Source organism: Canis lupus, chromosome 6, assembly GCF_011100685.1.
Source record: "Canis lupus familiaris isolate Mischka breed German Shepherd chromosome 6, alternate assembly UU_Cfam_GSD_1.0, whole genome shotgun sequence".
In the NCBI taxonomy this organism is placed as follows: Eukaryota; Metazoa; Chordata; class Mammalia; order Carnivora; family Canidae; genus Canis; species Canis lupus.
In genome coordinates this window covers 21,482,397-21,615,900 of record NC_049227.1, presented here as the reverse complement: position 1 = coordinate 21,615,900, position 133,504 = coordinate 21,482,397, and the positions used below count along the sequence as shown (strand labels likewise).

At 41.8% G+C, this 133,504-nt stretch overlaps 1 protein-coding gene and 1 non-coding gene across 12 annotated transcripts; one reads left to right on the top strand and one right to left on the bottom strand.

The window, feature by feature from the left end:
* Positions 1-20,460: 20,460 nt before the first annotated feature.
* On the top strand, positions 20,461-128,313 carry TNRC6A (trinucleotide repeat containing adaptor 6A). Of its 11 annotated transcripts, none has more exons than XM_038540020.1 (25): positions 20,461-20,543; positions 21,630-21,677; positions 44,718-44,805; positions 52,668-52,689; positions 75,033-75,449; positions 85,610-88,192; positions 89,551-89,727; positions 91,063-91,238; positions 92,417-92,449; positions 94,025-94,105; positions 94,439-94,490; positions 99,072-99,214; positions 99,593-99,739; positions 99,909-100,046; positions 100,497-100,625; positions 101,026-101,103; positions 101,347-101,557; positions 104,953-105,084; positions 117,081-117,239; positions 117,994-118,134; positions 119,977-120,084; positions 121,727-121,948; positions 123,984-124,054; positions 124,781-124,920; positions 125,406-128,313. In XM_038540020.1, exons 3-25 carry the CDS (start codon positions 44,746-44,748, stop codon positions 125,779-125,781), a joined length of 5,796 nt encoding a protein of 1,931 aa, XP_038395948.1. In that variant the 5' UTR covers positions 20,461-20,543; positions 21,630-21,677; positions 44,718-44,745; the 3' UTR covers positions 125,782-128,313. The 11 variants fall into 11 exon arrangements, 9 of the variants coding, with proteins under 9 accessions (XP_038395948.1, XP_038395950.1, XP_038395947.1 ...); XR_005360787.1 differs by lacking the exons at positions 20,461-20,543; positions 125,406-128,313 and adding exons at positions 21,039-21,213; positions 124,473-124,599 and having other exon boundaries at positions 124,781-124,919; XM_038540015.1 differs by lacking the exon at positions 20,461-20,543 and adding an exon at positions 21,040-21,213 and having other exon boundaries at positions 100,566-100,625.
* On the bottom strand, positions 80,238-80,341 carry LOC119872456. The gene has a single exon (XR_005361528.1). It is a non-coding gene; the product is annotated as a U6 spliceosomal RNA (small nuclear RNA).
* Positions 128,314-133,504: the final 5,191 nt, after the last annotated feature.

Below are 133,504 nucleotides of genomic sequence, written 5' to 3'. Positions count from 1 at the left end.
ATGTTTTGTGGTAACTTTTAAAATTGAGAAACATGGCCACCTGGGTGGCTCAGTGGTTGAGCATCTGCTTTTGTCTCAGGTTGTGATCCCGGGGTCTTGGGATCCAGTCCTCCATTGGGCTCCCTGCGGGGACCCTGCTTCTCCCTCTGCCTGTGTTTCTCTGTCTCTCTGTGTTTCTTATGAAAAAATAAATAAAATCTTAAAATTTTTTTTGAGAACCGTGAGTCTCCCAACTTTTTTTTTTTTTTTAATTTATGATAGTCACAGAGAGAGAGAGAGAGAGAGAGAGGCAGAGACACAGGCAGAGGGAGAAGCAGGCTCCATGCACCGGGAGCCCGACATGGGACTCGATTCCGGGTCCCCAGGATCGCGCCCTGGGCCAAAGGCAGGCGCTAAACCGCTGTGCCACCCAAGGATCCCTGTTCTTCTTTTAGATGCTTTTAGCTGTTCTGGATCCCTTGCATTTCCATATAAATTTCAGGACTGACTTGTTAATTTCTATAAAGAATACAGCTGGGATTCCAATACAGACTGTTATATCTCCTGATCAATTTGAGGAGTGTTGCTACCTTAACAGTATTGAGTCTTTTGGATGTCCTTCCATTATTTAAATCTTCTCTGACTTAATTGCTATTTTTGTAATTCCAAAACAGTTGAACATTTGCAGTTCGGTTTGGTTCAACTTCATATACAGTGAAAAGAAAATCTTTCAAGCTTTTCCACAAAGGCAGCATAATGTTGATACGCAAATCAGAATTAGTTGCAGCTTAAAACCATGGTGCACCACAACCTGTTAGCAAGGAGGCTGGTGGTTTCCTGTGGGGAGGGGTGTAGAGTTGAAACTGAGAGGAGGTTGTGGGGATCTTCTGGGGGTGGAGTTGCATGTGTGTATTAACTTTTATAGTAGTTCATCCAGTTTTGCACCTTTTGCTCCCATATATACATAAGTTTATTTAAACAAACACAAAACCTTAACACTATAGTTGTGTTTTTCTCAGGAATGGAATGCTAATAACTAACACTTATGGGGCATTTACTATGCAGCATATACTATTCCAAGGACCTTATATATATTTATGAATTTAAATCCTATGAGTTAGGTGCTATTGTTGGTTGTATTTTTTTTTAAGATTTTATTTATTTATTCCTGAGAGAGACAGAGAGAGGGACACAGACAGACAGACAGAAGGAGAAGCAGGCTCCATGCAGGGAGCATGACGTGGGACTTGATCCTGCACCCTGGGCTGAAGGCGGCACTAAACCACTGAGCCACCCGGGCTGCCCAGTTGTATTTTATTTTATTTTTTTAATTTTTAAAGTAATCACTGTGTCCAATGTGGGGCTTAAACTCACAACCCCAAGATCAAGAGTCACATGCTCCACCGACTGAGCCAGCCAGGTGCCCCTGGTTGATTGAGGGGACAAAGGCACAGAAAAGTTAAGAAACTTACCTAGTGGGCAATTAGGAGATCTAGCACTTGAACCAGACAGTGTGACCTCTCAAATTCTTTGTCACACAGACTCTTTATTGATATTAAAGGAATCCTTAATACTGGCTACCGGAGAAGGACCACATGACCCTTCTTAGAGACTAAAAGAGTATTTAATAAATTTCAACATCCATTATTGACATGATAAAAACACATTTCAGTTTTAAAATGCATCATGTTTAATATTGGATGCTAGGATAAGAGGAATATATTACCCCTATTATTTAACATTATTCTGGATGTAACAAGATTTAAAAATAAGGAGTTTAAGAATTCTGAAAATACAGAAAATAGGATAATTATTTTTAAGTAATAGAATTACATATCTAGATAATCCAAGAGTACTAATTCAAAGTCTCTTGTAAACAGTGAATTAAGTCAGAAAGGTAGCTGGTTATAAAATGAATACCCCAAATCAACAGCATTTCAATGTTTCCAAAAAAAAGCTAGAAAAAAAAAGAAAGAAAGTGTTGTACTTAAAAAAGCGCCAACACCAACTATTACAACATCGACAACAACAAAAATGAAGGAAAATGAAAGAAGAAACAAATGAAAGATGTATCCTGTTCACCAATAAGAAGATTTAATGGTATAAAGATGCATGTTTTTGCTACACTGAACTTTACATTAATTTCATATCAATAAAAAGTACATTATGAGGTTTTTTTGGGAAATTGACTCACTGAGTCTAAAGTTCAAATGGAAAAATAAACAAGTGAGACTATCCAGGAAAATTCTGAAAAAGGAAAGTAATAAAGAAGCATTAACCCTTGGGCAGCCCCGGTGGCTCAGCGGTTTAGCGCCGCCTCGGGCACAGGGTGTGATCCTGGAGACCGGGGATCAGGTCCCACGTTGGGCTCCCTGCATGGAGCCTGCTTCTCCCTCTGCCTCTTTCTCTCTCTCTTTCTCTGTGTGTGTGTGTGTCTCCATGAGTAAATAAATAAATACAATCTTTAAAAAAAAAGGATTAACCCTAGTATGTATCAAAGCATACTATAAAGCTGCATTTATGAAAAAGTTTGGTACTCGTACATGAAGAGAAAGGCAGATTAACAAAAGAGATTAGAATCTAGAAATCAACCCAAATATATTTGAGAAGCTAGTATATAATAAAGCTATTTTTTGAATGAGGGAGGAAGAAAATAAAATTATATAGTTCAGTAATCGGTGTTGGGGAGATTGGCTAGCCATTTGGAAAAACATAAGTTAATGTTGGATGCCTATCTGATTCCATACACCAAATAAATTCCAGACTGATACATAATTTAAATGTAAATACATGAGACAACGAGGGGCGCCTGGGTAGCTCAGTTAGTTAGGTGTCCAACTCTTGACTTCGGCTCAGATCATGATCTTGGGGGTCATGGGATCAAGCCCCGCATCAGACTGCATGCTCAGGAGGGAGTCTGCTTGAGGTTCTCTCTCTCTCCCTCTGCCCCTCACCCTGCTTGTGCACTCTCTTTCTCTATATAAATAAATAAAATATTTTAAAAAATGAAACAAGAAGAAAATGTGGAAGCAAACACACATGCACACAAATAATTCTGATGGATAAAATCTTTTTTTGGCAAGAGAGAAAACTAGAAGCTAAAAAAAAATTGTATAAAATTTAAAATACAGGCGTCTTGGTCCAACTCTCGATTTTGGCTCAGGTCATGATTTCAGGGTTGTAAGACTGAGCCCCATGTAGGGCTTCATGTTGGGTATGATATCTGCTTAAGATTCTCTCTCTCCCCCTCCCTCTGTCCCCTGCCTCCTTGTGTGCACACTCGCACATGCACACTCTCTCTGATTAAAAAATAAATAAAATAGCTGCACAGTATAAAAATAGCACATACTAAGTTAAACTAAGTTAAAAGGTAAGTAGCAAGCTAGAAAAAAATGGTTTTAAAATCCAGACAACAGATAAAAAATAAAAAACCCATGTCCTCAATATACAAAGAGCTCTTATAAATAAAAAGGTAAATAGGAATACCTTTAAAATTGGACAAAGAATATAAAGATGTAGCTCATAAAAAAGAAATACAAATTGCTTATAAACACATAGAATGTTTCTCAACCTCACTAGAGACTAAAGAAATATAAATTTAAATGAGCTAACAGATTGGCAAGAATACAGGTGTTTCATAGTGCTCCAAATGAGTAAGGAAATAGGTGCTTTCATAAATTGCTGCCAAGTATAAATTGGCACAATCTTTTTGAAAGGCAGTTTTGTAATATTTATTATATTTTTAAACTATCATATCCTTTGACCCAACTAATCTACTTCCATGAATCTATGCCACAGAGATCTCAGATATCTAAACAAAGGTGTAAATAGAATGATTTGCTTTAACCATCACAAACTAATAGAAAGGTTGGAAGTACAGAAAAAGGAAATTTTTTTTCTGGAACCAACTGCTGACACAATTTGGAAATAGACCCTGGAATAAGTTAGAGTATATTTCCTACAAGCTAAGAAGTTCTCCTATATAGCCTCAACACAATCATTGAAATCAGAAAATTAGCATTGATGTTATCTAATCCTGAGACCCCTTTAAAACCCATAATTATCTCAATACTGTCTTTTTAGCAAAAGGATCTGAGAATCCCAGCATTGCTTTTTTTTTTTTTTTTTTTTTTTTTTGAGGGAGTGAGAGCAAGCACCTGAGCAGGGGGAGGGGCAGGGAGAGAGAGAAGCAGACTCCACGCTGAGCAGGGGGCTCAAATGTGCTGGGGCTCCATCTCACCACCCTGAGATCAGGACCTGAGCCAAAATCAAGAGTGGCTGCTCAACCTACTGAGCCACACAGGTGCCCCTCCAACATCGCTTTTAGTTACGCCATTTTTTGTTTCTTTCAACCACAAACAGCTCTTCAGTCTTTCCTTGACTTTCATTAACCTCAACACTTGAAAGAATTGCAAGCCAGGTATTCTGAAGAAAGCGCCACAATTTCGTTGGGCTGAGCTTTCCTCATCATTAGGTTCAGGCTATGCACCTTTGAGAGGAACTGAGCAAGAGCTTCTCACTGCATCCTACCAGGGTCTGCTAGATTTTGAGGCGTCCCATTCCTGAGGCCTTTCCCTTCGATGGCTCTGTTAAGGCGGTGTCTCTCAGGCTTCTCTATTGTAAAATTACAATCTCTTTGTCTTCTGGGAGGTGTTTTGATATTAGATAAATATACTGGTTTTTGTCAAACTTTTTTTGCGTGTGTGGGAATGGTCTATTGACTCACATATTTCAAGTGTGTAATCTGGGGGTGCCTGGGTGGCTCAGTCAGTTACGTGTCTGCCTTCAGCTCAGGTCATGATCTAGGGTCCTGGGATCGAGCCCCATGTCAGGCTGCCTGTTCAATGGGGAGCTTGCTTCTCCCTCCCTCTGCTGCTCCCCCTGTTTTTTTTTTTTTAAAGATTTTATTTATTTATTCATGAGAGACAGAGAGAGAGAGAGACAGAGACACAGGCAGAGGGAGAAGCAGGCTCCATGCAGGAAGCCCGATGTGGGACTCGATCCCGGGACCTCAGGATCACACCCTGGGCCGGAGGCAGGGGCTCAACTGCTGAGCCACCCAGAGATCCCCTGTTCCCCCTGCTTATGCGCTCTCTTGCTCTTTCTCTGTCAATAAATAGATGAAAAAAAATTTTTTAAGTGTGTAATCTTGTTAAGTTTTGACATATGTATACAGCTGTGAAACCATCACCACAATCAAGATAATAAACCTCTGTCACCCCCAAATGTTTTCTCCTGCCTTTTGTAATCTTCCTCTCTCACTTTTCCTGCATCTTCCCCATCCCCAGGCAAGCACTGATCTACTTTCCTTTACTATAGAACAAGTTACATTATCTAGAATTTTATTTTAATTGAGTGATACTTTCTTCTTTCTTGGGGTCTGAGTTCTTTCTATCAGCATAATTATTTTAAAATTCATCCATGTTGTGTACACTGGCAGTTCATTCATTTTAAGTGCTGAAGAATATTCCATTATATGGATATACACCAATTTGTTTCTTCTGTTGATGGATAATCCTAGTTTGGGGGTATTACAAATGAAGCTTCTGTAAACATTCGTGCACAAATCTTTGAATGGACAAATGTTTTCACGTCTCTTGGGTAAGTATATAGGACTGTAACGGCTAGGTCGTATGTGTGCCTTTCTTTTTAGGAAACAACCATAATGGCTTCCCAAAGGAATTGAGTGATTTTACGTGCCCTCCAGCAGTGTATGAGAGCTACAGGTGCTCCACATCTTCCTGTTCTGTTACATTGACCTATTCATCTCTCTTGACGCCAAGGCCCCACTGTCTTGGTTACTACTGCTTTCCGATAAGTCTTAAAGTCAAGTTGTCTACATCCTCCAATTTTGATCTTTTCCTTTAAAAAAAATGTAATTATTTTATTTTTAAGTAAAGCTCTATGTCCTACATGGGGCTTGAACTCATGATCCCAAGATCAAGAGTTGCCTGCTCTATGGACAGCCAGGCACCCCAATTTTGGTCTTTCCAAGATTGTTTTGGCTATTCTATCTCTTATGCAATTCTATATGAGATTGAGAATCAACTTGCCAATTTTTACCAAACCAGAAAAAGCCAAGCCTCCTGGGGTTTTTGATTATCATTGCATTAAATCTGTAAATCAATTTGGGAAAAAATGACACCCTGCCAGTATTGAGCCTTCTGATCCTTAAACACAATATGCTTCTGTTTATTTAGGTATTCTTTCTACTTTTAAAAGGATTTTAAAATTTATGTCTGTCCATATGTATGTATGTGTGTATTTGAGAGGGAGAAAGAGTGAGAAAGAGAGAGCACAAGCCAGCGGGGAGAAGCAGAGGGAGAAGCAGGCTCCCCACTGAGCAGTGAGCCCAACATGGGACTTGATCCCATGCCCCTAGGACCATAAGGCAAATGCTTAACCGACTGAGCCACCCAGGCACCCCTATTTATTTCTTTAATTTGTCTCAGTGATATTTTATAGTTCTGTGTATATAGATTTTGCACGTTTTGTCTCTCTAGAGACAGATTATCTCTAATTAGATTTATCTCTAAGTATTTCTCATTTTAAAAAATTATTTATTTATTCATGAGAGACAGAGACAGGCAGAGACAGGCAGAGGGAGAAGCAGGCACCTCACAGGGAGCCCAATGTGGGACTCGATCCCCAGACCCGGGATTACGCCCTGAGCCAAAGGCAAATACTCAACCACTGAGCCACCCAGGCATCCCAGTATTTCACATTTTTTAAAAATGGTTGTTTTTAGTTCCAATTTCATTTTTTTAAATGAAAAAAATTTACTATTTTCAAGTAATCTCTACACCCAGTATGGGGCTCAAACCCACAGCTCTGAGATCAAGAGTTGCACACTCCACTGACTGAGCCAGCTAGGCACCCCTTTCATTCCAATTCCTGATTGATCATCGCTATTGTATATAAATGCAACTGGGATGCCTGGATAGCACGGCGGTTGAGCATCTGCCTTCAGCTCAGGGTGTGATCCAGGGGCCCTGGGGTCGAGTCCCATGTCGGGGTCCCTGCATGGAGCCTGGTTCTCCCTCTGCCTATGTCTCTGCCTCTCTCTCTCTCTCTGTGTCTCTTATGAATAAATAAATAAAATCTTTTTTAAAAAATGTAACTGATTTTTTGTGTGTTGCCTTTATATTCTATAACTTCATTTATTTATTTATTTATTTTCTATAACTTCATTTAAGTTGCTTATGAACCTAGTATCTTCTTCAGAGATGCCATAGAATTTCTGCCCAGATCATCATGCCATCTGTGAATAAAGATGGATTTATATTTTCATTTCCACTCTTATGCATTGGTCAGAAGCTCCAGAACATAAAAAAAATTAAAAAATAGAAAAAAAAAGAAAGGGATCCCTTGGTGGCGCAGCGGTTTGGCGCCCGCCTTTGGCCCAGGGCGCGATCCTGGAGACCCGGGATCAAATCCCACGTTGGGCTCCCGGTGCATGGAGCCTGCTTCTCCCTCTGCCTGTGTCTCTGCCTCTCTCTCTCTCTGTGTGACTATCATAAAAGAAAAAAAAGAAGCTCCAGAACAATGTTGAATAGAAGTAGTTCAAAGAAATATTTTTGTCTTGTTCCTGATATTAGAGGGAAAATATTCAATATTTCATCATTAAGTATGATGTTGTAAAATTTTTGTCCATGACCTTTACCATGCTGAGGAATTTCCCTTCTCTCACTAGTTTTCTGTGAGGCTTTTGCTTTTTTTTTGGGGGGGGGGGGCTTTTTTGTTCTTAAAGACTTTATTTTAAAGAGAGAGAGATAATACAAGAAGGAGGAAGGGTAGAGGGAGAGCTAAAGAATTTCAAGCCGACTCCACTATGAGCACAGAGCCCCACATGGGGCTTGATCTCACAATCCATGAGATCATGATCTGAACTGAAACCAAGAGCTGAATGCTTAACCCACTGAGCCATCCTGGTATCCCAAGGCTTTTTTTTTTTTTTTTTTTTAAATCAGGAGTGGATATTGGATTTTGTCAAAAGCTTTCTCTGCATTTATTGAGATAAATGATTTTATAATATGATGAATTATGCCAATTGCATTTTATTTATTTATTTATTTATTTATTTATTTATTTATTTATTTATGAGAGAGAGAGACAATGAGTAGGGGGTGAAGCAGAGGGAGAGAGACAAGCAGACTCTAGGTTGAGCACAGAGCCTGACACAGGGCTCAATTCCACCACCCTGAGATCATGACCTGAGCTGAAATCAAGAGTTGCATGCTCAACTGACTGAGCCACCCAGGTGCCCCAACTCATTGCATTTCTGGATAATACCACTTGATTGTGGAATATCATTATTTTTATATAGGGTTGAACCTGGCAATAGTTTTTAAATTTGTACATTTGTGTTCATTAGAGATGTTGGTCTATAGTTTTCTTGCAATATCTTAGCCTTTGTTCTGGAGTGATGTTGACTTCATTGAAGGAATTGGGAAAGAGTCCCTTCTCTTTAATTTTCTGAAAAAGTTTTGTAGGAGTTGTATTATTTTACATCTTAAATATTTGGTAGAGTAAGTGAAACCATCTGGACCTGGAGTTTTCTTCATGGGAAATTTCTAACCATAAAGTCAATTTTTAAAAACCTTTTAATCTGATTTTCATTATTTTTATTTATTTTGGGGAGGAGGGGCAAAAGGAGAGTTAGAGCGAGACTTTTTTATTTTTCAGATTTTATTTATTTATTCATGAGAGGCACAGAGAGAGGGGCAGAGACGGGCAGAGGGAGAAGCAGGCTCCATGCAGGAAGCCCAATGTGGGACTTGATCCTGGGACCCGGGGAACATGCCCTGAGCCGAAGACAGATGCTTAACCGCTGAGCCATCCAGGTGTCCCTGGAGTGAGAATCTTAAGCAGGCTCCACACTTAGCCTGGAGTCTGACATGGGGCTCAATCTCAGACCCTGAGATCATGACCTCACCCAAAATCAAGAGTCAGATGCTTAACTGATTGAACCACCCCACAAAATCAAATTTTTAAAAATATTTACTTATTTATTTATTCATGAGAGACAGAAAGAGAGAGAGAGAGAGAGAGAGAAAAGAGGCAGAGACACAGGCAGAGGGAGAAGCAGGCTCCATGCAGGGAGCCCAACACAGGACTGGATCCCGGATCTCCAGGATCACACCCCGGGCTGCAGGCAGTGCTAAACTGCTACGCCACCGGGGCTGCCCACAAAATCAAATTTTTAAATAGATATAGGACTATACAGGCCATAAATTTCTTCCTGAGTGAATTTTTTAGTTTGTGTCTTTCAAGAAATTTGTTCCTTTTACTTAAATTGCTGATGTTGGGGGTATAAACTGGTTTGCAGTATTTCCTTATTGTTATTTTAGTCTCTACAGAACTTGCAGTGATATCACCTCGCCTATTTCTGATGTTACTACTTGGTATCCTTCTATCTTTTTCTCTTAGCCAAAAATTTGTGTATTTTATTGATTTTCTCAAAAAACTAGTTTTTTGTTTCATGGATTTTCCTCACTTATTTTTCTGTTTTCTGTTTCATTGTTGCCACTCTGAGCTTTATTTTTCCTTTTCTTCTCTTTATTTTTCTTTTCTTTTTTTAATTTTTTTTCTTTTTTATTTTTTTATTTATTTATGATAGTCACAGAGAGAGAGAGGCAGAGACACAGGCAGAGGGAGAAGCAGGCTCCATGCACCGGGAGCCCGACGTGGGATTCGATCCTGGGTCTCCAGGATCGCACCCTGGGCCAAAGGCAGGCGCCAAACCGCTGCGCCACCCAGGGATCCCTCTTTTTTTTTTTAATATTTTATTTATTTATTCATGAGAGACACAGAGACACAGGCAGAGGGAGAAGCAGCCTTCAAGCAGGGAGCCCAGTGTAGGACTCGATCCAGGGACTCCGGGATCACGCCCTGAGCCAAAGGCAGGTGCTCAACCTGCTGAGCCACCCAGGCGTCCCTATTTTGATTTTCATTTGCTCTTCTTTTTCTAGTGTCTTAAGGTAGAAACTAAGGTCATTGATCTGAGACCGTCTTTTCTAATATTGATATTTCATGTGCTATAAATAACCCTCTACTGCATTAGCCACATTCTACAAATTGTGGTGTGCTGTGTTTTCATTTTCATGTATTTATACATTCTTGTTTTCCTTTTGATTTCTTCTCTGACTCTTGGGGTATATAGAAGGATGCTGTTTTCATTTCTAAATATTTTTCTCCCATCAGGGACTACTGTCTTTCATTACTTGATTTCCAATGTCCTAAAAACTGTTGTTTCATAAATTTTGTGTGTGTTTTTAGTTGTTTTAGGAGAGAAGGTAAATATAGCTTTATCTGCTCCATCTCAGTTGGAAGCAGAAGAGCCTGTTTCTCATCAAACACTGGATGGATGGATGGATGGATGGATGGATGGATGGATGGATGGATAAATGAGTGAATGCAATATATTTGTGTCTATACAAACATATAGTTTCCTATTTTATTGAGTGGGTTATAATCCCTTATTGTCATTATTTTTAAAAAGATTTTATTTATTTATTTATTTGAGAGAGAGAGAGAGAGAGAGCACACACAGAGGGAGAGGGAGAGGGCGAAGCAGACTCCCCAGCTGAGCAGGGAGACTGACACAGGGCTTGATCCCAGGACCCCAAGGTCATGACCTGAGCAGAAGCCACATGTTTAACTGACTGAGCCACCCAGGTGCCCCCTTACTGTCTTTACTTATTTCAATGTTAAAATTATCCTAAATTTGGCCAATGGGCATAAACATTTTAAAATATAAAAATGCTCAATGCAACATTTCTCCACCCAAATGAATGGACTAAGAGTGAAGGAGTTGGCCTTCAAGGAAAAGCAGGATGCCATTATTATTTGGTCCATTCATAGAAAAAAATCAGGAAACAACAACTGATTATTATTTTTCTTAGTAAGATTTTATTTTTTAAGTAATAAAAAGATTTTACTTTTTTTTTTTTTTTTTTTTTTTTTTTTTAGATTTTACTTTTTAAAAGATATTATTTTGGGGGACACCTAGGTGGCTCAATCAGTTGTCTATCTTTGGCTCAGGTCATGATCTTGGGATTCTGGGATAGAGCCCCACATTGGGCTCCTTGCTCACTGAAGAGCCCGATTCTCCCTCCCCCTCTGCCTGCCAGTCCACCTGCTTTTGCTCTCTCTCTTTCTCTGTCAGATAAATAAAATCTTTTTAAAAAATCTTATTTTTAAGTAATCTCTGCATCCAGCATGGGATGCTAACTTACAACCTAAGATCAAGAGTTGCCCACTCTACTAACTGAACCAGCCAGGCCCAATGACTGATTATTTTAACACTGAGTGTCTGAGGGACCTAGTAAAGGGTAGAAGTACCCACTTTATTCTCAACAAAACAATAGAGGCACCTGGTGGGTCTGATGGCAGAAAAATGTATTATAGAAAGAATGATGTTTGCATCTGTAAGATAAAGTAAAACTCAGCAGATCTAAGAAGGCAAGCAGATGTTTAGATGAATCTAGTTCTTTTTTTTTTTTTAAGATTTTATGTACTTATTCATGAGAGATACAGAGAGAGAGGCAGAGACACAGGCAGAGGGAGAAGCAGGCTCCATGCAGGGAGTCTGACGCAGGACCCTACCCCAGGGCTCCAGGATCACGCCCTGAGCCAAAGGCAGATACCCAATCTCTGAGCCACCCAGGCATCCCTAATGAATCTAGTTCTTGTTGGCGGTCAAGATGATAACAAGCAAGTACCTGGGAGAACAATGATGCTCCTTGACACACATTATGGAACTGCTTGGAACAAAGACATTCATTCTTCATCATTCAACAAGTATTAATTCAATGTTTAATACCTCTTAGGCACTGCTGTAGGTCCTGGGGAACAATACACTGAACCCAACAGACAAGTCCCCATTCTCGGGGCCTTACATGCCAGCAGTGTCTGGATAAAATGAGTTATCTTCTGAGAATGTGTGAAATTCCAGCCATTAATGCTCACGGATTCTTTCCAGAGGGCTGAGTTTCTACCTGAATTAGGAGGGGATGAGTCAGTGAAGTCTATGTCAGTACTGATACTTGAATCCTATCTGCATTGTTATGAGATCCAGAGAATCCCAGGGAAGGCTTGTTGAAACTCTTGAACCAGGCTTTGTTTTTGTTTTGTTGTTGTTTTTAAAAAAAGATTTTATTATTTATTTACTCATGAGAGATAGAGGCAGAGGGAAAAGCAGGCTCCCTGTGGGGAGCCTGGTATAGGACTTGATTCCAGAACCCCGAGATCACGACCTGAATCAAAGGCAGATGCTTAACCACTGAGCCACCCAGGTGCCCCGAACCAGGCTTTGAAGTAGGAGCTGTTGGGTGGACATAGTAAGGGAGGCGTTCCGCTCAGAAGAAATAACATGTTCAAGTCATGGAGGCATTGAAAAACATAAGAGAGTAGTGATAATTCAGTATCACTGGAACACAAAATAAGAATTCTAAGAAATTGGGCAGATTTGGTTAGTAAGAATTCTTGAACGGCCTTTTATGCTAGGCAAGGGGTTTCAGATAGTAACCTATAGAATTCAGAGAGACAGGAATTTTAAGCAGCAGCGCTACCTGACCTGATTTACTTTTTTTTTTAAAGATTTTATTTATTCATGAGACACACACACACACACACAGAGAGAGAGAGAGAGAGAGAGAGAGAGGCAAAGGCACAGGCAGAGGGAGAAGCAGGCTCCATGCAGGGAATCCGACGTGGGACTTGATCCAGGGTCTACAGCATCATGCCCGGGGCTGAAGGCGGAGCTAAACTGCTGAGCCACCCAGGCTGCCCCTGATTTACTTATTGAAAGATTATTTTGGTGGTATTGTGGATGTTTAGATAGAGGCAGGTGAGCAATGCACAAAAGAACCATTCCTACACTTGCTATTATTAAGGGCCTAATACACAGTAGGCATTGTGATAGATACTAAAGATATAGTGAGAACAAGGTAGACATGATCCTTCCTTGCTCTTCTGGAGCTTACAAAGAATCTGGAGAATCAAAGATTAAATAAATAATGACAGAAATACTATGTTACAGGGATCCCTGGTTGGCTCAGCGGTTTAGCGCCCGCCTTTGGCCCAGGGCGCGATCCTGGAGTCCCGGGATCGAGTCTCGCATCGGGCTCCCGGCATGGAGCCTGCTTCTCCCTCTGCCTGTGTCTCTGCCTCTCTCTCTCTCTCTGTGTGACTATCATGAATAAATAAATTAAAAAAAAAAAGAACTGGGCTGGATCAAGAAGCTGGGCACCTTTTAGGAAGTGAAAGAAGGGCCTTTGGATTATCTGGACTTATGAACAGGGGGAATGACCAGAGACACCATTGAGGAGATACAGCAGACCATGTTGAAGATACTAGGCTTTGAATCAAGAGCCTTGGAGAAAGTCTTTGAGTTATTTTAGGCTGGAGAGTAAGATGATTAAGCTTTCATTTTAAGAAAAAAAATCATTTTTTAAAAGATTTTATTTATTTATTCATGGGAGACACAGAGAGAGGCAGAGACATAGGCAGAGGGAGAAGCAGGCTCCCTGCAGGGAGCCCGATGCGGGACTCGATTCCAGGACCCCAGATTCATGACCTGAGCCAAAGGCAGACACTCAACCACTGAGCCACCCAGGTGTCTTCATTTTAAGAAAAAATCAGTAACGATGCCTTGTGGAGAACTATTCAAGAGGCAAAGAGCATTCATGTATGGTTCTGACCAGGATGTGGAGCAACAGGACTCTTCCCAGGGTGGGAAATGTAACCTGGTGTAACCATTTTAGAAACAGCCTTGAGTTTTTCATATAGTTAAATATACACTTATCTTGTGATTTAGTAATTGTGTTCCTAGCTATTTATCCAAGAGAAATAAAAACATATGTCTGCTGTCCTTACACAGACAAAAAAGATGTGTACAAAAATGTTCTTAGCAGCTTTATTCATAATAACCCCAAACTGGAAATAACTCAAATGTCAGTCAACAGAAGATGATGAACAAGCTGTGGTGTATTCACTCAATGGAATACTTCTCAATAATAAAAAGAAACATACTTCTGATACTTTCAACATGAATGACTCTTACAGACATTGAGCAAGAGAAATAGGTCACAAAGGATAAATACAGTGTATGACTCCATTTACATGAGCTCTTGAACCGACAATACTCATTTATGGGGTTAAAAGTCAGAAGCATAGTTTCCTGGTGTCAGGTGTATGTGTGCTGGGGGAGCAGATGAACAACAGAAAAGAAGCCCAAGGGAATGTTCTGGGGTGATTGACATGTTTTATATATTGACCTGTGTGTATTTATTTGTCAAAACTGATTGAATTTTTCACTTCACATGGGAGCATTTTATTTTACATAAACTATAACACAACCAAGAAATAAAAGGGAGAAAGGAGAGAATCTGTGGCGTTTTTAGGAAGGTGGCAGAGGAGAAACAGAGAAAGGGACAAATAAGAGAAAAGTTTGGAGGTGAAATAATTTATTGATGCACTGGGGGAGCCTGAGGGAAAAGTCAAAACTGACTCTTAGGTTTCTGGCTGGGCAGCTCAGTGACTGGTAGTGTTATTACTGATCTGAGAAAAACTGTCCCCTTGGGGACACGTTTGTGTGTGTGGGGGGGGTAGGGAGCAGAGGAGGACGAAGGAACCTTGGCTTTGACATGTCAGTCTGAGATGTCTGAGATGTCTGGGAGGCATCACTTGGCCCCATTAGACTACACTTACCCCATTTTTCTTGGTTTCTTCCCTGGAGTATCACACATCAACAAGACTATTCTCATTCTATAGCAAGGATTCTCAATAAAATAATACTTTACCCCCATTCCTCAGAGGGTTTGGGAAAACCATTAAGAGTGGTTTTGGTTGTCACAAAGTGGTGGAGGGTGTGCTGAGATTCGGTGGGTAGGAGCCATGAGTACTGGATAGTCCCACAAAATGTAAAATTCTCTCTCTCGCTGCGCACTCACACAGGTGAAAGGTGTGTTTATAGTTATCCCAGGACCTAACTCCTTTTTTCAGTTTTAACAGACCCTAAAATTTCTGGTAATGCAATTACTACATCAGTTGAGGGGGAATTATTGTCTAGTTGTTCAGAACTGGAGAATTGCTCTGTATTCCAGAAAAATTTTGCCTCCAACATCATTACAGTTCCTGGTGTGTGAGTAATCAATGTGACACTACTGTGTCAGTCTGCATTTGTAGTCCGGATTCTACATATAGTTGCCAGCATCTGCCTACTTTACTGAGGCTTCAGTGGAGACCATTCCCAAGCGTTCACCTAGTAAAAGACATTTTATTTTATATTTGCTTTTCTCTTATTTCTCTTTTAAATCAGAGATAAGTGATTATATACACATTTTGAAATTATGTGTTAGATTATATGATCTAGGATTATCATTTTGGGGTAGTAAGGCGTGGTATAACAAAATATTTGTTATCAAAAGGTCCTGCAGAGTCTAATATGGTTGAGATAAACCCATCTACATGGGCTCAGGAGGCAAACTGCTTGGTTTTACTACTGCAATTTATGTGACTTTGGGCAAGTCAATTATTCTCATCTGTAAAATGGGGATCACGTTTCTACCTCATGGAGCTGTGTGAGGAAAACAATGAATGTTTGGTTAATATTTGTAAAACACTTAGAATAGGGACGCCTGGGTGGCTCAGCGGTTGAGTATCAGCCTTCGGCTCAGGGCATGATCCTAGAGTTCCGGGATCGAGTCCCACATCCGGCTCCCTGAGTAGAGCCTGCTTCTCCCTCTGCCCTCTGCCTGTGTCTCTACCTCTCTCTCTTTCGGTTTCTCATGAATAAATAAATAAAATCTTAAAAAACAAACAAACAAAAAACACTTAGAATAATGCATGCCTGGCACATATTAAGTGCCAAATAAAGTTTAAAGAAAATAAATACTCTATCCAGGAAATTTTATTCATGGTCATGCCTTCAATTCCCACTATGCATTATTGTGGAAAATTTTCCAAATTTAAAAATATGTTGAGTGAGCTTTGCCTAAAAAATACATTTGTAGATATAATGACACTCGGTGAGACTTGGGAGAAAAAAAAATCATTTTCTTTCAAGCACATAATTTCCCAAGTAAAGCTAGTCATTTACTTTCCCAGTGAGGTAAAGAAGAGAGGGTTGGAGAACATTTATGTTCTGGTAACCTCAGAAACCAAAGAAACATGAACCCAAAGAAGAAAGACAAATGAGAAAAGGTCTTATTTAAATTTGTACAGCCTATATTTCTTTTTATGCTCACCAAGAAGAAACAAGATGCGTTATTTCATAAGAAGCTTTCATTGGAAAGGCATTTCATGTTATCTCCAAATTCTCAAACTGTAAACTTCAACAATGAGCTATGTGAAATATTCTAATATTCACTGAATCTAGGGAATATGCTTGTTGTAGGAAATGGCATCTGCTTACATCAATGAGCAGTGATCATGAAACCCATTACTCTGTATACCAGACCTTGTTTCTGGTTTTGTTCTGAATTCATTATGCAAGTAAAATAAAAATGGTGGCTCCAGTGGATTTAGAGCCAAATGCAATGCAAAGCCTGTTTTCATCCACAACAAAGACTCACAAATGTCAACCTCCAGCCTGAGAACTTTCCTCTCCTGTTTCCTGGATCCTGGTTGGCTGCCCCTCAGTCTTTAGCTCTCAGATGAAGCTTGACATTTCCAAAGAAACCTTCTTTGACCACATAGTCTATGTTATGGTCCTGTTTTACACTTGCTTAGAACAACACTCCTTTCCTTCTGTGCACTTGTCATTGGTTTGTAATTATATACTTTAGTTTGCTTTAAAAAAAAATCTCTTGGGTCACCTGGGTGGCTCAGTGGTTGAGCGTCTGCCTTTGGCTCAGGCATGATCCCAGGGTCAGGGGATGGAGTTCCACATTGGGCTCCCTGCAGAGAGCCTGCTTCTCCCTCTGCCTATGTCTCTGCCTCTCTCTGTGTGTCTCTCATGAATAAATAAAACCTTTAAAAAAAACCCTTCTCTGCCCCATTAGACTTAATCCACCACAGTAGTTCCTCACAAATGGCAGAGAACCAGGCCGTAACACAGTAGCTAGCATACAGTAGGTGCTTAATAAATATTTGTTGCATGGTGATCTGTCATTTTGGCATTCTGGAGTATACACATGAGATATGGGCCAAAGCTTGGAATTTGAAAGTCATCTGCATTTAAATACAAGAAAATAGATGAGATCACCCATCCCAAGGAGAAAGTGGGGAGAAGAGTGTGTGTGTGGGAAATCTGGAAAAGAGCCTTGGGGATCCTGACATTTATTTGGTGTAAATCAGGAGATGCTGGCAAAGGATACACATACACACCCACGCCCACCCCCCCCCCACACACAAGAAAAAAGAATGGCTAGAGAGGTAAAAAGAAATTCAGGGAGAATGTGCTGCCAAGACAACCAAGAGAAGAGACTCTTGAAAGAAAGGAGTGGCCAGTTGTGAAAATACAGCTAAGAACTTAGTCAAGACAAGGGAAGAAATATTACCATTGAATTTAACAGCTTCAAGGTCATTTGTGACATTCATAAGAGCAATTTTGGGGCAGGAGTAGCTATGTTAGGTGAAAGGGGGTTGGGACAGGAGGTAAGCAACTGGAAGTAGCTAATGTAGGGCACTTTTCCAAGAAGCTTTGCTAGGAAGGAGAGAAGGAAGATGGAGCTGGGGAGTAATGAGGCATCAACTGAGTTTTTTGTTGCTGTTGTTTTATGTTTTTTTCTTTTTTTCACTCTTAGAAATATCTTTATTGTTTTAAAACAATTATGTACCAAAAAAAAACCAATTATGTACATGAATTACAGAATGGTCAGCAAATCCATTCAAAGAAATAACCCACATCTCCATTGTGAGAAGCAAGGAGCAATTTTTTTTTTTTTGCAAGGAGCATTTAAAAAATCATTTTAACATGTATCTTTTTTTAAAAGAACATATAATTAACATACAGTGCTATATTAGTATCAGATGTATAATGTAATATTCCAACAATTCTGTACATTACTCAGTACTTGTGATAAGCATCATTTTTTTTTAAGTGGAAGTTACTGTTAATGAAAATGGGAAATATTCAGTAGAAAGAGAGACTACTTATTTAATAAAGAGAAAGAATAATAAGAAGACAACATTCCTTACTAGGTTACTGATAAGGAATCACTGCTTGTCTTACAAGATCATTCTTCTTTGATCTACCTCTATGCATAAGAGCTCATTAAAAAGTGATTAGCATGACTTCCTAATGCAAGCCTGGAGGGGTCATGTCAAACCATTGCAAAGATCTTCCAGAAATCCTACCTTCTCAACTTCCCTGGGGCTGGGAATTAGTTCCAGAGTTTCCCAATCTTGGGTGCTAATGGCATTTTGGTTCAGATAATCTCGTGTTGTGGGGGAACGTCCTTTGTGCTGTAGGATATTTAGCAGAACTCCTGACCTCTACCCAGATACCGGTAGCATCCAAATGTAACAGCTCAAAAACAGATATTGCTAAATGTCCCAGCTGACAACCACGGGTTATTCAAACCTAAGGAAGTCTAATTTTTAAAAAATCAGCTAATATTAACAACTCTCTAAATGTTGATATTGTTTTCATTGCGTTACGCTGTCATTGAAAATTATCCATAAACCTGGTATGAAAACATATTGTGCTGTTCATACATGTTCGTATTTTTTAACTCCTAAATAAATGATACATCATTTTTAACATTTTAAGTAGAAAGAATCATAATACCAAACCAAATATATGTATGGATGGACCTTAGGGATGATGACTGGAAAGGGAAAATCACTTAGTATTTATTTGGTGTTCTCTATATTTTACATTTTGTAAACCTGATTTTTTTTAAGCTTTTATTTTGGGGGGCACCTGAGTGGCTCAGCGGTTGAGCATCTGCCTTTGGCTCAGGGCGTGATCCTGTCGTCCAGGGATCAAGTCCCACATGGGGCTCCCTGCGTGGAGCCTGCTTCTCTCTCTGGCTCTATCTCTGTCTCTCTGTGTTTCTCATGAATAAATAAATGAAATCTTAAAAAAATAAAATATTTTATTTTGGGATGGGACACCTGTGTGGCTCAGTGGTTGAGTGTCTGCCTTGGGCTCAGGTCAAGATTCCGGGGTCCTGGGATGGAATGCCACTTCGGGCTCCCTTTGGGGAGCCTGCTTCTCCCTCTGCCTATGTCTGCACCTTTCTCTCTGTGTCTCTCATGAATAAATGAAAAGATTTTATTTTGGGGGCGCCTGGGTGGCTCAGTCTGTTAAGCGTTGGATTCTTGATTTTGGCCCAGGTCATGATCTCAGGGTTGTGAGATCAAGCCCGCCTTGGGATCCATACTGGGCGTGGAGCCTGCATAAAATTTTCTCATCTCCTCTCTCTGTCTCTCCCTCTACCCCTCCCCCCTCTGCCCTGTCTCTTAAAAAAAAAAAAAAAAAAGGTATTTTATTTTTTAAAGTCATCTGTACACCCAATGTGAGGCTCAAACCTACGACCCCAAGATCAAGAATTACATGCTCCACCCACTGAACCAGCTAGGCGCCCCTATACACCTGGTTTTCTTAGTTTTGTGTGCGTCTGTGTGTGTTTTAACACGCTCGTTGTATAAAAATGAGACAAAACAAAAAAGCCAGATACATTCAGAGAAGAAAATTAAAACCCTTCAACAATACCATCCGTTCCCATTTTGGTGCCTATGCTTTAAGGACTTTGTGTGCATCCATTCATTTATTCATTAACTGATTGATCACCCATCTTCCTGAGAGGAGAACTGGGCAGTCAAGGAACGTTTTGCTGCTGCTGTTTTTCTTTTTTTTCTTTTTTCTCTTTTTAAATGGGAGAGATGTGGGCATGTTTTAGAACCAGTGGAAAGAAAGACCTAGTTTAGAAAGAGGAAAATGGGATGATCCTCCGAGTGAGGTTTCTGAGAAGGAATGGATTGTAAGCAGAGAGAGGAGGGATCATCTTTTGATGAAGTGCGGGGGGGTGGGGTGGGGAGCGTTTTGGGAAAGAAGATGCACATACACACAGGCACACGCGTCTCTTATTGTAGCTACATGTAAGTGTACGGCCGTATCTCCCTATAAGCATGCATGAAGCTCCCAGGGCACTTGTAATCTACACGTAAGTGTACGGCCGTATCTCCCTGTAAGCTTGCACGAAGCTCCCAGGACACAGATATTTGTACTTTGCTACACGTATGTATCGTATTGTATCTTCACGCTTCCTGCCGGGGGTGGGGAGCGAGTCTCGAACCCGCGTCTTGGCTGGGTCTATTGTAACCACCGTCCCCACGCCGCGGCTCTTCCTCCCCATCATTTTCGCACCACCCTCTCGCACGCCGCCGGGGCTTCGGTGTCGGGAGCCACCTCCGAGGCTTGGACATGTTGGCCGTTTACAGTCTTTTTTCACCATCACCGACGCCGGGCTTCCCATGTTGACGGTGAAATATTCCTAGGGACCCGGGATTGTTTTCGGAGCAGAGACATCCGCGCCGGCGGAACTGCTGAGTCAAACGGTCTGCAAAATTCGGTGGCTAAAAACCGCCGTGAGCCTCCCAGTCCACCTCAGGTATGCCTCCTTCACCTGAGGAGGAAGCGGAGGAGCACAGAGGTTAAATAACTGGCCCAAGGTCAACAAATAATTACAAGTGGCGGATTTCAAAAGCCGCGCGGGCTCATTTGGCTGCGGCAGGGGTAGAATTTGCGGTTTTGGCCTTTTTTTTTTTTTTTTGGTGTGTTTCGGTGGGGGAGGGGCCGGGTGGCAGAGAAGGAAACTTGTGTCGCAGCAAAGAAGGAGGAGGAGGAGGAGGAGGAGGAGGAGGGGCGGGACTCCAGGCGGATCGCAGCCGGCCGCGGCGACAGAGGCTGGGCCCGGGGCTCGGCGGGCCCCTCCAGCCGCTGTGCAGGGCGCCTTGGAGGCGGTGACCCCAGTCCAGAGAGGTCCGGCCCGCGCGCCCGGGCGGTTGCCAAGGGCCTGCCCCGGCTGCGGGGCTAGTTGCTAGGGCCTCCATCTTGAGGCCGGTGGCCGCGGCGCCCCCGGAAGGGGTTGCCGAACGGGGCATTCACTTCCGGTCTGGGGCCTGCGGCGGCGGCGGTGGCGGCGGCGGCGGCAGCGGGTCGGTGTAGAAAATGGCGCTGGTGCAGCGGCTCGGGCCTCTCCCCGCGGCGCTGCGGAGGGCTTGAGGCTCGCGAGCCTCACTCGCCGCGCCCCACTTGCTCGTGCACTTTACACACATGAGGTGAGCGGGGCGGGGGCCTCCCTCCGGGCGGGAGGAGCCTGGGGCGCTGCCGCAGGGCCCGCGACCGCGGGTGGCGGCGGCGGCGGCGGCGGCGGCGGGCGTCCCCGAGACCTCGGGCCGCGGCGGGGGAGGGGGGTGCGGGGCGGGGGCGCCCCTGCGGGGGCCCGGCGGGAAGCCCGGAGGGGCCGCGCTGCGCCGCTGGGGCCGGGCCGGGGGCTGCGGCTCGCCCGCGCCGCCTGCCCGCAGTCCGGGCTGCAGCCCCGCAGCTTTGTGAGCACCCCCGGGCTCCCCTCCCCCCCCCCATCCGCCCCGGCGCGAGCCTCTGCCGCAGCAGCTCCGTTTTCACGCGCATCTCCCTCCCTCCCTCCCTCCCTCCCTCTCTCTCTCTCTCTCTCTCCTTTTCTTTTCTCTTGCAGAGAATTGGAAGCTAAAGCTACCAAAGACGTAGAAAGGACTCTTAGCAGGTAAGATGGGCGAGCTTCCGTCTCTGTCGCCCCATTCATCGTGTATTTCCACTCGGGTTCGCCCCGTTCTGGGTCTAGAAGTCCCCCCCACCCCCACCCCGTGTCATTTTTCTTTTCGCACGCAGGGAATAGACATTCGGGAGAAGAGGCCGGAGGGAATATTGGATGGGAGGGATTGCGGGGAGATGCGTTCATTACGCGTGTGTTCTTTTCTTTGGGGGAGGGAAAGAAAACACACACACACACAACAAAACAGCGAAAAGCAATTCTTGTAAACTTAGTTAAAGCGTTCTCACCCTTTTAGAATTTAATTAGGGGACTTGTGCATTAATTACTATCGTAAATGGTTGCAGGCATTGTGTGACTCATGATTGAGGCGGCCCTTATGGCGGGCTGTCAAACTGTTTTGGCTTCCCCGTTATTACTTTGTAACTCAAATTGTTGCCTTTATAAGAAGATACTATGTTCGCATTATTATTATTATTATTAATTTTTTTTTTCCTCTCCCAACACATTGTAGTCAGGCAGATTCTGTTGCACTGGAAACAGTTTTGCCCTTGAACTTTACCGAGCATAAACTGCGTTTTGTTTTCTTTTGAAACTAAATTTGAGTCTATGGTCGGTGTGTGCTCTTTTTATCAACTGGTAAAGCGATTTAAAAAATTCTGTTTCCAATAAGTGGTTATCATTTCTACTGGGCCCAGAGTGCTTTTGCACTGGTAACTTAAATCATCGCCACAAAAGGAGTTTTTTTGGTTTTTAAACGTTGCCTTTATGGAAACGTTTAGCTTTATTGAGCTGTAATTGCTTAAAGCATCAGAGCATTGCACTGTATTTAACTCTTTTTCAGATTCATTTTCTTATAGTCCTTTCTTTATTGGCCGGCTTCTTTTGAATTATATGGAGAGACTCAGAGAAACTTCTAGATGAACCTTATCAGTATACGGCCTTCTTTTTCACTTGGACAGGATAAAACAAAATCTCTTCTATCTCAGGTTTTAATGTAGTTTGTCCTTGACGACTGTGAGTTTTAGGTTTATGATGGAGTTAATAACAGTTCAAATCGTGTGTATTTTTTTCACTATAAAAAATCATCCCAAATTGCTGGTCTTTTGATTTTATAGATATTGATCTGTTAAGGTGATTGTTAAAAAAATCTTTTCGGTGGGTGAAGGTTGGGCATCACTGACTCGCCAAATAAGAGATTTTCTGTTATAATTATGGGGACTGGTTCAAGGAAATTAAGCCTGACATCACTGACTAAACAACTGTTCTTTGGATATCTAATAAGTTTTCTTGTCAGAAGCTTAAAAAAATGTTGAGGTATGAAACCATTAAAGAAAACAGATTGAATTTTCAGCAGTGGAAAGGAACTTGGAGTCCATTTTTCTTCCCATTTTTGCTTTGTCAGGTAACCATATCAGTATAGTTGCTGTGGAGGTTTTCTGGGGCTTAATTAACAATTGCCTTTACCACAGGTATAATTTTCATATGCTGTTATTGTTAGAACTTAGAGTATATTAGCTGTGTATCAGAATTTGGATCCCAGCTCTGCCACTTAAAATATGACCTTGACTCTTGGCAAATCATTTAGCCTCTCTGTGTGTAATCTGTAAAACAAGAGGTTTGGGCCAGTCAGTTGCTAAGGTGTGTGAGGCCCCTTGAGTTGTATAATAAGGGGTCAAGTACCATCCCTGGCCACAGAGAGCATGTACAATCTGGTAGGAAGACTGTCATATGTACATAATTAATACAAGGTAGTTGCTGTAGAGGTTAAGATACCATCGCATTCCATACATGAGGATCTTCAGTTGGTTCTCAGGGATGAAGAGGAAGAACAATTATCAAGGAGGGTTACAAGGTAGTGTATTAGGACTGTGAAGACGGTAGCATAACCTACAGGTTAATAGCATTCTGAGGGGGGAGAGGTGTGATTAGATGGGCAAATGCTTTCCTTTGACTCCGTCTCTAGTTCTGTGCTTCCTTTTTCCCAAATAATGAGTGTATTTCTTGAAGCATTTATGCTCCCTCCAGGAAATCAGGGCATTTTTCTTAGTATTCCTTTAGCAAACACTTCTGGAGCGTCTTCTGTGTTCCAAGTGCAAGACTAGGCCCTAGGGAGGGGAAGAACCCAAGTAGCTAAAAGTACTGAAAGCCTCCTCTCTGCCTGGCACACTCTTTTGAAGACTTGCCATGGACTCTTCTGATCCCTGGATCACTGTTTGAAGTAGGTACTGTTATTACTGGTTAATAGACGAGGACTTTGAGGCACAAGGAGGTTAAGTAACTTTCAGGAGGCCACACCACTGGCAATTGGAGGAGCTGTCAGGCTTTGGATCATACTGAATCGTCTTTTACTAGAGACATCGTTCTTCATTTTGAAAAGTTTGGAAAATATCTTTGAGGAGGCAGAACCAGCAGGTACATGCGATTCTCCTAGATCAGAGTTTCTTAACTTGGGCTCTGTTGACATTTGTGGTCAGCAGCATCTGCCTGTCGCACTCCCCACCCAGTCCTGACAATCAGAAAGGTCTGTGGATATTGCTAAATGTTCTCTGGGAGGCACAATCACCTCCAGTTGAGAACTGTTATCTTAGAGCTTCATATTCCCTGAAGACAACCAAACATAGGGACTTTGAAGGTTAAACATTTAAATGTTAAATTGATTACTATGTCTTTATGCCAGGGAAGTCCACATCCTATTGTGCTGGCCCTCTAGCCTCTGAATGTTAGAGTTGTGTAGCCATTCCCCTTTTCCTCTGCTAAGTGGCAGACCCTCAAAACAGTGTGCCAGGTAGCCAGTGCCAGTGAGACAAAATGGGCACAAGAGAAATTTAGTTTACTACCTGGGGTAAACTGTATTTCTTAATTCATGTCAACCATTGAAGTTGTCACTTTATGTCAATATCATGGGCATACAAGAGGCAACTGTGATGTCTAGATAGGGGTGGTGGTCACAACTGGAACTGAACTTTAAAGGATGAAATCAGTTTTGAAAGGCAGAGAAAAGGGCAGCGTAAGAACACCAGAACTAATGGCACAAAATCCAGGAAGTACTGGGGGTTTTGAAATACAATGGGTAGTTTGGTTAGATTGGCACCGAAGAGCAGGGACGGGCACACAGGTTCTTGAATATTATTAGGTTGAGGACTTCTGGCATAGATCTTTTCAGTAGTGTAGAGCTATTACATGCTCTTGGGTAGGATAGTTATGATATGATAGAATAAGGCAGGCGTTGATGAAGACCTGAATTACAGTGGTAGAAGAAGGGAGCTGAGAGTGGGAGATACAGAGGAAGTGGAGTCTGGGATTTGGCAGCTAACTAGGTTGGGATTAATTGTAGAGAGGTCTAAACAGTGTCTTGATTGACCCAGCCTCTGAACAGAAAAGAGGTCAGAACAGAAATAGGAGTTTGGTGAGAGAAGATGGTAAGTCACATTTTCTAGTTGTAAAAAAATCTAAGACCAACTGACCTAATTTTAAAAAAATATTTTGGAGGCCAAAGCCATAGAATCCTTGAGTATTTAGAGTGGGACCATGACATCAGAGAAGACCAGCCAGTATTCTGATCTTTTCCATTTTACAAATGAGACAGCTATGGTTAAAACAGATCCAGTAACTCAGTCAAGGCTATATTCTCTCAAGTGACAGACCTGGGATTCCAACTACCGGGTCTTGCAACTGTGTGTGGTATTTTATTTTATATTGCACGATAGAAGAATGATAACGTTGGTTTCTCCTTTCTATCTGAAAATGTTTGTGCCCATTCTAGTAACTTATTATAATGTAGGATGTATTATCTAAAGTAAAAATTACACATTTCGTGTTAGGTGATTCCACACCCCCCCTCCCAAACTATTGAACACCATCATTTAAGAAAAATTGTTAAAGATGCTGTTAATGCCATATTCTGTAGCATCTAAACTGGGATTGTTGTTATCTGAAGCACTTTTGCCTGGGGCAGGTGCTACATAAGAGAAGATTAGGGGCAGCAGGAATTAACCAGGGCATTAAGTCTTTGTAGATAAGAGACCCTGCTCTTGCAATTTGTTAAAAAATAATTCTGAAAAAAATTATCTTCCAATTTTGTTGAGCTTTTCTGTTGCCTTCCTGTGATGTGTTTTATGGGCCAGCAAATTCATATTGGTAGGTTTCTTTCTAGCTTAATTTGGTGGCTATGTGGTAAGTCAATTGGTAGAGTAAATGAATCACAAACTAAGTTTAATTTAAAAACGTGCAACAACCCTCTTTGGAAAATTTAAATATGAACATCATTAAAAAGTCTGAGTACCACTCCGTAACCTCTTGTGTTTTTGGCATCTGAAGTAAGTCTGCAAGTATAATAAATTAAGGTCTTTTACATTTCTGTTTTCTGACAACCTCAGAAGCATGGCCCATGATTGGAAAGACTAAAATAGAATGTGCTGTGTGTATTCTGCTCAGAATGACTTAGGACAGGTCTCTCACTCAAAGTCAAGAAAATGTCCTCTCATTTAAAATTTAAAAAAAAAAATCCTTCTGACCTTCAGTAAAGTAGCAAGAATAAGTGAACACCTGTATCTCTCCCTAAGTTTACCAGTTATTAATATTTTGCCATATCATATTATCATGCCAGTTCATTCCTAAGTAAGACAGCACTCATCTCCTAAGAACAAGGGCATTCTATATAACAGTCGCATTATCATGCACGGGTAACTTTAACATTGTCGCGCTGCCTTTTTGTCCATATTCAAATTTTCCCAGTCATCTCAGTAATGTCTTTTTAAATAGATTGGGTTTTTCCTCCTCCATTCCTTAACCCAGGGTCACTTTTAGTTGTCTGTGATTTCTTTCCATCAGGAGCAGCTCCTTACCTTTGTCTTCCCCTTTCATGACATTGACATTTTAGAATAGTCCAGACTCGTTTTTGCAGTCTTCATTATGGCTTTTTCTGCTGGTTTCTGTAGGATTAGATTCAGTGAAACCTTTTTGGCAGGAATAGTGCACAGGTGATATGCTCTCAAGTAGTCATGTCAGGCTCCTTTCCCCACCATTTCTAAGCAAATTAACTGAAAGTAGACCTAGTACTTTTACCTTCATGCTGTTTCTTTCATTTTTAGACATGCCAACAATTAGGTCAAACTGAGATATGCTTTTAAATAGTTGAGGTTATAGTAATTACAGGTCTTCATGTTTAAACTGATCACTTGTAATGACTGCAGATTTTTTGAAGGGTCATTCTGTAGATAGCTCCCTAATTGTTAGACATAAAAGTTCCTTGCTTTCAACTTTCACCACTGATAAACTGATAACCTGAGTAAGAAAATGAAACAAACCTAGGGCCTGGGCTTGTGATCTGCATTCTGAAAAAGGATGCCGCCAGAACAGAGATTCACATCCTGGATTCCACACAGGGATATAGATGGTATGAAGTAGTTTGAAAAACTGAATATGTTCTTAAAAAAAAAAAAAAAAAAAAAAAAAGATGGTCGTTAGCATTTATCAGATTTCAGAGGGTCAGGGCTCCCCAAAGAGTAAAACAATGTTGCAGGGAGGCTATCAGAGGAGCTGGGCAGTGGCGACTAGAAGGGAGATTTTAAGATTCAAAAAGAGAAAGTAATGTTCAACAAAGGTGTAGTTTCTCTCTTAAAAAAAAAAACGCATGAAAATAAATATAGTTTAAATTTCCTATTAAGGTGGTCTTATTTTAAAAAATGATTTGCATACTCTGGGTGTGTGAGTTGGCTATGAAGCAGAAACTAGGGAAGAGCATGTTGAATTTGCAGCAGCATGTTGTGTGCCGAGGACTCAGCTGACTTCCAGTTTCAGATGGAATGTTCACAACAGATTGAAACCTGGCTAAGGAATTTTATACTTTGAACCTTACAAGATATTTTCTGCAAACAGCGATTGATTGGATTTGGTATAATAACCAACAAGATTAAACCAAGTCACTTGGTTTGCTGTTCTTACTAGTGGTTTTGAGTCATTTAGCATTTACTGAGCAGCTTGCTTCAGTAATAATTGAGTATTTTTATGATTTTGACATCTGTGTTTTGTTGACTTTGGTCTTATTCTTTTGAAGTATCCCTCTAAAACACAAGGAAATAGTACTATGTGGTGCTCAAATACGCACTGCTCTTAAATGTGTTTTTAAGCATTACTTCACTGTTTGATAGTTGACCACACAAAGGATGTCAGAGAGGTCGGTTTTACTTAGTATTCTACTTGTGAAGCTCTGGGTGATGTGGGGCATATGTGTGTGAGGCTCTTACCACATAAAGGTAGGAAAGGGCATCAAGTGCGTCCTCTACGCTGCTGCAAGTTAATCAACCTCAAGCCACAGTTCTGAGCTTGTCCCTCACTATTTCTTAGAAACCTTGGCTAGCTCCCCATTGAATCTGGAACTTAAGCCCAACTCTTGTTTGTGCTCAGTTTATCTGTCTCTAGTTTATCCCTATCCTCAATTCTTCTCTGAATGTTTCCCTCAGTTTTCTTTTTTATTCATTCATGAGAGAGACAGAGGGAGAGGCAGGCTCCTCACGGAGAGCCTGATTCTGGACTCGATCCTGGACCCCGGGATCATGCCCTGAGCCAAAGGCAGACGCTCAACCCTTGAGCCACTCAGGCGCCCCAAGACCACATTTTCTTTAGCGACTCCTCAGTTGGTGGGTGTTATTAGGGTTTTCACTTTAAGGTTATTGTGAATAATGACAATGTGAACATTCCCGAATGAGTGTTGCGTGAGTGTTGCTGTGACCATAGTGTTTTCAGTTCTCTTGGGTACATACCTGGAAGCAGAATTGCTGGGGCGTATGGTAATTCTGTGTTTACCTTTGCAAGGAACTGCTGGACTGTTCAAAGTATCTGGGCCATTTTACTTTCCCACCAGTGATGTATGAGGGCTCTGGTTTCTCCACATCGTCACCAACACTTGTTATTCTTTTTTTTTTTTTTTTCATTTTTTTCTTTTTTTTTTATTGTCATCTTGTGAGGTGGTATCTCATTGTGGTTTTGATTTGCATTTCGCTAATAACTAATGCTGTGAGCATCTTTTTGTGTGCTTCTTGGCCATTTGTGTATCTGATTTGGGGAAATATCTACTTAGATTCTGTGCCCATTTTAAAATTTGGTCATTTTTTTATTGAGTTTTGTTTTGTTTTGTTTTTAAGATTTTTAAGTAATCTCAAGGACCACTGGGAGCTCAGTTGGTTAAGTGTCTGTCTGCCTTTGGCTGAAGTCATGATCTCAGGGTCCTGGGATCCAGCCTGGCTGGCTTTGGGCTTCCTGCTCAGCAGGGAGTCGTCTTCTCCCAAGGACCCATTCCTCCTGCTTAGGCTCATGCTCCCTCTCTCACTCTGTCTCTGTGTCTCTCTCAAATGAATAAAAAAAATCTTGAATCGTACTCTACCCAATGTGGGACTTGAACTTAAAAAAAAAAAGAACTCTTTATATGTGGCTTAGTTTGTTGGACTTGAAACTCTTGATCCAGCTTGATTTTGGAGTTTTAAGATTTTATTAATTTACTCATGAGAGACACAGAGAGGCAGAAGGGAGAAGTAGGCTCCCTGCGGGGAGCTTGATGAGGGACTCCATCCCAGGACCCCAGGATCACAACCTGAGCCAAAAGCAGACAGACGCTCAACCACTGAGCCACCCAGGTGCCCCTAAAGGGTTCTTTATATATTCTAGATACATGTTATTTATTAGATACATGACTTACAGATATTTTCTCCCATTCTGTGGATTACCTTTTTTCTTGGTGTTGTCCCTCACTACGTAAAAGTTTAAAATTTTGTTATGTCCAGTTTACCATCTTAACCAATTCTGAGTGTACATTTCAGTGACATTAACTACATTACTTTCATAGTGTTGTGCAGCTGTCCCCACTAGCCATCTCCACAACTCTTCTGATCTTGCAAAATTGAAACTCTGACCTATTAAACAATAATTTCCCATTCTTCAACTTCTGGCAGACACCATTCTGCTTTCTGCTCCATGAATTTGTTCTAGATACCTCAGATGAGTGGAATCATAGAATATTTGACCTTTTGTGACTAGCTTATTTCCCTTAGCATAACATCCTCAAGGTTCGTCCATGTTGTAGCCCATCTGTCAATTGATGATTTTATTTATTTATTAGAGAGAGGGAGAGCGCGCATACTCACGTGTGCCCAACTAAGGGAGGAGGGAAGGAGCAAACGCAGAGAGAGAATCCTAAGCCAACTCCACACCCAGCATGGAGCCTGACATGGGACTTGATCTCAGGACCCTGAGATCATGGCCTGGGATGAAATCAGTAGTTGGATGCTTAACCAGCTGAGCCACCCAGGCGCCCAATTTGTTGATAATTGTATGTTGATCCTCTATCCTGCAACTGTGCTGAACTTAGTATTTCTATTAGCCGGTGTGTGTGTGTGTGTGTGTGTGTGTGTGTGTGTATGTGTATTTCAGGGCTAGCTCTCTAAAGCCTGTATCATCGGTGAATAGAGATGTTTTTATATAAGTTCCTTTCCAGTCCCTGTATTTATGTATTTTTCTTGCCCAGTTTTTCTGAATGGAACCTACAGTACAGTGTTGACTAGAAGTGGCAAGAGTGAACATTTTTGTCTCTATTCTCATCTTGGAGAAAAAGCATTCGGTTTTTTTTTTTTTTAATTTATATTTATTTATGATAGTCACAGAGAGAGAGAGAGAGGCAGAGACACAGGCAGAGGGAGAAGCAGGCTCCATGCGGGGAGCCCGACGTGGGATTCGATCCCGGGTCTCCAGGATCGCGCCCTGGGCCAAAGGCAGGCGCTAAACCGCTGCACCACCCAGGGATCCCAAGCATTCGGTTTTAACTGTTGTGTGTGTTGTGAGCTGTGGGCTTTTTGTAGATGGCCTTTATCAGGTTATGGAAATTTCCTTCTCCTAGTTTGAGTGTTTTTTATCTTGTCATGAAAGTTTGGATTTTTGTCAGGTGTTTTTTCTGTGTCTAGTAAGATCATCAAGTAGTTTCTGTCCTTTGTTCTCTTAATATGTTGTATTACATTGCTTTTCATATGCTAAGCCCACCTTGCATTCTTGGGGTAAATCCCACTAGGGCTTGATTTGTCCTTTTTATATGTTGCTGGTTCGATTTATTAGTCGTCTTTTCAGGGTTTTTGTGTCTGTATGCATAAAAGTTATTAGTCTGGAGTTTTGATATCTTTGTCTTCTTTTGGTTCCTGGTACTTAGTTTGGTCTGGTTTGGAATCTGGGATCTTGAAATGTTCTGGCATCTATCATTCTTCACTGTGTTAAAATAATTATTTTTATGTGTAGAGTTCTGTTTTCAAGTTTTTCTAGCTTTATAAAGATACGGTTAACTCATTTTCCTCCCAGAGTTTAGTGCATTGCCCTTGTGTGCTGTTTTTATTTTTGTTTTTAAGATACTGGAATCTAACTTTGTGTAAGTTGAAGTTGTAGAGTATACTGATATAATATGTTTATATATTGTGGTATTATTACCACCATAGTGTTGGTTAACACCTCTATTTTGTCACATAGTTAGCATTCTTTTTTTGGTGAGAACATTTGAGATCTAGCGTTTTAGCAACTTTGAAGTATATAATACGGTATTGGCTATAATCACGATTCTGTTTACTTGATTTCCAGAACTTATTCCTATTCTAGTTTCAAGTTTGTATACTTTGACAGCATCTCTCCAATTCCCCCCATTCCCTAGCCCCTGGTAACCACTGTTTGCTTTGTTTCTACAAGTTCAACTTTGTTTAGATTCTACACATAAGTACAGTATTTGTCTTTCTCTTATTTCACTTAGCACAGTGCCCTAGAGGCCCATCCAGGTTATTGCAAATGGCAAAATTTCCTTCTTATGGCTGAATAATATTCCATTGTGCGTGCGCTCACACACCCCACATCTACTTCGTTCACTGACCGATGGATACTTAGATTGTTTCCATATCTTGGCTATTGTGAATCATGCTGCAGTAAACATGGGAGGGCACATACACTTTTGATATATTGTTTTTATTTCCTTTGGATATATACCCAGAAGTGGGATTACTGGGTCATTGGTAGTTGTATTTTTAATTTTTTGAGGAGCCTTTAAGTTGTAACTTAGTGGGTTCACCAAGTTACATTCCCAGCAGGGCAAAGGGTTCCCTTTCTTTGGTGTGCTCATTGACACTTGTTATCTTTTGTCTTGATGAAAGTCATTCGAAATGCTGTATCAGTTTTGTTTTCTACTGTAGGTTCTCCCTTCTTCAATTGCAACCTTTGTATCCCAACTGTTAGTCTTAGTACAGTGTCTTGTACCTAAGTCTTGTAGCTAACAATGAGTGTACATATTCTGTGCATCTGTTAACCACTTACCTAATTTAATTTTCACAATAATGCTAGGTAGGAAGTACAATTTGAGACTTCTTATAAATGAGGAGATGGAAGCTTCAGAGAAAACAAACCAGTTGCTGACACAAGTAGGTAGTGGAGACTGAAGCCCATAAGTAGCAGACCGCGCGGGTAGAAGTAAGAGTGAAAAGAACACCTCTTTGGTGATGGTAATAGGGTTAGAGTGTTAGTAAAAGCAAGGAAGCAGGAATTTAATTGCAGGGCCCAGTGCTGGGGAGTACAATACAAGTAGAACTGGTTTTTGCCCTCAGAGCTGCAATTAGTCCTATTTGGAAGAGTGAGATTAACATCTGAAATAATTAGAAAATGAGCATTGTTTAATTAGAGGTCAAGGGTGAGGTTTGTATGAGTTGGAAAGAATCATGAAGGAACTAGTAATTAACTTAAGCCTCAAAAGAGAAGTAGAGTTTAGGAAGGTAGTTTAGCAAACCAGGTTTTGGATCAGTGTACTGTACAAATCACTTAGGCTTACTTTCTTCCCTTTCTTCCTTCTCCCCCCCCCCCTTTCTTCCTTTCTTTTTATTTTTTAATTTTATTTTTTAAAAATATTTATTTATTCATGAGAGACACAGAGAGAGAGAGGCAAAGAGAGAGGCAGAGACACAGGCAGAGGGAGAAGCAGGCTCCATGCAGGAAGCCCGACGTGGGACTTGATCCTGGGTCTCCAGGGTCTCCAGGATCACTCCTTGGGCCGAAGGTGCACTAAATTGCTGAGCCACCCGGGCTGCCCTCTTTCTTTCTTTTTAAAGATTTTATTTATTTATTTGAGAAAGGGTGAGTGTGGGGGAGGGACAAGGGGAGAGAGGGAGCATACACTGACCAGGGAGCCCGACATGGGGCTCAATCCCAGGACCCAAGATCATGACCTGATCAGAAGGAAGACACCTAACAAACTGAGCCACCCAGGTGCTCCTATAGAGTGTTTCTGTCATGTGATGGGGTATCTGTTCTCCTGTTTCTAATCTCACCAACTGTCCTCAACCTGAGCTTTTTATTTTAAAATAGTTTCAGATTTAGAGAAATTTTGCAAGAATAGATCAAAGAATTCCTGAATATCCATCACGTGTATTCCTCAAATGCTAACATTTAACCATATTTTTTTATCATTCTCTCTTTTTACATATACTATTTTTTTCTGAACCCTTTTAGAGTGTCCTGAAAGCACAATATTCCTTTACCTAAAAACTTTTAAATAGTTATTTCCTAAAAGCAAAGACTTAAAAAAAAAAAAAAAAAAAAAAGGTAGACTGCCAATGCAGGGCTTGAACTCACAACCCTGAGATCAAGACCTGGGCTGAAGTCAGACACGTAGCTGATTGAGCCACCCAAGCACCCCAAAGACATTTTCTTAGTGATTGCAGTACCATTATCAAAATTGGGAAAGTAGGGCAGCCCGGGTGGCTCAGCGGTTTAGCACCACCTTCAACCCAGGGTGTGATCCTGGAGACCCGGGATGAGTCCCACGTCGGGCTCCCTGCATGGAGCCTGCTTCTCCCTCTGCCTGTGTCTCTGCCTCTCTCTTTCTCTCCCTCATGAATAAATAAAATCTTAAAAAAAAATTGGGAAAGTAGTGTTGGTGCAGTCTTAATAGTGAAGCTACAGACCTTACTCAAATTTTGCCAGTTGTCTCAATGCCTATTAGAGCAAATAAAAATTTTTTTTTCTCATCAGAGATTTAATCCGGGAACTCAGGTTGCATTTAACTCCGGTGCATTTTGTTTTTGTTTTGTTTTGTTTTTGCATTTAGTTTTCATGTTCATTTAGTCACCTGCATTCTGGAAGCTTCTCAGTCTTTGTTTTCGAAGGCCTTAATATTTTTTAGAGGGTACAGGCTAGTTATTCGGTAGGATGTCTTTTAGTCCATATTTGTGTGATGTTTTTTCTCGATTGGGTTCAGGTTAATGCATTTTTGGCAGGAATAGCGCAGAACCGGATGTTGTGTGTTCAGTAGTGTGTCCTGTCAGGAAGTGCGTGACATTCATTTATCCCATTACTGGTGATCGTAACTTCAATTACTTGGTTAGGGTGATACATGTCAGGTTTGTAAATGCTTTTGTAGTTAATAATTATTGATGGGAGAACTTTGAGACTATGTAAAATACTTTGTTTTTCATTAGGATTCCTGCCTGAGTCAATGGATCGCCAAATAGTGACTTTCCACGGCCCATCATTTTTTCTACATTAGTCGACATTCTGCCTCAAGATCTTTCCCTTTACCCTGTTCATTCATCCATCCATTCATTTATTAATATCAGTAAGAACTCATGGATTCTTAATAATATTCTATTCAATGGATAATAATCCTTTATTTGCCTTATTTTGTTGCTCAGATTATGGGGCCAGTGGAAACCCCCTTTTAGGGCTCAGCTCTTACTCTTTGAAGAGATCCAGACTATTTATCATTGGATGACACACTGCTCTCTCTGTCCTATTTTCCATTCATTCTTAAGGGAAAGATACACTGACTCTTCACTCCCACCTGTGCCTCTAGAGCTAAGCTTTCTGTCTATGCTTTATGGCTCAAAATCCCATAGTTTCTAGAAATATACAGTATTGTTGCCATCCTTTCTTTTGTCCTTTTTGCTCCACATATTCCTGCCACAAATATTCTTATTTATGTATGTGTTTCCAGAATTTCTTTATGCAAATACAAACACATGGGGATATATATTTTTATGTTTCTTCCTTTTAACACAAAACATAGTATACTGAACCTCAGAGTTTTCTTCCAGTTAACTTCACACCTTCCTGATCCTTTCTGTCCAGAACATAGAGGTCATCTTTGTTTTATAGTTGTATAAATTCCATTTTATGGATGCATCACTTTTATTGAACTCCTTCAGTATTTGTGGAGATTAAACTACCTGTGACTGGAAACTAGCCTCTTTTGTGCCATCCCCTCTGCCACCACTTTCTCTGTTACTTTTATTCCTTGACCCCTTTTCTACCTGCAAATAATTACTAGTATGTATATACGTATGTATGTATGTATTTTAAAGATTTTATTTATTCATGAGAGACAGAGAGAGGCAGAGACACAGGCAGAGGGGGGAAGCAGGGTCCATGCATGGAGCCCGATATGGGACTTGATCCTGGGACTTTGGGATCATGCCCTGAGCCGAAGGCAGAGGCTAAACTGCTGAGCCACCCAGGCATCCCTAGTTGTCTTTATTTTTAAGGTTTCATTTTTATTGTCATCTTTGTATCACTGCCAAAGGTTTTGAAAAGCATCTCCAAACCCCTGATTTCATTCTTACCTATTCTCCTGCAGCTGAGTTTCCATCTGTACCATGTGGCGAGGTCATAGTTCTGACGATTACCAGTGACTTTGTACTGTGTGGTGCTAGACTGGCTTTGGTGATTAATTTACATGTAGGAGGGCGAGAAGGACAAAAAGAGAAGGGAGGATTGGCAAGCAGCTAGAAAAGGGGAAGCAGGAAGGCTAGGAGAAAATAGAATAGAGTGTAAGGGGAAAAGTAGGAGAAGAGCATTTTTGGCAGAAGATATGAAATGTATTTTCATAACCAGCTTGTCACATACAGCTGGCTTCTGCATGGTGATGAGCTGGCTTGTGGTACATTGCTGACTGATAGGCCAGTTGGGCCCTCTGGAACGCTGCCCCGTCTTCTGTTTCGTAAAACAAGATATAACCCCTTGTCCCATTATGGCATGATCAGTTTCAACAGCAGAGCCTCCATTTAAAAATGTTTGCTTTCTAAAACCTGGAGTTGTCATTAACCTATCTCTCCTGTCATTCTTATTAATACCGTCAACTATTCTAGTTTCTTAAGATTACTTTGGTGTTATTCTTTGCTTTTCATTTCCAGTCCAGTCCACCATTGTGGCTGAGGATGTTACACATTTACTCGAATTAGTACACTAGGTTTCTATCCCTGTTTATTAGCAGGTTGTGTCCTACTTTTACCTAGCTATTCCTCCCTTTTTCTTTCCCTGTCAGTACTGCTCCCTGAAATCACCATGCTGACCATTCTCCCTGCTTTACTGGTGTCCATCTCTGCTCCCTTGCCTGAAAAGGCCCACCTTTATCTGTAGAAGACTCTTCAAGAAGATCAACTTACTGCTCCTTGAAGACTTCCGTAGCTCTAACAGCTCATGTGCATATCTTACTTTCCTGTACTTGCTTACAGCCTCTGCCAAATGATTGCTTGTTTCCTTATTTAGGTGTGTTCAGTTGTTTCTACAAAATTCTAGTTTAAAATCATGTTTTCTGCTTAGGTTTTCCTAGTGCCAGAGACTGCTTGGCTTGTAGGAATTCCTAAGCAAGTTTTATTGTTTCATTGACTAAACATTGTATAAGTTATCACTAAATGGTTTTGGATGCAGAGTCAGCTCATCCACGTAACTTTGAGGGTCTGCTTCTCAACTGTACTGTGGAAAAAGTGTACTTTTTAATGGGATTTTTTTTCCCTAACAAATGATATACTGATCTGAATAGTGTGACCTTCTCAGGAGTGTGTCCTAGAGATCTTTATCTGTAAAGCTGTTTGTTAGGTGGTCCCCAAGATCACCCTCAGGTTTGATGATTCACTGGGTTTCAACATACAGCTGTACTCATGGCTATGATCTATTACATCAAAAGTATCAGAAAAGGCACATTGAACAAAATGCAGAGGAAACTAGGTGTCTGTTGCCAAGAGTTCTCTCCCTGTCATGTCACACAAGACATGCTTAATTTGTCTAGCATCAAATTATGACAACATGTGTAAGACATCTACCATGAAAGCTCATTAGAAATTCAGGTTTCTTTTAGGGGCCGGTCACATAGGCACCCTCTGTCTAACATGTACCAACATTCCAGATTCCCAAAGGGAAAGGTTTTCAGCATAAACTGTATTGTTTGTATAGTTTACCCTTATCATTTAGGGAATGATGGGAACCTCTCTGAAATCCAGCTGCCTTGACACCAAGCCAAGGGCTGACCTTTGTAAGGATCACAGTCTCAGACCTGCTGTGTTAACTCTTTTCTGCATGCCATGGAAATCTACAAGCCTCCTTCCATTTCTTAACCTGCTGTGTAGGATTCTATGGTATGAGTATATTATGGTTTAACTTTTCTCTGTTGATTGGCTTTTAGGCTATTTTACAGGATCTGTTTTTGTACAATTTCTTTTTTTTTTGGGCTTAGATTGGAATTGATGGATCATAGCATAGTGACATTTGAAAATCTGATATTAGATACTTCCAACTTCTTCACTGGTGGACTCTAGAAGTCCATACTTCAACAGCAGCTTACAAAAGTACCCTTTGAAAGTGATTACTTTTTTTTAGTTTTTAAAAAGATTTTTATTAAAAAAAAAGATTTTTATTTATTTATTTTGACAGAGAAAGGGAAGAGCACAAGTAGGCACAATGGCAGGCAGAGGGAGAGGGAGAAGCAGACTCCCCACTCAGTAGGGAGCCTGACATGGGGCTAGATCTCAGGACTCTGAGATCATGACCTGAGCCAAAGGCAGAGGCTTAACTGACTGACCCACCCCTGTACCCTGGAAGTGATTACTTCTAATGATATTCCTGTTGGGAATGTAGGAAAAACTGACCCATCAAGCACCGAGAAGAGCAGGACAAGGAAGGGCATTCTAGATCCCAGCTGTGCACTTGTCTTACCCATTCTCTTCCTGCTCCCAAGACTGTTCTGACACTCTTTTGCTTCTTCCTCTCTCTAATCTCTCTCCTTATTGCCTTTAATCATATGTTTGGAGGCTTGTAATTTTTTTGTCTTTTATTACAGATAATTTCAAACGTACATAGATTAGAACAGAACTGAATAAGGAAGCTACATGCACCCATTTCAGCAATTGCCAACATTTTGTCAATCATGTTGCATTTTTCTCTTTTCCTTTTTTGAGGAATGGGGTGGGGCCTGGAGTAGTGAAAGCAAATCCTGGGCTTTAGGGTATTTTAAACATTTCTTTGGTAGTAATTTACAAAAATAACATACATGTTAACATTTCAAATTGAGATGTACTTTTTATTAAAGGTTGTGTATTTAAGTAATATCTATACCCAGCATGGGACTTGAACAGTCTCCACCCTGAGATCGAGTCACACACTTCTGACTGAGCCAGCCAGGAGCCCCCAAGATGCACTTTTTATTTATTTTATTTTTTTAATTTTTTAAAAGATTTTATTTATTTATTCATGAGAGACACAGAGAGAGAGAGAGAGACAGCGACACAGGCAGAAGGAGAAGCAGGCTCCATGCAGGGAGCCTGATGTGGGACTCGATCCTGGGACTCCGGGATCACGCCCTGGGCTGAAGGCAGGCACTCAACCACTGAGCCACCCAGGAGTCCCAAGATGCACTTTTTAAAAAAAATTAATTTCTCTAAATACTTGGTTCAGTTGTGAGGTTACTTGTGAGGTTACTCTGTTCCTAGTTCAGGAGGATGTTTCCTTGTGTCTTTTTCTCTAAATTTGTATAAAGTTGTTCAAACACATACAAACAGCTTGAAAAAAGTATGGGATAACATTCACATTTCTGCAATTTGCTTTTCCTTTTTTTAAAAAAAGGAATATTCTGCCGTGGCTGGCTGGCTCAGTCGGTGGAGCCTGGGACTCCTGGTCTTAGGGTTGTGGGTTTAAGCCCCACATTAGGTGTAGTGATTATAGTGATTAATTTAAAAAATAGTACAATCTTTATAATAGAATAAACATTTAAATTAATATAAAATCTTTAAAAATTTTTAAATAAAACCTTTAAAAATTAAAAAATCTTAAACTTTTTTAAAATTAAAAGATCTTCAAAAGATTTTTAAAAAGAATATTCCTTCAAATCAATAAACAGATCAACTCCTTTTCGATACAAAATGCTCTGCTATGCCATAGAATAGCCATTTCTTCATTAACAGACATTTCGTTTTTCTGCTTTTCAGCCCTTGTGAACCTTGCAGTGAACTTTGAATTGCACATGGCCTTGCATACTAGGAGTTTATTACCTTCAGATACATTCTGCTGAATAAGTTGGCTAACTACCACGTGTATAACTTGTTAAAACTCTTACCACAATACTTTCCAAAAGATTATAATAGTTTTTCACCAGCAATATAAGAGAACCTTTTAGCTGTCATTCTTGTTAGCACTAGGTATTATTATTATTTTTTTTTTAAAGATTTTATTTATTCATGAGAGACACAGAGAGAGAGAGAGGCAGACAGGCGGAGGGAGAAGCAGGCTCCATGCCCCGGGAGCCCGATGTGGGATTCGATCCCGGGTCTCCAGGATCAGGCCCTGGGCTGAAGGCGGCACTAAACCTCTGAGCCACCAGGGCTGCCCAGCACTAGGTATTATTACTCTTGAACATTTTTGCCAGTAAAATTAGAAAAACAAAAGTATAACATTATAATTTCATTTTTTAAATTTGCATTTACCGAAAAGAAAAATTTGTTTTTAAAAATAATATTTAGAAGTTTGATACTAGCAAATATAAATTTGGTTCACTACTAGGAAATCCATCAACACAATTAATCATTAGCCATCAAAAGATGAAAAGCATATAACCGTTTCAGTAGATACAAGAAAGAAATCCAACAAAGTATTGCAGGCACCCCTGACCAAATCTCCCAGCAAACCAGAACCTGAGAACAGCCTTTTACTTTTTAAAATATTAACATTTACTCATTTAATGTTAATGCTTGAAAATTTTAATATTTAAATTTTTTTTAATTTTTATTTATTTATGATAGTCACACAGAGAGAGAGGGGCAGAGACATAGGCGGAGGGGAGGCCCTGGGCCAAAGGCAGGTGCTAAACCGCTGCGCCACCCAGGGATCCCTAATATTTAATTTTTTAATGCTATCATTCACACATGGTTCAGAAATTAAAATATATGAAGAGGTTTGTATAGTGAAAGCCATGCTCCCATCCCTCACCTGCCTAGTTCCTCCCTCCTCCTCACAGTCACTATTTGTTTCTGAGTAGTTCCTTTTTTTTCCCTGAGGAGTTCTTTTATAGTCAGTTTGTACACGTACAGGGAAATGGGAGTGCATATCCTCTCCCTTGCTTTTTACACAGATGATAGCATACTGTGTACTCTGTCATGCATCTGACATTTTCCATGATGAATTTTTCCTAAAGGACAGGCTTTTTTGCTCACTTCTGGTGGCATTCTAGCTACCTTCCCCTGCCCCTTGCCTCAGATATTGAACTCCTCAGATATGAGACCTTACAGCCACGCACTAGCTGTATCTAGTTGTTTCTCCCACGTCACCATCCCATAGACATTCACAAAAGAAATGCTGCAGTTGCTCTCAAAGATCACCAGTGCCTGGTCTCCTCTTGTTGAGACCAGCTGCTCAGTCTTTGTCTTTGTTTTTTGTTTGTTTGTTTGTTTGTTTTTCCTCTTGCTCCTGATAACACAGCTATGGTTCTTGTAACTCTAATATCTTGTCTTTCCTGCAGTACATTTTACCATATTGGTAGATTACCTTCTTGTAAAAGGTGGAAGGAAATAAGGAAAGGATTGTGGAGGCATGCAGTCTGGGGAAAGATATACTAGAAGATCTATCAGTTTAATATGTCTAAAGCAAAAGGTTTTGTTCTCTGTGACTCCTGAAAGGAGCTGGTACTTTACTGTGGGAGGTTTCATGCTGTAGAGGAAAGACCAGGACATTGAGAACCTTGATTTGAATCTTGACTTCTCCCTATAGCTATATGACCTTGGACAATTGATTTCACTTTTCTGTGTTTCAGTCTTTTCATCTGTAAAAGGGTAACATCTTTATCATTTTTTAAAAAGTGATAATGAAATGGGAAAATATACATGAAGTGCCCAGAATAGTCTCTGATGTTCATTTTTTTATAGAGGGGTATAGAGAGGCGGGGGGTGGGGGGGTGGGTAGAGAGAATCTTAAGTAGGTTCCACACTCAGCATGGAGCCTGATGTGGGACATTGCACAATTCTGAGTCAAGACCTGAGTTGAAACCAAGATCGAATGCTTAACTGGCTGAGCTACCCAGGTACCCTTAGTCACATTAAAAAGGGGGGGGGGGTTATTTATTTATTTATCCATGGGAGACACAGAGAGAGAGAGAGAGAGAGATAGGCAGAGGAGAAGCAGGCTCCCTGCAGAGATCCGGATGCAGAACTTGATCCCAGGACCCTGGACCCAAGGAAGATGCTCAACCACTGAGCCACCCAGGTGCCCTAGTCACTGACATTTTAATCACTCTGAGGTTTCTTCTCATTCCTAGTTCCAGAACTTACAGATTTGAGGTGCCCTGCTAGTAACCTTCAAGGAATGAATGATTGCTGACTGAAATGTTACGTTGTGGAGCATTTGTCCAATATGGTGAACCACATAGATCTATCAGATCCATCAGCCTTTCCTCCTTCTGATAGATATGTAAATGTTAGGAGTCAGATGTCTTAAGTGACTCTACTAGCATTTAAATCCCAAAAGCTTGGGACACCTGGGTGGCTCAGTGGTTGGGCGGCTGCCTTCATCTCAGGGCGTGATCCTGGGGTTCCAGGATGGAGTCCCACATCGGCTTTCTCCCTCTGCCTGTGTCTCTGCCTCTCTCTGTGTGTTTGTCGTGAATAAATAAATAAAATCTTAAAAAAAAAAATCCCAAAAGCCAAAGTGTTTGGGTACAGGTGTTTTGGCCCAGGTGGGTATATTTATATATTTTTCCACTTGGCTTTCTGGAGGAGGAGATGTGAGTTAGGTGTGGGCAGTTGGCTGTTGTGACAGTACTGAAGAATAGAACTTTTCCCTCTCTTTAGAATATCAGCTGAGACTGTAGTATTCCCTTGAGAACTATGTGCTGCATCTTCTTTTTTTTTTTTTTTTGTGCTGCATCTTCTAAGTACTAAAGCCACCATTTGGGGCCTGGAAAACACTTGCTAACCTCATCAAAAAGCCTTCAAAATGAAAAATGAGAAGAGAGAAAAAACTCCAGGTAAATAGTAAGGGAGCATGCCATAGGGCAGAATTACAGTGACAAGAAGATTGGACAAAGACCTGTGTCTGTAATTCACGGGAGGGCACCCCCGTGCTGAAGATTCCTGATGTTTCTGCATAATAAGTGCCCATAAAATCTTGATAAAAGGGACGCCTGGATGGCCCAGCGGTTGAGCGCCTGCCTTCAGCCCAGGGCATGATCCTGGAGTCTCCGGATCGAGTCCCCGGATTGAGTCCCACGTTGGGCTTCCTGCATGGAGCCTGCTTCTCCCTCTGCCTGTGTCTCTGCCTCTCTCTGTGTGTCTTTGCCTCTCTTTCTCCCTCTGTCTCTCATGAATAAGTAAATAAAATCTTTTTTATTTTTTTATTTTTATTTTTTTATTTATGATAGTCACACACAGAGAGAGAGAGAAAGGCAGAGACACAGGCAGAGGGAGAAGCAGGCTCCATGCACCGGGAGCCCGACGTGGGATTCGATCCCGGGTCTCCAGGATCGCGCCCTGGGCCAAAGGCAGGCGCCAAACCGCTGCGCCACCCAGGGATCCCAATAAAATCTTTTTAAAAAATCTTGATAAAAGTAAAGACAGTAAAAAAAAAAGAAAAAAAAAAAAAAAAAGTAAAGTCAGTCATGAGTGCCACTGAGAACTGGTGAGAGGAGTTTATAACTAGGCATTTGAGTGCTTACTAGAGGCACTGTGTTAAGTAAGCACTCCTCATTCAATCTGTACAAAAATGTTACGAAGTACAGAAATTATCTCCAATTTTAAGGAAGACACTGAGGCTATAGAAGGTTAAATAGTTAGAGCTGGTAATCTGCTCTTGATGGAGGACAGGACAGTGACATAAGTTCATGTGTTTACTGATTATACTGTTAATCATATGCCATGGCTAGTTCCATCCCTGACTTAGTCGGGATCACAGTGCGTGGGCTTGCTCACTCTACTTGCCTCCCTGACACAGAAGAGGCGCGAGAGTGAGTCATGGTTGTAGTTGGCATGAGTCTGTTTTGCTACTCTGTTAGCCACATGGCAGTTCTACTTGGAACAAAATGACAACGGAATATAGCAACAGTTCTACTCTCTTTCCAATTTCTGACTAAAGTTAGTGGTCACATACTCAACTTTGCTGGATTACTATCAATCATTCACAGTGTCACTCGTTCTGGTTTTCACTGCCTACCTGCAGCTCCTCTCAGGGTGTCCCATCAGCTAAGCCAGCTGCAGTTCAGCATGATGTCACTGCACTCCAGTTTCCCACATATTTGCTTGTCTCTGATTCTCTCTTCTGCATCCCCAGTGCCACCTGCATTTTGGCCTCAGTAAACTATTTGCAGTTCCCCAAAATGTCTACTTCATGTTCCTTGAACCTTACCTTGTCTGCCCTGTATTTATAATATTCTCTCCAGGAAGCTTCCTCAGGACAATTAGGTAGTTCCTCTTTATGTATTGATTTTCTTCAACTATCTGGTTTTTGGTGTCTGTTGATATTGTGGATAAAGGTTTACGTTCTAGAATCTAGGGTGATTGATGTAGGTAACTAGAGTGAGTTTCCTCTAACTTGGCTCATTTCTGTAGATATTTCTGCCTTGACTGGAATGGCTGGCCTGCAGCTCTGTATCTGAGAAGTGTGGTGATTGGAAGGCTTCGCTTCAGGGTATGATGGAAGTATCACCACTGATACTTTCCAATAAAGACTTTGATCTGGGCCACAAAACCCTTGCAGGAGCCTTGCCTGCCTCCTGCCCAGGTCTGGTTCCTTTAGAGAGTGTTTTTCTGCTTTTAGGCTGGATTCAAGTTCAGCTGCTATAGTGTGGCCATGTATTCACGGGGATGGAGAGTGGGTAGGAGATATTGAATAGTTTGGCCTTTCTATTCGTCAGGCAGTCTCTTTGCTCCGTGTCTATTTCTGCTTTTCCTGCTCTGTTGGAACCTCTCTGGAGCTCCACCAGAGGATGGCACGTACCTCCATTCAAGACTTCTCTCGGGTTGTAGCTTTCTTTGCTTTTGCATATGCCTCAGCTCTGAAGAGATAGATTACCTTTTTTCCTATCATTTCAGTAAGGGGGAGTGGAAAGGAAGAGGCAGTCCCATTTGCCCAGTCTCTCATTTTGAAATCCTGAACCAGGGGTTCTGTTGACAACTCTGAGCTTTTCTGATCTTTAGAATTGAAACAGACTTGTATAATAAGTGTATTATTGATTCTCATGTATTGATAGAATGGTTTGGAATGTTTATAGAATATGAAATTAATGTAAAGCTGAAATGCATGATATTTTTATGAATAACTTGTGTTTTGAAAAAATAATAGTTTTTTAGAGCAAGGAAAGCCAAAGATACCCCAGATACTTGGGGAGAGAGGGTTGTGGGGAGGTCTGAGGCATTGCTCCTAGCTATTAATTGATGATTGGCGTGAGAAGCAAGGTAACTCTGGCTTACACAAGATTTACATTCTAGAATTGGAGGGAGTAGCTTGTTTCCTAGAGTAAAATTTGCTAATTTTAGGTTGTCTTCCTTGACTTGACATGAAGATAAAAGCTCTGCTACTTGTGACTTGACTAAAGCAAAGTACAAAATAGCAGCCCCAGAGTTAGACTGAGGTTGCAGGTTGTGCTTTATTTCAGTGAATGATGAAAAGAGTAATTTGTCATGTCTTTATTTCTAATAAGAGTGAAAATGAATCTGTATGCAACATTATTTTTATTTCTTAATACATTCTGGGAAAGTTAATTGCAACTGTGTGGTTCAGGGATTTAGTGCAAGAAGAAGAACAGTTGATGGAAGAAAAGAAAAAGAAAAAAGACGACAAGAAAAAGAAGGAAGCTGCTCAAAAGAAGGTAGTATATATGTATAAACTATCTATTAAGCAGTCTAAACAGATTTAAAAAGAAAACTACTCTTATTGGATCTTTTAAAGCATTTGATTGTATGTTTTAACTTTAGTGGAGATTCATTTTAATATTTAATGTTTCTGATTATGCATATGTAGTAACTTGCCAAGTGTGTACAATTTAATGCATAGTTATTTAATCTTGCCGATAGTTTTTTCAAAGGTAAGTGCTTTATATAAGTAATGAGCTGTTCCTAGGTTCTCATATACATCTCTCTCTACTTGAGAAGAACATGGAATTTGTAGCTGCATAGAGAGCTGCATTGAAATCTGGCTCTCCCACATAGTGTACTACATGGTGTGTCCTTAAACTTTATTTAGCCTCTCTGGGCCTTAGTTTCCTTATGTTTTGTAAAATGAGAATTTAAACGAGATAATACACAATGCACATAGTAGGAAATAAGGTGTCAGTTTCCTTTTCACTTTTTGTTTAGTACCTGGGCTGATTTCAAGAATTTGCTACTTACGTTAAGATATTTGAAAATAAGCCTGAGGTGTAATTTGCTACAGAGGGTCTCTAGAAGGTACATAGTCAGAAGCTGTAATCAGAACAATACAAACTGTGGAAAGAGAAAAGATTATGTTCTTAATTATAAAGTTTTTGTTTGTTTTTACAAATTCTGAATCCTGATTACAGCTGGGCACTCATCTCCTACTGTATCAAGGTTTCAAGGACCTTAAAAATTTTTTTAAAGACCCAGTGAAATTACTATTATACTCTTACATTCCATTAACAGCTCTGACTTTAATTTCTAACCTTTTGTGCCAGGCACTGTGTTATAGCTGCACACTTACCTCCACATTATTTAATAGGGAAAAATAGCATCCAAATCTGTGGTAGGTAGGGAGCTGTTGAAGCACAGAGAACTGCTTTCACTCCACCTGGAATGGGGCCGATGGAAGGGAAAATTGTCTTAGAGTAGAAGTTAGCCAAGTGAACCAGGAGTGGAATAAAACGGGATTGCAAGCTGAGTCAACCCAACGATACTCAACCTGCAGCCTTAGAAGAGTATGAGCTTTGATTGGGGGTGAGGGGCAGGACGCCAAGGGCAGAAGTATCAGAGGGTGAAACTGCAGAGGGTGGTGGTAGGCTGTGGACTCTTCTCCGGGTTTCAGCTATTAGGTGTTGGGGAAAACACTGAAGGCCTTTCAGTCGACTGAGGTAAAAGTTTGTGTTTGAGAATGTTTACTTTAGCAAACCGTGGGCTTGGATTGGAAGAAGTAGAAACTAGAGGCTCGGATGCTAGTAGAGGGACTGTGGAAAGAACGCACAGAGTTTGTTGGAAGGATATGAAAGGAGAGGGACTTCAATTGACGCTCAGGTTCCAGACTGAGTGATGGGAGTACATCTCAGGAGCAGTTAACCAGATTAGGGAATAGAAAGGGAGAAAGAGAATTTTGTCCTGGAGTGCTGAGCTGACCGCATGATCAGCGAGTGCTGGGGAAGGGTAGATTACAGAGCTCTGGACAATCGAGGGTGAAGAGGTGATAGGTGACCCTTGGCATTTGGCCTTTTGCCTGCTCTCAGAAGTGACTGGGAGGGATGCATCTGTAATTGTCACAATCAGGCTTTGGAATAGGTTTCTAGTATGTAGTTTTGGCATTGCCAATACCATAGATCTCTGTGAGAGGCCTGTTGACACAGGTTGGTGTTTGCCATGTTGTGATCAGTCTTTAGCTGAGAATTTGTTGTGGAAAAAGTTTTATCTTCTTTAAGTTAAAGTTGGGAGAAGGTTCTGAGACTCTTGGTCTTTGGTGTGAAGACCATTTACTGAGTGATAGGGACATGCTAGGAAACTTCAGAGACTTGTAAGAAGATACATAGGTATACTTTATGTAGAATTGGTAGTGTGGCAAGCATCTGAGTGTTGACATTAGACCTGTTGATTCCTGCTTCTAAGGAATTCAGAATGTAGCTGTTAGGTTGTCTACGAAATGGCTAGAGAAGAAGCCTAAGGTACTACATAATGCGTGTTTCTTTAGATTTTACCCTATTTACTAAGGAAATTCTGAAAAAGGGAGGGGAGTCACTGGAATGATTTCTTTAAAAGTTACATTTTTAAAAGGAGTGATGTAAGTAAAAATATTTAGGGTTGTAACAAATACAAATAATGGCTCTAATTGCCAAGGCTCATCTTTATGGTCTTTCATATAACCAAATCTCTGACTCACCAAGTCAGTGTCTTTAACATGAGAATGATGACTTTTGTGCCATTTGGCCTCTGAAGTGACAGCTTTTCATATTCTTTCCCACTCCATCCCTGCCTCACCCCATTCCAGTCTCTCACCCTAACCATGTCCTACTGGAATCATCACAGAGGCTTAGCGATAACAGAGAGTGTTTTCTTTTTCTTCAGCCAGATCTTCAGCATTGGTAGGGTATTCCTGTGTATCCTGTAGACACAGTAATATCTGGCCACTGAACACAATATAAAGGAAATTTAATACCTCGAATAAATGTTAAGTGTAGGAGGGTAGACTGCCACTGTAAATAAGACTGTTCTTCAAATTCCAAATAATCAGCTTACAACTGAATTTGAATAACACACATTGGTGAAGTAAGGACAGCTGGTATTTCTATAGGCTGTTACCAAATAGCTATTAAAAAACAAAACAAAACAAAAAAGAATCCCAAGTTGGCATGCTTACAGCCCATATGAAAGATTGTGAGTCACAAGACTTTTAAGACAAGTTTCCTTAAGCTTGTTTTTTGTCTGTGGTAGGAGCCAGCAGGTGTATACAGGTAGGTGGCAGACATCTACATAAGCCAGGTAGGCAGGCCCATTTATATGAATGTTGGAACATAAACTCACTATGATAAAAACAATCTGCCTGTTTTATGTAATGTATGCATATGTTTAAAAAAAAAACCCTATTTTTATTTCTGAAAAAGACTTCAGATAACTATCTGTTCTGATCTATTCATTTTAGGTAGAAGGAGCCCAAGCATTAAAATGAGTTAAGTGGCCAACCATGTTTTTGTCAGAGTGACAGAACTGGGAATAGGATAGGAAGCTTCTTAGACCCCCAGCTGACACTTTTCCAAAACTAGATGCCATGGTGTTTCCTTTGTACTTTTTTTTTTAAGATTTTATTTTTAAGTAATCTCTAGACCCCGTGTGGGGATCAAACTCACAACCCTGAAATTCAGAGTCACACGTTCCACCAAGTGAGCCAGCTGGGTGCCCCTGTCCTTTATACTTATTTTTCACCACCTAAAGGTGAACTTTTTTTTTTAAAGCTGCAAATAATAAAACGTAATTTCTGTAAAGCATTTAAGAGATCTTTATGCTGTGTACAGAAACATAGTTCCTGGCGGCCATTGTGATATTTTTAAGGAATTCAAATTCAGATTACAGGTTATTTTCTATTTTAAATAATAACCAGGTAACACAACTCCTATAAATGATGAGACACCAGCAAGGCTCACTGTAATGTTTTTATTATGGTAGTTTTTTAAAAAATTTTGTCTACTTAAACATAAATTTAAGTATTTAAATTCCTCTTTCAAGAAATTTTACACAAATTTTATATATTTTCATGACATTTCAGCCTCAGTACATCTCTCACAATGAGATCAGTGACTGGATGGCTCTATTTTTAATTTTGTTACTTGAAAAGCTTTTGATTTCATATCTAAGAATCAGGGCTATTGTCTTCTAAGTCCAAGGCTTAGGAAATAAGGAATTTAGCTTCTATACTTAAAAAAAAGGGGCAACAGTGGTAGCAGTGGCTTGTTACCATGGATTTGTCTCCAGGATCTGTTTTTAGATGAAGTATCTAGAAGGAATCTAGAGAAAAATGTTGTGAGGAGGGGAAAAGAGGTTGAGAAATAGATTAATTAGAGAGGGATAATTTAGTATAACCTTTAAGCATGTAATTGTAGTTCCTAGAAAGCAAATAATGGTTGAGGGGCCAAAGGGAAGCAGCAATACAAATTGGGATCTTTCAGTGTTGAGAATGCTTTAAAGTTAGTGTTTATGAGTATTTCTGTTACTGTGTTAGGAGCTAAAGGGATTGTTACAGGCTTTGTGGATTTAAATGTACTCAGTTTGGGTTTAAGGGAGACTTACATTATAGGAAACTTCCAACTTTCATTCCTCTTTTCTGGAATTTTAGTATTAATCATCATGTCTCCCAAAGGCCATGCATGTTGTTCTGAGACTAGGGATCATGTTCAGTGTGCAAATAGCAAACTTTCTCAGTAGCCTGGGTGGTAAGGTAACATAACCAGGCTGGAGCACTACAGTCCTCTAGGGCAGCCAAGTGTTCTCTTACAGTCCTGCCCCCGATTTCAGCTGACATGTCTCAGTTCCCTTTTTAAAAAACAAAAAAACAAAAAAATAAAAAAATAAAAAAACAAACAAACAAAAAAAACCTGCCATATGCAGCGGTCTAAGGTCTAGGCTGAGTGCTGCTTGCTAAGAAATCCTAGAAAAGCTTTCTGACTCCTAATTATCTCATTCAAAATGGATGAATTGAGCCATCAATTCTTTATTCCTGATACTAGTTATTAATACCTAGCACTGTGAGATATGGTAGATGATTTGGAAAAGAAAAAAGAAATGGGACATGGGAACCTGGAGTGTGTTTCAGTTGGGCCATTTCCCAGGGTGAAAAGACTAAGCCAGGGCACCAGCACATGTGGTTGGTGACAGCAGCAGCAGCAACAACAATTAATACCTCTTGAATGCTTCCTGCATGCCTGGCAGGGTCCTTAAGGCCACCCTCCACCTACCCCCCACCCCTAGCTCTTCATGAATTCAGTCCATCTAGGCTCACAACAGCTTCGGGATAGGTGTTTTTGTTTTTGTTTTTGTTTTTTAAGGTTTTATTTATCCATGAGAGGCACAGAGAGAGAGAGAGAGGGAGAGAGGCAGAGACACCAGGCAGAGGGAGAAGCAGGCTCCATGCAGGGAGCCCGATGCGGGACTCGATCCTGTGTCTCCAGGATCAGGCCCTGGGCTGAAGGCAGCGCTAAACCGCTGAGCCACCCGGGCTGCCAGGGGTAGGTGTTTTTGTTCCTGTCTTATAGATGAGGAAACTGAGCTTTAGGGAAGTTAACTAATTTTGACCAAGGTCACATAGTGTTAAATGGTGGAGGCAGGATTCAGAGTCTGGCTTCAGACACTGAGCTCTTAGCCACTCAAGTACGCTTAGGGATTGAGGGGTTGGGACAAGTGGTGCAGAGCCTGACAGAAACAAAGAACATGGCATTCTGTGTGTCTACCACTTGTCTGATACCTTTCTTCATGAAGCAAGGCAATTGTAGTAATTGCATGTGGAATCACAGCTTTTTTTTTTTTTTTTTTTTTAAGCAGGCTCTATACCCAACATGGGGCTCAAACTCATGACCCTGAGATCAAGAGTCACATGCTCCACCAACTGAGCCAGCCAGATACCTCTGTTTTTGTTTTTGTTTTTAAGAAAAAAAAGTCAATATGGAAATAATCTCACTTCTAGATTTGACAGATTCCTTTATAATTCTGTTGTACAAGAGGATCTACAGTGATACCTAACATTTGAATAATGTTGTAAAAAAAAAAAAAATCTTTCTGTGTTGTAGTTGAGCCTCATAATTGAGCCCTGAAAGGTAAGCAATACAGTCCCTGCCAGCCCCCTCGATTTGAGGAATAAGGAAACTGAGACCCATAGGGTTTAAATGATAAGGTCATATAAAAGTAAAAAAGAAATGATAGTTAGTTTTAACATATTTTATGTAACCAAACATATCTAACATGTTAATTTTCTAACATGTAATCCGTAGCAAATATTGTTAATGAGATATTTTACCTTTTTTTAGTGCTAAAAAGTAGAAATCTGGTATTTTACACATAGCAGTTTGGACTCCGTTTACTTCAGGGGTTGGTAGCAACATATGAACATGGCTACCATTTTGAACAGTGTAGACAAATACTCTTAAAATCACTGAGCCTGTTTGGAAAATTACCCTTTTAATGGTTTGAGTAATATGCTATGTTCCTGGTCCAATCCACAAAGACTTTTTTTTTTTTTTTTTTTCCCCACAAAGACTTATTTTAAAGAAGAGTCACTTGCTGAGTTCTGTTTCCTCTTAACCTGTTAGGAGCTCTTGGGTTCTATTATTCACATACCTTCAGTATACTAGTCAATATTCTGATGGGCAAACACCTTGGATGTCTTCTCGGTGCCATTCTCTGTAGATGACAGAATAATGCTTGAAGTTGACTGTTGTTCTGAAGCAACGTGGAGTTGTTTTAGAGTTGTTTTACAGAGGGAGTTGGAGAGTATGTGTCCTTGAGAACAACCCTATCTTGGGAGTTAGTAATGTGGTTATGGCTTCTGTGTATTGTAACTTAGTTTCCTTTGGAAGTAAACTATGGGAGAGACCAGGAGAGTTTAAAAAAAAAAAAAAAAAAAAAAGATTTTCAGCATGCAGAATGATTTTTGAGCTAAAATGTTTTGGCTTCAGAAAATTATGTATCTTATTGTTTGACCTTAGTACTCCTCATAAAGTATTCATATACCAGGTTCTCTCTAATAAGACGGTTTTTCTACCATCAGATTTTAAAAACAGTTTCTCCAGAAGTACATTAAGTGTTCCAGTAGTTGACTGGTCTTTTGCCATTGTCCTTCCATCAATTTTTTTTTTTAAATTTTTGAATCATATAAAGTAAAAGATGGGCCTCCATTATTTAACATTACACTAGTGCTCTAAAACTTGGTGAAGTAGCTCACCACCTAGACTGACTCTCTGGCTCACCAGGGAAAGATTGGTGTGGCTTCACGATCAGGGTAATTGCCATGTAGTCTCCTGCCATCTAGTTCTATAATGATCTGATTCAAAAAATGATATTTTTAATAGCAATAATTTAATACAACTAAGCAGAATTATCATGCCCCATGGCACTTAAGGAAGGCTTTATCTATATTTAGGAACAATTCTTGGTTTTTCAGCTACAATTATTCAGTCTTTCCTCACCTCCCTGCCTGTCCTTATATCTTTTATTTTTAGGACTCCATGCAATTGGCTTTAACTAAAAAGTTGATTTTTGCTTGTGGCCTCGGTCTATAACCAGTTTTTTCCTTTTGGGGCACTTGAAGTTTGAGTGAGGTACCTTGAGGCAGCCCTGCTGCCCTCAAGCCCTGCTCCTTGTTATGCCAGAGAGAGTGGATGACAGGGTAGGCGTGGGAAAGGAGCATTTGCATCAATTTAACTTCTGAACACGGTAATTTCAATGAATTGTCAGATGCTTCAGAAGTGACGGATAGGTTTGAAATTTTTTCCCACTCAGTAATACATAAAAGTTAACTACATTTAAGTGAAAGAGCAGCCTAACTTCCTGGAGTTAAATTTATTACTGATTTGGCAAAGTGTTTATATTCAGCTTCTCTTCCAGAAAACCTAATTCACTTTTTATCACTTGAAATAAGAATTTTTGAATCCATTTAAACTTAAGCAAAATTCAGTAGATCCATTTAATGTTAAAGGTGACAGCTATAGAAAAATCATTTAAAAACTTACTGAGAAAAGTCCAGTGCCATTATTATTTACTGTCATACAATGAGGTCTTCTCTGCTTTGTATCTAAAGAAACACTTCAAACATTTTTCATTAATAAACATTGTTATCAGAGACAATGGGGCACATCTGTGGGAAAAGCATGCTTTCTTTGCATATCTTTTCCTATGCAGTTCATCTAAATGACAAATTCCTTATTTAATAAAAGTGTATATGTCTTATATAATATATATGAACATTTTATCATAACAATCCATTTCTTTCAGTTTCATATTTACATTGTTTTTTGTTTGTTTGTTTTTATTTTAGGCCACTGAACAAAAAATCAAAGGTACGTTGTTTAAAGCTATTTTTATCTTTTTTTTTTTTTTTCATTAAAGTAAGGTTGTTGATATGCATTTTTATTCACCTCCAGGATTGGGAGAGCGAAGAGCATGAAAGAACAGAGGGGTGGGGACAGACTTCTTCAGTGACATCACCTTGGAGTCATCTCTTGGGGTTAATGTTTTACCATGGTGTATATTACCACTTTTAAAATAATACCACCTTGAGACCTACCATAACTGTATGCTAGGTTGGACACCACTTCCTGACATACTCTTGATTTGAGCCTTTGAGCACGTGTACCTTCCCTTAAGTCTTCCACGTGAAAGTCTTGTCTGGGATTATGCCGTCCTTTGCGTTATTTCTTGGTCTCTGTATACAGTTGTCCCCCACCCTGATACCCACTCTATAATTACTGAGAATAGTAGATTGCTAACTTGATGGTCATTTTACCAGGCTGCACAGCTCCCGGTACACATCAAACAGGAGCCTTCAGGCTGCTGAGGAAACAGGAACATCATTCTTCTCAGATCCTGAATCAGGAATTCTTCACCCTCCCAGGAGCTGACTGCTTGATAATGAAAGGTGTAGGGCTCTCAGATGCTGAATTTGTTAGGCTTGAAGATTCTGAATTTTTTACATGTAGCTGTATCAGAAGTATAAAGTCTGCGTTTGATTGAGATATGTAGCCAGTACTGCCTATTTTTATTTGAGGTCAGCATTCATTAAGGTAACATTAGGTGCAAGTGTGTAAGAGTGAATAAGACCAGCCTTAGCTTTTTTTTTTTTTTTAAGATTTTATTTATTCATGAGAGACACACAGAGAGAGAGAGAGGGGCAGAGACACAGGCAGAGGGAGGAGCAGGCTCCATGCAGGGAGCCTGACGTGGGACTTGATCCCGAGTCTCCAGGATCAGGCCCTGGGCTGAAGGCAGTGCTAAACCTCTGAGCCACCCGGGCTGCCCCCTAGCTTATATATATATTTTTTATAATTATTATTATTTTTTTTATTTATGATAGTCACAGAGAGAGAGAGAGGCAGAGACACAGGCAGAGAGAGAATCAGGCCCCATGCACTGGGAGCCCGATGTGGGATTCGATCCCGGGTCTCCAGGATCGCGCCCCTGGGCCAAAGGCAGGCGCCAAACCGCTGCGCCACCCAGGGATCCCCCCCTTAGCTTATATTTTATTGGAGGAAGTGGCAATAGAAGGACCCACCTAAACACATCGTAGTATAATTATTTCATTTGCTTCAGGTAACAATGCCGTTGTACTGGAGCACAGAGTGATGAGTAGCTTATTTGACACAGGGGGCTAAGGAAAGTCCTTGAGATTATGAATCTTAAAAGATGAAACAGCCAATCCAAGAAAGGATGAAATGGCAGAAGAATCAATCAACATGATTGAAGATAGATAAGAAATAATGTGGTGATATTTGCAGTGGATATTCTTAGAGCATTAAATATCCAGCAATATGTAGGTTGGGTAGAAGGACTTTTCTGAAGAGATACGTAGGGGTTGGGTCAAAGAAGTCCTTATATATGCTCTGTGTACCAAGGAACTTGGACTCTGTTTTATAGACAATTAAGAGCCATTGAAGAGTTTAAGCAGAAGAGTGACATGTGTTTTTTTTTTTGGTCCTTTCTTAAAAGCTGTCAGTCACTGTGCATGGAAAGTGTTGGCTGAAAGATGGGGCTAAGAGAAGAAAGGCACTCTGGGCAGAGAAAGGTCAATAAGAGGAGGGAATATTCAGAAAATAAGTGGGGTGATGAGGGGAAGTGACAGGATATAGGTCTGAGGTAGGGGGAAATGTAGGGCCTCATGTGGTTAGAGGGGAGCCAGCCTGTGTGATGTATGGCATTGGTGAATTCACCAATTTAAATTGGTGAAAACACCAATTAACTTGGTGTTTCACCATGTTAAACACCTGAGACTAGTATGACACTGTCTGTTAGTGATACTGGAATAAAAATAAGTGAACTATCAATTTGAGTCCTAGAGAGAGTGGAGAGCCCACAAAGGTCATAGTCATAAGCTATGCTTTTAGGAGCTTTTCTTTGTCAGCAATATTTAGTGTCACCAATAGAGGCAGTACCAGGGAAGGTAGAGGCATAGAGAGGATAAAGATTATTTGAACTGAGGTCTTGGCAGCAGGGGTAGGAGATGGATTAAAGATACGTGAGGTCTAGAATTTGCAGGATTGTAGCCGGTGACAGAAGATTGATTTGAAGGTGACATTGTGGCTTTGAATCTGGACATGTAAGAAAGTTAAAGGGGTGTGGAATGATGTAGGGGGAAACGTTGGCAAATTAATTTAACAGGAACATGACCAAATTCATCATCTTCAAGTTCCACTTTCCGCACACCACTCCCCTCTACAGGGATTTATATTGTCCCTTTGCTCTGCTTCAAATTCCTCTGCTTGGCTTTTAAGGCCCTCTTTAATCTGACCTACTGTGATCTAACCAGCCTGTTGCCTCTCATTCCTTTATACTTTTCAGAGCATTCTCGTCTCTTTCGTGTTCATTCCTGTTTCTATTTCTTTTTTGATTCAACTCCTCAGAGAAGGAGGCCTTTCAGTGTCTCTAGCCCTCACAGAGCTCATCTTCTAATGGATCGCTCCAGTGGCCATTGATCATCCCTTCCCGATTTCTTAGGATGTTATGATGTATCTTAAATTTGGGGCACTTGATTATGGTCCATCTTAGATTTTTGGCCCATGGGTATTTGCTTCTCCAACATGATCTTTGAATACCTACTGTTTATACTCTTTCCAAATATAAATCCTTTTTTTTTTACATCCATACATGAAATATGAACATATTTGAAACTTAATTTTAGACTTTCCACAGTTCTGAGAATGTTAGGCTAAGTGTATGAAACTTGCTTCAAGATGCGTTATGCTGTTTTGCTAGCTGTTTTACTTATTCTACCTGTCCTCTAATAGCAGCTCCGTGGTTGGTCAGTTATTTTGATTTATGAAAATGTTTTCTTTTTTGTCCCATGTATAATATCTATGTGGTGTCTATGATTTGGGATTCATGGTGACTATAGATTACAAACTGGAGGCTTGTGGGATGGGTCTGGCACACACAGTTGTTACTGTTTAAACGTTTGGTTTTGGAAGAATTTATGAATCATAGAGAAGTTGAAAAGGTAGTAGAGAGCTTTCCCACTTATACCTCACTTGATTTTCCCATGATTGATAGCTTGCATTTCTGTGGCACCTTTGTCAAAACTAAGAAACTGATATTGGTATTAATGGAACTCCAGACTATTGAGATTTCCCTATTTCTTCCATTAACAGTATTTCTGTTCTAAAATCCAGTGCCAGATACACAAATGCATTTAGTTGTCATGTCTCGTCTCTTTAGTCTCTTCTGGTCTCCACACAGTGTTTTCATTATCCTTTATGCTTCCAATTGCCAAGGTATATAAATCAGGAGAATCCATATCATCAAAAATTGCAGTTTCTCTTGCAGTTTTTACTGTCCATGTCATTTTTTGTCCTGTAGTGGAGTCTATATCAGACCCAAGTCTGGTAACTCGTGGCTGTCAAGTACTTGAAAGAAATGTGGCTGCTGTGACTGAGGAACTGAATTTTAAATTTTATTAGAGTCTTCTTGATTGTCTGGAGTCCAGATCTTAGTGTTCAGACTGAACGTGGTAGTTAGACTGCAGCACCCTCTCTAGAATTCTGCCTTAATGAACTGTTCTTTCTAAGGCTACTGTCATTTCTGGTTAAATAACATGAATATTGCTTCCACTCCATGGTAAGATAGTTTATATAAAATTAGGGTTTTTGTAAAGTATCATAAATTAAATTCTTGACCAGCTTTCTTTTTTTTTTTTAAATTTTTTATTTATTTATGATAGTCACGCACACAGAGAGAGAGAGAGAGAGAGAGAGAGGGAAAGAGACATAGGCAGAGGGAGAAGCAGGCTCCATGCACCAGGAGCCCGACGTGGGATTCGATCCCGGGTCTCCAGGATCACGCCCTGGGCCAAAGGCAGGCGCTAAACCACTGCGCCACCCAGGGATCCCCAGCTTTCTTATATGAAGACAAGTGGATGTTTATTTTTTGGTGCAATGGATAACTTACCTAATAAAAATGTGGACCAACATAATGCAAGACATAATGAAATTCTTGGAAGTTTTATTCCTACCATGTGACTTGAGCTTTGAAAAGCTAAGGAGCATGAATATTTGAATGTTGAATGTTTGAAAATGTCTTTTAAAAATATGTATGAGGGATCCCTAGGTGGCGCAGCGGTTTGGCGCCTGCCTTCGGCCTAGGGCGCGATCCTGGAGACCCGGGATCGAATCCCACATCGGGCTCCCAGTGCATGGAGCCTGCTTCTCCCTCTGCCTGTGTCTCTGCCTCTCTCTCTCTCTCTCTCTCTGTGACTATCATAAATAAAAAAAAAAAATAATAAAAATAAAAATATGTATGAGTATCGCCTTGAAACAGCAGGGGAGTGAAATGCTGAAAAATTTATGGTGAGGTGTAGGAATACATGGATACATTGTAAGATGCCCCGTGGCCTACATAATGTAAAGGCAGGGAAAGAGTTAATATCCCTTCTTTAGAATGCTGTTGGGAACTTGATTAAGAGAAGTAGTTTTTCAAAAACAGCTTTTCAGCTCTGACACTGATTTGTGTCGGAAGCATGCTGGTTATACATTCCTTGCAAAAGTATAAGCACTGTTAATTTTTGATAGCTAACATCTCCCCATCTCTCCCCCTGCTTTCGTCTCATGCCAATACTTTCTTCAGGTGATTTTATAAGTAAGTTATATTCCAGAGAATAACAAACCCTGGAGCTCTGAAAGGAGATGAGGGGAGGTTGATGGAAGCAGGAATGGAGAGTAGTGGATAAAGATTTTGTTTGTTTTCTGGTGATCCCAAAAGGAAGTTCATTGCTACTGTTCTCTTTCTGGACTAATTAAAAACTTTTTTTTTTTAAAGGATTTTATTTATTTATTAATGAGAAACAGAGAGAGAGAAAGAAGCAGAGACACAGGCAGAGGGAGAAGCAGGCTCCATTCAGCGAGCCTGACATGGGACTCGATCCCGGGTCTCCAGGGTCACGCCCTGGACCGAAGGCGGCGCTAAACCGCTGAGCCACCCAGGCTGCCCTAATTAAAAACTCTTAAAGAAAATTACATCAACATTTATTTTATTTTATTTTTTTAAAGATTTTATTTATTTATTTATTCATAGACACAGAGAGAGGCAGAGACACAGGGAGAGGGGAGAAGCAGGCTCCATGCAGGGAGCCTGATGTGGGACTTGATCCCGGGTCTCCAGGATCACACCCCAGGCTGCAGGAGGCGCCAAACCACTGCGCCACCAGGGCTGCCCTACATCAACATTTAAAACACATTTTTGGGGATCCCTGGGTGGCGCAGCGGTTTGGCGCCTGCCTTTGGTCCAGGGCGCGATCCTGGAGACCCGGGATCGAATCCCACATCGGGCTCCCGGTGCATGGAGCCTGCTTCTCCCTCTGCCTGTCTCTCTTTCTCTCCCTCTCTCTCTGACTATCATAAATAAATAAAAAAAATTAAAAAAAAATAATAAAACACATTTTTGTTCCTTGCCACATTTGGAAGCCATTATTCTTGTTCAGTTCTCTCTCTCTCTCTCTCTCTTTTTTTTTTTTTTTTTTTGTTTTTTTTTTTGTTTTTATTTTTACTCTGGTCTAGTCTTGCAAATTTTTTTTTTTTTAAGATGTATTTACTTGAGAGAGTGAGAGAATGAGTGAGAGGGGTAGAGGGAGAAGGAGAGAGAATCCCAAGCCGACTCTGTGCTGAGCATGGAGCCAGACATGGGGCTCAAGCCCATGACCCTGAGATCATGACCTGAGCTGAAATCAAGAGTTGGACGTACAACTGACTGCCCCATGCAGGTGCCCTACATTTTTTTTATGTCAAACACAATTTTGTTGCTTTATTCCATTGCTCCTGGGAAGTCATCAAAATATTCAGCAGTTATTAAGTCAGCTGCATGTCAAATCCTATTGGAGACATCATGATAACTTTGAACACCTACTATGTGTCAGGCACAGTTTTATATTTACTTTTAATCAAAGGGAATATTCTAAATATTTAATCACAAATAATGAATGGTCACCAGTGATTCAGAACACATACTGGAGCAAGGTCCTAAAAGCTTCATGTGGTAAGAGTAATCTTTTAGCTATTGAATTTTGGGAAATGTGTGGGACTCAGGGGAGGGGCTGGTTCAGGAGGCTGGGAACTCTGAGGCTTCATGAAATAGGAGATTTAAAAACTAATATGGAAGTGGGGCTTCATCAATGTGTACTAGAACAATGTAAGTCTGCATTTAATCCCTTCAGCAGCCCTATGAAAGTAGATAGTATCATCATATTTAGAAGTGAAATTGAGGCTAAGAAAAGTCACTTGCTTTTTGGTTCTGCAGCTGGTGAGTGCCTGAGCCAGGATTTGATGACTAACTCTAGTGGGCTCTACTGCTGCTTTCTCTTTGAAAACAGCCCTATATTTACATAGAAAACAAAGTAGGAAGGCTACACTAGTGCTTTAATAATATTCATTGAATGAACTAACAATGCATGTTTTAGAAATAGTCCAGAAAGATTTTTTAACAGGTTTTATGGTATTTCTCCAAGCACAAAGAAAGAACTAGAAAATTGTATCACCACCAGAGAATTGTATCACTAATTTCGTGGGGAGCATCTGACAACTGCAGTGTGTAAAGTGGCTGGCTTTTCAGGAATCTCTGAAATGGTTTACATCATCTTTGTTGATGAAAAAAAAAATAGGAGTTTTGAGGACCAAGCAAGAAGCTGATTTTCTGAAAGCTTCCTTCATGTGTTAGACCTCTACACAGTGAAACTAATCCCCTTTTGGAACAAAACCTGATTTCTAATTAAGTTTGAAATGCCTTGCTCCGCCTCTTTCAGGGAGATGTAAAGAGACTTTGGCAAGAACCCCACGTCACCTCCATCTCATTCTTCAGAAGGAGGGATGAAGTACCTTCTGATAAGCATGGGCAGCAGTCAGATCCTTTCTTTTCTGTATGCTTATTGACCGAGAAAGCTGATAAAGGCATGGGACACAGTTTAACAATGGAAATATGATTGAGATGACTCCGTGTGAGTTGAAGGAAGAAGTGTTTAATTTGTTCCCTTCTCATAATAAGTAAGCACTCTTTCTATTAATTGCCACTGCCAATATTCGCTGTGTTGCACAATTTCATGAGGTCATCTTTGTTTACATGGGAAACAAAGATAAATGAAAAATAATTGTGTGGTGATCCATTCTCCTAAAGTTAGGATCCATAAAGTGTCATTGTCTTTTTCATTTAACATTCGTGAAATGTTTGTGTGCTGACCCTGTTTCATGTACTGTTGTGCATGAACACAACCAACTCCTCCTTGCCATTGTGCTTCCATTCTCATCTTTGCTTTACTTGAGTAGAGGTAAATACATTTACCTGTGGTCTCAGTTTATTACTTCATAAGATCTTAAGTTTCTCAGTCACAATCCTGTGATAATGAAATTAAGAACTTTGGTGGCTTGGCAAAGAACTCCTGTGCTACACAGGTTTTCACAGGAGAAATTGAAGCCCAAACAGGTGTGACTTTAAGTGGCTTTGCCTGACCTTGTTCATCTAACAGCTCACATGGAGAATGGTATATGGGGGGCTGTTAGGGTAAACAGGAGGAGCTACTCCCAGCTTAGGCTGGCAGTCCCAGGGAGTCTGGTCATCAGCCTCTGAGGCACTCCTCCTCTCAGCACACTGTTTCTGTCACATAGGTCAGAAAGTTCTGTTAGAATTGGGGCTTCCATGCAGTGTTTTTCTCTATAATATATAGTAGAAACAAGACTTACATGTTATAAGCAGGCATTAAGTAATTTGGGCAGACCAGGTTCTGATTCCAAATGTGCCCTCATAGTATGTTCAGTTTATGAGAAATTGTGAAGACACATGTGTGCTGACCTCTTTGAAGGAGAAGCAGAGTTTCTTGCTGGTGAAAATTTACTAATAGCAAAGTTCTTTCTTCCTATGGAAGATGTCTCTGAGTTTGTAAATCTTTTTATAGTGCTGTGCTAACAGGAGGGGGATATGGCCTTTTGCTTCCATGGAAATAGTAAAGGTTTAGGTATATCACAGTCACCATTTTTCCTTTTCTCCTATTGAGAAAGGAAAATGATTTGTATATGTATATATGTTTATATACTCAATGAGGTAGCAAAGGGCGCTAAGGACCCCATTTTGCTCGTAAGGACTGTTTCTAGTAAATGTAGGTATGTTTGCTTATAAATATCAAAATTTTGGGAGGCCTGAGTGGCTCAGCGGTTGAGCATCTGCCTTTGGCCCAGGGTGTGATCCTGGAGTTCTGGGATCAGGTCCCACATCGGGCTCCTGCGAGGAGTCTGCTTCTCCCTCTGCCTGTGTCTCTGCCTTCTCTCTGTGTGTCTCGTGAATAAATAAATAATTTTTAAAAAATCAAAATTTTTAGATAACAATGAAAGATTTTGTAACTTTAGATGTCTGTGATAAGGTGAGGCAAGGCAAAGATGGGAAATAGAAAAGCAGAGATCAGTGCAGTCAGCAAAGCAAACTGTTTTTGGAAAGTAGATTGAAGGCCCAGTGATCCCATGGTTGTTGGAGGTTTGTGGGAGTATCGTAAGGTTGTGTCCTAAGCCCTGAGATTCTGCCTTGGGAACAATTAGGCATTTAGTTTCAAAGAAGACAAATCAGAAGAGTCTTCAGGTTTAAATTTTGGAGAAGTCAGGAGAGATGAGCAAGAATAGCTTGATCAGCTATAACCAGGTAAGAGAAACTTCCAGGCTAGAAAATAACATGGTATTTTTATCATAGTTTGTACTTGTTCTTTAGTTGGTTCTTTTTTTTTTTTTTTTAATTTTTATTTATTTATTCATGAGAGACACACACACAGAGAGAAGCAGAGACACAGACAGAGGGAGAACCAGGCTCCATGCAGGGAGCCTGACATGGGACTCGATCCCAGGTCTCCAGGATCACGCCCTGAGCTAAAGGTGGCGCTAAACCGCTGAGCCACCTGGGCTGCCCTTTAGTTGGTTCTAAGAGTAGTAACTGTGCTTCCAAACGTGCACTGAGTGAGAGGCTTAGTGGAAATACACTTGATAAAACCAGCTGCAAAGAGCATTTGGCCTGAAGCAAAAAAGTATTGAATCTTCTACTGAAGATGATAATCATGGAATTCTAGCATAAACACAGCATAGTGTTAAAAGTCCAGGCTTCTGAGTCAGATAGCATTGGGTTTGAATATTGCCTTTACTGTTCTTATTTCTGTGACCTTGGGCAAGTTCCTTAACCTCTACGCCTCAGTTTGGCTCTATGGAAAGGAGATAATCCAGACTACTTGATATTGTGGAATGAAACAATAAAGAACATAAATCATAGGACTAGAGGGTAGTAAATGCTGAGTATAGATATCTTATTATAGAAATTTTTGATTTGCAGTTTTCAGTGTGACTAAGCCATAATTAGTGACTTCCCTATTTTTGGAGAGTTTGATTTTGTTCTTATAAGTAAGAGGAAACTTAATTTATATGAAGTGGAACATTGGTCCAGTTTGGTTTTAAATTTCCGCTCTGCCATTTACTATATGCTTGATCATGGGCAGCCACCCTTTTTTTTTTTTTTAAGGTTTTATTTATTCACGAGAGAAAGAGAGAGAGATGGCAGAGTCAGGCAGAGGAAGAAGCAGGCTCCCTGCAGGGAAACCAGTGCAGGACTCTATCCCGGGATTCTGGGTTTACATCCTGAGCCAAAGGCAGACCCTCAACCACTGAGCCACCCAGGTGTCCCATGGGCAGCCTTCTTCTAAGCCTTAACTGTCTCATCTGTAAAATGGAAGTAATATTTCAAATTTATAGAATAATGAGGCTAGAGCTGTATTAGATATAGTGCCTGGCATCCAGCTAATACTTGGTGAATTTGAATTCCCACCTCTATGGTTGTGCAGTATCCTAGAAACCTTTCAGCCTCTTGACTCAGTGTACTAGCAGTGTCCTCAGTCACTTCAGAGTTCCTCCTCCTCACCCAGACGATGATTTGGTTTTTCCTCTCATTAAAATCAAGCCCAACCCAGCATGGGTGAATCATAGTACAGCGTCTCTGCCATAGTTCAAAGAATAGGTCTTGCAGCACGAGAATGAGATATATCACCTTTTAGTTTGGCAGGCCCAAATTGGCATTTTATTGCTTTACTTTGTATTTGTTTATTGGTAAAATGGAATATCATCATTTAACTACTTGTGCTTTCTTTCATCTTACGAATTGCCCATTCTTGTTCTTAACCCATTTACCTCCTGGGCCTTAAGCGCTTTTGTTACCAGTTTACATGAGTTTTTTGTATAATATGCTTATTAGCGTTCTGTCTCATATATTTGATGCAAATATTTCCAATATCTTGGACTATATGATATGTTTGAAGTTGTTCTGAAGATTTGAGATACCAGGCAGAAATATCTAAATTTTGCCAAGTAGTAGACCCTGGAAGGGGGTATATATGCAGAGGATGCAAATTGATATTCAGAAGAAGGAAAGCAAAATTAAATAACTTATACTCTTAGCTCGAACTCTGGCCCTAAACTCTAGGGACCCTATGGAATGTTTGCCGGTGTTAGCTTTATGGGCCTTACCCAAAACAGTACCTCTTTTCCTTCTATTAGGGAAAATTGGGGTAGAGAGTGGGAGAGGAGGGAGAACGGATCCCTTTAAAACTTGTTCCACAGGACAAATATTTTTCTAGCTTGCCTTTTAATTTTTAACACACACACTCACACCTTTGCTAAAATAAATTATATGACATAATTTTATTTGGTCAAACTTAACAATTTTTGATTTTTTGATTACTTGCCTTTTATGCGGCCATTTATCCAGATTTAGAAAAATTTTTGCCTATGTTTTCTAAAAGCTTTTAAAAATGCCAGCATTTTGTAGTACTATTAACTGTTTGATTTATCTAAACTTTTTTTTGTTTTGTTTTTAAGAGAGAGAGAGCGAGAGAGAGCATAGCGGTGGGGAGGGCCAGAGGGGGAGAGAATCCTAAGCAAGCTCCAACACGAAGCTTGGAGCCCTACAGGAGCCCTACATGGGGCTCAGAACTCTGAGGTCATGACCTGAGCCGGTATCAAGAGTCTGACACACTAAATTGACTGAGCCACCTAGGCACCTCTGAACTTTATTTTTTTCTAATAGAATCAACTAACCACCTGTATTTCCTAAATAATATGTTCTTTTCAGTGATTTAGGACATTTCCTTTATTGCATAACTTTTGTGATCTTTCTTAATTTTTAAAATTTCAATGTGTTTGGGACTTTGGTTAATTGTGCCTATTACTGACTTCTAGTTGAATTGTTAGGTGTTACCCTTTTTTTTTTTTTTGAGTCACAAATGGAAATCAGAAGCTCTCTAGATGCAGCTACAGTATCAGCCGGAACAGTTTTCCAAATTTACTCAGACATGAGAACCACTTGTGATCTTGTTTTAAAAAATACACATTCTGATTTAGTAAATCTGTGAGGCTAAAGAATCTTTTTTTTTTTTTAAACAAGTATCCCATAGCAGTTCTAATTAAACAAATTCAAAAAAACAAAACAAAAATTCAAGGATCACTTCTAGAATTCTAAGTTATGAAAGAGACTTCAGGGCAGTCTTTTTTTCTTTTAAAGCACGTGCCTCTGCCTGAAAACTGTATCTTTCATCATCCCACTGTTCTAAATCTCACATATTTGGACAAGATTTGATGGATAAATTAACTATAGATCTTGGAAATTCCGTGCTATGAATGTCATGTGGATATCCTCCAGCTGTTAGAGAAGGTCTGTACTTTAGAACAGATTTTAGGCATTTTGCTGAAGAGTAGAGGATTGTATTGAGGCAAATCAGCTATGTTTCATTTTGTTAGTAATTTGAGGTGGGAGATGTTTGAGTAGGAAGATCAAGTTCCTTGAGGGATTGGAGGCAGGTGCTTCCCTAAGAGCCAGGAAAAGATACAATTACCATTTCTTGAAGATTTGTGAAGTGAATTATGACTAAATGAATTCAGTGTAATCTTTAATTTCAGTATTTAATTTTGAATTGATTGTTTATGGTATCTCGCCGCTTATTTTTCCCTACTTTAGGAACTTTTTAGCAGAAATAATGAAATTTGTGTAAAGTATAAATACAGCTTGTTATATTTCATATTAGTCTTTAGGTCTTATTTTTTCATGGTCTCAAATCGCCATTTAGTTCAACCTACTTGCTAAGATTAACAGAAGGTAACGGATTGACAAACATTTAGGTATTTTCCAGGTTGACTTGTGGCACTTAAAACTGCAGCAGTTTGTTAACAATGAAAATTCTAGCATTGATCTATATGTATCAACTTAAAAGCCAGACTTGCTCCCTCTGTGCCCTTCAGTGCCCTTCAGCATTCTAGAACAAACTGAAGTTAGTATATGGCAGGGAATGTATATTATGCAGGGGAAGCCTATTATAAATCATCCAGGATGCTTGTTAATGAATAAGAAGAGGATTTTTATAGTAGTATAATATTTTTTAGAAGATTTTATTTATTTATTCATAGAGATGCAGAGAGAGAGAGAGAGAGGCAGAGACACAGACAGAGGGAGAAGCAGGCTCCACGCAGAGAGCCAGACGTGGGACTCGATCCAGAGTCTCCAGGATCACGCCCTTGGCTGCAGGCGGCGCTAAACCGTTGCACCACCAGGGCTGCCCTATAGTAGTATAATATTTGGCCAAGTTTTAAATAAGTTTGATTTATAGGCTCAATTTTAATTAAACAGAATACTCTTTGCATTGCTTAACCAACTGGCTTCTTCTTTCCCCTCCTGTTCCTCTTAAAATATAAGGAGATGGAATTTGAGTTATTGGGCCTTAAATACAGGGAAATTGGCGAGCAGTACCTCCGTAATGGGAAAGTGACACTGTAGCTTTCCTCCATTTTCTGGGGAAAGCTGTGGATTTGGAAAGCAACAGAAGTTGGAAGCCCCCTTCTTTGAAATTTCTTGGTATAGAGAATTTTCTAATCTGCTTGAAGTTTTCATCAGGTTTGTGCTTTTTGAAACTCTGTGTCCCAGTGGGACATTGCTGCTGCTACTAACCAGGAAACCTGGAAGAATTGATTTCATCTGTGCTTGTTTGCTCTAATTCTGATCATGAGGCAGTCTTTAAAGTGAAGACTATTGAAAACTACCTTATTGTGTTAGGGCAGCTAGAATGATTGATTTGAGAGTTTAGGCTTAATGAGATTGTAATTACTTATTGGAAACATTAACAGTAGGGAAGAAAGACAAATATGTGGTGTTGCCTGATATGCAGTTACAATGTAAATATACTAGTTCCTAGCATGTTAACTTTTCCTCCAGAAGTTATTTTGTGACTTTTGAGCATAAAATTTAAAAAAATTTTTTAAAAGGGCATAAAATCATTCTCTGTAATGAAGATTTTAAAGAATGTTTATAGGTGATATTTATTTTTTAAAATACTATTTGAGCAATGGTAAGGATTTTCTTAAGCATCAAGTATTTGGAATTTAACCTAATTATTGACAGCTAGAAATACTGCCATTTATTTGCTGGAAACTCTGGCTTCTTACTGAATTACTTTAGTACATTTTTTATCTTGTTGATTATACCTACTCATATTTGTTTGAGAAGGTAGGAAATTTTTTCTTCATAAAAATAAAAAATACTTAGGAAAATCCAGTACTTTGGTCCTTATGTGAGAATAACATTTTCCAATTGAGCTTTCATTGATGCTCACCATTTGTCTTCAAAGAACTTAGCATGATGGTTTTGTTTTTCCTATATAATGATATATTTTGAGATTAGAAATAGTTACTTTAGGAAAATTTAAAGTTTGCCTAAAACAGTCTTAAAAAGCTCTGTGTATTCTATAGATGCATATTAAGTATTATTTTAATCCGGTAATTTCAGCTATTTCAATTCTTTTAGGGATTCAAAAGGAAATCTGTGTATGGTTTTTATTTTTGGAGGTCAATTAAATGCTCCATTCTGTGAAAATGAAATCATGTCTTAAAATGGCATTTTTGTATACTATGCCTGTTACTTAAGCCAATGTTTTCTAGAAGATTTACAATGTAGCCAATTTGAAAACTCTTACACAAAGCTAAATTATAGACTTTGGAAGGATAAGAATAAAGGAAGGGCTTGAGGTATTAAGATGTGGTAATTCAGAATGTTGATGGCTGCTTTATATTTCAATTGTTTCTATTAAATTTGTAGATATCCAATAGGAAGTTCACTTATTTACTGTTTTCTGAAATAAATTTATTTAAATGGCATCTTAAAATGTTATTTTAAAGATAGAAGTAAATGTTAATATAATTTTAATAATGACCATAAATTTTAAAAATTTTTAATTGAGAACTTGGTATATTTAGGATTTTTGCATATTAAATTGTCTCTTATCTAGTCTTGCTTTTTACCTTAATATAAGACAGTTGCTGTGGGGCTCCCCCCCCCCCCATTTAATAGGCTGTTTTTAGAACAGTTTCAGGTTTACAGAATGATAGAATATTTATACATAAGAAATATCAAACACATGAAAGCAAAAGTTAATAATTTAATTGTAATATTGATTCTTTTACTGTTTTGCAAAGTGGGAAGTCTTGATTTGGAGCACGATTTAGGCAAATGTTGGTTTAAATTCTTTGCACAAGTAATTTTTCCATTCTAAAATAATTTTTTAAAGTTGTTTATTTATAGACCTATTCAATTTTGCCCATCTGCTTTAAACTGTGCAAAAGACCAGTTAGTTGGGTCACAGTATGGTAAAATGTGAACATTAAAAAAAAATGTAGTGCATATATGTATTTTGTACTGGCTGAATGAAATTCCTTCGAAACAATTTTCTGGTGTTATGGATGATATGATGTTGTGGTGGATTAGGGTATCTTTCCAGAAAACAATCATACTGACTGGACTTGTTCTCTGGATCTTGGCTCTAGAATTTTTTATTTTTATTTTTATTTTTTAGAGCAGATTTGTAACCGCGGAGTTATTCATCAACATACTAACCAGCTACCGTCATCTTCCTTATTACTCTTTCTACTTCTCTTGATCATTCTCTCTCTCCTTTACATGTTCTTATTTATTCTACCTTTTAAATGTCAGTGTTGAGCAGTGTTTCACCTTCAGTATCATTCTGTGTTGTACTTTGGTTCAGCCATCCCATATGCTGATAGTTCTTCAGTTGTTCATTGAGCTAACAGTTCTTGGCCATTTGCTGTGCTTGGTGCTGGGAATGCCAGTGATAAAGGGGGAGGAGAGAGGAAAAGCCAGCACTTAAAGTAAGCATGTGTAGGGTAAGGAATGCATTAAGAAGAGTTTTATGGGAATAGAGGAGGGGAAATTGGTTGTCAGAAATGCTTTTAAGTTTAGCAGAACTGAGGATGAGAGTCGGAGGTGATTGTTTCCTAGGAAAGGTGGACGGAAAGATTTTCAAGAAAGGCATCAAGGCATTTTAGGCACAAGGAACATCATACAAAAGAATGGTACCTTTTGGAGTGTTGCAGATACGTGGTGTGGGAAAGAAGGAAACGTGTGGACGTAATGGGATATGAATCTGGAAAGTGGTAGATAGGGTCATCCTTAGTACTTTAGAAGATTTCTGAAATCATTTTAACAACACAGATAACTTGGGCAGAGATAATAGATTTGCGGGAGAGGGTAAAAATTGGGAGGGGTCAAGATGTAAGCCAAGAAGACCAATCAGGAAGTTTTTGCCAGAGTAAATTGATGGAGGACCTAAATCACTGCAGGGACTTTAAAGATAATAAGGATGCAGTTGAATTCTATCAGGGAGATAATCTGTTGGAGAGGGAGAAATCCTTGCTTGAGTAAACAGTGAGGCCATTTTCTAAAATAAGCCCACCCATTCTCTCCTACCTCTCTGGCAGTCCTGACTTATTCTTCTTGCCTTTTACTTCTCTCTCTGCTATGGAAACCTATCCTGTAGGTCTTGCCATTTCTTCTCATTCTGCTACTCTCATGACTTTTTTTCTCCCCCACCTGTATGCTGAACCCTAAATTTATATTTTCAGTCCATACTTTCACTAAACTTTAGAACCGTATATTGAGTTATATTCTACACATGAATATCCTATGAGCATGGTTTTCAGAGTTTATCTGAGGACTCCTGAGGGGCTGCCTGAAACTGTCATGAGATCCACAAGGTCAAACTTTTCATAATGATAGGAAGACTTTGTCTTATTCACTTTTTTCTTATGAGTATGTAGTATTTTCTAGAGGCTCCATAATGTAGATGTTACAACAAATTAAAAGCAGAAGTAGATAGGAGAATCTACTTGCTTCTCTTAAGCCACATATTAAAGAAATTTGGAAAAATGTAAAACAGTGCATGCTTTTCACTTTTTGTTTTGGGAAACAATTATTTCAGAAAATATATTCATTCAATGAAAATATATGTTGATTCATGTAAGGGTTTATTTTAAAAATTACTATTTTTAAGAATTTTCCTGTTTAAAATTTTAATCTGGTAAATATAGTTATAACCCACTAAACAGAAGACCTTTGATATTCTCAGTAACTTAAAAATTCAAAGGAGTCTTGAGATCAAACGTTTGAGAATTGCTGTCCTATAGTATTACAACAAATAATCAAAAGCTAAACTTACTCTTTCACGTATTTCTGAAACTTACGTTGTTTTTCTTTTTTAAGATTTTATTTATTAATTCATGAGAGACACAGAGAGAGAGAGAGAGAGAGAGAGAGAGAGAGAGAGGCAGAGACACAGGCAGAGGGAGAAGCAGGCTCCATACAGGGAGCCTGATGTGGGACTCGATCCCGGGACTCCAGCATCACGCCCTGGGCCAAAGGCAGGCGCTAAACCACTGAGCCACCCGGGGATCCCTGAAACTTAGGTGCTTTTTTTGTTGTTTTTTTTGTTTTGTTTTGTTTTATTTTTTTGAAACTTAGGTTTTATCTTCTGTTTCATGTCTTGGTAAATGGTACCACTGTCTGTTCACGCTTCAGGCCAAAAACCTGAGAGTTCTTTTATTCCTCTCTCTCTCTCTCTCTTTTTTTTTTTTTTTTTTTTAAGATTTTATTTATTTATTCATGATAGACATAGAAAGAGAGGCAGAGACACAGGCAGAGGGAGAAGCAGGCTCCATGCTGGGAGCCCGATGCGGGACTCGATCCCGGGATTCCAGGATCGCACCTTGGGCCGAAGGCAGGCGCTAAACCGCTGAGCCACCCAGGGATGCCCCCCTCTTTTTTTTTTTTTTTAACCTACATGGCAATAGTGGTCACTAACATTTATTGAGTACTAGGTAGGTGCCAGCTATTATTCTCAGTTCTTTACATCTTGCAAAACCTCACAACAACCCTACGTGGTAGAGGTTTTAATACTTACCCTGTTTTACAGATGAGGGAACTGAGGTGCCAGGGTGGTTAGGTACCTAGCCCAGGTTATATGTCTAGCCAAGATTTGAATCTAGTCAGTCTTTTGAACCTGCACGTCTTTGTTCTGGAACAGTTTGTATAGATTTATATTCCATGTTTCTTGAGGATTTTAATATGCACATTCCCTATAAAGTCATCTGGGCCTAGTGCTTTTTAGAGAGGTAAATCTTGGAGAACCTTTTTGGTGTCTTCTGCTATTAAAGGATCTTTTCTATGAGCTCATTTTGGTAAATTTTATTTTCTAGAACAGACACTGGGTAACTATAGCTTGCAAATTTGGCCCACTGCCTATTTTTATATATCAGATTTTGCTGGAACACAGCCACATCCATTCATTTACGTGTAGTCTGTGGCAACTTTTTGTGCTACAACAGTAGAGTAGAGTAGTTGCAAGAGAGACTGTATGGCCTGCAAAACCTAAAATGCTTATTACTCTCTGGCCCTTTACTGGAAAGATGTGCCAAGCCATGTTATGGAACATTGTTCCATTTAGCTGGGTTTCCTGTTTTTATTGGTATCGATTGTACATAACATTTTCTTGTATTTCCAGAATCTCTACATTTGAAGTTATGTCTTTTTTATCCCTGGCACTATTTATATTCTACCCCCCCCTCCCCCCCCCCCATTGTTTGGGATTACTAAAATTTTGTCAAACTTACTGGTAACAGTGTTGGTGTTCCATCTTCTGTGCTCTTAAACAATTTAAATAGCATTAGACTTAGAGTTACATGTTTCTTAAAAATGTGCTAATAAACAAAAAATAATGTATGGGAATATTGATCAAACTGTCTGATCCTGATGGGTGATTTTATCAATCCCTTCATTTCTTCTGTGCCAATTAATCTTTATTTTCTTCCCTCTTCTGAGGTCAGTGTTAAATCCCTCCTCCATCTTTTCAAATTATTTATAGTTGAGTCTAAAGAAATACCTTAATTTTAGAAAATCATCTCATTTTTTCCATTTTCATTTTTTAAAATTAAGTTTTTTCATGAAGTCATGCCTTGAAGTTATTAGTTCACTTGTAAAGTCATCAGTTGCTACTTTTATCTTCACTAATTCCTTCTTCTTCCTCCAGTTCATTTTTTAACTTGTGTAAGATGCTTCATATTCATTCTTACTTGTTGAAAACAATAAAGACCAGGAATTTTTCCTTGATCACTGGTTTAGCGGTATCTTAAAATTTATTATGTGTATGTTTTCACAAGTATTTTCTTGATGATCATACAGTTCTGATATTTCTTTCTTTAGCTCAAAATTTAAGGCAGTTATATTAGCTAGTTTCGTTGTTTTCTAATGTGGTTGCATTGTAATCCAGAAATACCACCTATATTATTTGTACTTTTTGCAATTTAGTGGTGTTTTCTTTAGTGCTGTATGGGTGTCTGTGTGTGTGTATGTACTTTCTATGACTGTTCCATCGGTATTTGTCAAAAAAGGTGTTATCTTTTTTTATAGTAGATAGTTTTCCTTTTTCAGGTTTTCTGTCTCCATTGGATTTACATGTTTTGATAACTAAAGTTTGGTACATAAGTGTTCTTAGCTGTTTATATCTTTTTAGTTGTTTTCCTCTATCATTGTGAGATATCTCATTCTTTATGATGCTTTTATGATTGAATTTTTTTAAACCTGATATTAATATTACTTTTATTTAAATTTTGTTAGCAGTTTTGCTTCTACATCAGTCTCTGTACTTCCCCCCCCCCCTCAACTTCCTATATAGTTTTGTTTCAGTGGTGATTTTTGCAAAGTATATTCCTTAGATTTTTTTCTTTTTTCTTTTTCTTTTTTTTAATTTTTTTTTTTTTATTTATTTATGATAGTCACACAGAGAGAGAGAGAGAGAGAGGCAGAGACACAGGCAGAGGGAGAAGCAGGCTCCATGCACCGGGAGCCCGACATGGGATTCGATCCCGGGTCTCCAGGATCGCGCCCTGGGCCAGAGGCAGGCGCCAAACCGCTGCGCCACCCAGGGATCCCAGATTTTTCTTTTCTTAACAAAAGAGCTTTTATTAACAAGTGAATTTAATTCATTCACATTTATTATTTTTTAATTCATTCACATTTATTTTGATTACAGATTTTGGGGGCTTATGCTCAACATCATCTTTTGTGTTTAATATTAATTGCAGTTCCAAAATAATTCTTTTTATTGCATTTTCTGTATCCGTCGAATGAATGGAGTTTTCTTGTTTTCTCATTTTCCTTTTTCTCTTTTCAGTGGTTTGGATATTTACTGATAATTAACCTAAATGTTAACTCTGCATCCACAATAGCCAAAATATTCAGTAATTATATCTGTTACCCAGCAACCCCATCCTTACCGCCCTACCTACACACAGTTAATTTCCTCTTTACTCTTCTGGTATGTTTCATGTTTACATCTGAGATTTCACTTCAGATTATTTAGTTCAGTTTTATAATCAATAGTTATATTATCTTAATGTTTTTACTGGTTTTGGTGAAATTATCTGGCCCCAGAAAAGAGAACTATCTAGCCTTTTTTCCCTGTGATACTTTATTGGTAAGTACAGCAGCTCTCTGAATTTGAGGTAGGAATGGGGCAGCTGGCTGACAGATGTAAATACTGCTTCTGAATTTCTGGTCACTTTGGATGAAGTGTTGAGGTTCTTACATACATTGTCCATGTAGGCCATCTTCTACTTCCTTGAAGGTATTAAAGAATATTTTCCTGTAGCTATCTCATATAAACAATATCTTTTTGGGGTTTTAAATTATTATAATCTTTATTATAATCTTTTCTTTTCCTCCTAGTAATAAAGTGGCAGGCAAGCCTGTATTTTTAGCTGTGGATAGTATTTTAAGTATTATAAGGTTACATTCAATTGTCAGAAACCATGCTGAGCTTGATACTAAATATGTAAAGGCTGAGTTAGAGTTTTTGTGTCCTTTATGATTTCATAGCTACATGTACTTTTTTTTTTTTATTTCGGAAGTACTTTAGAATATTCTAGTGCCTCATTTTCCTTGTTAAAAAGGAATATACATTATTGGTACTTTCTGGGAACATTAAATTATCTGGGAGATAAAAATTTCATTCATAATTAATTAAACCTAGAACGTACTTGACTCAAATTATTAAAACAAAGCTTTTTAGTTGCCTTCAAAAAGAATGGAAAGGATTCCAAGTAGTAGATAGAATGTCTGATTTTTCATGTAATTCCTCCTGAACGATAATTTGCTTGCATTGCTTTAGAAAAAATCAGAGTCATATTTGAAAAAATAAGAGGCTAGATCATGTATTAACAATATATAAGTGATATGATGTAGACTAACTTCACCACTGGCTCAGAGAAAGAAGGCGGTAGTGAGGCCAGACTGCCAAGTGAAGGGGCCTTTAGAGCAAGGATGGGGGGAGGGGGGCAGAGGGGTGGGAGGGGCAGGTCCGGGAGAGATGTTGTCAGGGTTTGGGTGGCTACTAGAAGCAATACTGGTGACCACCTTTATCAAAGTGTCATGCACATTGTGAGCATTTGACGAATATTGCCTTTATTTGGCCCACAGAATAGCTCTGTTTACTGGGTTCTTACATTGTGCTGGGTACCGACCAGAACTGCCTGTACTGTACAGGCAAGGAGAAGGACGCAGAGATAATCCAGTTCTGGTGGTGGGCTATTCTAATTTCAGGCCTGGAGCTCTTAGCCCTTGAACAGCTTTTTCTCTGAGTCTCCTCACTGGTCACATGGAGATGTTTCACTTTGTTTATCTGACAGTGGCATCTGTAAAGATGCATCAAACTCTCACAGAAATGTTCAACTATTACGAAATTGTAAGGTGGTATTGTGCCAGTCATTAAAAAATGCCCACTATTCATCTAGCTTTGTATTTGGTACTCTGTAAGTGGTAACATATTTAATTTTAGGATAGCCTTGCAAGGTATAGGTGTTATCTCCTTATCTCCACTTTATAGAGGAGACCATAGGCTCAGTCTGGTATATACACCTTGCCCAAAGACACAAAACTTAGTAAAGGCAGCACTGGGATTAAAACCTGGGTCCATCTGGCATCAAAAGTTCATATACCATACTGTCTCTGTAGTTTTAGAGATTGGGTGTATCTTTACCAGATTAAGGCATTTGCATTAGTTTGTTTACTTATTTGATCTCTTTTAAGAGTCTAGAAATCCATTGTTTATGATCGCACATTGTTCATATAGTGGACAAATGTCTGTTTCTCAGATTTGCTTAAGACAGGGGATCTACATTATTTCTCCAGTTTTGATTAGTTTTGTAGATTTCATTCTATAATCTTTGTATTTACTTCTCCATTCCGAGTTTGTCTTATTTGATTCAGACTTTACCTTTTAACAACAACAAATCCTGTAAACTTTGCCTTTTTTGTAAAGAACTTGTCAGAGTGTTTTCTACCTTTTCTATCTGTTCTTGTGTTGTCTTTCAGAAATGAAGAATAGGGACCAAACACTTTGAAAATGAGGCAGACAAAGAACAGTTTACAGGGAATTGAGGGTTCTTTTAAGATAACCAAAATTTGATTCACCACATTTGCTCTTTGAGCTGTTGTGAGTTCCATAGTTATACAATCAGTGTTTGTTCTCTGATTGAAATAATACGGGCCAGAGCTGGTGCGCAGGAGCTGTCATACAAGCCAGGGGATGCCGATGGTGTCCGTCCCCTTGTTGGAGGAGTAGTTGCAGAAGTAAAATTGAACTCTCTCCTAAGAAAACCTGAGCCTGTGAATGAGGATATCCTCGCACGCTTGAACTTTCTGTTCCTTTAGGGTTGTTTTTCGTAGTGCCTTTTTACTTAGATGGCTTACTGTGGAGGTACACTTTACTGGCTAATCTTTTCCACCCCTTTTCTTTTGTTGGGATTAGTGCCAGAACAGATAAAGCCCAGTGTAAGCCAGCCTCAGCCTGCCAACTCTAATAACGGCACTTCCACAGCAACCAGCACTAATAATAATGCCAAGCGAGCCACAGCCAACAATCCGCAGCAGCAGCAGCAGCCACAGCCGCCACAGCAGCCACAGCAGCCGCCGCAGCAGCCACCGCAGCCGCCACAGCAGCAGCCGCAGCCAGCACAGGCCTTGCCTCGGTATCCTCGGGAAGTACCACCACGATTTCGCCACCAGGAACACAAACAGCTTCTAAAGAGGGGTCAGCATTTTCCTGTCATAGCAGCAAACCTGGGATCTGCTGTTAAAGTGTTAAGCAGCCAGTCAGAAAGCAGTGCTTTAACAAATCAACAGCCACAAAATAACGGAGAGGTGCAGAACAGCAAAAACCAGTCAGGTGAGAGAAGGCATTTCTTACGAGACTCCAACTGTCCTCATTAGCAGCATAGCAAGTTGATACATTCATGGCTTGTTGGGGATGTATTTGTGTCCATCAATATCTGCGTTACAAAATTAGAGTTCCGTGCAGGAAGTTACCAATTGGGAATCCTTAAACGTTTCCTGTAAACTGACTGCCAATTCTACTTTTTAAATGATTATTTTAATCACCCTCCCTCCAGGTTCTACCCATTTTCACAAGCAATTTATAAAAGCTTAAATTGATAAGTCTACACTTAAAATTAAGCACCCCTCACCTCCCCCTCAGTATATGTGTTAAGCAGTTGTACATATTATTGCAGTTAATCCTCAGCAGCCCTGTGAAGCATAAATTGTTCTTATCCTCACTTTTCAGTAGAGGAAACTGAGGTACCAGGACATTTGATAACTTGCCCATGATCACTCAGTTACCCTGTGCCAGAGAAAGATTGTTGCTTCCGGAAATGGTATTCACATAGCACATGGCACTCAGTGATTGCCACAGAAGGGCCTTTCTGAGTTCAGTAATGATGGGGAGGGAGAAAATGTATGTGATTATGGTTTTCTCAGAGGCCAGTTTGTTGCAGTATGTTCTGATAGGTTCTAATATTTTGTGTGTCCATTCATTTATCAAACTATTTTGAAGCATTTACTACAAGCCACATAGAATCAAGGTTCCCACGCATGAAAACACTAGCATATACTGGTTATGAACAAAGTTTCTAGAGCCAAATGGACCAGGTTTTTAAATCCTAGTTCCATACATACCAGTGTCTCTGCCCTTGGGCATGTTACTTTATTGCTCTGTGGGTCTGCATCTCATCTGACCAGCCTTTGCTAACTGTCCCAGCAAGAATTACTCTCTGTCTCTGCTCTCTTACATATATCAAGGACTCCTCTGTCCTTTAGATTATGGTACTTCACAGCTAATAAGTAGCAGAGCTGGCGTTACATCAAGATCTGTTTGATTCCAGAGCTGGGTTTGTAACAGCCTTGCTGTACTTTGGCAGCATACTGGATGTGGTAGGTAAGGAGGAAGAGGACATGAATGTGATTTCTCTAACATAGATAATCAGAGCAGTACATTATTGGACAGGATACAAACTCAGTATCACCCTGAATTAATACTACCCTCGTCATCACTTATTACCTTGTGTGAGATTGGCCATATCACTTAATTTACCTCAGCCCTCTCTAAGCTATAAAGTATGGACATTAGTGCGCAACCTATATGGTTGCTTTGAGGATTAAATTATGTGAGTGTTTAAGCACGGTAGTTAGTGCCTGACATTTAGGTACTGAATGAATTATCTTCCCCCAAACTTTTACGAAAGGACCTGTACTTTTCAGGAAGAAGACTCTGGTTTAGACATATTACATATAGCACCAAGCAGTTAATTTGAAGTTCATCCAAGAAATCAGCCTGGAAGCAGATGATGTAGTGGGTCATGGGCATGTATTTTAAAAATGTGATCTAAGCCTTAGGAGAGGTTATTCACACAGTGAATGCTTGAGTACTTATTAAGAGCTAAACAATGGTGGTTATTACACTTAACAAAATGACCAGGGGAAATAGGCTCATAAATTTAGAAAGTGGTATGTTGAGTACCACTTTTAATTTGGGAAATGAAAGAGAGCTGTTTTTGAAATGAAAAATAGTGTAAAAATGTTTATCAAAAATGGTTAGGATCAGAAATCCCAAAAATATTAGAGATGTGCATTCAGATAAAAAGAAGGCCTATGTGAGCATAGGAAGAAGTCTTCAACAAAGGCTGAAAAGGACAAATGCCCTGCTTGTTTCTGAGAGGACTTTATGAAGGAACACTGCATTCATGTGGAGGTGGGGATGGAAGCCAGGAGAATGTAGCAGTCTGGCTGATGTCCAGAATTAATGTGGGTGACGAAGGCAGAGCACTGCAGAAAAACTAGATTTTTGTTTTTGTCTTTTTAAAAAACATTTGTGAATCTCCACTTTCCAGCATATGCCACATATTTAACTTAAAATATCTGTGTAGATGCTGCTAGGAGTAGTAGCAACTTTAGCCACCTAAGAGACCAATGGATGTCTATGAACTAGGGAAGCCTTCTTCTTAGACTGTTAGGTCTGCCCTGGCCTCTAAGGGTGATTTACAACAGTAATGACAATAGTGATCCAGTGACTGACTCTAACAGGGTGCTCCTTAGACACACACACACTGAATTAACGCATTCGGTCCTCCTCTTACAGGTTATGGATCAGTGAAGAGCAGTGTAGTATCCATTATAAAAAGCTTGATCAAGAGTCCACAAACACAAAAGTTGTATGTTGTGAACCACAGGTAGTTCAGAGCTATGTGAACATAATCTTAACTTTTTATTTTTGTATCTGTGTTTCACTTGTTTCCTGAACAAATACAGTTAATGAATGGAGTAGATTTGATATGTAGGTCAATAACATAGAATAAATACATACACAGATACTTAAAGTTTTCATGATAAAAATGAAAGGTGCAGTGTGTTGGATGCTCCTCCCTTGTCCTCACATAACTCAGTTCTCATTCATTCAGTGCAGTCAGGGAGCAGGGATAGTCCCGGGATGAGAAGAGGTGTTTTATAAATCAGAGATCCTAAGCCAAGCACTTTCTCAGGCTAGCAGGTAAGTGAGGTAGAAGATGAAAAGGAGTGACAGGAACTGGGGTAAATGTAGTGACTTTGTATCCTGCCTAGGTACCTTACAAGCCTTTAGAGACCTGCCCTGGTCAAACCAGCTGGCTTTTCGGGCTCAGTGGCCAGTCTGTGGCTATGCCTCAGACCCCTAGTGATGCTTTCATTCAACACCGAGACTTCTCTTCTGCAATTGATTTCCTAGAGCCTCACGGTATCAGGCTCTGATAGTGCCCAAATAACTCTGAAGTTGGGGGACTTACAGGTCTTTATGTAATAGAGGATGTGGGGGTGCTCATTTGGCAGTGTTGTTCTTGTAGACCCGTGTGTTCCAGCTCACATTTTATCATCCAACTGGCATACGTTCTGAAAAGTTAATAGAGAAAAAATACCCATATACCCTGCGCCCAGATCCAGCAGTTGTTTATGTTTTCCCATCTTCAAATGCATGCCTCCTTTCCACCCTTACCCTCACCTTCCTCTTCGACCAGACATGTACACCTTCCCCATCATATGTACATATGTATGCACTCATATGCACATTCAGTATACTTCATCTTTAATACTGGAAATTCCCTGAGAATAAGGATGGTCTCTATACAATCATGATACCACAATCCATTCCTAGGCAAAAGGGGGACACATTAAGCAGATCCTGTAATAGGTAGTTTATGTTCAAATTTCCATTAGTTGTCCCAAGAATGCCGTTGTTTATTTATAGTATGATAGCATTTATATAAAATATAAAGCTGCTATATTGCTTAGGGATGAGTTCAGATAGAGCATTTTGAGTGATTACCACTTAGTGACCCAGTGGGGAAGGAAGGAGATGTGATCAGAGAAGGAGTACACAGGAGTTTTCTATACTAGTTATTTAAGGGAGGGGTATGTGGGTTTTGTCTCTATTACTCTTTACAGCCTTTACTACATTTGAATTTTTCTTTTTAGGGAATCTCTGGGAGAGTTGAGCTAGAATGATAAATGACCAAGAAATGGGGCCTTTTTTTTTTTTTTTTGAAAGGGGCCTTTTTAATGAAAATAAATAAATAAATAAAAATAAAAAGTTTTTATCCATATTATCAGTACCTCAATCCTTTTTAAGATTTCATTTATTCCAGAGAAAGAAAGCAAGCATGAGCGGGGTGGATGGGTAGAGCAGAGGGAGAAGCAGACTCCCTGCTCAGCAGGGAGCCTGATGTGGGGGGCTCGATCCCAGGACACTGGGACTATGACCTGAGCTGAAAACAGATGCTCAACCAACTGAGCCACCTAGATGCCCTTCCAGAGACATTTAAAGATGAAAATACCATCCTCCATCTGTGCTCTTTACTGTCTTTTCAATGTGGTATCCATCTTTGATGTCGTGGAATTTGCACTTCTTGATCTTTACTGGTACCCTTTCCCCCTAGTCGATAAACATAGTTAAGCTTGTGTCATCTTTTAAAAAAAAAATTTAAACCCCCAGTCTCTAGGACATGTAGACTTTCTCTCCTTCCCCTTCTTACAGAGTAGTCTGTAGTCTCTAATGCATGACTTCAGTCCTCTGTAATCTGGCTCCTGCTCACTTGACTAAAATAGCTCTTACTAAGGTCATTGGTTTTCTGAATGTCAAATCCAAGCTTAGTGATTTTCACATGTAGCTGTGGTAACAGACTTTTCCTTTTTCATTGTTATAGATACCTACCTTTTTTTTTTTTTTCCTTTTTAAAACCAGAACGTTTATTTTGACTAATCGTTGAAATCCTTAAGATGAACTGGATGCTGCAACAGCTGCCCTCTTGGGCTTAGGTGTCGTTCCTTCACGGAATCCATGCCTGAATCTGCGGTATACAATTTTTAGGTGCCTCATTCGACCGGTCCCAGTGGTATTCCATCTTTTAGCCTTGGCGCTCCAGTTATACTTTCTCTTCCGCTTGGCAGGGTAGCCACACTTGCCACAGGTGGACTTCTGAAGGTGGTAGGCCTTAGAGTTTTTTAAGATTTTATTTATTTATTCATGAGAGACACAGAGAGAGACGCAGAGACACAGGCTCCATGCAGGAGGCCTGACGCGGGACTCAGTCCCGGGTCTCCAGGATCACATCCTGGACTGAAGGCGGTGCTAAACCGCTGAGCCACCAGGGCTAAAAATATGGAACGCTTCACAAATTTGCGTGTAGTCCTTGCACAGGGGCCATGCTAATCTCTGTATCGTTCCAATTTTAGTATATGTGCTGCCAAAGCGAGCACCATTCTTGTTCTTTTATTCAACTAGTTTTCAGATTTTATTCTCTCCCATGACTTTGCTTCAGATCTCTCCTCAGTTTTAGATTCATTGCTTCCAGATGTCTTCAGCTGATGTTGGGCCCCTCAAACTCCACACATCCAAAATTGAACTCCTCGTCCTGCCAGCATGTCTTTCTGGGTTCTGTTGCTCAAGAGTTAGCACACCCATCACCTCCCATCTAGAAATCTTAAAATCATGTTTGATTTGCCATCTCCATGTCTCCCAGGCGACTGGTTTCCCATGTCCTGCTGATTTCAACTCTAAATGTCTCTCAGCCCTCCTCTCTTGTGTGCTCAGGCATCACCGCTGGCTGAAGGCACTCGCCATTCGGTCTAAAGCAGCAGCCCCTAGATTGTCTTTTATGGCTGTCTCCCGAACACCTTCACCTCATCTCTCAAACCAGAGACCAGTCATGATCCATGCATCACATTTGGATGGTAGTATTGCATTTGTCATCTTTATCTAGAACAGAGGATGGTTTGCAGCCCATTTCAGTCAAGTCCTGTTGGAAGTCTGCCATGCCCATTCATTTACATGTTAGCTCCGGCTGCTTTCAGGCTACAATGGCACAGTAGTTGCCACAGAGACCATCTGGCTGGCAAAACTTAAGATATTCACTAATTGGACCTTTACAGAAAGAGTTTGCCAGCCCCTGGGCTAGAGGCAGAATAACCAAAAGAAACATTTTGAACTTTGTCACTGAGTGCTATTTGAAACTGTGCATGTCAGGTTCTCTCATATTCCCAAGTGATACTGTGTCATACTTCCCCAGAATTACTCTAAAACCAAAGTACATTTACTTCTGAAGGACTTTCCCTTTCTGGTGAGAATGAAAGCCTTCAAGGCAGAAGGCACGTGTTTATTTTTCTTACATGCTGTATATTTAATAAGAAAAATAAATGAATTTTCCTGAATATAAATTATTCCTGAGCAGATGATACTGTTCCTTTACAAATCACTTGAATTATAGCCAGTCTTTGCTCTGCCCCCACATACCCTCTTTGATCTTTGTGAATAGGTGCTATAGAAATGCACTATTGTTCTGATGTGTGGTGCTGGAGCTGGCCCCAGTTCTCAGGTAATTTTGTGTGAAAATAGGAGCTTGTGGTATTATTTTGGATTTCCAGTGCTCTTTGGCAATGCTCAGTCTTCCAGATCTTCATTTGCCTAATATCAGTGCAGTCTGTAAAAATTTCTATTTTGCATCACGCTCAGTAAAACTCAGCTGTCTCCCTTTCCTCCCACCAGCATGGGGCTTCAGTCTACTGTTTCTCACTATTTCCTGGAAAAACTTAACAGGATTGTTAATAATGTTCTTCTGCGTTTATCCTCTGGATCATTTGTGATGATGGGTTTTAGCTTCCTGTCTGTAAGGGAAACATTAAAATTTTCACCTCTCCCAGTTCTGAAAGAGTCTGTCTCTGTGAGACATACTAGTTGCGATTGCTGAGGAGTCCTGTTCTTTTCACAGCTTTAGTTGGACTGGGATATCCCCACCTCTATCTGAGCTACATGTTTTTCATAACCAAAAGGTCCTTGGCTGAAACACGGTTTTCGAATTTTGGGTTTTTTTTTTTTTTTTTTAAGTATCAAGTGATTTTCAGATTAAAATGAAATTTTAGCTCATCAATGGTGAGATGATGTCTTTCATTTTCCTAAAATACACAGGAATATATAGCAAAAGACAAATTTGGACCACCTTCCCCTGCCTCCTCTGAACTAAGTCATGACCAGATTCTGAGAGAAATTTTTACTAACATAAAGTTTGGTTTGCAAAATGGATCCTGCTGTTTGCTGGGGTTTTTGCTTGCTTCCTTGCTTTTGATTTATTCTGACATAAAATGACTTCACATTTTGGGTAAGTAATCAAATCTGTATCCTTTCTTTTTGTGGTTTCTTTGCTTTTAGGTATAAAAAATTCTCATTTACTGATAACTTTTTGGTTTCATCTTTTAACACAATCAGATGAGATTATTTTTGATAAATAGTCTGATTTTTTTTTTTTAAGATTTATTTATTTATTTATTTATTCAGAGAGAGCGAAAGAGAGGCAGAGACACAGGCAGGGAGAGAAGCAGGCTATACGCAGGGAGCCTGACGTGGGACTTGATCCGGGGTCTCCAGGATCACACCCCGGGCTGCAGGCGGTGCTAAGCCGCTGCGCCACCGGGGCTGCCCAAATAGTCTGATTTTTAAAAATCTTTTTAAAGTATTGAATTATTCCTTCTCTCCTACTGATTTAAAATACTAACATTTGATAAATACTTGGGTCTCTCCCTGGCTTACTCATGCCATGCAGCTGAAGCTTAGTTACTCTGGCAGTGCAGCACTTGTTAGCTGTTGCATGACCCTGCAGCTTCCCCCTGTCCCCATCCCACTATTGAGATTTTCTTTTTCATCCTCTCATGTTTTATATGAATTTTTAAATCACTTTATCCATGCTACAGACTCCTGTTAGTAATTTCTTATAATTGAATTACACTTTAAGAAAGAATATTATTCTGTCTTCCTGTTCAGGAACAAGTATCTGTACTTAATCAAGTTGTCTTCTGTGGCCTGCAATAAAACGTAATCACATATAACTTTAAATATTTCTGTTAGCCGTATTCTAAGTTGCTTTGTGATTTTTGTGGCTGTTAGAGTTAGGTTCTTTTCTCAATTACATTTTCTTGTCAACTACTTCTGGTATATAGGAAAACTATTGCTTCATACATGTTAGCTTCTTTTGTTTCTTTTCCACTATCTTTACCCTTTATTTCTGGGTCCTCTTTCATTGGTCAGTACTCCCAGCGCAAGGCTGAGCATTAGTGTTGATGCCAAGTACCTTGCCTTTTCCTGTCAGTATGGGAATGCTTCTGCTGCTGCACTGTTAAATTCCAGGTCTGTCCTTTTGTGTTCAGCCTAGGCGGTTTTGTCGAACATTCTCAATCTTCCTTTCTTACGCTTGCTCTGTGGAAGTGGCAAGAAACACACATGCATGTGAAAAAACAAATAATGGGCAACAAGTACTTTTACTCGACGTCTTTGAGGTGCTGATGATGGTGATGGTGGCTTGGTTGTTAGATCTGGAGAAAAGTGGATGGATTTGGGGTTCGGTGGTGGTTGGGATTTGCCATGCACAGTAAGCAAGCAAGGATAAATCTTAGGTTTTAGGAAACTTACTGAGACGAAGAAAACCAGTAAAGAAGCAGAATTTTTTTTCTCCTTTGGGAATAGGCATCTGTGGGGGAATGATCCAGGAGTTAGTATTCTGTTTGAGACAGGTGCAATTACTGTTCTCACTTTACAGATGAGGAAACTAAGATACAGAAAGATTGAGGATCTTGCCTGTGATCATATAACTAGGAAATGACAGAGCAGCTTTTAAGCCCAAGCAGTCTGACTACAAAGTTGTGCTCTTAATCACTATACCAAACTGCCACTGGTGGAGCATTTCTTTGAAGCTGGCACTGAACTAAATACTTCACATAGGACAGTATAGTTAACAGCTGGGTAAAGAGGTACTGTCTGTCTCCCTGTTGTGCAAATTTGGTCATACAACTGCTGCAGAGAGCCCAGACTTGAGTCTTGGTGTCTGTGGAGTTTCAGCAATGTACTTAGCCACCTTGCTTTATTACTCAATGCTGAATCCTGCTTTCCTCACCTGATTTTCTGTAACTTAGCCTCTGGGCCTTCATTTATTTTCCCAGCTACAAAGTAAAGGTAGTATCGGTGCTTTAGGGTTGTTTCAAGGAGTCAGTGACAAAAATGCAGAGAAAACACATGATCCGTGGTCCTGATTGATGATACTGCTGGTGCCGGTGTTGATATATTGGTTTGTTTTTACCCCATGAGACAAACTGTTCGATATCCTGTGTTTCATGAGGAAAATGCTTCTCATGGGCACTGAAAGATGATGACAAACTTCATTTGACAGCTTAAAAAAATGATTCCCAACTGGGAGTGGAGATAAGAGTTTGTTATGGAACTTTAAGATTCATGTAATTGGTGAATTATGTATACGCCTTTAGTCTCTCTTTAGTCTTTTTTCTGCTCTTCTTTCTAACTCCTAGTTTTTTAATGCTTGATGATTGTGCTTTGAGAGAAATGATGGAAGATGAACCTGATTTTCTATATTTGCAGTACATTGGTAGTGAGTTACATTTGTTTTCTAGGCTTGCAACTCCTAGCAGTTGGTTTATTAGGTCTGGGATGTGAGGATGTGATTTGAACATGTATGTTATTTAAAAGCACTACGTAGGATTCTGAGTACTACTCTAGTTGAAAACTACAACATAAGCAACCCCCTAAAGACAGTCTAAATGCAGACATCTTATGCAGGTTAATATCCCTGAGGAACTTTTAACTACCAGATCCTTAAACCGAATGAGAGGAATGAATCTGGGGAAGTATTAGAAGCATGAGAACTGCCTGCCCTCTACCTGCAGGAAGATAACTAGATGATAATGTATAGCGGTGAGTCCAAGATTATAGGATTCTATGACTGATCATTAATGATGTTCAGTGTCAGCACTTGATTTTTTTAATCATCATAATTCTGTGATCTCCTAAAAAATATGGCTATGAAGGTAAATTAAATTTTTATGAAGGAGAATGCAACTAAAAATATTTGTACTTGCATGCAGTATTTCAGGTTGAACATAAACACTAATGAAATGGAAATAAAATGGGAAAGAAAGGCTTTGTAATTTTTATAAACTTGTTCTAATACCCAAAACCGTTGTGTGAAAAAGCTCCTCTAAGAAAGGAAAGACAGGAAAGGATTTCTCATATGTTTCTAATACATTTAGTCAAGTTTGTCCTGCTCCTTTGTCCTTACCCATCTCCTTCCCAGCCCCCCCTTTTTTTTTCCACGTCAGGCCTCTAGGCCTGGGTTGCTTCATTATCCTAATACATTACTACAACCTAGTTCTTCCTGACACTAAAATTCTTCTACTTGCTGATAAGTAATAGTTTGTTCATTCAGCAGCAGATCTCTAATGAGAGGGACTCTTGTGTTCCAGGTACTGCCCTAGGCTCATAGGATAACATCAGTGAATAAAACGCAAAATACCCTGCCTGTGTGGAATTAATGACTAGATAAGGAAAGTTGGTAGCTGGGATATAATCCGTGCTTTTGTAACCATACTGCCAAGTATCAAATTTTGTTAATGTCGAGGAACCACATATGTTTATAACATTTCTCATCTTTCCAAGCACTTAATAGTTTTTGTATTTCTCCTTTATTCTAGATATAAACCACAGTACTTCAGGATCCCATTATGAAAATTCACAGCGGGGACCTGTGTCTTCTCCGAGTGACTCTAGCACAAATTGTAAGAATGCTGTTGTAAACGACTCCCCTGAGACAGAAGCATGGCCCTCAGTCCCTGGCAGTGATCCAGAGTTGGCTTCAGAATGTATGGATGCTGATTCTGCCTCCAGTTCTGAATCAGAGAGAAACATCACTATCATGGCTTCAGGGAGCACAGGTGGTGAAAAAGATGGCCTTCGGAATAGCACTGGACTTGGTTCCCAAAACAAGTTTGTGGTTGGTAGCAGCAGCAATAATGTGGGCCATGGAAGTAGTCCTGGGCCATGGGGTTTTTCCCATGGAGCCATAATAAGCACATGTCAGGTCTCTGTGGATGCTCCTGAAAGCAAATCAGAAAGTAGCAACAATAGAATGAATGCTTGGGGCACTGTAAGTTCTTCATCAAATGGAGGGTTAAATCCAAGCACTTTGAATTCAGCTAGCAACCATGGTGCCTGGCCAGTATTAGACAACAACGGACTTGCCCTCAAAGGGCCTGTAGGGAGCGGTAGTTCTGGCATCAATATTCAGTGTAGTACCATAGGCCAGATGCCTAACAATCAGAGTATTAACTCTAAAGTGGGTGGTTCTTCCACCCATGGTACCTGGGGAAGCCTTCAGGAAACTTGTGAATCTGAAGTAAGTGGTACACAGAAGGTTTCATTCAGTGGTCAACCTCAGAATATTACCACTGAGATGACTGGACCAAATAACACTACTAACTTTATGACCTCTAGTTTACCAAACTCCGGTTCAGTACAGAATAACGAACTGCCTAGTAATACAGGGGCCTGGCGTGTGAGCACAATGAATCATCCTCAGATACAGGCTCCATCGGTTATGAATGGCACTTCCCTTTCTCATCTTAGCAATGGAGAGCCAAAAAGTGGAGGCTCTTACGGTACTACGTGGGGTGCCTATGGTTCTAATTACTCTGGAGACAAATGTTCGAGCCCTAACGGCCAAGCTAATGGTGACACTGTGAATGCAACTCTAATGCAGCCTGGCATAAATGGGCCTATGGGCACTAACTTTCAAGTGAACACAAATAAAGGAGGAGGTGTGTGGGAGTCTGGGGCAACGAATTCCCAGAATGCATCGTGGGGAAGTGGAAATGGCGCAAATTCTGGAGGAAGTCGACGAGGATGGGGAACTCCTGCACAAAACACTGGCACTAATATACCCAGCGTGGAGTGGAGCAAACTGCCTAGCAATCAGCATTCCAATGACAGTGCAAATGGCAATGGTAAGAAGTTTACAAATGGATGGAAATCTACTGAGGAAGAGGATCAGGCTTCTGCCGCATCTCAGACAACTGAGCAGAACAGTGTGTGGGCCAAAACAGGAGGTACAGTGGAGAGTGAAGGTAGTACAGAAAGCACTGGACGCCTCGAGGAGAAAGCCACTGGGGAAAATCAGAGTAGAGATCGGAGAAAAATTGATCAGCACACATTACTCCAAAGCATCGTAAACAGAACTGACTTGGATCCACGTGTCCTCTCCAACTCTGGTTGGGGACAGACTCCTATTAAGCAGAATACTGCCTGGGATACGGAAACATCACCTAGAGGGGAAAGAAAGACTGACAATGGGACAGAGGCCTGGGGAAGCTCTGCAACACAGACTTTTAACTCAGGGGCATGTACAGATAAGACTAGCCCTACTAGTAATGATACCTCATCTGTATCGGGGTGGGGAGATCCCAAACCTGCTCTGAGGTGGGGAGATTCCAAAGGCTCAAGCTGCCAGGGGGGATGGGAAGATGATGCTGCTGCTACAGGAATGGTCAAGAGCAATCAGTGGGGGAACAGCAAAGAAGAGAAGTCCGCATGGAATGATTCGCAAAAGAGCAAACAGGGATGGGGTGATGGACAGAAATCAAACCAAGGGTGGTCCGTTTCTGCCAGTGATAACTGGGGAGAAACGTCAAGGAGTAACCATTGGGGTGAGGCTAATAAGAAATCTAGCTCAGGAGGTAGTGACAGTGACAGGTCTGTTTCTGGTTGGAATGAACTTGGTAAAACTAGTTCTTTTACTTGGGGAAATAACATAAATCCAAATAATTCGTCAGGATGGGATGAATCTTCTAAACCTAATCCTTCCCAGGGATGGGGAGATCCTCCAAAGTCTAATCAGTCTCTAGGTTGGGGAGATTCGTCAAAGCCAGTCACTTCTCCAGACTGGAACAAGCAACAAGACATTGTCGGGTCTTGGGGAATCCCACCAGCAACAGGCAAACCTCCTGGTACAGGCTGGCTGGGAGGACCTATACCAGCCCCAACAAAAGAAGAAGAGCCCACAGGCTGGGAGGAACCATCCCCAGAATCCATACGTCGCAAAATGGAGATCGATGACGGAACTTCAGCTTGGGGAGATCCGAGCAAATACAACTACAAAAATGTGAACATGTGGAACAAAAATGTCCCAAATGGCAGCAGCCGTTCAGACCAGCAAGCACAGGTACACCAGTTGCTACCATCTGCAAGTGCCATCTCAAACAAAGAGGCAGGCAGTGGCTCTGGTAAGTTTTCATTTAATGGAGTCTGATGGTGTTACAAAATGTTTCACAGTATTGTAAGCCTCCTTTCAATGTACCGGGTGCTGTAAGATTTAACAGTATTTGCATATGCGCACAAAGGGCTTTCCCCCCTCCCTCCAACCCAGGAGGAGCTTCTAGTGAATAAAAGAATGGGCAAGGTGTTTAACATCAGGAACCGAGCTCTGTCTGTGGCCATGTTGGTTGTGAATCTCCCACACTCCGTTCTCTGCTAGGAAGACAGCAGAAGGTAGAGTTGGGAAAGTGGTATCTGTTGGGGATGCTGTACACTTCTCAGTTCTTCTGAGTCAAGTCGTTACTTACTTTGTTTTGTTATTTGATTACAGAATCCCCAGAAAGAAAACAAGCATCCAAGTACAATATTCTCTAAATACCCTGTGCTATATTTGGCCTTGGAAGGGATTTATTTAAGTAGGCATGAAATCCAAGTCTATTAGTTATACAGTGTGTATGTTTGTGTGCTCAAAACATTTGATAATACCTTTCTGGTGTATTCCCACATATTCCCACTCTCATAACAAGGAGCTAATTCCTATCTCTGCAGATTATCTTGACAACGACATTTTCATTAAGTGTCATTGGAATGCATTGTCTTTGGTAATGGAATAATAAGCAGTCCCGTTGGAGGGATAGGAATGTTTTCATGAGCTAACCTTTCAGCGTCTAATTCTTTTCCCCCCAGGATAGTTTATGGTATTTGGATTTAATTCATAGAAGAAAGAGGTATTCATCTAAGGAAAAGGCTGTTTGAGTTCTTTTGAATGTTGTTTATGGCTTTACATTAGACAACCTGATACCTCTGGATTTTTAAGAAGTGTTGTCCAGCGTGTATAAAAGTAGGATGTCTACCTATTGTTGGTATTGTAGTTAATTTTTTTTGCCCCAGAATAGTGATGTTGAAAGGTTGCACTTATGGTAAAAATCGTTTATGTACACTATTACCCAACTTGATTACCTGCTTGGATTTACTAGGTTTGCCTCAGATTGACTTGACTTTTCCAGGAATTAAATTCATTTTCAAAGGAGGATAACTTGCCATAATTAAGGTCATTCAAAAAAAAGTCCGCTCTACACCCAGAGGGCAATTATGAAATAGGTGATGGAAAAAAAAAAATTTCACACCGGTAGTTAAATTATGATGATGGGAAATGATTTGTCTTCTTTGCATAAAACAGAAGCCATTGTCTTTGCCCATGCCCATTGCAGCATCATTATTCAGTCTGTGAATATGAACATCTTCATCTTTTGTTCCCTGAGTACTCCTTATTGCCCTGCACCACCCTACCTTGTGCTGATGACTTCTTTTCCCACACTTTCTAAAGGCTGGGGTGAGCCCTGGGGGGAGCCTTCTACTCCAGCCACAACTGTGGATAATGGTACTTCAGCATGGGGTAAACCCATAGACAGTGGTCCCAGCTGGGGGGAGCCCATTGCTGCAGCATCCAACACATCCACGTGGGGCTCCAGCTCTGTTGGTCCTCAAGCATTAAGCAAATCTGGTAAGTTATTGATAATTCCTGGTGGCTCTTTTGTCACAGTGGTGATCTCTTGTTGACTACAATTAAATAATCAGATAATGTTTGTATCATTGATAAATGTATCTGTGTATCCTACTATGTGATTTTACTGTTTGTTTCTTTGAATTTGTAATTTGATTTGCTCTTTTTAGCTTTCTGGATGTTCTTGTCTTTCCTTAGAACTGTTAACTATAAGGATTTGCATTTACTTCACCAAATCGAAGTTCTCTTTTACCAAATCAGATTACCTAATCAAGCAACTTTCATGTTATCCAGCATTAGAGACAGGTTATAGAGTAATGTGGATGCATATCCAAACTGGCTCAGTTCCAGATTACTCCCTGAATATTATACAGAAAATCAACAAAGTTCAGGAAAGACCTGATTCAACATTCAGATGAACATCATTACTATCCCATAAGTTGTATGTGGGGTCCCCATAGGAATTCCAAAAGCTGAGTATCCAGTTGAGATGCTTTCTGCTCATAACTTGCAATACTTTCTGGCCATTCTCTTTGAAAATATATATCAAAATGAATTCTTTGAAATTTCCTCGATCCTTTCTGCCCTGTGTGTTGCCATACAGATTGTTGAGTTTGAACAAGAAGGCCATGTTTAGGAATGGTCTGTTTGTAAAAAGAACGGGAGATACTTTTTTTCCTTTCCTTTTTCCTTTTTCCTTTTTCCTTTCCTTCCTTCCTTCCTTTTTTTTTTTTTTTGTAAAGTAATCTCCACACCCAGCAGGGAGCCCAGTGGGAGGCTTGATCAAGGACCCTGAGATCAAGACCTGATCCGAGGGATCCCTGGGTGGCGCGGCGGTTTGGCGCCTGCCTTTGGCCCAGGGCGCGATCCTGGAGACCCGGGATCGAATCCCACGTCGGGCTCCCGGTGCATGGAGCCTGCTTCTCCCTCTGCCTGTGTCTCTGCCTCTCTCTTTCTCTCTGTGTGACTGTCATAAATAAATTAAAAAAAAAAAAAAAAAAAAAGACCTGATCCGAGATCAAAAGTTGGACACTTAACTGACTGAGCCACCCAGGCATACCTGATTCACTCAGGTGGTGTAGAGCGTAAGACTCTTGCTCTCTCAGGGTCATGAGTTCAGGGTCCATGTTGGGTGTAGAGATTACTTTAAAAAAAAAAAAATCTTGCTTAGTGGAAACTTCAAGTATAAAACATAGATTCCTACCATGTAGATTTGTGAAGGGAAATAAAAGTGGGGTTTTTCCTAGATTCCCCACCCCCATAATGAGTGCTTGTTCTCCAGAAAGAATTGTTTGATTAAATCATGTTTCTCTTTGTATCACAAATCACAATCAGGGCCAAAATCTATGCAAGATGGCTGGTGTGGTGATGATATGCCATTGCCTGGAAATCGCCCCACTGGCTGGGAAGAGGAAGAGGATGTAGAGATTGGAATGTGGAATAGTAATTCATCTCAAGAGCTTAACTCATCTTTAAATTGGCCTCCATATACAAAGAAAATGTCATCGAAGGTAAACATTTCAAGGGCAAAGCCCTTGAAATTTTCAATTCCAAAGGTAGTTTACCCTCAGGAAATTTATGTTCTTCCTGCCCATTTATGGCAATGAGTACAGGCCAGGCAGTCCCCAATTTAGGTATAGCCTTTTGTATGGGCAGCCACCTAGAAAGCCATAAGACTGCAGGAACTTCCTTTCTCCCCACTGCTACAGCTTGGGATTTCTCTCCTCCTCTCCCTCCACCAGTGCTGCCTGGGACAGCCCCTCACCCCAAGGTGGGCTTGCAGCGGTGGGGGTGAAGAGAAGGGCAAATCTCCATGTTGACTTTCCATCCCCACTGCCAGTTCATCTCCAGTTCCGCTTCACCCGCAGTCCCCAGCCCTCCCCTTTACCCAGAATCGGTGGCTTCCTTTTTCATCCCCCATCTGTATCCCTTCCCCTAGCCCTAAAGGTCCTGTGACAAAAATCCCTAGGAATGAGCCATTTGATTTTCCTCTGATATGTGGACAAATCTTATTCCCAAACCTGTTGAGTACATCAGAGTCCTATGGCATTTGTTACAGGTACAGCTTACTATATCCCAGGCCTCCTGTAGTTTTGGAAATTGGACCCCATATGTCTCTGATGCAGAGCTAGAGCTGAGAACCACTGATGTAGAGCACTGTCTCTTAAGAGGTGGTGTTGGATGCTGGTGCCAGATTCTCTTGGGGACCATTTTCAAAATATGTGCCCAGACCCTCAGGTGGTTCTCTCCGCCTCACTCTATTTGAAAACTGGTGTGCGCCACCAACCCACCGCCCCTACCCCCCTACCCCTAGCCCCCGGGATCTTAGAGGTCAAATATCCAGTAGTTACATTAGTTGGCCACCAGGGTCCCTCCCTTTTAATCCTGGGATTCTCAGTCTAGGACCTGCCATTTTCATTTAAAAAGATGTTGCATTTGGCTGAATTTGCCTATTGCCACTGCATATAGCTTATGAAATGCTTTCCCATATTTTACATAAGCCATTTGATCCTCATGACCTTCTGAGGTAGAATACCGATGAGGAATTTGAGACTGTCAAAGGTGGTGACTTGCCCAAAGATGCATAACTAGTTGACAGAGCAAGGACTTAATTTTAGGTCTTCTAATTCCAAACCCTGTGTTCTTCCCACTGGACCATGCTGTTTTGTGACTTTGTCTTTCCTTACAGGGTCTGAGTGGCAAAAAAAGGAGAAGGGAAAGGGTGTGTAGCCTTTTTACTCTTTCTCCTTTGTTTCTGCTAGTAAAAATCTTTTAGAAAGCAACTGCAAACATTTATTTAGCTTCTGCTGTGTGCCAGGGTACTGTGCTTGGTGCTGGGGGTTCAGAAACACTAAGAAATGAGCTGCACCTTCGAGGAACTCAGAGTCTAGTATGGGACAGTAGGAGAGCGCTAAGGAGTGGCCACTTGAGTTTGGAAGATGCCTGCGGGTGGGATATGCTAAGGAAAAGAGTAGCCTGACATACTAAAGTGGAGAATTTCTGAAAGAGGTGATAGGAGATCTGGCTCTATAGTTAAATTAAGGCTAGATTGTAAAGTATTTTCAATACCATGCCAAAGAATTTGAACTTTATTCTAAGATATGGAGCCAATGAAATTGCATAGAAGGCAACATGACCTTGGGCTTTTAAAAACTACTTTCTTTAAAGAAAGCTAACCAGTGATGGTATGAAAGATAATTGGCACAGAGGAGAGACCAGAGTTGGGGGAGTCTCAGTCAGGAAGCTTCTGCACTCATTCGGGTGAGAAGTGAGGGCTTGAACTGGGAAACCAAAGTGGATGTGTAGTGCAAGAGACTGAGTAGAGAGGCATTTCGAAATCAGAGGGACAGAGGCTTTGGCAGCCAGTTAGGCAAGAGGGCAGGGGGAGGCAGAGGAATCAAGGAGGACTTCAGAAACCTTGGCAAGGGTTAGGTGCTTGCTTCAGAGACCTGCACTTGGGGGGGATCATGAAACTGTGTTCTGTCCCACAGTCGGAAGGAACAGGCGGTAGCAACGGGAAAGGGGAATTAAGGTCAGACCAAGAACAGCCCCGTGGTCTTCATATTCATTGGAGACCTTGGTCCCTGTGGCATCCAGCCTCCCCGACAGCCAGGCTCGTGGTTCCTTGAGAGTGTGCCTCAAAGGCGTTTCTGTACTGCCTGTGCCTAGCCAACTACGGCACTGGCACCAAGGTGGAGGGGGGTGGGGGGAACCCCCAGCTCAGCTGCCATTGGAGTACTGTGTTCTCAGTGACACAAATTGAAATTTTAAAATAGTTTTGGTTTTTTTTTTTTTTTATAGTTTTTCAGTACAGTGCGCATAGCGTAATTAAATCGTGGGTTATGTCGGTTTCTTTGGACTAACCTGAGGAACCTAACGAGTACTTTTACTTTGGTGTGTTATGAGAATGCCACAAATCGAGGTTATAATTAAGCTCTTAGAACATAGTCCAGTTGTAAACTGGAAATTGTGATGAGCAGTTCTCTGTTATTGTGAGGACCTTTTTTTTTCTTTTTGTGGATCATCAAGGCCCTTTGCTTCCGTCTTTTCCTTCTGACTGCTTGCTGTTAGAGATTTCTCTGTACGTTACAGCCATACCAGAGGACTGGAGCAAAGAAAGTTGAAAATTAAATAAGTTGATTTGTAATTGTTAACAACTCTGCTAAAATTGGTTGGAGGAGAAATTAATTGGCTAAATATGAGAATTGGGAATTGTCTTGAAGTTTTATTAATCCATCACTGTACCTAGATCAATAGAGGTGGCCATGGCAGCTTTCTACTCTTTTGTTTTGCAAAGGGAACCATGAAAGGTGGAAACAAACAAGAAGAAGCATGGATAAATCCATTCGTTAAACAGTTTTCAAATATCAGTTTTTCGGTAAGTGTATTTTTATAGCAGCCCTTCTTTGAGTGATGGTCTGTAAATTTACCCTAACTTCAGTTTTTTGTTTTCTTAACAAATTATCTTTGAGTCTTTATGTATATGCTGGAGGTTAGAGTAAAATTGGCCATGAAGCTTTCTGTCTTTTTACACTTTTAGCTAAAAACATTGATCACATATCTTATTTTTAAAATTTTCTTATTAGGCAGTGGAAAGAGTTTTGCGGTCCATTTGATTTTTGACAAATACTGAAATATAAAGTAAAATTTTTCATTTTTATTTTCATTAATAAGTCAAGGCCCGCTAACACAATGTGTTTTCTTGCTTCAGAGAGACTCACCCGAAGAAAATGTACAGAGCAATAAGATGGATCTTTCCGGAGGTAAGAAAAAGTTAAATCAGTTTGGGTGTGTATCCATCATTGATGGACAAATATATCGGTGATGTGATCCTTCTAAGTGAGCACTGACCTGGACCAGGCAAGGGGAGACCTGGGTTCCTATCACAGTGTTCTATCTCAGCATACACTAGGGTGCTATGGTTTGAGTGCCACATACTGCCTTCTAAGTACAAATCACTGTGCACGTCTAACTAAGGTCATGGTGATTTTAGTCTGTGGCTACCTCAGATCTCATCCTGTCAAGAACGAGTTATCCAGGTTGAGTGATAGAGGCTTAGTAATTTAGGAAGCAGCAGATGCAAAGGCCCAGATTTTACGACAAAGACAGCCTGAACCATGCCAGAGAAATGGAAGTTGTTCCATGCAGTAGAAGAAATTGGTTGTGGTGTGGTGTGGTGATGAGAGAAGGTTTGACTAGTGGAAGGTAATAGAAAACGAGGCAGGTGCTAAATCATGAGGAGCGGGGGTTTGAATTTCATTATCAAAGTAGGGGATTAAATAATTTTATTTTTTTTATTTATTTATTTTTTTTTTTAAAGATTTTATTTATTCATGATAGTCACACAGAGAGAGACAGAGAGGCAGAGACACAGGCAGAGGGAGAAGCAGGCTCCATGCACCGGGAGCCCGACGTGGGATTCGATCCTGGGTCTCCAGGATCGTGCCCCGGGCCAAAGGCAGGCGCCAAACCGCTGCGCCACCCAGGGATCCCAAGGGATTAAATAATTTTAATCAGGAGAATGACATGAGTGGGATTTATGTTTTTTAAAAAAACTATGGCTATAGGTTGAAAAGATCTTAGAACAGAAAAGATTGGCAGCAGAGGACTGACAAAAAGATAGATACCAAAAGTGGTTCTAGATTTGTTGTAGTAGCCAGTGAATATTTCAGAGCTCTAAACTAAATCACAGTAGATGAGAAGATTCTTAATTCAGTGGAGATGAAGGAATTAGAATCAACAAAAATTGATAACCAATCTGAACCAGTTCATTGTAGAGATGGGGGAGAGCATGTGATAAAAGCTGATTTCCAGCTTTCTTGCCGGTTGCTTCATAGGTGGTAGAGTTATCCTGTCAGTTTGAGTCCAGGCAGGAGAATGGACTACACAGTGATTTGAACAGGACAGGTTTGATATAAATATAAAGAATTATTAGTGTATAAGGGTTTGGCTAGTGAGAGGTAAGGAGACCACTAAAGAAGAGTAGCAGAGGTAAGGAGAAATCCCTAAACTTAGAACAGAGAGCGATCCCTGGGTGGCGCAGCGGTTTGGCGCCTGCCTTTGGCCCTGGGTGCGATCCTGGAGACCCGGGATCGAATCCCACGTCAGGCTCCCGGTGCATGGAGCCTGCTTCTCCCTCTGCCTATGTCTCTGCCTCTCTCTCTCTCTCTCTCTCTCTCTCTCTCTCTCTCTGTATGACTATCATAAATAAATTTTTTTTAAAAAATTTTTTTAAAAAGAAAAAAAAGAAAAAAAAAGAACAGAGATAGTGTATCCATGGAGGAGAGCATATGATGCCAGGACTGAGATCCCAACTCCTGGACCTGGCCCTCTGCTTATCGCATGGCAGAGACGTCACTGTGATGCCACCCCATGGAACTGCAGGAGATAGATCTTTTGGGAAGGTGTCTCACTTGTGCTCTGCTACAAAACTGCCAAGGCAGCTGCTGGGGGGAAGGGTGAGCCCGGCAAGGGCCTGCAGCTGGGTCAGCTGCCCATGCTGCAAGAGAGAGCATCCGGACCTGGGAGACACAGTCTGTCTTGTGGTGGTGTCTCCTGCATCCTCTGCCGACAAAGCTTCAGTGTCAGCTGGCAAAGGGAAAAATATGTAAAGGGTCCAGATCTGTTTTGGTTTTTGTTTTTGTTTTTGTTTTGTTTTTCCAGGCCAGTCAAAGGTGAATTTAGAGCTGAGAGGCAGTGGGTAGATGATTGGTACAGACTCCCACCCACCCCCTTGACTACCCATCTTCAATATGCACACTTCTAAATGCACTTATGTTCCACTGCAGTGGCTAGGCACCCCTGTCTTTCTTCTCAACGAGGTACAGCTTTCTTTCCCAAAAGTGAGGAAGTCTGCCCTCCAACCAAACTGAGGAGACCGACACAGCCCCAAGAGTCATGCATTTATCATTGGCTATGCTATTACCACTCCAAGTCAGTCACAGTTGAAACTGAAAGACTAAGTTGTAAAGTTAACTCGCCACAGCTTGTGAATAAAATAAAAATGGGAAAGAGAAAGAAGTAAGTGGTCAGCCTATAGAGACGACTACACTCCTGTAACAAGCCATAAGAAACATGCAGAGCTCATTCTGCCCTTGTTTCTGTCATTGGTCACAAGCTGTGGTTGATGTCCATGGCTTCTTTCTTGCAGCACCCATTGCATACTGCCCCACTCTCAGCCAGCACCTCAGCACCCTGGGGTCCTTTGCCGGTCGAGTCACGCAAACCGTTGTTCCCAGAGAGTCTTAGCCCTTAATCATCTCCTTTTCTTGATTGCTGTAGTTTTTCATTAACCTTTACTAGGTTAGTAAAGGCTCAGAAATATTAAGGAGCACCTCCCAGAGAATCCCCTGGGTTTCAGAGTCCTCAGAGCCTTCATTCTGTATTACAAAACCCATTTCCCCTTGCTGATCAGAAGCAATCACTCTGGGCAACCGGGGTGGTTCAGCGGTTTAGCGCCACCTTCAGCCCAGGGTGTGATCCTGGAGACCCGGGGTCGAGTCCCACATCAGACTCACTGCATGGAGCCTGCTTCTCCCTCTGCCTGTGTCTCTGCCTCTCTCTCTGTGTCTCTCATGAATAAATAAATAAAATCTTAAAAAAAAAAAAATCACTCCAGCCAATAGACAAGTCCCTTTTTGCCTGGTGGCTCAGTGGCACAAGAAAGATAAAATGTCCAGGTGCTCTGTTCATCTTCCAATTCAGCTGACTGATGTGTGATGAAAGAAAGCATTTTCTTTCTTGAGGATTGTGATCTCCAAACCTACAGAGTTGCCAGAGCAGAAAGTAAGAATTCTGAGAGACATCTTAATAGAGAAGCCACTCCAGCTCTCACCTTTTGATTCCCAGACCTCTATATTCTGGTGTTGTGGGAGACACTGTGTCTTGTTAGGCAGAAGCTTATTCCTCCCCACCCCCCTTTTAAGATGTGTTTGTTTATTTGAGAGAGAGAGAGAGAGAGAGAGCATGAGCAGGGGCAGGAGGAGAGAGAAACTCAAGTGGACTCTGCACTGAGCACAGAGCCCAGTATGGAGCTTGAGATGATGACCTAAGCCAAAACCAAGCGTCAAATACCTGACTGTGCCCCCAGATGCCCCAGAAGCACATCCTTGCCCCTCACCCCTACTCTCGACTTGCTTCATAACCAGTTCTACCTATCAGTTTGGCTAGCTACTTTGGGGTGATGATGTATGTGGTCAGACCAGTTGATCCCATGGGTGTGATCCCATTACTGTCCTTCCTTTGCTATGGAGTGTGTTCCTTGATCAGGCACGGTAGAGTGAGAATGAGGCCTTCTGTGAGACCATGGAGGGCAGAAGCTTTATGGGCAGGAAAAGCAAATTCACATCCAGAATATGGGATCTGTTCTTGTGGGGACTAGACTCTGCCTCCTCCATGGCTCACTGAATGGCAGAAAAGTTGCTGTGCCACTGTGCTGGTGGAATTTGCTGGAAATCTGCCCTCTAAGGTGCTGGGAAAAGCTTTTTGTAGAGAGGTGTCTCACTAAAGACACTGCTACAAAGCAGTTTGGAGGTATGTGGGAATGCTGGGAGATGCTGGCCAGGGGGTGTTGGTGAGCTCCATGAGCTGCAAGAGTGGAAGCTGCTGTATGAGCATGTTGAATCTCCTCCTGCAGTGGCTCTCCAGCGCCCTCTACTGACGAAGTCTTGGCACCAACTGGCACAAGAAAAAAAAAGTAAAGCGTCCAGATGTGTTTTCACTGAGCAGTCGAAAAGGGTGAATTTGGGGCTGAGAGGCAGTAAATCAATAAGTGGCCATTATTAGAGATAAGAAATACATAGGAATAGTGGATTCAGTAGGTAAGAAATTGAGTTTAAAGATGCAGAGAAGTCAGAATGAGAAGAGTAACGGACAAAGGAAGACCTGAGAGAGGGGATGATGTGAACCTGTCTAGTCTCCAGTTTCCTCATCTGCTTGCTAATGGGGGTAGTAATAGTAACGTTACCAGCATTAAATTAGAACACACAATTCAAACAGTACCTGGCACATAGTACGTATCTATCAGATGGTGCTTTGTCATGGTGTCTGTTTTAGTTATTTGTAACTGGAAGCTATCTCTTTATTATTAAGCAAATTAAAGATGACCAAAAAGTCTTAACCGTCATTACCGGTCTGTTTTCAAGTTAATTGGTTCAAATAGCAGTATCTGTTAAACCTAACTTTACTTCTGAGGAATGCAAGATTTATTGAATGTATTTTTTTACATGTCCTTGTCAAGGCAAAAGTCCTCCCAGGGGAAGTAAATGTTTTGCTTGCTGCTGTGTAAATTTGTCTGAATCAGTGAGATTGTCTTCCTACGTAACATAGTTTCCTGTACTTCTTAGGAATGTTACAGGACAAACGAATGGAGATAGATAAACATAGCCTAAATATTGGTGATTACAATCGAACGGTCGGGAAAGGCCCTGGTTCTCGGCCTCAGATTTCCAAAGAGTCTTCCATGGAGCGCAGCCCTTACTTTGATAAGGTAAGTCATTTGTTTGTTTTGTTTTGTTTTACCCCTGTGGCTGATAAATACACTTAATAGCGTAATTTTCTCATCAGTGGTTTAGAGCATTTAATGTAAGGTACTATATAATCTGGTACTATTACTGGATTTGTAGTTCATTCTCTTCTTTATGTTTCAGTTTAGCATAGGGATTGCATTTGTATTTTCTTCTTAATCCCGTAAAATGTGTCTGGTTCTTTTTGTGTACTTTAGAATTAACACTAATCTCTTCTGTTTTCTACCCGTTTCCTGTTGGTGCTGCAATGTCACGTGACTTCTCTTCTGTTCCTGCAATGATTTCTCCCTTCTGCTTGTTTGCTTGGCTGGTGTTGCACATCTTTCTGTCTGTCCACTCAGGATGGCATTGTAGCAGATGAATCCCAAAACATGCAGTTTATGTCCAGTCAAAGCATGAAGCTTCCCCCTTCAAATAGTGCACTACCTAACCAGGCCCTTGGCTCCATAGCAGGGCTGGGTATGCAAAACTTGAATTCTGTTAGACAGGTAAGTCCATGTGTGTATTTTAGGCTCTCTGTTGAATGATTTGTATAAGTAATGAGATCTCTCTTACATGTAGTTACTGTGTTTAAATCAATAATACAGTGTGGTGTTGCAACATCTCTCCCTAAAGAATCCCACTGGTATTCTGTTGCTGTTGGCTTGGTTTTTGTAGAATGGCAATCCCAGTATGTTTGGTGTTGGAAACACAGCAGCACAACCCCGGGGCATGCAGCAGCCTCCAGCACAACCTCTTAGTTCATCTCAGCCTAATCTTCGTGCTCAAGTGCCTCCTCCATTACTCTCCCCTCAGGTAATCACTCTTGCCCTACTCTCTCCTATTGACCTGAAAAAACTTGATATTTGGATGAGGTAACTAATTATTCATCCTTGGGTCAGTTGGTGTCTTTGAGATGCAGCTAATTCAGGGTCAGCTGTCCTTACAGAAGGACATAGTAGGGTGAAGAAAATGAGTCCACATTAAATGAAACCTGAAATTGACCATTACCTTCCATAAAACCTCTTGAGGGGAGGAGGGCAATAGCAAAGCAAATTGGTTGGTTTAAGATTCACCCCATCCTCTTTCAGTTAACCCAGGAATGTATATATGAATCGGAAAGTAAAGGAAGACCAAGTATAACCAACCCTCCTAAGTAATAGTCCACAGATTTAATTGCTCTATTGACAGCACAGAATATACCATACATTTAGTTAGTTTTGAGTTACGTGATCAACATTATTGACTTGCCATTGTGATCCTAAGGTTCCAGTTTCATTGCTGAAGTATGCACCAAACAACGGTGGCCTGAATCCGCTCTTTGGCCCTCAACAGGTAGCCATGCTGAACCAGCTATCCCAACTAAACCAGCTTTCTCAGATCTCCCAGTTACAGGTAAGTAGAGTAACGACCTTATACAGTATACATTTATTGAGCCTCTCTTGTGTGCGGGAAGTGTAACAAACAAAGCTGGCTGCAGTTGCCCTCAGGGAGCTTAGAGGGATCACTGAGGACGGATCATGAACTCAAAGGGCAGGAGCTTTGAGAGCACCCCTAGCCAGGTCAGGATGGCAGAGGGGAAGGGTGGTGTGATCAGGGAAAATGTCCCTGGTGAAGTACAAGTTTCGACTGAATGAGAAACAGAATTCAACAGCGGCTCGAGGCCAGGGAGTCCCAGGAAGAGGTTACCCTAGATGAAGTCACACTGTAGGTGTGTGTGTCCCATGTGGTCACCTGAAGCTCGTACCTCTTTGATGCTGCAACACTGATGACCTTTTTACCCCTTTCTCTCCAGAGATTGTTAGCGCAGCAGCAAAGGGCGCAGAGTCAGAGAAGCGTGCCTTCTGGGAACCGGCAGCAGCAAGACCAGCAGGTAGATCATATCCTTCCCCTGGCTTTGTTTAGCCTGAACTCACTGCAGTGGAAAATGCTTTTATTAAAATAGAATGAAATATGTGGTTAGTTAAGTCTCCTGTTTGTCTGGGAGTCATATTAACTGGTATATAGTGATTGTTCCCTTCCTGCCAAGGAGGAGGAGGTGAATTCAGCAACAAGGAGGAGTATTTGGCTGTGAATCCTATCTGTCCACTGTTTCCCAACATCTTGCTGTTTCCAGGGTCGACCTCTTAGCATGCAGCAGCAGATGATGCAGCAGTCCCGGCAACTCGATCCCAGCCTGTTGGTGAAGCAGCAGACCCCGCCATCTCAGCAGCAGCCACTCCATCAGCCAGCCATGAAATCCTTCCTCGAGAATGTCATGCCCCACACTACACCTGAGCTGCAGAAAGGGCCATCACCAATAAATGCTTTCAGCAACTTCCCGATAGGTGGGTTTCTCGTGGGGCTGAGCATTCAGCTAATGCTCGGGGCCACAGGCTTTTACTGTGTCGTCTTCCCAAGCGGCAGAGGTCTGTCCCATTGGGAAAAACATGCTAGCCCTGGGGTCTGTTCCCTCTCCAAGAGCTGCCTTGGTTCTTGTGGGTTCAGCTGGCACTCTTGCTTTACAAGGCCTGTCTCCGTGCAAGAAAGTGACACTGCCTTCAAAACTTCCTGCTCTTTAGAGTGGGTTAGAATAAAGATGAAGTTGCTCTCAAGTTTCCTCGTAGAGCAGAATGGGAAAGGTTCTCAGAAACTGTATGCCAGAGACACCCTGAGCCATGCTGCTGTGTAGGAGCAGCTGGGAACAGTCACTTCTGTCCTTTAAGACCCTGGAATTGTGATCATCACCTACATCCTTAGGGATGATCTCTGATATGACTTTCTAGTCAAGGTGAGCTGATCACCCTGGTCACCCCTAAAGTTGGTCCCTTGTCTTTTTCTTCGTTCTGTCCCCAGGCTTTTATTCCTTTGGGAAATTTCAGGCCTGGATGTTTTCTCCTTCTTTGGGACTCTTTTCTCCTTGTGTCTTTGATTCTGTTTTGAACCTTGATTGTTCCCACCCTCTTCATTACATCTTTTCTTCCTGTCTTTTCCCTTAAAATGGTTTCTTGTAAACCAGCTTGGTTGGTTGCTATCCCAGACAGTTAGCTAGCATGTTCCAGGCTTTGGGCAGGGGGCTGGGGCCTGCTGTTGCTTCACCCTGGCTGGACTGTGCACGATTTGGCTTCCCTGGCATTCCATGGACTCCTCAGCTAGGATATCGGTTGCACTCTGAGTCCTTGGGATTGTTAGCAATCTCTTTACGTTTCCAGAAGCAGGCTCTTGTCAGTTACCACTGTGGGTGAATACCTTAGAAGCCATTTGTTGGTGACCAGGTGATCTTGGAGACAGTAGTACGGTGGTGAAAGAATACTCCAGCACAGTGAGAGGTTGTGAGGTGACTCTCGTGTTTGCATACTGGACATATAAATTGGGCCAATGAGGAGATAAGTTTCTAAATATGGGATTTCCTGTTCTGATAGACTTTACGGCAAGAGATACTTTTAGGGGTGCCTGGGAAGGTCAGTCCGACTTTTGGTTCTGGCTCAGGTCGTGATCTCAGGATTGTGAGATTGAGCACTCAGCACAGAGTCTGCTTGAGATTCTTTCCCCTCCCTCACTCCTGCTCCTCCCCCCTGCGTCTGCTTGCACGTGCGTGCACACTCTCCCTCTCTCTCTGTTTCAAATTAATATAAAAGAGAAAAAAAAAGCTACTTCTTCCTGGTTAAGAAGTCTGTGTAACCCATACAAACATGGTATGGTTGTCTAAATCAGGCATTGGCAGACTAGAGCCTGTAGACCAGATTTGGCCAGCTGCTGGTTTTGTAAATAAAGTTTTATTGGAACACAGCTGTACTCTTTTGTTAATGTATTTTCTGTGGCTGCTTTTTTGCTACAACAGAAAGGCATAGAGACACAGACCTTGTGGCCACAGACCTGAGATACAGTTACTGTCTGAACCTTCACAGAAAAATTTGTCAGATCTTGGGTCTAGTTGAGGAGTCCAGAGAAGTGGCAAATGTAATTGCTGTTTCCAAAAATAGGTATGATATTAGAGAATTCACATTATTAAAGTTTTTAAGTTTGACCTCATATCATATGGACTGTCATCAAACCCCAGTATTTAAAACCATTTGTTTGGGGATGCCTGGGTGGCTCAGCCGTTGAGTGTCTGCCTTCGGTTCAGGGCATGATCCCAGGATCTGGGATCAAGTCCCTCATTGGGCTCCTTGTGGGGAGCTTGCTTCTCCCTCTGCCTGTGTCTCTGCCTCTCTCCCTGTGTCTCTCATGAATAAAAATCTTAAAAAAACAAAAAACAAAAAAACACACACACACATACACATTTGTTTTGGAACCTTAGAATAAGAACCACCTGACCATGTGTTAAAGATTCTGTCTCCCACTAAAAAGTCTTTTTTTTTTTTTAATCAGCATCTCACATGATTCTGATGTTGATGATCCCTGGGTCACGCTTAAGAAACCCTCGCTTACCAGTCAGTTTTCTGACCAGAATATCTAAGATTGAAATTTCCATCCTTATTCCAAGAGAATATCTGAACCTGATGTGTGTCATCAGCAAGTTCAAGGAAATTGCGCCCTGAAACATGGGTGCCTCACCCTTAAGAATAGTTGTTAGAGCAAGACATTTTTACTTTTAAATGACAGTGTCTTTTGTCTGGTCAGCCAGTTGAAAATTGTTATTTACAAGCAAAAGATAACAACTGAAAGTGATCATATTTCTTCATGCATGGTGCCCTTGGGAAATAGCTAAAGAGATCTATTTTAGGGACGCCTGGTGGCTCAGTGGGTTGAATGTGTGACTCTTGGTTTCAGCTCAGGTCATGATCCTCAGAGCTGTGAGATCGAGCCCCATGTGGGGTGTGTGCTCCCCCCCCCCCCACCTCCATGCCGCCCCACGTGCACACTCTAATAAATTAATAATTCTTGTTTAAAAAATAAAAGACCTATTTTATTAGAGATAAACTTTAATATTTGGCTTCCATAATTATCTCTTACAGAAATTGTAAAATAATCAAAATTAGGGACGCCTGGGTGGCTCAGTGGTTGAGCATCTGCCTTCAGCTCAGGGCGTGATCTCAGGTTCCTGGGATTGAGTCCCGCATCAGGCTCCCTGCAAGGATCCTACTTCTCCCCATGCCTGTGTCTGTCTCTCTCTTGGTCTCTTATGAATAAATCTTTTTTTAAAAAATAATCAAAATTATATGGAGAAACAATTTTCCACAGTTAATGCAATTATAGTTTTAACAGTTTTGTGGTTTGAAAACATTGGGTTATTGAATATTAGAATAGCTATTTAGGATTTCTGTTTGTTGCTTTCATTGATAACGTAGCCATGGCTCTTTCAGTGTTGTTTCTGCAAGCCTTGGCTGGGGGCCCAGAGAGTCTGTTCTGCCTGCCTTGCCTTGTCTGTAATCATTTGGCTATGCCACATTTGCAGGGTGATATTTATTAAGACACATTCACAGGATTGAAAACAGATTAGTTACGTGTGTTTTTCTGGAAAATGGAAGTTGTGGTATCAGAAGGAAAGTGTGCTATGTTTTATAAAGTGGTTTTTCAGGACACCCTGGGGGGCTCAGTGCTTGAGTGTCTGCCTTTAGCTCGGGTTGTGATCCCAGGTCCTGGGATTGAGTCTGGCACCAGGCTTCCCACAGAGAGCCTGCTTCTCCCCCTGCCTGTCTCTGCCTCTCTCTGTGTGTCTCTCATGAATGAATAAATAAAATCTTTTAAAAAAAATTGTTTATAAAGAGGTTTTTCTATTAAAGTATTATTTTATTTTTAGGCTTGAACTCAAACTTGAATGTAAATATGGATATGAACAGTATTAAAGAGCCACAGTCAAGACTAAGGAAGTGGACTACAGTGGACAGCATTTCTGTGAACACATCTTTGGATCAAAACTCCAGCAAACATGGTAGGAAATACATTTTTGCATGTTACACATACAAAAAATGTAGAATACTAAATATAGGCCTTTATTTTATTGTCTTTATTATTTATTTTTAGGAGGGGGTGGGATGGATAAGGGCAGAAAGAGAGAGAATCTTAAGCAGACTCCACACCCAGGACAGAGCCCCAGCACCCAGCTCAGTCTCATGATCAAGAATTGGAGGCTTAACCAACTGAGCCACCCAGGTGCCCCCTAACCCTAGACCTTTTTTTTATTTCATTTATTATTAGGAATTTGTACCTCTTATTTTCTTCTTTTAAAGATTTTATTTATTTATTCATGGGAGACACAGAGAGAGAGGCAGAGACATAGGCAGAGAGAGAAGCAGGCTCCATGCAGGGAGCCCGATGTGGGACTTGATCCCAGGACTCCAACACGCCCCAGGCCAAAGGCAGGCGCTCAACTGCTGGGCTTCCCAGGCATCCCTCTTAGCTTATTCTTTTTTTTTTTTTTTTTAAGGTTTTATTTATTTTATTTAAGAGAGAGCACAAGCAGGGGGAGCAGCAGGCAGAATGTTTCCTCATTACTGAAAAATGTTTTATTAGTTACTGAATTAGTTAAAAAAGAAAAGCAAAATTAACCTTTATTACAGCTATTGTACAAAATAGAGATTAAATATACATTTGTGTTTTAAAAATTCTTCCCCCTTTGATGGTTATTTAGGTTTTTGCAGTTTTTTGTTGCTTTTGTAATGTTATACTTAACATTTAGTCAATTTAGTATGATGAGAGTATTAATTCCCAGCAGAATTTGATTCTGCCATTTTTGTTTAATGGTACATTTTCTTCATATATTTTACTGCTATGTGTAAATCATTTATAGATTCAATATTATTTTTTCCTCACCCATCAATTAAAATTTTTTTTTTTTTTTTAAGACTTTATTTATTCATTCATAGAGACACAGCTAGAGAGAGAGAGGCAGAGACACAGGCAGAGGGAGAAGCAGGCTCCATGCACCGGGAGCCCGATGTGGGATTCGATCCCGGGTCTCCAGGATCGCGCCCTGGGCCAAAGGCAGGCGCCAAACCGCTGCGCCACCCAGGGATCCCTAATTAAAATTTTTTTAATCTCATTTTTACCTTATCAAATATTATCACTTCACCTGTATTAATGAAATATCTTCTGCTTTCCAAGGACTGTGAATATATAGATACATATGGACATGCATGCACACAGTTGAGTATATGTGAGGAAAAATACCCTGAAGGAACTCATTTGTGCAAAAAATAAGTATGTGAAGAACTTTAGTACACTATGATAAGTACTATGAATATGATTCCATATGATGGTACAAATAGCATGATAATGTGAAGTCCATTGGAAGATTGAGTCAGAAATGAGGAATGGTGGGTGTGGTAGGTGTGGAAGGGCTTCACAGAGACTGCTGTGCCGAGTCTTCCACTTTATCACACAGAGAAGTAGAGAAAGAGGAACAAAAACAGTATGTAGCATTTGAAACGTTAAAAAACAGAAGAGTCTGATGGGTTCTGTTGTGTGGGCCTGTCACAGGTGAAGGGACAAAGAGGAAGGAGGAAGGCAAAACTAGGATAGTAGGTATGGAGCAAATCACAGACCACTTTATGCTATAAGTCATTTAAAACTTGAAAGTGGTGGCTATCCAGGGGCAAAGAAGACTCAAGGCAGTATGAGACAGAAGGCCATGGATGTGGAAGGAGTGCACCAGAACGAGCCTTAGAATTAAGGACAGGAGGGCTGGCTGTGTAACCTAACTCCTTGGGCAAGCATGGGATCATGGGTAACATGACAGCTTGCAGGGAACATTGGTTGGGTGGGAGCATTAGAGTGTGGTTGTGCAGGTAACAGGGGGCGTAAATGTGGGAATCAGAGGCCTGGTGGGACAGATACTAAATGGATTTTAGGCTTGTTGGGCCTGGTATTTGGGGGATTGCCCAATACCCAGTAAGAAATTAGGAATAGAGGCCAGCACTCAAGAAAAATATGAGCTAGAATAAGATTTGGTACTCATCAGAATGTTGAGGTCATGGACAGAGATACAGTTGCCCAGAGGGACAGAGCCCAGAAAAAACAAGGACAGCATCCTGGAGCCGTGCATGGTGAAAGGAGTGGCTGGAGAGGTCAGATGTACAGAACTAGCAAAACATTTCCACCATATGGTTTTCTGTCTTCTCAGGTTAAAATGAATTTTCCCGTGTCTGCCTTGCATATCCAAGCCTGAGTTTCTTTGTAAAAATGACCTCTCCCTTCCCTTGCACTGCTGTGGTGGACATTACCATCCCTCATGTGTTGTCCAGTGCTCAAGGTCCTGGCTGATGGCATGTCTTAATATACAACAGTCCTTGGGCAACATAGGTTTTGAAGTCAGATACACTTGGTATTCCATCCCAGTTCCTAAACTTCTTAAGCCATGGTGTTTACATCTACAAAAGGAAATGATACCTCCCAGAATTGTTGAGAGGACTGAACAAGGTAGCTCAGCTCTCCCTTGTTGCCTAGAACCTGGTGTGTAGGCATGGGGCAGCGGGTGCAGGCTTCCTGTAAGCAACCTGTTAATTTTGTTTGCTTTGATTGACTTCAGTTAATAAAGTGGTTTTGTGTTTTATTTTGTCTTCTTTTTTAAACTTAGTATCAATCATCATTTTTAACTGTATTTTATTGCATACAGTTTTCTTTTGCACAAATCTATAATTCGCTTAAACAATAAATATTTTTATTACTGTATACATAGCAACTTATTTAAATAAATAAATATTTTATTTATTTATTCATAGACAGAGAGGCAGAGACACAGACAGAGGGAGAAGCAGGCTCCATGCAGGGAGCCCGATGTGGGACTTGATCCCGGGTCTCCAGGATCACACCCCAGGCTGCAGGCGGCGCCAAACCGCTGTGCCACCGGGGCTGCCCATACGTAGCAATTTAATGAATGCATTCTGGGAGTGTTCTCTGCAGAATACAGAGGAAGAGGTGAATACTTTATCTCTTCAGTCTAGATCCCTGTCATATTTCTCCTCCTACCCCATTCTTCATTTACTTATTGACATTTGAAAATTAGTCATTCTTTCTTTGTTTTTTAATGTTTTTTATTGTTTTTAATTTCTTTTATTTTTTAAGATTTTATTTATTTATTCATGAGAGACACAGAGAGGCAGAGGCACAGGCAGAGGGAGAATTAGGCTCCACGCAGGAGGCCCTACATGGGACTTGATCCCGGGTCCCCAGGATCACGCCCTGGGCCGAAGGCAGACGCTAAACTGCTGAGCCACCCAGGCGTCCCCGTTTCTTTGTTTTTTAAAAGTATTTTTCTCAGATTCCTGGATGGCTCAGTCAGTTAAGCATCCGGCTCTTGATTTCAGCTCACATCATGATCTCAGGGTTGTGGGATCAAGCCCCCTGTCAGGCTTTTCGCTCAGTGTGGGGTCTACTTGAGATTCTCTCCCTCTCCCACTACCCCTTCCACCAACTCCTGCTTGCTTGTCCACTCTCTCTAAAATCTTTAAAAAGGGGATCCCTGGGTGGCGCAGTGGTTTAGCGCCTGCCTTTGGCCCAGGGCGCGATCCTGGAGACCCGGGATCGAATCCCACGTCAGGCTCCCGGTGCATGGAGCCTGCTTCTCCCTCTGCCTGTGTCTCTGCCTCTCTCTCTCTCTCTGTGACTATCATAAATAAATAAAAATTAAAAAATAAATAAATAAATAAAATAAAATCTTTTAAAAATTTTTTTTAATATTTTTCTATTAAGAAATTTTTAAGCATATTTTCCTATCAGTAATACAGATTACTTGATATTTACCTGTTCTCTCACCCCCAGAATGTTCTTGTTTTCTCTACTTTAGCAGGTGGCTTAATTAATATTAGGTAACAAGGCCAGTAGTCTTCATTTCCTAGGTACTATTGATATCTCCAGACTTTTATTTTATCCCCTTAAAATCAAGAATGTTTGATAGGATGTATTACTCTGTTTGGTTGCTTTTATTCTTTCTTTATGGTTGTTTTTTCTTCTTTGTAAAAGTGACTTCAGAAATAATCCTTGAGCTGGTTGTGGTTTTGGTCTTCAGCTCCAGAAAGGACAGTTAGTTTGATACCTGTATGTAAAAACCTTCTGAATTTCAAGTCTTAGAATGTTGGCTTTTTTAGGGACAGTGGATCACTCAATCGGTTAAATATCCAACTCTTAATATTGGCTCAGGTCATGATCTCAGAGTTGTGATATAAGCCCTGCATCGGGCTCTGTGCTGGGTGTGGAGTGTGCTTGAGATTCTCTCTCTTTGGCCCACTCATACTAGCTCGCTTTCTGTCAAGAAAAAAAAAAAAAAAGGAGGGCACCTACCTGGATGTCTCAGTCAGTTGTCTGTCTCTAGCTCAGGTCATGATCCTGGGGTCCCAGGTTCCAGCCCCACATCAGGGTCCTTGCTCAGCAGGGAGTCTGCTTCTCCTTCTACCACTACCACTGCCTGTGCTCTCATGCTCTCTCTTTCAAATAAATAAAATCTTTAAAAAAGGGGGGGGAATAATGGCCTTTTAAAAAAGCACTTCAATCTTTTTTTTTTTTTTTTTTTTTTTGCTTTTCAATCTTTTTAAAGAAAATGCTTTTTCTTATAATGATAACCCTCCAGTTACTCTCACTTGCTCCCCGAACTGCTCCTTTTTGATCAGTGGCTCCTCTTCTCTCCCCTTAGTATCTTTCTCTCTCCTGGCAGACTTAGAATCATCTTCTTGGGTTCACTCTTTGTTGGCTTTGTTTTCTCTTCTCCTAATATAAAATTAAACAGGGGCACCTGGGTGGCTCAGTGGTTGAGCATCTGCCTTTGGCTCAGGGCATGATCCCAATGTCCTGGGATCAAGTCCCATGTTGTGCTCCCCACAAGGAGCGTACTTCTCCCTGTGCCTGTGTCTCTGCCTCTTTCTCTGTCTCTCATGAATACATAAAAGTTTAAAAAAAAAAAAAAAAGAAAGAAAGAAATGTTATCGTATTATGTTAATACTCTGGTGTAATTTTCCTTTTTCCCTTAAAAAAAAAATTCACATCTAAATGTATTCAGGAGGGCTCTCTCCCAAAGCTGCCAGCCCACATGTTACGTTTTGTTAGACCCTCACTATTTTGAAAGTCAGCTTTTTGAACCAGCATCTATGTAAACATTCAGGCAATTTCACATACAAATTCTGACTTCTCGCATCTCATTAGAAATACAGAGATCTGGGAATCTCTGGGTGGCTCAGCTGTTTAACGCCTGCCTTTGGCCCAGGACGTGATCCTGGAGTCCCAGGATCTAGTCCCACGTCTGGCTCTCGGTATGGAGCCTGCTTCTTCCTCTGCATGTGTCTTTGCCCCTCCCCTCCTCTCTCTCTCTCTCTCTCTCTCTCTCATATGAATAAATAAAATCTTTTAAAAAAGAAAAGGTAAGAAAGAAAGAAATACAGAGGTCTGGCGGCCCCAGGCTCCAAAGCAGTACATACCCAGAGCAGAGTAGCCCACAGCCCATGCGCTTGCGGCTCATTGTCCTCCCTATTGTCTTCTCTACTCAGCTTAGTGCTGGTGTCATTTGCCTTTGCCCTTACTTGGGACTGTGGGGGGGGGGGGGGGGGGGTTTGCTTCCTTTCTCTTCTCACTCCCCTCACACCTGTGCCCCTCCTCTCTTTGGTGGAGAGAGATTTTCCTATAGTCCCTAACCGGGGAAATATTTCCCCATAGTGGTGTTTTTGTTTGGAGAAGGACCATGGCATTTTGCCTGTAACCGGCCTCCTTTGCTTCTTTATAAATGCTGAGCAGCCTTGCTGGCATTTGTGCTTCCCTGTTATAGATAAGAGGGGCTGTTATCCCCTAGCAGTAGAGCAGCATAGAGGTCATTGTTAAGAGGGGTGATGTAATAGTCATATTCAGGCTTACATCAGACATAAGCTGAGCCTGTGGGAAGGAGAGGCCTGTGGGGAAGGCCTTGGCTGGCATTGACCACTTGCAACACAATCTTAGGTGGGTTGTCTTTTTATCACCGTTTAGCTCTAGTAAGTTAATTTTGGAGCAAGAAGAAAGAGCAAGTGCAGGAGATCTTGTGTGTCAGAGGTGGCCAAGACCACTTTCGAGTTGACAGAAGAATTGACAGAACTCAGAAAAGCTGTAATACCCATGGTTATGAGTATTAATTACAGCAAAAGAATCAATTGAAAGTTAGCAGGGGAAAAAGACGCTTAGGGCACAGTCCAGGAAAAATTTCCTATTGTCCCCTCCCATTGGGGTTTCACAGACCTAATTCTCCAGCAGTGATGTGTGAAACCACGTACAAAGTATTGCCGACCAAAGAAGCTCTCCCAAGATTGATGTCCTGGGTTTCTACTGCGGCCAGTCATAATAGTCATCAAGCACCTGCACCAGTCAGTCCCCAATCCCCTGCAGACCTGTCAGAGGTCAGATAAAAACACAGTATGACAGTATGACCCAGGCCTTAGATAGACAGATACAGGTGTTCACCAGAAGTCACGTTATTGCCATAAACGATCTGGTATGGCTGAGGCCCAGGGTCTGCAAAGGTACTCTTACCTGCAGGGTATTCTCTGGGCTTGGAGGAGTTAAGAGCCAGGCCTGAAGCTCTTTGCAGTGTGTACACTGGACCTACTGTGCTTAACCCTTTACTGCACAACCCCCAGAGTAAAGAAAGCTAGATTTATTAAGGGAAATAGGGTGGAATGGAGGCAAGGACATCTGATCAGAAAATTGTGTATCACAGCAGGATTGGACTAAATTATCTGTGATGCTTTATGGTCCTAAGATTCTGCAACTAGAAGGCCATTTATAAAATCTTTTCCTGGGGATCCCTGGGTGGCTCGGCGGTTTAGCGCCTGCCTTTGGCCCAGGGCACGATCCTGGAGTCCCGGGATCAAGTCCCACGTCGGGCTCCCGGCATGGAGCCTGCTTCTCCCTCCTCCTGTGTCTCTCCTCTCTCTCTCTCTCTTTATGTCTATCATAAATAAATAAATAAATCTTTAAAAAAAATAAAATCTTTTCCCCTCGTCAGCACACAGCACAGTGTCCTGGGGAGGGGGCACAGATATAAAAGAATATTCAGTCTTAGGATTGAGGGCCGTAGGGAACGGATTCCAGAAGGCCTGTGATCTTTTAAGCTGGGATATGAAAGATAACAGTAGTTAACCAAGCAGAGATGATGGGAAGGGGACCCCAGGGGTGATGGGTGGAAGCATTATAAGTGATTGAAGAGTTTGAATGTTAGCCCCTCTGCCTTGGAGAACTGTTGGAGAATGTTAAGCTGAGAAGTGGCCTGATAAGTGTTTTGGGATTTGGCTGTGGTTTGGATACCTGGGGAGTGGAGGTAGACAGGCAGATTGGCTGGGAAACCTATGTGTATGATTCAGAGCTTAGACAGGAAACAATGGTAGCCTGACTAGTATAACAGTGTTATGCCATCGTTTCACAGTACATAGAGAAGTGTTGAATCATTGTGTTATACACCTTAAATTAATACAATGTTCTGTGTCAGCTATATATATAAACATTTTTTTGAAGACAAGATTCAAGTTATAAAGGTATCCACTAGGGAATCCCTGGGTGGCGCAGCGGTTTGGCGCCTGCCTTTGGCCCAGGGCACGATCCTGGAGACCCGGGATCGAATCCCACATCGGGCTCCCGGTGCATGGAGCCTGCTTCTCCCTCTGCCTGTGTCTCTGCGCCTCTCTCTCTCTCTCTCTCTCTCTCTCTCTCTGTGACTATCATAAATAAATAAAAATTAAAAAAAAAAAAGTATCCACTAAAAAAAACCCTCCGCAGGGGATCCCTGGGTGGCTCAGCGGTTTGGCGCCTGCCTTTGGCCCAGGGCATGATCCTGGAGTCCCGGGATCAAGTCCCGCATCAGGCTCCCGGCATGGAGCCTGCTTCTCCCTCCTCCTGTGTCTCTGCCTCTCCCTCTCTCTCTCTCTCTCTATGTCTATCATAAATAAATGAATGAATGAATGAATGAATCTTAAAAAAAAACACAATTTCAGAAAAAAATAAAAACAGATACCACATTTTCAGAGTTTTTAAAGAGTCTATAGAGAAATAGAAGGCATCATAAAATAATGAAAAACTGGGACCAAATATATGTCAAATTGATAAATATAAATGGGCCAAGCTAATTTATTAAATAATGAAATTCACATTGAATCATAAAGCAAAATCCAAATCTTTGCTGCATACAAGCGACCCAAAACAAAGTAATTCAGAAGGCTTTGCTGGTGTGCAAAAGAACAAACAAACCAAAACAACAACCATGGTAAGCAGAATTGTTAGGACTTTGTGATTTAAGATAATAGGGGAGCCAGGAGAGCCTCTTTGCTTTCTGATTTAAGCAACATCACATCTGTTCCTCTGATTAATACCAAAAGGATATTTTTGTGACATTTGTTCCTTTCTGTTGGATTTTATCCTGAAACTTTATTTGACTAAACTTATCTTAAAGGTCAGTTTGCTGATTTGTGAACATTGGACTAATGATTATCAGAAATTGACGGTGAGATAGTCATGTGGCAGAAAGAACTTTGAACCCTAAATCAGACAGATCTGAATTCTAAGTCGAATTTGCCATTTGGTGGCATACCCATTTGGAATTTTTCTAAAGAATGGGAATGGTAGTTGACTCAGATGACAAAATGGCAAAATTAATATCCTGGATTTGAGAGCTAACTCTGCTACTTATTAGCTACTGGCAAATAACTTAACCTTTACCTTCTAAATGGGAATATGGTGTAGTACCTCCTGTGGTGTCTTGATGATGAATAAGGCAACACCTGCAGAGCACTTAAGCACTAGGACAGGGTGGGACTCTACTACCCTTTACGTGGCCTGTCAGCATGGACTTCCTCTTAGTTACTGCCTTCGTGGTTGGCTCACAACACACCTGCCTTTTTTTTTTTTTTTTTTAAGGATTCTATTTATTCATGAGAGACAGAGAGACATAGGCAGAGGGAGAAGCAGGCTCCATGCAGGGAGCCTGATGTGGGACTCGGTCCTGGGACTCCAGGATCATGCCCTGAGCCTAAGGCAGGCGCTCAACCACTGAGCCACCCAGGCGTCCCAACACACTTGCCTCTTAAGACCACGGTGTGTCTCCAGTGCAAATCCAGGCCTGCTCGCTTCCAGCTACACCTGCCACCCATACAACCCTACCTTCCATTTTCTGCACCTCCTCCTATACAGTGGTTAATAGAACATAACTGGACTGTAGCTGCCTTTATGTCCAGCCTATTTTCCTTGTTAATAAAGTGAAGTTTTAATAAGTAGAAGTGGATTTATTTATTTATTTGTTTATTTGTTTGTTTGTTTATTTTTTACTGAAAGCGGGGGAATACTTAGATCTCAGGTTCTTGCAGAAGAGTGAATCACTTAAAATTCGGCATCTGTGCTTGCTTACTGTGTATTACTTGAAACTGCTACTTCGTTCATACCCCACTCAGCTCCCAAGTGATTTTAATTCACTTTACAAAAAAGACACACTTTTCACTCAGATCAAAGTAAGTAGATAAGGAAGCAAGAGAAGAGAGGGGATGGAATTGGTGGAATAAGTGTGCCAAGTCAGGAATCGGTTGATGCCCACCAGCACTGGTGACATGAGGTCCTGTCAAAAGGCCAGCTCTGCTACCGAAGAACTGATCCAGAAAGTTGGGCGCTATGACTGCAACCAGGGGAGCCTTTGTCACAGAGTAAACAAGGCTAAAGCAACATTTAGGGCTCTGCTGTATTTTTCCAGACGCTCATAGCAGAGCAGCCTTGTGTCTGTGATGAAGGCTTTTCCTCACACCTGCTTCAGAGCTGGCAGGAGTGGGTGGGTGTTGGTTTTCCTCTTCACCCTCTCTCCTCCTAACTAGCAAGTGTGCATCCTCACGTTGGGTTATTGAAGCTAGAAGCTTAGTTCACATAATGCAATTATCTTTTTAAAAGTATGGCTCGGTGACTTTTAGTATCCTCTGAGTTGTGCAAATCGAACATTTCCCCTGTCCCAGAAGAGCCCTGGAGGAGTTTCTGTTTGCACCGCCCCTTCCCTTCCCTCCCAGTCGTGCACAAGAACGAGTCTGTGTGCCATGGATTTGCCTGTGCTGGACGATTCATGGCGGTGGAACCATATGTGATCCAGTCCTCTGTGATGGGCCTCTGTTGGTGCGGCATGATGTTCTCAGGGTTCATCTGCGTGCAAATACGTATGCGCGTTTGTATTGACATTTGTATCGGACAGTGCCATATTTGGTTGATCCATTCATCCTGTGCTGGATATTTGGGTCTAAAAGATGTACTTGATTTCTTCCTTTCTCCGGCCTCCACACCCAATCCGTCTGTGAATGGTGCCCGTGCTCCTTCCACAGGGCACAGTTGGATGCCTCGAGTTCTCTGCTGGCATGCCTTCGGTTCTCCATGCTGCAGCTGCTGTGATCTCAGGACAAATCAGGCGGTGTCACAATGTAAAGAACTCCTTGCTGGGTGCCGCAAAGCCCTGCAGGAGAGGGTTGCAAAATCCCATGCCTTCAGGAACAGTCAGGGTTGGCAGGGCCTGGGGTAGCCAGAGCACACACTGCACACCTCAGGGTTCTGCTTCATGTTACTCACTCTCCTGGTGTTTGTCAGAACTTTATTTCAGGGGTGCCTGGGGGGGCTCAGTTAAGCAGCTGCCTTTGGCTCAGGTCATGATCTCGGGGTCCTGGGATCAAGCCCCGAGTTGGGCTCTCTGCTCAGTGAGGAGCCTGCTTCTCCATCTCCTTCTGCCCTTTCCCCTGCTTATGCGTGCTCTTGGTGCGCGTGTGCGCGCTCTCTTAAATAAATAAAATCTTAAAAAAAAATGGTCTTTCAGTTCCTCACACATGCCAAGCTGCTTTTCTCCTCGGGTCTTTGTGCAGGCTGTTCCTACTGCCCAGAGTCTCCTCCCTGGACCTTTCTTGCATGCCAGCGTGGCCCTCCCTCTGTTTCCTTTCCATCCTCTGTGTACCCACCAGGCTGTTGGTAGACTATGCTGTAGTGTGGCCCGGCCCCTTGGTCTGTGCCTCCACAGGACCAGCACATAGTGTGGCAGCCCAAGCTGTTCTGCTAGGCGGCGAGGGGGGTTCACTTGTGTAAAGCATTAATCATTTTAAGATGTGTTCAGGGATGAGTATGGAGGATAAATCGCCAGAAAACAAATGACCGTTTATAAGCAAGAGTAAGTTGTCTTTTTGTGGGATTGGACACTCAATTTCAGTAACAGGTGTCTTTACCGATGCCGTGTATAAGTCACAAGGGTTGTGTGTATAGGTAGAAATGTAAACATCCTGATAAGGATATTTGTTTTCATTATATACAGCGGTCATAGCAGTTTCCTGGATTCTCAGATACCTCTGCCACTTGCAGTGTTCTCCACCATAATTCTTTCTTTACCATAGCCGTGCTTCTTCCCTCCAATTCTCCTTATTCACCAACCTCCCAACAGCACACATCCCCCTGATAAGGAGTCCACTGTGCCTTTTTTTTTTTTTTTTTTTTTAATTCATGAGAGACAGGCAGAGGGAGAAGCAGGCTCCACACAGGGAGCCCGACGCGGGACTCGATCCCAGGTCTCCAGGATCATGCCCTGGGCCGAAGGCAGTGCTAAACCGCCGAGCCACCCGGGCTGCCCCACTGTGCCTGTTTTTAATTTAGGCCAAAATACAAGTGTTTTAATGATTTGGAAATAAGTTTGTGCCCATACTCTGGTCACTTATTGATGATTATGGGCCCTGTTCTTCTCCTTAAAATAAAATTCACTTGATAATGTTCAGACCTCAGGACATAAGAGAACTAAAAGTGATTGAAGCCTGGAAGAGTTCAGAGTTTTCTTTTCCCCTTGCCTTTTCACTCAATCTGCAGAACACAGTTTGGGACCACAGATACAATACAGAGTGTTCTTGTGATGCCTGAGGAAAATTAAGAAACTAAGAAGTAAATTTGCTAGTGTATTTTGCCTCACATTCATTTTCATTTTTCTCTCTTTAGGTGCTATTTCAAGTGGTTTCAGGCTGGAAGAGTCTCCATTTGTTCCCTATGACTTTATGAACAGCAGTACTTCTCCAGCCAGCCCTCCGGGTTCAATAGGAGATGGCTGGCCACGTGCCAAATCGCCTAACGGCTCTAGCAGTGTTAACTGGCCACCAGGTAAAAGGCTGACGGCTTCTATCACAGTGCTTTGTTTCCATTGTGATTTCCTTATCTCTAGATATTCTAGTGAAGTAGCCCAGTTCTAGCAGATTGGACTGACTTCTGCTAAGGGTGGGAAGAGTGCACACATGACGCATGGAAAGCTCAGCATTGAGTCTCAGGTAGAGGAGCCAGTCTGGCGTGTAACCAGGCAGTGAAGGGGGATTGAGCCTCACTGACCGGTGTAAGGAAGAGCATACAACCTTTGTTCAGTGTTCCTCTTCATCTGCGTCAGGGACTAACTTGATGGTGTTTCATCCTGACTGAGGCATTATGAAAAATGCACTTACAGTCTTCCTTTCTGTTTGCATTGCTATAGCTCATAATCTAATAAAGCACTTTAAAATGTTACCGTTTAAGAGCAGCTGGCTGGCTCAGTCTGTAGAGCATACAGCTCTTGATCTCCAGGTTGTGAGTTTGAGCCTCACATTGGGTGTACAGTTTACTTAAAAATAAAATTTAAAAATAAAACGTTACAGTCTAAAAACATATAAACACAGATGATTTCATTTGCAAAACTATGCAAGTTTTTCATAAATAGCAGCTTATGTTACACTAATCATAGTACTGAATCAGCCTTTTAGAGTGCTAGTATTAACTGGAAATATTTAAGAATTGCATAGACATTAGGAATATAAGTTTTAGATATTTAATAATGGATTTTTTTTTAAGTGATGATTGAGCCTGAACTAATTTTAAGTTTTTGTTCCAGAATTTCGCCCTGGTGAACCATGGAAAGGTTATCCAAACATTGACCCTGAAACTGACCCTTACGTCACTCCTGGCAGTGTCATAAACAATCTTTCAATTAATACTGTGCGGGAAGTTGACCACCTCAGGGACAGGAACAGTGGTACGTAGGCGGGTACAAATCAGAATTTCTGAATGATGCTAGATGACATGGTTTAAGAATGGCTCAAGGCAGATGTGAAACTTTCAGCCTGTCATAGCACCTGACATTCCAAGGGAATTATGAAAATGAAAAGTGGATTCTCAGTTTTCCTATAGGTGACTCTTTGCCACTTTATAAATGAGGATTTATTATCACTAGATATGATAAACACATAGGTTTACTTAAAACAAAGGACCAACAAATATTTGTCTTCCAGGAATTATAGTAGCAACTGAAGGGTCGTTCCCTACCTTATAGCAAGTTTCAAGTTTCAGTATTGTATTAAGAAATGGATGTTTCTAAAGATTAAAAAGGTTCAGGTAGTCTTCATTTATATGAAGAATATTATTATTCATTTATACACTCTGGTTGTTAAAGGACTTTTGTGTAAAGAAGCAATTTAGCTTTGTCTCTCTGAAAGTGAGTTTTTTGTTTTTTGTGGTTTTTTTTTTTTTTTCTTTTTTTAAGATTTTATTTATTGATTGATGAGAGACGCAGAGACACAGGCAGAGGGAGAGGCAGGCTCGGCTCCATGCAGGGAGCCCAACATGGGACTCGATCCCAGGTCTCCAGGATCACACCCTGGGCCGAAGACAGATGCTCAACTGCTGAGCCACCCAGGCTTGCCCGAAAGTGAAAATTAAGACCAGTTGAAGAGTCCCTCCAGTCCAGATGCACTTTTTAATAAGTTATCGAATAAAATCATCCTACCACCTACCATATGGGGATTCCTCACCCCAGAGTAGAGTATTCTGTGTGTGCACCGGAAGGAAGGTGAATGGAGTGAAAGAAAATATTTTCTGATTCTGTTCAAAACCTACACCCTCCTGTTCCTCTATACCTTTTATAACAAGGTATAAAATGCTGTTTTACATTAAATGAATGACCTTTTGTTAGTGAGTGTTTGCCATATCACAGTGTAAGGAAAGAATCCTCCTCATTCTAAAATGACTGAATTTAACAGACAACTATGCAGAAGTAGTTAAAGTACCCTTTGCTTTCCCAGCAAAACAGTGGGGACAGAGCCAAGGGTAGAGCCTCACACAGCCTTGTATGTAGTTGATAGAAGAATCAGGCAGCATGCAGAAACCGACTTCTTCCGTGTTTGTGGAAGATTGTCAGGAGAGTTTAGATCTGATGTTAGAAGAAGTGAACCATTGAAGGTTTTGAGAAGTCTTGCCATTGAGGGCAGGTGGTCTGATGGTGGTGGGCAAAAGGGATGGAGTGGGAAGCCAGAATGGAGCTGTTACAGATTCAGATGACAGTCCAGCCTGGGGCGAGAATGATGATCAACCAAGGGGTGGGGGGGAGTCGAAAATAAGGGGAAAGCCTGGGTTTGTGAGGCTGCTGGGGGTGCGACAGAGGGTGAGGGCGTGCTGGTGCTAGTGCCAGGGTTCTCTGGGCGTGGGGGTTCTGGTAAGATGTCGCTGTAGTTCAGACAGGGCTTGGGAGCAGGAGGAATTAGCCCTCCTTTTGGAGCCCAGATTGGTACTGAGAGCCAGCATTGTCTCAGAGTGTCACCGTGGAATGCCTTCTCACAGGCAGTTCCAAGAGTCAGGCAGGGGAGGGAAGATGCCTCCCTGAGCCACCCCAAGTCAGAATGATGAGCAGGCCCTTTGGGTGCACTGCTATGAAGACAGGTAGGCAGGTGCAGCCTTGGGCACCGTCCCTGGGTCCCAGCATCCATTTGCTTCCTTGTGACCTTACTGTTACATTGAAGCCTCACTGGATGCTTCTGCTTATTCTTCAAGTTGCCATGTCCCTTGTTCTGGGGCTGACTAATTGGGCTCTTCCCCCACGTAGGGTCATCCTCATCCTTGAACACCACGCTGCCTTCAACTAGTGCCTGGTCATCCATTCGTGCCTCCAACTACAACGTTCCCCTCAGCAGTACAGCACAAAGCACTTCAGGTGGGCCTTGTCCTGGGCTTGCCAAGGAACGGGGGAGCCAGCACCTGGGGCTGGGGTTGGGGCTAGGGCTATTGTGTGGAACTCTCCTCTCACTAGCTGAAGTCTTCTCAGGGAGGCAGGAGAATATATTCCCGAGCCTGGGAAAATACTTGTGACACCATTTGTCCCTTATTAAAGTTGACTGTATTTTCTAAAACAACCCACTTTCACTGAGCCAGTCTTGCTATCATCCAAGAGCCAGCTCAGTTAAATGCAATTTCATGTGAAGCAGTTCTCAAAAGTAGCAGCTTTTATTTTTGTACTTTCCAAACCTTTGCAGACTGATATTTCTGTAAAGTATAGTAAACCTGAACTTGGAATTGTTAGAAAGCGATCCCATAATTGGGGGCCTGTGGCAATGGCAGACCATTGTCCGTTTACAGACGCTCGCTCTGAATTTCTGTACATATTCTGTCCCAGACCAGTGAGAACCTGCGTAGTGACCAGTCTTCTGACCACACTTTGACTCACTCTGATTTAAAGGATTTCCACTTTAAAAATCAAGTAGAAAAGTAGTGGACAGTGACAGAAGTGATAAAATTTTCCATGCACTTCTGCCCTCTCGTGGTTTTTTTAGGATTATCTTCAAATAGTTTACTGTGGGCCTGATCGCTGCACACCCCCACCACCATGAGGCAGCACACGTCAGGGAGTGAGCTTTCTTTTTTAGTTAGTTAGTTAGTTAGTTAGTTAGTTAGTTAGTTAGTTAGTTAGTTTATTTATGATAGTCACACAGAGAGAGAGAGAGAGGCAGAGACACAGGCAAAGGGAGAAGCAGGCTCCAGGCACCAGGAGCCTGACGTGGGATTCGATCCTGGGTCTCCAGGATCGCGCCCTGGGCCAAAGGCAGGTGCCAAACCACTGCGCCACCCAGGGATCCCTCTTTTTTGTTTTTTTGTTTGTTTGTTTGTTTGTTTTTTAAAGCCAGACAGAAAAAAAATAAAAAATAAAAAAAATAAGGCCAGACAGGCCTGAGTTTGAATCCTGGCTGTGCATGGGACCCATAGGCAAGTTGCTTAAGCTCTCTGATCCTAGGTAGAATGTGTGTCAGGATTAGAGGTAGTATGCACCACGTGCCCAGCAGCCTGGGGCTCAGCACAGAGAGGCACCTGGTGAACGTCTGCTCTGATGACTCCTTGAGCTGGGACTACTTTTGTGGCCCTTTTTCCCGTGTGCAAACCAGAGTGTTCTAAAATCTATTTAATGACCTGTGTGACGATCTCGAGTGACTCAGTTAGAGTCATAAAGGTAAGGAGTTCCCAGTTGGTGTCTTAGGGCAATTGAAAGCAGTGTTTTTTTGTTTTGTTTTGATTTCGATTACAGTACAGTTTTGTACACTGAGCTAAGAATTTCATAAGTCTTGAAATTATTAATAACAGGCAACTGGTTTGAGTATTTTGAGTAAGGGAGTAGTTCTCTTTTGGCTTTTGTGGGGTTTTTTGGCAGTTTAGTTTGACTTGGGAATTTTTTAACAGAGTTCTTTTTGGCTGATTTGCTTTTCTTGGGAGAATGAGTGCTATCATTTAAATTTTCTCTTTTCTAAAAGCATTATCTCCTCCACCTCCCCTCCCCCCCCGTGTTTTTTTTTTTCCCCTGTGAGTAGCCAGAAATAGTGATTCCAAATTGACATGGTCTCCTGGTTCAGTTACAAACACCTCTCTGGCTCATGAGCTGTGGAAGGTCCCTTTACCACCTAAAAACATCACTGCTCCGTCCCGCCCACCTCCGGGACTCACTGGTCAGAAGCCACCCTTGTCTACGTGGGATAACTCTCCCCTTCGTGTAGGTGGAGGATGGGGAAATTCTGACGCCAGGTACACCCCAGGTAAGACAAACATGCTTCCTGGGATGGTTTCTTATGGTTTATTTGCTGAACAGGAACCAGTACCCACAGTTGAATCTAACAGAGACCTGTGCATTACCCACTGTGAAATAGGATTTGAATTTAAACAGACATGCAACTCCCAGTGCAGTGCCATCTTCTAAAATTTCTAGGTCTTTGTGAGTCTTAAATTTTACTTAAAATCGTACCTGGTTTGCTTAAGAACATTGCCAAAGACATACAACAGTCAGTGTTAATGTTAAGGAATGGACGTCTTGTTTCTCTCAGAAGTTCTCCAGAGTGTGTCTGAGAACATATGCTTACTTCCTGCTCGTGGCAGGTGTGGAAAGGCTGGGGCAGGTGGGAGCCGCCCAGCAGGGCTGTGAGGAAGGAGGCCTGTGTGGGTGGAAGCTTGGCCTGTGTACTGAGGATGGTCGTAACCTGTATTGTTTCAAGAGGGACATGTGAGCGTGAAGGAGGGTACTTGTAGTTAACCACACAGGGCCACAGGCATAAGCCACACGGTCCCAGGAATACCACCACCCATTTCCCCTCCCTTCCTGCTCCTCCTCTACATGACTAGCACTGGATTTGGACTGGCATTGTGTCCCTGCCCTGATGTACGTGTGCTGGAGTTTTAATTACATGAAAGGATCCAAGCTACTAAATGCATATGAATGTAGTTGGTGTCCTATGTGAGCGGTTCTTTCAAGCCACAGGCATTTCCAAGTGCCAGCTAAGTGACTGGTAGTAGTACACAGTGATGGAGGATAATAAAGTGGCCTAGAAGCGCCCTGCTCAGGAGGGTTGGTGGAACCAAGTAAAGGTAGGCCAGACAAAGCAGAGGGGACATGTGTGCCAAGGTGCAAGTGGCCCAGGAAAGCTCTGGTGCTCCTTGTTGGAGTTGTTAGAGACTTGAGGGTGAGATGACTCAGTTCAGGAAGAGATGAGTAGGCAGGAGCTGTGTCACAGAGCTGTCTTCCTAAGGCACACTGTAGTGTTGGTGGGGTACCTCATACTCCTAGGAATGATTGGGTCATAAAGTTCTGCTGTCAGGAGCACGAGTGCCCTGGGGCACAGTAGTAAGGCCGATGTTGGAGCTCCTCTGGAGCCCAGACAGAAACAGAAATGTCTGGGCTATTGCAAGCTTGCTCTTTCTGATTGAAGGAGAGTGGACACATCATTACAGTGGTTTCAGACATATGACATATGCAGCAAGTCTGCACCGACGCTGCACTCGCCACACATGGAGCTATCCTCTGCCCCACACGCTATACCAGTACCACTGACTGTATTCCCGACACTGAACCTTTCCTCCGGGGTCTTAGTCATTCCATAACCGGAAGTCTGTACCTCCCTCTTCCCCTTCCTGTTTTGCCCACCACCCACCCCTGCCACAGCAACCATCAGTTTGTTCTCTGTATTTATAGGTCTGATTCAGCTTTGTTTCTTTGTTTTGTTTTTTAAATTCCATATACAAGTAAAATCGTATGGTATTTGTCTTTCTGTGACGTATTTCAGCACAATACCTTCCAGGTCCGTCCATGTTGTCACACATGGCAGGGTCTCATCCTTTCTTGTAGCTGAGTAATACTCCATCCTGTATACACACCACGTTGTCCTTAGCCTTTTGTCTACTGATGGGCACTGATAGCAAGCTTTGAAATCTCCCCGTAAGACATGCATGCAGGGTCACCAGACGATACCTTCGATAATCAGAAACTGGGGTCTTTCCCCAGAGGGTGCCATTTTTAAATAGTGTGAGCTTTATAAATAGATCAAAAAGCCTGAGGTGCAGTGAGCTGCGGGCTGCCTGAGCTCAGTGCCCAGAGGCAGAGCCACCTGCCCCAAGAAGTAAAGCATCGTCAGAGCTGGAGCAAGGGGCCCTCTGAGCCGAGAGAAGAGGACCCCACAGGGAAGGGGAGGGGGCCAGGGGCCAGGTGGCCCTGCAGAGCTGTCACCTGACGGGGATGTGCATGTCCTCAGTGTCACTGAGGCCACAGCCTTGGAAAACTGACCTGGCCTTGTTTGTCCTCAGGTTCCAGTTGGGGTGAGAGCAGCTCAGGGAGAATAACAAATTGGCTTGTTCTAAAGAACCTCACACCTCAGGTAAGCAAGCCGGTGTCCTGGCCAGTAGACGTGCGCCAGGCGCACCGCAGCAGGTCCCAGTGTTGCTGAGCTGAGGCCGAGTAGACTCCAGGCCGGGCAGAGGGAGGAGTGATGAGGATGGTCCTCGGAGGCCTCAGGCGGGCTGCGGTCCCACCCGTGTTTGTTTACCCTGTAGAACGTGCACCGAGCCAAGCGAAATAGATCCCCAGTCTGGCTCCAGAGCCTCTGATGGAGCAGATCCGGGCTAAGATCGGGGTCTGCACCCTCCTGAAGGCACTCAGATCATTGTGATGCAGGCGGTCCTGGTACTGCTCTTGAGAAACCCTGGTCTGCTCTTCTGGATGGGAACATCTCCTTAGGCCCCGGACCACCCCTCCTCTGGAGGCTGGATGTTAAGAGCCCGCCCCTCCTCTCCCAGGGAGCAGTGCCTTGATGAATCCTGTCCTCAGGGCAGGGAAGAGAGAAGACATGAAGCCACAGCAGGGGCATGGCTAACTAAGGAAGTGGGGATCTGGGGAATGTCCAGGAGTCTAGAGGCCACAGAGGTATGGCTCTGGGACCAGTGGAGGTGGGGAGGGGGGCACCGTACCCCATCCCGGCAGTGAGCCCCAGTGAAGAATGGCAGCAGGAGTGAAGAACCTCGGGCAGGAAAGAGAGGACGATGTCCCCTGATGGTCCTCGTGGCAGCTCATCTAACTGGCGGCCCCCTCATGCTCTGTTTCCTAGATTGACGGCTCAACTCTGCGTACTCTGTGCATGCAGCATGGCCCACTGATAACATTCCACCTGAACCTCCCACATGGAAATGCTTTGGTCCGTTACAGTTCAAAAGAAGAGGTAGTGAAGGCACAAAAGTCTCTGCACATGTAAGTTGGCCATCCGGTGTGTGACACCTGGAAAATGCCCTCCTGATGAGTAGAGTGTGGGGTTCCCTTGTGTATGGAAGGACAGCTGGTGGCACTGTGTGTCCTCTCCGGGCCAGCGCGTGGGGTCCCGCGGTGAAAGGGCATTGTAAGGCAGCGACCTCGCCTCTATCTTGGGTTCCAAGGTCAGTACTCCTAAGGTGAAGCATCGCCCCTCAAACCGGCCTTAGGAAATCTCTTAAATCACCTTTAAATCACCTATAGGAGGCAAAAGGCCTTAATCTAGCTGGATACCACCACCATACACGCGGGGCAGGTTTTGCTCCGGGCCCTGGAGAGCCCTGCAGTGGGCGTGTCACCACCACCCCACCCCCCACCATCCTCCTCGCCTTTTGAGCAGAAGCTGAGTGCTCCTCTCACTTCGAATCAGTGAGATCTTCCAGATCCCCTGAGTCTTCACCGCACCCCCCTGTGTCTCTTCCCTCCAGGTGTGTATTGGGGAACACTACTATTCTTGCTGAGTTTGCCAGTGAAGAGGAGATCAGCCGTTTCTTTGCACAAAGTCAGTCTCTGACCCCTTCTCCCGGCTGGCAGTCTCTCGGGTCCAGCCAGAGCCGGCTGGGCTCCCTCGACTGTTCCCACTCGTTCTCCAGCCGGACCGATCTCAATCACTGGAATGGTGCTGGGCTGTCGGGAACTAACTGTGGAGACCTTCACGGCACTTCACTCTGGGGGACCCCACATTATTCCACAAGCCTGTGGGGTCCTCCCAGCAGCAGCGACCCCCGGGGAATTAGCAGCCCATCCCCCATTAATGCTTTTCTTTCTGTTGACCACCTGGGTGGGGGTGGAGAGTCCATGTAACGTGTAGATGTAGACTCACGAACTGTGACCTCAAGAAGCGAAAGAAAGGAGCACTAAGTTGGGCTCGCCGCCTGCAGCCAGGGGCCACCTGTGGGAACAGCTCTTCTCTGCACATTTTCCACTTTGTTTTCCCTGAAACATATCAGTTTGAATACTTGAATCATGCAGGCCAATATTATAATGTGAAAAGGTATCTATCTATTTACACTCCCAAATAGCGCCATACATGCTAAACCGTATAGAATGAGCTCACTTGTGTATATTCATCATGTTTAGCCTTTGGGTTCTTTTTTTCACCACCACCCTCCCTTCCCTGTTTCCCTCCACATCCCTCCCTCCCTGTTTTCCTTCCTCTCTTTCTTCTTTCTTTCTTTCTCTCTCTCTCTTTTTTTTTTTTTTTTGCAAAACCATTTTTTTGGGCTGATAATGTATGAGCTTTTAACTTTGCACTGAATGATGTTCTCTCGTCTAATCGGCAATATGGGGGGGCAGCTGTTCCAGTGTAAATGTTTACTCAAGGATGTTCTTAAAGGTGTGCGCTCTCTACTATGCCTTGATGTTTGCCTACCTTACTGTGGTGTCGTGGAGTTTAAAAGACCGAGTTCTGATGCTGACTTAGGACTATAAATGAAAGTATTGCACCAGTGTTTTCATGTTATAAAACTAAAGAATTTCGCTCTGCAGTTTGAAAAACTGTGGCCACAGCTGTGACTTGCAGCCCCCCTGCCACCCAGGACGGGCCCTGCACTTTGAATAGGCTTTCCATTTTGTTTTGAAGGTTCCCACGGTGAACCTTCTTGTTTACAGATTTTTTTGTTTGTTTTTTGAGAAAAAAAAAAATGTTTACTCTTCCATCATTTAAAAAAAATTTAAAAGACAAAAAAAAAAAAAAAAAAAACAATGGAGGATGATTTACAAGATGCTTTCTATCTCTGGGAAAAAGGAGCAGCATTTGGCCATGTTCTTTTGTTTTCTATTCCTGTCCTAAATCCAAGAGCATGGTTCTCAGGAAAACCAGTTCCCCAGTTAGGAAAAAAAATTTAAAAAATAAAAAAATAAAAAAAATAACTCCTTGTAGTTTCTTATAGGAAAAACAAAACCCCAACTTTTAGCACTGATACTACATATTGCTCTGTTAAAGAATTTTCTCTGCCAAAAAACAAAACAAAACAAAAAAAAAAACAAAAAAAAAAACAAAAAAAAACAAAAACAAAAAATCGCTTAAAGCTGGAGTTGACATTCTGCTTTCAGATGCTGTCTTTTTATTAGTGAGTGATGATGGTTTGCTAATAATAGGTGATAATTTTTTGTAACCCCATCAAGTGGCTCTCTCTGTTTCTGCTCTCTTGTGACTGTGTTAATGTTGAACTGTTGTACCTTAAAGCCGAAATCAGTAACTATGCATACTGTAGCCAAGGTATTGGGCTTACAGAATTGTTCATTGTATAAAGAAAATTTTAAATGTTGTTGCAAACTAACGAGTTACACCATTTTTAAACTTACTTTCTCCTCGCCCCCTTTTTTTGCCCACAAATGGTATTATAATGCTTGCTTAGTCAAAGAAGACGGGCCAAACAAGGGTAAACATTTTAACAGCGCAGAATTTGCCATCATTTCATTGCCTTGATCTAACTGTTTGTGTCCTAAGATGCAAAAGAAGTCAGTGGCTTTTAACTGTTTACAAATAGAATGTGATTGTAAAATGTACAGTTTGGTTGTGTTTGAATTATGAAATCCCTTCCGATATAATAAACCATGACTTTTTGGCTGCTCAACATTAATTGTCTCTTTTTTGTGAATTTCTTTGTACGCTCTTTTTTACAATGAACGTTTCAACGTTGCTGTATATGAGGGTCCTCATAGAGCAACCGAGTACAAATCTAAGCAAATATTTGAACATTCTATCCGAACTTCTCCACAATTTCACCCTGAAATAATGTGAGAACAATGGGAAACTGTAGCTTGCTCCTTCCTACCCTCTCTGAGCATCTTTGGGATCTTGTTGCTCAAAGCTCTCCTGTGACTTCATCTCCCCCACCATTTGTGCCCATCTCAAGCCTCAGCAAGAGACCATTTGGAACATGAAGCTTAATGACTTGCCAGTGTTCTAGTGTTAAACTCTCATACCTCTGTTACAAATGAGAAATGCCACAACCTGGACTGGCCTTCCTCCCCCCTTCACGGCCCTCTCCTGACCGCGGGAGCTCTGGGGCAAAACCTGTGTGTGTATTCCAGTGTATGACTTCAAATCATGCTCCGGCTTGCCAGGTGTGAGCTAATGTCGGACACCTTCCTACAAGCAAATGTTGTTCAATGCATTCAATGTATATTGACTTCCATACTGGTTTTTCCAAAAACCAAAGGTAGCTTTGAAAAACCACGTTTGGAAATGTTTGGAACGTTAAGCTGATTGACCTTTTGGGGCTTTGAGTAGTATATAATTGAATTCATAACTGCGTTAATTGTATTGTTAAAAGTGTTTGGGAGTTTTTTGCGCTTGTTATGTGGAAATAAAGTGTTTGATTTAAAAAATTTAACAAGTGGTTTTGGTTTTTGCCTAGTCCTTAAATCATTACAACTCTTCCCCAAGCGACGTGTCACTCAGTCTATCATAACCTCTCAGCTACTCGGGCCCCAGGTCCAGGCCCTAGTTCTGATCTTGACCTGCGCCTGGCCAAATGGCCTCGAGTCACTGGCGGCCTGCAGGGGGCGGTCTAAGCACTTTAACACATCAGGTTATGCATTATTCCCGAGGATGGCTCACAGTGGAGTGTGGCTCCTGCGTCCCTGGACGAGTGCTTGGGCTGTGTGCGGGGCTTGGGGCATCCGGAGCTGCCCTGCATCGCTACCTGGCTTGGCTTACACCCCTGCTCGCTGTCCCTGCAAGAGCAGGCACCTCCACCCCCACCCACCCACACCATTCCCGCTTGCAACAGCAGATTTGTCATCCCCCCTCCAGTCGGTATGTTGAGGCACTGGGCCAGGCCACCGCTGGTGACTGAGCTCTTGCTCACCTGGAGAAGCCATGTGCTCAGACACCTAGTAGGTGCTGAATAAATACTGAAAGGAAGGGCGCTTGGGTGGCTCAATCAGTTAAGTGTCTACCTTTGGCTCAGGTCATACCAAGGGTCCTGGGATCGAGATCCACCTTGGGGTCCCTGCTTAGCGGAGAACCTGCTCTTGTTCTCCCTCTGCTCTTCCCATCCCCCTTCATTTATTCTCGCTCTCTAATAAATAAAATACTGGAAGGAATAACAACACCCTGTTGACATTTGAGAACCAAAAATTCTGGTAGTGCCACTTCTTGAACTGGGTGCACCTGGGGGAATCGAAGTTCTTGACAGGTGAGGGGTCAAATCCAAGTCAAAGGGCATGGAGAGAATAGCGTGAAGACCAAGAATTAGGATGAAGCAGATGTTTGGATCAACAACAAATGAAGGTCGCACTAAGCAAATTAGCCCACTGTTGGGTTAAACGGCCATTCCAAGCATTGGAGCATTGGTCTTCCCCCTTCTCCAGAGCTTAGATCATTTCCGGCAGAGCCTTTGATTTCAGATGCAGGCAGTGGGGTCACCGAGCCAGAGCCAGAATCACAACCCCAGTGAGCTTTGGGGGTCCCATCCAGACACCCAGCCTCTGGACCTGGCAGGACTTCCTCTGAGCAGGCATGTACAAGGTCGTGGGGAAGGAGGAATGATGGAGGAATGATGGTGATGGTAAGTCCAGGGTCCTGCACATACCGGGTGCTTCGAGCTCATTTTCTCCTTTGACCTTCAGAGCCCCCAGCCTGGCCCTAGAACAGGAGACCGTCCTAGCACAGTGGCTCTCAGATTGCCCACCAACACACCCCTAAAGGTGTTTTGTTTTGTTTTTTTAAGATTTTATTTATTCATGAATGAGAGGGAAGCAAAAACATAGGCAGAGGGGAGAAAGCAGGCTCCCTGCGGGGAACCTGAGGTGGGACTTGGTCCCAGGACTGTGGGATCGTGGCCTGAGCTGAAGGCAGACGCTCAACTACTGATCCACCCAGGCATCCCCACACCCCTAAAGTTTTGGGGGGGGGTTGTTTTTTGAAGATTTTATTTATTCATGAGAGACACACAGAGAGAGGCAGAGACACAGGTAGAGGGAGAAGCAGGCTCCCTGCAGGGATCCCAACATGGGACTGGATCCCAGGTCTCCAGGATCACGCCCTGGACTGCAGGCAGGCGGCGCTAAACCACTGAGCCACCTGGGCTGCCCCACACACCCCTAAAGTTAAGTAGAGGATGGAGGAATGTGTATTTCCTTGGGATTGGGGGACAGCATTTTTAAGCTCTGCATTTTAAAGTTAAAACCACACCTGAATGTTGCATTCTCCATGTTTTCATCTAGAAATAGTGTTTTGGATAGTCCGTTACATTGCTCTGATGCTTGGGAGAGATGAGCCATGGTGAGGCCCAGGAGCTCCACTTTGGCCCTGGTCGGTGAGGCCCAGGCTAGCCCCTTGGCCCTGGTCAGTGTGGGTGGCAGAGACTGATCTCCAGCAAAGGGACAAGAGAGTGAACTCCTTGAGTCTGGGAGCCCCGTCTAAGCCTTGCAGGTGCCTCTGCCCTGGCTGGCTGTTGACCTGCTGGATAGGGAAGCACCCCAACATGCTGCTAGAGCAGGACTCAGCTTTGGTGAGTGAGGGAGGCTGTATCTGAAGTCCAGCCCACTTACAGGAAAAGACAAACTAGTTGACCCTGGGGCCTGGCCAAGAACAACTCCCCCTTTATGACTTTAACCCCATCACTGAACCACCTGGGTTTCCACTGACTTCATAGGTTTTATTTTTTATGTTATTTTTTTTTAATTTATTCATGAGCAAGAGAGAGAGGCAGAGACACAGGCAGAGGGAGAAGCAGGCTCCATGCAGGGAGCCTGACGTGGGACTCGATCCTGGGTCCCCAGGATCACACCCTGGGCTGCAGGTGGCGCTAAACCACTGCACCACCGGAGCTGCCTGACTTCATAGGTTTTAAAACCAACTTTTTAAATCAGTTTCTTAGGGCATTTGGTGGCTCAGTGGGTTAGGTGTCTGCCTTCGGCTCAGGTCATAATCCTGGGGTCCTGGGATCGAGTCCCATGTCGGGCTCCCTGCTCAGTGGGGAGCCTGCTCCTCCCCCTGCTCATGCGTTCTCTCTCTCTGACAAATAAGTAAAATCTTAAAAAAATAAATCAACATTTTGATGAAGGAAAAGTGGAAATGTTGCCGCGTGGAAAATTAGTGCCACTTGCCATAAACGAACGGGAGTTATAAAAAAAAAAAAAAAACGAAACTCATGCACAGAAAAATTTACTCTGTCCTGGTGTTATCAATCCAATTCAGTCCAAGTTAAAGGGGAAATGAGGGGGAGGGGCAGCCCTGGTGGCTCAGCGGTTTAGCACCTCCTTCCGCCCAGGGTGTGATCCTGGAGACCCGGGATCGAGTCCCACATCCAGCTCCCTGCATGAAGCCGGCTTCACCCTCTGCTTGTCTCTCTCTCTCTCTCTCTCTCTCTCTCTCTCTCAAGAATAAATAAATAAAATCTTAAAAAAAAAAAAAAAAGGTAGGGGTTTGGAAATTGGGAAGTTGGTAAGAGATGCTTCCTGGCTGCCGTGGCCAGACGCACTTCCAGGTGGCCTGGCCCCCCCAGGCTGGCTCCCTGTGCTCAGCAGACACCCCAGGCTGCATCCCCGCCTGGCAGGCCGTGCCTGGCCCTCCGGCTGCCCTGCACTGCGCTCTGCCCCGGCCTGCGGGCCCACCCTGCCTCTGCACTTCTGGCCTTGGCGCCCGGGTGGTAGGGGGGGCTCCTCCACTGGCCCTTCACATGCCTCCCAAGGTGCCACAAGGGGCCACAAGGGACTTGGGCTGTGCTGTGGGGAGCAGCCCCACCCAGGGGCGAGGTTTCAGGGAGGGTTGGGGGGATCCGGGTGGGGAAACTGGGTGTGAGTCACCCTGCTCTGTAGAGGGGTAGCCGACCAGGCGGTGTGTGCACATAAGCAGTGACGGAAGAGGCTGAGCCAGAGGTGCTCGCACTCAGAGCCCTTCAGGCCCTGGCGGGCCGTGGCTGGGGGGTGGGCACAGGTGCAGGCTGCCCGGGGGGGTGGGGGGCAGGCTCGGAAGAGGCCGAGAATGGGGTTCCCGGAAAGCAGAAGGAGGGGAGGGTAAGCAGGAAATTCCAAATCCAGATTGAGAGTGGAGCTTCAGAATAAGCAAGATGGAATCTAGAATAGTTAATTTTATGTGTCAGCTTGGCCGGACCATGGCCAAATAGTGTTCTGGAGGTTTCGGTGGTGGTGTTTTGGATGAGATTGACATTTTAAATCAGTAGACTTTGAATAAAGCAGATTGTCCTCCATGTGGGTGGGCCTCATCCAATCAGTTGAAGGATTGACTAGAACAAAAAGACTCCCCTGAGCAAGAGGGAGTTTGGCAGCAGACAGCCTATGGACTTGAACTTTGAACTGCACCATCTTCCTGGGTCTCCAGCCCCATGGACTTGCCAGGCTGTATAATCATGTGAGCCAATATCTTAAAATAGGTCTTTCTCTGTATATACACATCCTATTGCTTGCTTGCTTTTCTGGAGAGCCTTGACTAATGAATCCCAGGGTGAGACTGTTCTTTTTTTTTTAAGATTTTATTTATTTATTTGAGAAAGTGAGAGAGGGAATGAGCAGGGACAGCAGCAGAGGGAGAGGGAGAAGCAGACTCCCTGCTGAGTAGGGAGCCTGATGCAGGACTTGATCTCAGGACCCCGGGATCATGATCTGAGGCAAAGGCAGACACTTAACAATGAGCCACCCAGGTGCCCCTGAGACCTCTCTCGTAACAGAAAGCTGCCAAGCATGTGGAAGCTGGGCGCGAGCCGCTGTTGAGTGGACGTGGAGTAGTTAGGAAAACAGTGCTTAGCAAAACAGAATCTGTTTCAGGTGTTATGTCTCCAGTGGGTTGTGGTTTCTGGAAAAGCTGGTTATATTTGTATCTTTACTGATCTGCCCCGACTCCAAGAGCATTCACTTCTTTTTATTTATTTTTATTTATTTATGATAGTCACAGAGAGAGAGAGAGAGAGAGAGAGGCAGAGACACAGGCAGAGGGAGAAGCAGGCTCCATGCACCGGGAGCCCGACGTGGGATTCGATCCCGGGTCTCCAGGATCGCGCCCTGGGCCAAAGGCAGGCACCAAACCGCTGCGCCACCCAGGGATCCCCATTTAGTTCTTTTTATTTTTAGATGTATTTATTTGAGAGAGAGAGAGAAAGAGCACAAGCAGAAGGAGCTGAGAGAGAAGGAGAGAGAATCTCAAGGAGACTCAGTGCTGAACGAGAAGACCAACAGGGGGCTCGATCTCACGACCGAGATCTCAGTCTTAACAGACTGAGCCACCCAGGTGCCCCTACTTCTCCTTTTTTTTTTTTTAAGAAAGATTTTTTTTATTTTTAAGTAATCTCTACACCCAATGTGGGGCTCGAACTCACAACCCCAAGATGAAGAGCTGCACACTCCACCGACTGAGCCAGCCAGATGCCCCTACTTCTCCTTTTTAAATAACCGCTTTATTGAGATACAATTCAACCCATGGAGAGTATATAAGGTCAGGGTTCGTTCATAGAGTCACACCCTCATGGCAACAGTCATGTTTAGGACATTTCCATCATAGCACTGATTCCACCTTTTCTCTCCAACCACCCCAACTGCCCTGCAGGAAGCAACTACT

What these genes read in the sequence shown, in the direction of transcription:
- TNRC6A (XM_038540014.1), top strand. An exon ending in GCAGCCCTTACTTTGATAAG is followed by an intron (nt 99,215 to 99,592) that starts GTAAGTCATTTG and finishes CTGTCCACTCAG; the next exon opens with GATGGCATTGTAGCAGATGA. An exon ending in TTTCAGCAACTTCCCGATAG is followed by an intron (nt 101,558 to 104,952) that starts GTGGGTTTCTCG and finishes TTTTATTTTTAG; the next exon opens with GCTTGAACTCAAACTTGAAT.